At 38.1% G+C, this 113,105-nt stretch overlaps 3 protein-coding genes across 8 annotated transcripts; 2 read left to right on the forward strand and 1 right to left on the reverse strand.

Annotated features, from left to right (window-relative positions):
• Positions 1-1,678: 1,678 nt before the first annotated feature.
• Positions 1,679-27,950, forward strand: LOC763355 (degenerin deg-1). Its single transcript, XM_001199295.4, has 10 exons — positions 1,679-2,057; positions 2,457-3,596; positions 4,018-4,127; positions 13,156-13,319; positions 17,761-17,959; positions 19,184-19,256; positions 21,777-21,834; positions 22,906-22,973; positions 23,947-24,022; positions 24,851-27,950. The coding sequence occupies exons 1-10, from the start codon at positions 2,050-2,052 to the stop codon at positions 25,013-25,015; spliced, it is 2,061 nt and encodes a 686-aa protein (XP_001199295.4). The 5' UTR covers positions 1,679-2,049; the 3' UTR covers positions 25,016-27,950.
• LOC100892792 (degenerin mec-4) lies at positions 24,915-51,526 on the reverse strand. 3 transcript variants are annotated; one of them, XM_030977054.1, is made up of 14 exons: positions 51,430-51,526; positions 46,207-46,658; positions 41,250-41,412; positions 40,480-40,535; positions 39,657-39,847; positions 38,951-39,054; positions 38,080-38,243; positions 36,425-36,535; positions 35,968-36,091; positions 34,099-34,174; positions 33,815-33,872; positions 30,953-31,035; positions 30,283-30,358; positions 28,307-29,898 (listed from the first exon to the last, which is right to left on the reverse strand). In XM_030977054.1, the coding sequence occupies exons 2-14, from the start codon at positions 46,465-46,467 to the stop codon at positions 29,725-29,727; spliced, it is 1,641 nt and encodes a 546-aa protein (XP_030832914.1). In that variant the 5' UTR covers positions 46,468-46,658; positions 51,430-51,526; the 3' UTR covers positions 28,307-29,724. The 3 variants fall into 3 exon arrangements, with proteins under 3 accessions (XP_011677517.1, XP_030832914.1, XP_030832913.1); XM_030977053.1 differs by having other exon boundaries at positions 40,480-40,568; XM_011679215.2 differs by lacking the exons at positions 28,307-29,898; positions 30,283-30,358; positions 30,953-31,035 and adding an exon at positions 24,915-25,025 and having other exon boundaries at positions 40,480-40,568.
• Positions 51,527-68,913: 17,387 nt separating this feature from the next.
• LOC590960 (amiloride-sensitive sodium channel subunit beta) lies at positions 68,914-92,483 on the forward strand. 4 transcript variants are annotated; one of them, XM_030976747.1, is made up of 14 exons: positions 68,915-69,091; positions 69,439-70,227; positions 73,391-73,580; positions 74,382-74,470; positions 75,025-75,215; positions 75,827-75,930; positions 77,164-77,327; positions 78,619-78,729; positions 79,057-79,180; positions 79,918-79,993; positions 80,450-80,507; positions 81,033-81,115; positions 88,777-88,852; positions 89,246-92,483. In XM_030976747.1, the coding sequence occupies exons 2-14, from the start codon at positions 69,967-69,969 to the stop codon at positions 89,417-89,419; spliced, it is 1,701 nt and encodes a 566-aa protein (XP_030832607.1). In that variant the 5' UTR covers positions 68,915-69,091; positions 69,439-69,966; the 3' UTR covers positions 89,420-92,483. The 4 variants fall into 4 exon arrangements, with proteins under 4 accessions (XP_030832609.1, XP_030832607.1, XP_030832608.1 ...); XM_030976749.1 differs by lacking the exon at positions 74,382-74,470 and having other exon boundaries at positions 68,914-69,091; positions 73,391-73,585; XM_030976748.1 differs by lacking the exon at positions 68,915-69,091 and having other exon boundaries at positions 69,429-70,227.
• Positions 92,484-113,105: the final 20,622 nt, after the last annotated feature.

Consider the following 113,105-nt stretch of genomic DNA (forward strand, 5'->3'; position numbering starts at 1 on the left):
GTTCGTGTACGGCTGATTGTCAACGAAAGGGAGTTAAGTCTGTTGTCAACTCTGTTTGTTGCTACGGCAGGCACCCAGTGAAAGTGAATTCGTTTGATAAATTATGGAAATGCAAGTACTACTTTTAAACAAACAGAAATTTGTCATTCCTTGCTCATTTTTCCTGATTGAGGTGTCATATGAAAGGGCAGAACCTCTACTTTCTAGAAATGTGAAATTCAGATACCGTCCGCCAAATGACTTTTGGGTTTCCTCTCTTCAAATTCATTTTAATCACTCATGTGTGAAATATGCATCATAATGAGTTGCATCAAATAAAAGAGGAGGATTTAAGCTTTCCAAATATGTGTCATTTAGTAATTATAAATGTGACTAAGTTATGATAAAACTAATTCTCGGTTTCGTTTTTTCTGTATCTCCCCTTCCCTCTCTTCTTCCCTCCCCCTTTCCGTCCCTCTTTTTCTCTCTCCCACTCTCTCTCTCTCTCTCTCTCTCTCTCTCTCTCTCTCTATTCCATCGTCATCTTTCGCTTTGGTCTTGCTAAATGGAGCCAGCCTGGCTTCACTGTTGATTATTGTATTGTAACCATATTTGCATGTGCGTAAAATAACATGTTTTCTTAAGTTTATATATTTTGGTTCAATTTTGTTTACACTATTCAAATTCAATGTTAATCAACCATTATGAGTTCCTGAACTTTACATGTTGATGTTTTTAAACTATAGAAATACAAATAAAAATAATCAATAAATCAATGAGTAATAATGAAAGGAAAACAACCCCCCCCCCCAAAAAAAAAAGGCGATTTTTTTTTTTTTTTTTTTTCTAATGAAATTTGTGACAAAAACCTTGCATAAATTGCAACAACAAAAAACAACAACAACAACAAATAACAGCCCTTATTGGCATTGGAATCGGGCATTCTCTAAATTTGTTAAATTTAGGGTGAAGTTTGAAATTTTTGTGATTTTTCACATGCCGTTTATTGTTCTGCTGGGACCTGGCAACACTGTTCGCAAGCACGAATCAATTTAACAAATCCTTAAAAAAGAAGGATAACATTACTCTCAGTCTCAGTTACATTACTAGCAATTAGTCCCATCCCCGCATTTTTGTTTTTGATCTGAAATACATTAAGTTGATATTAATTGGTAAGGTTTATTGATGAATTTTACATCGCAGGTAAAAATGGGCTTATTAGACCCACCCCTCCCCCTCCCCCTCTCCCTTTCTCTCTTTCTCTCTTCCGGGATTTACGCTTTCATATCCTCTACATACTTTTCTTACGAAAAAGGGTTAGCGTCAGGTCTCGGGAAGAAAACTGAATGTCAACAAATTGATTCAATGTTTCTTCTTTTTCGCCGTTCGTTTGATGGTAGTTCTAAGAATATGAAGAATAAGACCCCCCCCCCCCTTTGCTTTCGAACGGGATGGGCACTTAGGCGTACTCTAAGCTGGCTACGCCTCTAACTGCGGCCCTATATAATAAAAACAAAACGTCTCCTATTAATTTTAGGAGTCCTATTAAAGTAAGAGGGAAAACGACTAGATGCTACTTAATTAAATACAAATGCAAACAATCCCTAATTAATATCTTCCGGAAGTTATACCATCATTTTTTCTGGCCATGGTCGTATGGGAAAGTATTTCCTCATAAAATCGCTTCGAATGAAATCCATTTAGGAAAGAGCTCTGTTTTTTCATCACGCACGACTAATTTAGCAGTGCATGATGAGGATAAAAGGCCTACGTCAGTCAACAATGGAGAAGAGCTGCGAGGTGCACTTACTCATCAGCCCTTGAACGCAGATCAGTCTCATCATTAAATATTGTTGAGTAGCGGTAAGGTAAGGTAGCACCTACTAATGGGAAATTGATACGGACACGAAGCGACACCTTCATCACGGCAAATATATCGTATCCAAACGACTGAATAGTCTGAGTGTGAATACCTAGGAATTTCTTGCTTTGGATCATTTAAATCAAAATATGAGTAGTTGCTAGGAGGAATTTTGCAGAAAAATACGACAGTGTATAGATACATCGATCATGGAAAAGTAAGTATTCTTAATGCTGAGTTGGGCCAATATATATATATATATATATATATATATATATATATATATATATATATATATTTTTGGGGGCGGGGGAATTCATACACATTGATTAGTTTATGGGAATGGAAATGCGAGAATAACTGGATGGGTTAGACAAAACTAAGTTATACAAAATGCCATAATAAAAAAAAATGATGAATATAATGTATTTTATTGTTATCATCTAAATCATCAATTCATAGTAGATAATTTATCTGCCTATGGAGGTATATGTAACGTTAAAAAGCCGAATTAATTATGGTCTCATTTTATTATTTTGATGTTCCTAGTAATAATGTCCCTATAATAAGAAATGTTATTAAAATCATTTTTCTTTTTAATTGTTCCCATCTGCAGAGCTAAAGAGAATTCATTCTTTCCTCCGGAGTATGACGATATACACCCAATGAAGACCGATTCCGTCAAAGCAGTGCTGAATGAATACAGCGGTGTGACAACGGCCCATGGAGTACCCCGAATCATCACATCTAAATCGATTCTGTCCAAACTCTTCTGGGCTTGTGTCACCCTAGCCGCTCTTGGAGCGTTCCTGTGGCAAGGAAGCCTACTGCTCTTCGACTACAAAGGACATCCTTACACGACGCAGATCGACGTGGTCACGCAGACAGAGGTTCAGTTTCCTGCTGTCACCGTGTGCAACATGAACAAGATGCGACGCTCTGCCATGGTCGGCACTCGTTTCGAAAGTCTGATCGAAGCCGATGGCGGTGCCATGGGTGGTGATGTCGACTACTCCTGGTGGTTTGATTGGTCATCGGAATGGTGGCTGAAGTATGAAGATTCATCATCATCAAGAGAGGAAAGCAGTAAAGAGGATATTGGACCAAGTGCTGAAGGATCTGTCATCTCTGGTACTAGCCAATCCGTGGTTGACATGAGTGGGGACTCGGCAACGGACGGTTCTAGCTTTAACACGATGGCCAACTTCACTGACATACCCGATGGAAACTCCTCAACTTATCCATCCTCGACGCCTCAAAACCAAGAATATTCCACACAAAGCGATGTGGACACTGCTTCGGCAACATCCGATGGAACAGAATCCTTTGTCGATGAAGAATGGTCATCCACCGATGAGGTTCCACCATTGAGGAAGCGGAGGTCAGGCCTCCGTCTCATCCCTGATCCTACCACTGGTAAACTGGATCAAAGACGATTCGTGCGTCGAAAGCGACAAACTAACACAGGCCCGTCATCATCAGACCCATCACCATCAGATTCTTCTGAAGATCCTGAAAGGTTCGACTGGTGGGAACCTGAGTGGGAGACAAACATGTTCGACTACCAGGCATACGACTGGGGTGATGTAACCAGTGATAATGACTGGGAAGGGTTCTACAGACAGTCAACGGCAGATGACTTTAGTGATCTTCTTGATGTCATCAACCCTACAAGGGAAGAACTGGAGATTATGGGGCACCAGGCTGAAGATTTCATACTTCAATGTACCTTCGATAGACGCCCTTGTAATTACACGTAAGAAAATTCAATCACCACACGTCTCTTTGTGCATTTTCCTCCTTTTTAGTCACTTTCTTCCCTTTGTACATTCTTCTTTGCTTTTATCTCATTTCCTACATCTATCGATGGTAATGATTATTTTCTTTAAATTACATAGTAATTTGATCGGCAGTCTTTTTCTCCTTTGCTTTATTCCTCTGCCTTTGCCTTTGCATCTGCCTCTGTATAGAGCCGACAAGCATGTCAAATATGATCTGTGATTGTGCAATTTGTATCATTCTGTTTGTTACTGAATGTTCATAAGGAAATAAACATGAACGATTCACTATGACAACTGGCACGCGCGAAGCTATGAGATTATGCGTGAAGCCGGTAAAACCTCTACTTTATCGATTGGATAAATTTCCCCCGACATTCTTTTACTCCTAATTTGCAGGAATTTCCGCCAGTTTCAGAACAAATACTATGGCAACTGCTTCACTTTCAACCAAGAAGTTGGAAACAGCTCCAATGCAAGGAGGACCGGACAGACAGGGGCACAGTATGGTAAGACCTACATTCTTTAAAATATATCGGATATCAACTTTACATGTTCTCTATTTTAAGCAGAGCACATGCCCGGAGCGCATGTAAATGCAAGAGTATTGCATTAAGTTTAAGTAAAAATGAATCTCGTTGAATCTATAATTAAAGGTTTTAAAAATAAGTAGTCTTAAAGTGGAATTTTTGTGTACTGTGTTTGCCTTTTTCAGTTTATACCATTCGTGTGGGAGAGGTGCATTCAGCACAAGTATTTTGTGCAATTTTTTCTTTTGCCAAATGCTGCCTACCGTTTATCAATTCTACTTAGTTTTAGGGGGTGTTTAATCGGTGTTTAATACAATCATGAAATTTGTAAAGCGCCACGCCAAATAAAATGCACAACGAGAGCTAGTCTAAAAGATGATTGGATTAATTAATAATTATGATAAGCTATTAATGATTATGTCGATTATCTAGATGCATAATTTGTATTTGCATTACAATTATTGAGCTACATCATAAAATTGTAAGCAACATTATGTTTAATATTTTAAACCGATAACAAAATAATTATAATACCTCAAACACACATTTCGCTACATTTCAATGCCGAGACAATTTCTTCACTGGTCTTCTGTCCGTACATAGATAAAGATAGAGTCATATCTAGCTCATTCCCTTTGTACCATCTTCGATGCCGCCATGAGAAAATATGTCAGGCATGTGCTTAACTAGATCTTCATTGCAGATACGTAGACAAAAGATTCCTGCCTAGCTGCAAACTAACGGGCCGCTTTCAAAGGGAAATTTGCTTTTGTAATGATAATTACTTTTCGCTACTACTCGTCGGGTAATACGAGCAATACATGGTGCTTACTTTTACAGGAGGCAAGCGAAAGGAAATAGAGTAAAATTTCCTGAAATATTAATCACAATTACTCGACTGGGCATGTGTGGGCACTAACCTGACATATAGCATCTAAAGAACTGTTCATGAACAAATTCACTTTTGATTTTTGTGAGCCGCAAGTAATCGGAAAAGTGTCAAATTGCAGGTTTTAGGCCCGTTTTAGGATTGTAAAAATTTACTATTTTTCTCAAATTAAAGCTACTATAATACAATATAAGCAAATTTCTTAACACAATAAGGCTTTCGTATTCATTGATCATCTGTTCGATTTTCCCCTTGTTAGTTCATATAAGAAGTGAAATATTAGCGATATTTCTTTATGAAACAAATCACTAGTCAAGCTTTCCAATGATATTGGCATCTTCGAACCTCGGACTTCAAAGGTCACAGCACACCTGTAGATTTTATTGTGCAACCTTAGAAAATGGCAGCTGCTAGGAATGATTTGTGGCCAGTTGGGTCTCCAGCTCTTAAAACTCCTTGGTTTTACATTTCGTCTGAATGTATAATGGCTCGAATGAATGAATGAGTTATAGAGTGTGTAGTAGTAGAGTGGTATGAATACTTGACTGGAAATGCAAAGAACGGTCGTGGGCTCGATCACCGGAACGGCACTATCCTCTGGCAAGGCTTTAATCTCCATTTTCTACTCCATGCCAACGAGATAAACTGGGACGTGGTAGGATGGAGAAATCTATTTTAATGATAAATGCAATATACTCCCGTGGTGACCATAAGGGTAGGAATACTCCCCAGGGAGTGGAGATGGTGCACATTGTATGCCTGAATGAATTCGATGAATTCGATGTGACATCCCACAATGAGTTTCCTATAAGCAGCACCATGCGTTGTTTTTAAACCCAATTATACCACATCCTATTCCGGCCCCCCCCCCCCCCCCCTCACCCCCTCCCCCCCCCCCCCCCCCCCCCCCCTCCCCCCAGTCCGGAGTCGGAATGACCGCATGCGTGTTACCAAAATGTCCGGTAAAGGGGTAGTTTTCACGCACCAAAGGCCGGCTCGTACATACACAAAATTGACTTTACACACCGGACTTAGGGGGTGTTTTCAAAAGGAGGGAACACGCATATGCGTACCCTAAATAACAGTGGGGGGGGGGGGGGGGTTGTTCCGGCCAAATTTATTGCTTTTTATTTATTTTGTTCTAAATAACACTGAGTGGGGGGGGGGGGGGCGGGTTCCGGCCAAATTTATTGCTTTTTATTTATTTTGTTGTTGGTGTTTGTGTGTTGAGTTTTATTAATTTTGTTTTGTTGATTTTTGCTTATTTTATACTATTGGGATTTCTTTTAATTTGGTTTGATTGCTTGGCTTGAAATGATATCATTATTTTGACAAAAATATGTAAACTAACATGAATAATTAGACTCCTTGAAATTGCATTACATTATATACAAAATAATATAGAATAATTTGCCAAATAACTTAGAATTTATTTCACATTCCAATAACTATGATAATTTTCAGTGTCTCTTCATCAAGACTAGTGAAGCACCTAACTATTCTCTATTAATTCTCTTAATTGGGTGAATTTGGGCTGAAGAAATATTGATGAGACGTAACATGACATTGATAGCGCAGACAGTAATAAGCACTCCAGCAAAGTGGTTAATGCTAATGCGTGTTGGTTAAATGTGTGTAAAGAATTGGCTTTCATCGTGTTTGTATAGGATCAAAGCGCGATTGATGGTCACTATGTCAAATAGAATAAGGACAATCGCCTTTACCTAAAAGCTCTAATGTGATTATTCACAGTCAATGGAGTTTTGGCCCGATCGGCAAGTTTATGGATGCATTCCTAATTGCTATAACAACGCAAATATTATTGAGAATGGAGAATAAATCTTTAATATAGACTGCTGTTGATGTTATATGACCTTGAAAAATGATTGTACACAGACTTAAAAGCTAATTGTAGATGACACAATAATTACAAGAGAATAGGATAGGTTTATTAAATATAAAAAGAGGTAGTCACGTCTCATTTCATTAAACCCTCTAATAATAATGTGTGTTCTTCCTTCTTAATGAAATGAATTCTGAAGATGGGAGACTCTTCTCACCCCAAAGGTTCTTAGATTTGACCAATAAATTGTTTCTATATCCACAAAGTGGTAATAATAAAAATAATAATAATAATAATAATATAGGATTTCCCGGCCAAATTCGCGAGTTTGTCATTCTAATTCATTTACTTTGCATTTACATTAGCACAGATCAGCTTTGCCATGCCAATTATCATTCAATTTTCCCGATTTTGTATTTAATTTAGGATTTTGGTCGAAGGATTTCATAGATCTGTCATTCAGTTTAGAAACTGCTCAACTAGCATTCAAATTAATCGTCACTTGTCGGGGCGTCATTTTTATCATTCAAATCAACACCTGTCATTCGTATTCGAATTATGTTTATTCAAGTTAGGAATGTTAGGGGGAAGAAATGCAACACACGTTAACAGTTTTAAAAAATGCAATTAAATACATGATTTGCCATTGGGGTCTTTTCTGTTATTCAATTTATTAATTTTGAGGACAAAGCATATGTGTGTAGTCAGACATTAGGCAAAGAAGGGGTGAAGTCAAGGGATATGGCATTTCTGAACGGACATGTTCATATACCCCGGAAAAGTGGGGATACAAAAACACCTACCCCAGTCACAATATTGTACCCTTGCTCCATAATGAAATTGTGATAAAGTTATGATGAAACACAAGACAAACAACTTCCTTACATGAAAATTTACACAAATATTGAGACCATCATGTCCGTAGATGTAAATCTTTTTTTTTAACAATCAAACTTAAAGGCTGATGAATATCTGATAAATTTAAAAGTATATAAAGAGTATAAATGCAAGAAAATAAAATAGAATGAAATACACATGAAAAAACGATCTTGAAAGAAAAAGAATGAGCTATAAAAAGTGTGTAATAAACGGGAAATGTATATTGACCATTAATTTTAGTGCACGAAGTGCTAATTTGAATGCTACAAATGAATTTGAATGCTAGAAGTACACCGTCGCGATGTCAGAAAATCGTGTTGCGCTAAATCGAATGACCAAATAGCGAAAGAAGCACTTTGTTCTTTAATTTGAATGAAACATACATACATTTTAACGAGAACTTCATAGATTTGAAATCTAGAAAAAGGAATATAAACCAGAGATATACCCGACAGCACTTAAACCGTCGAATTTGAACGCAAGACAAATTAATTTTAATGACAAATTCGCGAATTTGGCCGGGAAATCCTATAGTAAAAACATTACTTATAAAACGCTTACCACCGAAGTCTCTAAGCGCTATAACAAAGAAAATAGTAGTAGGCCTAGATAAGTGCTGGGCCCCGTCTTATAAAGAGTTGCGATTGATTCGAATCAATGGCAAGTCCTCTAATCAATCGCAAATTAGCCCCTATCTCTTATGTACATAGTTGCGATTTATATCAGTCGCAAATAAGTTGCGATTAATCGCAATTGTTTGTAATCGGGTCCCTAGTCATGCAATGACATTGTGGATGAAACACAAAGAAAGGGAAAACAGTCTCAGTGTTCGATTGGAAAGGTTGATTGCGCAGAGTAATACGTATAATAGTATGCATGATACTATGAGGTGTATATTTGTATATTGTGTATATTAATGCAATCGTTTGTAATCAGGACCCTAGTCACGCATGATTGTCCATTTCCACTGCCTCGGATGACCACAATATTTTAAAGTGCCAGACGTGAAATTCACTTTGGTAACAAATTAATTTGTTTTTGTTTTTGATATTTTTGCTTGTTTCACTTTGTATATCATCTGAATAATAATTAAGGCCTTCTTGCCCTCTATTATTATTACGTCCTTCACTAGTGCAAACCCTTCAATCAAATATTAGTTTATATTTAGGGGAACCTATAATCTACAAGTTAAGCTTTTTAATAGGTTCCTCACATTTCACCCTGTATAACCTACCGTTTAATGCATGTAATACTTTGAGTATATTTCGTAGTATGTTCTTATTTTGTCATTTATGTGACTTTTTTTTGTGTGAAATGTGAAACATAAAACTTGAAACTATTTGCGAGATCCCCTCCCATTTGCCCAGTATTGAAACCTTCAAAAATCTATGGTTTCCCTGAAGAAAATTATCAATCATATTCATGCACCCTAAATACTTGTTGCAAATGTGTTTTTATACTACCTATCAAACAAATCTATTCCGCCATGAATAACAGAGAAAATCAAAGTTTGTGAAATTGTCTGTAGAGAGCAAATTGAAGACCGGGAGCTTTGCAAGATGCGTCACAGTGTTGCCAATTTGTGTTTCACTAATGACAAATTCAAATGTCCTATTTTTAATTTATTTCTCTCATTTTTCTGATTTCATTAAAACAAATTACCAGGGTGGACTTTCCCTTTATAGACTCAATATTGAAAATTAAAAGTAACAAGTAGAGCGAGAAGAGATATGCACTTCCCCAGTGAATAAAAACGCCCTCGGGTTGACAATAAAATGAAATGAACAATGTTATGAATAATTAAAGGCACCATTTAGCTTATTAGTATGAAGACAAATCCCCTCGGTGTAATCTCCCGGTGATTTGGAATTCATTACCAAAATATATTCCCCTTTGCAATAACCAAAGATCATTAAAAAAATATCTGAAAATGTATTATTTGTCCACTAATAAAGACGTAAAACATAACCATACTTTACACTTTGCTGTTCCTCTGGCTTATTTTTGTTTTTGTTTTTTATACACTGTTTGTTTTTAATTTGTTTACATGTCTTTCAGTAACAGAATAAGTTTTTTTTTAATGATAATTTCATATTTTTAGGGAATTTATTTTACAAGGCCCTTTGGCCTTATTTTAGTTCTCCTTTTCTCATTTTCGACTGGTAAATTTGGTGTCTTTGATACTGTTAACATGTATGATTGCATCTTTATTTTATTTTGTTTTAATGTACAATATTGTAATGAATAGATATATTGTTTTTATATGAAGATGGAAATAAATGAACAAATTAAATGAAATTAGGGCAAGATATCTTGAAATCAAGTGAAAAGGACAGCGTTGTAGCTTAATAGAAAAGCCACCCCCATCCCCTCGACTCTGTACCTTGCATATCTATCCCGATCTATGAGTATCCGTGGTATTTATAAGAAATACATTTTAGTATAGGTTTTTGCGGCCAATTCCACTCTTTTTTCATTCAAATTCATGAGCGTGCATTCATATGCACATAGAGGTCGCTCGCAGGTGAATTGGGGCATTCAAATTCAAAATCAGAGCAATGAATTTCATTTATCGGCACTCTTATTTACATTTTCCTACTTCGTGCATTCACATTAACGCGGCGCTCGCGATGAGCCTGTTTGGGGCATTAAATTTCATTTTTGGGTGACCAATTTCCTACTACAAAAATTGTACGTGCATTCAATTTAGTGTAATATTGAGTGTGATTCCAGATAAGAGGGAAACTTTGATTTCTTTAAATAGATTGCTTGTAATCAACGGTGTCGATTTGTATCCGTGGTTGGGGGGGGGGGGGGGGATGATAGGTGCCAAAATATTTTCAGCAATGGATCAAAGCAAACAAGAGGTAGAAGCGTGTGGCAGGTTGCACCTTCTCCCTTACAAGTTATTAAATTTTTCAAGTCACCCTCAATGGGTTATTATCCTCTCAAGCACGTAGCAAGGATTTTATTTTAGGGGAAAGGTATTGAACATGCGAATCACTTTACAGAGCGCGCTCCCTGAAAGGGGTGGGTGCAGGGAGGGGGGATTCCCGTCCCGCGCGAAGCGCAGAAGCTTTGATGTTTCATTAAATTTTCAGAGAAAGAAGACTATTCGTTGTACCGTTCTCGACTCTTAATCCTTGTCTAAATTCAGTTTCTTTTGACGTTTCATTAAATTATTAGAGAAAGAAGACGATTCGTTTTACCGTCCTCGACTTTTAATCCTTGTTTGAATCAAGTTCCCCTTCCTCCTTCCCGCGCGAAGCGCGGAAGCTTTGACGTTTCATTACATTTTGAGAGAACGATGACGATTCGTTGTACCGTTCTCGACTCTTAATCTTTTTTTCTTCCTACGTCCTCTTCCTTTCTTCTTTCCCTCTCTCTCTTTCTCTTTTTTTTTTGGCTACGCGCCTGTATCCTCTCTGTCTGTCATTATCTCTCTCTCCCACTCTCTACTTTTTTTTTTCTCTTTCGCGCTTCGCACTTAACATTTAGCTTGTTGCTTTTTAACGCTGCGGTTTTGCATTTGGCGAACTGCATTTCTATGATGCTGTTGATTGAATAAATTGAATAAATTCATCAATTCCTGATGAAGCCGTATGAGTGAGAATTTAATTTATTCTTGTTTCATATACGGTTGTCTCATTTACGTATGTATTATGAAAATTTATTAAAAAAATAAATTACTTTGAAATGCATTTCCACAAACCTTTATGAAAAGACTTTTCAATGAAATTGTTCTTTGTATGATGTTATATACCAGTTATGTGTTTGTGTTTCCTCTCTCTCTCTCTCTCATGTTACCCTCTCCCTATTCTCTCACTCTCTGTCACTCTCTGTTTCTCTCTAATCTCTCTCCCTCAACTTTTCTCCCCTTTTTCCTTCTTCCAGCCCCCCCCCCCCATTTTCCTTCATGTTTATATTTTGTACCTCTTTTTGTAGGCCTAATCAGATATGATAAGCTGAATACCAGTCACCTATGAATCCAAATATAATTCCTATAAGGATACACTTTGCTGATGAAAGCACACATTATTAAACACGGATAACGCCCCCTACAAGAACAAATATACTTTACCCATCCTAAGATCAGCATACACACTTTTACAATACTCAGATATAACACCGAGTCCACCACAAAATAAACAAAACTTTTGACATTTTCTTATCTGAGGCATATCTGGGTAATTATGTGCATTCATATATTTTGAATATGTCACGAAAAGTGTGATATTAATTGTACAATATTTGATGAGTTAGTAACCGAGTGTCATTTTGGATCTAGTGATATGACACTTGGGCAGTTTCTGCAGTTTCCATAACTGTCTAGCTGTGTATGTGTTTGTGCCCAGGCCTGTTTGTGCCATGAGTACTAAATATGGCAAGCTATATATTCATGTCTTTAACTTTTTGTTAGTTGAGAGAGTTTACAAATTAGTGAGTATGAACAATGATAATGAAGCCTACATTTTTCACAAATTGAGCAAAACAAGCTTTTCAAAGACCCCAAAGAAACTAAACACAATAATTTTTTTGAAATTGAATGCACTTATTTCAAACATGCTTGCTCATTCACGAATTTGAATGACCAACGAGGTACTGTAGCCGGCATTAGATGAATTTGAATTCTCTTTGCACGAAATGTACGCTCTTAGTTAACATTTGAATGACGCAGATAGTGAATTTGAATGAAGGTTTTGAATTTGAAAGCTGATTTAACGCTGCGAGTGCGAATTACGCGAATTCAAATGCTAGGAATATAAACTTGAATGAAAAAATGTGAAATTGGCCGCAAAAACCTATAATAAATGATCAATTAATACAAAATTAAGAACAAATAAAATATTTATTTTGTGGACCTTTAGTCTCACTGGTTTTTGTGTAACTTTTCAGAGAGTAAGTAAGACCGACAACGACTTAATTTATTTTCTATGAATTTATCAACTTTCTCATTCTTTCTCATTCTGCTTTTATCCCTGTTCTCTGTTTCTATTCATATCTTCTCTTATGTATTTGTTTGCTTTTAACCATCATTTCCTGTTCATTATGCATTATATTTTACATCATCTCAATGCCCGGTAACAAGCATTTTTCCTTCTATCATCTTATTTAAAAAAAATATATTCCCATACAATTTTTGTTGATTTTATCATTCTTTAATTTTTTATAGGTTTTTTTTTTTGGGGGGGTGGGGGGGGTGGGGGGGGTGGGGGTAATGTATTCTTTGATTTGTCGGTATCATGGGCCATCGGTTCACTCTGACATCACCCTTTTGGCCGTATATATATTTTTTTATGTCTTTTAGAACAAACTCTTACATAATTCTAACATCTCTATTTTCATTTGAAAATACTAACATCTAATCATATTATATTATGTCACTGAATGGCCAGGTCTACACTTGACACTGTTCACCGAGCAGCCTGAATACGTGGGGCTCTTCGCCCAAGAGGCCGGGGTTCGAGTCGCCATTCATCCTCCTAACGTGTTCCCCTTCCCGGAGGACGATGGGGTCGTTGCCTCGACAGGACAGGCAACCAACATCGGCATCAGACAGGTGAGATAATAATAAAGGATAATAAAGGCGGGTTTAGGGAAGGGGGAGGGGTCAACCTGTCCGTGCTCCCTTTAAAATAAAAGTTGTCAGGAATATCTTCGAATGATTATTCCGCTTTCTTCAGCGCAAGTTAAATTTGCCTCTGAGCGCTTCCAATGTAAAAATAAGGGTAACTTGGTAATGAATGCCTTATCATTTGTTTCACTCTTTTTTTTTAGTTTCTTACTGTACATAGTTAACATTCTGGGTTCTGGACCTTTTGAATTGAAAATAGTGACGCTGCTCGTTAATGCATCTGACTGACTTATATAAACTGATACCCATTAACATTAAAATAACTTTTCTTACCTCTTTTCATGAAACAAATAATTTAATAATTTGTAATTATTTATTCATTATATTTAAGGTTTATAGCTTCTCAAAACTTATTACCCATTTAAAGAATCATAGACTGATCGATAAAGTTATGAGATGATATAAATTTATCTATCAAGAATAAATCATTTTGTCACAATAATTTCATAAAACTAGGTAAGAAATGATATTCCAACTTTAATAGCGACTGTGTACATTCTGTCATAGGAAGGACAATACTGCTTTCTCCGTTGCATTCTGTTATATCAATTTTACCCTATAAGAAAGGACTACCAATGCACTATAAACATAGTTGGGAAAAAACAACTCTCCAACATAAGGGTAATAATGATTATGTCCGAGCAACTTTCGGGCAAGTATGGGTGCAACTCGGACGCTTTTTCCTTAATCTGAAGGAAAAGGGGATCGCGGTTGGGCACACACTACTCAACTTGAGCATTACAGTGTACAGTGCAAACATTACCATGGCATTCTTCTTGATCATGCTCTTTTCAAGCAACGAGCGGGAAATAACTTTTTTTTTTCCTTCATCCATCTATAAAATCTCACCGTGAGCCCTTCCCCCACTAAAATACACACTTTAATTGTGTGGGTTCTTTTGCTAAGTGCTATAAATAAATATTTTATGATTAATAAGAAATGTTTTTCATCGTGATCAATACTATTTTAATACCCATACCGCTTATTTTTTTTTTATCCAAAACAAATTGCACATGATTAATTTATTCAATCAACGAATTGTTCCTTTCATCCATTATTGAAATAAGGTGCATGCGGTGTTCATTCAATTTTCATTATCATGAAATTTTCATTACCGTAATGAAAATTAATACAAAAAGGATTTAATAGAAATGAAATTGCACTAAACATTCCCTCGATAAGTATTTCAATCAATCAAACTGATGTTCGTTGCTGACAGTTCGATGTCGAATGAGGCCAACCCGAGTCGTGATGAAAACCTAAGACCTGCATCCATAAAAGCAGTACTCTTTATATCGCATTTCGGCTATTTCACCAGAAAACAAACTCGGCTTTCAAACTTTATGGCCCGAATTCACAAAGGAGGTTTGTCGTCAAACCTTGGTTTTCGTACGTCATATGACGCGTTTTACGCGTTTTTTACAAACCTGGTTTGTAAAGAACAAAAGGAGGTTTGGCGAAACAAAAGGAGGTTTGAGCTCAAACCTTGGTCTGAGCTCAAACCTTGCTTTGTGAATTCGGGCCAATAAAGGCGATCGATGGTATTTCCCCGCCCCCCTTTACGTCCTAATTGTCTCTCTCTCTTTCTCTCTCTCTCTCTCTCTCCCTCCCTCTCTCTCTCTCTCTCTTTTATCTTCTCATCTACCTCTCTCTCTCTCTCTCTCTCTCTCACTCGCTATTTTACTCTTTCCTTCAATCTACCTCTGATGAATCGTTTTATGTTAATGTGCTTGTAATTCGACTTAATTATTTCGAATGTTTAAAATACTTAAACTGTAATTGTTATTCAGAGATGTTTACACATTTTTATTCTTTTTATTTGATTTGCATTATGCATTATTTTTGTTTTGTTTTATGCATATTTTGTGAATATTTTTAACGTACTTGCTGGAAAAAAGCCTTATGGCTGATAGTAGGTGTTTAAACCGTGGTTAAATTAATAAAGCAAACAAACAAACCATGTAATAAAATTTAGACAAAACCGACATTTTCAATTCAATTCAATGATGTTCATGTCTTCGTTAAAATCGCTCGCAGCTTGTGTGGTTTCAGCCATTGCTAAGGGAGGAATTGCTCAAATATTTTTTAGAGTTGTTTCAATGTCACCTTCTGTCGGTAAATCGAACAAATCGACGACAAGTATGCTACCTATTCAATTTTTCCGGTTCGGGTACCCCATTCTCCTTCACACACAAGAAGAAGAAGAAAACAACGTATTTTGTTCGTGTTTTTTTAATTATTTTGTATGTTTTACCCTTTATGTCATCTTCTCTTTATATCATTTTCTAAAGATAGCTTTGCTATTCTTATTCTACACTCTCATCTTTTTTCTCTTCGTTTGTATTTCTCTGATCGTCCTTTTTTATTTCTTTATTCCCTCATCTATCCTCTTCTTGTTTAATCTTTTCTCATGTACATGTTGATATGAAAGTATCGAAGGCTGTTGGTCACTTGAGCTGTTAGTCTCGTTGGCTTTTTGTCTCTTGATCTGCCAGTCTCTGGGCGCTTGGTCTAGCTTTGGGGTTGTCGGACTCGTGGGATGTTAGTCTCATTTGCCTCTTGGTCTGTCGATCTCGTGAGTTCACGATAATGTTAGCGATCGTGGTCTCGGTCTCGTTGGCTGTTGGTCTCTTTGTCGGTTTCATGGTCTGTTTGTGTCGTGAGAAGTTTCGGTCTCCTGGTCTTGTGGGGGTGTTGGTCTCATTCTCTGTTGGTGTCATGAGCTTTTGGTCTTGTGGGGGTGTTGGCAACCAGGGCGTACGCAGGGGGGGGGGGGGGTTTGGGGGTTCAACCCCCCCTTTGGTATTTTTATGTAGTAACCCCCCCTCCCTCATCTATCCTCTTCTTGTTTAATCTTTTCTCATGTACATGTTGATATGAAAGTATCGAAGGCTGTTGGTCACTTGAGCTGTTAGTCTCGTTGGCTTTTTGTCTCTTGATCTGCCAGTCTCTGGGCGCTTGGTCTAGCTTTGGGGTTGTCGGACTCGTGGGATGTTAGTCTCATTGCCTCTTGGTCTGTCGATCTCGTGAGTTCACGATAATGTTAGCGATCGTGGGCTCTCGGTCTCGTTGGCTGTTGGTCTCTTTGTCGGTTTCATGGTCTGTTTGTGTCGTGAGAAGTTTCGGTCTCCTGGTCTTGTGGGGGTGTTGGTCTCATTCTCTGTTGGTGTCATGAGCTTTTGTCTTGTGGGGGTGTTGGCAACCAGGGCGTACGCAGGGGGGGGGGGGTTTTGGGGGTTCAAACCCCCCCTTTGGTATTTTTTGTATGTAAACCCCCCCTAAAAAAACCTAAAAACCCCCCCCCCCCCCCCCCCCTTTGGTTTTTTTTTTTTTTTTTTTTTTTTTTTTTATTAAAAAAAAAAAAAAAAAAAAAAATTATACCCACGGCTAACCTAAATAAGGTGACCTTACCCCCCCCCCCCCAACGACAAAAAATGTCAAATTATGAAATTTCGAGACCAAAAAAAAAAAAAAATGTGTCCGCTTACCCCCCCCCCCCCCCCCCCCCCCCCCCCCCCCCCCCCCCACTGAGCGACTTTTCGGCTGAGTCGTTGCGATTTTTTTTTGACCTCCAAAAAAAAAAAGTGTCCGCTTACCCCCCCCCCCCCCCCCCCCCCCCCCCAATTATGAAATTTCGAGACCAAAAAAAAAAAAAAAATGTGTCCGCTTACCCCCCCCCCCCCCCTCCCCCCCCCCCCCCCCCCCCACTGAGCGACTTTTCGGCTGAGTCGTTGCGATTTTTTTTTGACCTCCAAAAAAAAAAGTGTCCGCTTACCCCCCCCCCCCCCCCCACTGAGCGACTTTTCGGCCGGCGCGATTTTCAAATTTTCGGGAGCAAAATATTTTAAAACCCCCCCCTTGAAAAAATCCTGCGTACGCCCCTGTTGGCAACGTAGGAGCTGTTGAGTCTTGTGGGTTGCTGGTTTCATGGTCTGTTTGTGTCACGAGCTTTTGGTATTGTAGGCCTTAGGCCACGTAGGAGCCGTTGGATCTTGTGGGTTGTTGGTCTCATGGTGTTTGTGTCATGAGCTTTCGATCTGCTGGTCTTGTGGGGGTCTTGGCCACGTGACTGTTTGTCTCATTTTCTGTTTGTTTCATGAGCTTTTGGTCTTGTAGGCTTTTGGCCACTTAGGAGCTGTTGAGTCTTGTGGGTTGTAGGTCTCATGGTCTGTTTGTGTCATGAGCTTTCGGTCGCCTCCCGGTCCTGTGGGGGTGTTGGCCAAGTGACTGTTTGTCCCATTCTCTGTTTGTTCCGTGAGCTTTTGGTCTTGTAGGTTTTGGGCCACGTAGACTGCTGGGTCTCCTGGGATGTCTCAAACGTGCCAATCAAAAATAAAATCCGATCTGTTATATTTCACTTTTTCAGTCTTACTTTGAGCGGCTAACCAAACCCCATGGAAACTGTTCAGATGGAACTCAGACTAACTTCACATCGGAAGAATATACTTATACAACCCGTGCGTGCGTTAAGTCGTGCGTTCAGCAACATATTTTTAACAAGTGCGGCTGCGTTACGGACATCATGATGAACGATACGATCTGCAGCCCGCGAAACAGAACTGAACGTACGTATTATTTGCATCTATGTGGTTCTGTTTCCATTGTAAAAAAGAAATAAACGTATACATATTATGAAATTTCAAACGGCATAAAGTGTAAAAGGTAAAATTCTATCTGATACTCCTCAAAGTTATTTCGAGTGTCACTTTCTAATGGCACCCATGATATAATTATTATACGCAATTGTTACATTTACTTTATATCAGAGACGTATAATCAGCAAATGTTTCTATAATCTAATATATTTTAAACGGACATTCACCTACAGGTGCTGTCTTTTTTGGGGAAATACACTACAAAGAAACATTTACTGGTCCTCCGTGTTCAAAAGGAATTTCACGTATACAACAGAACTTCGCTTAAGAGACTTTAATTTTAAATTGTTGTACAATATACTATACCTGCTAAAAACAATTTTTACAAATAGGAATTAGCAGACGACACCTGGATACTGCCACAGTGCCACGTCAGAGAGGACATAGTGCATGATTGTGTTTATTGAATGTGAACAAAACAAAAAATTATGTGATGATATCAAACATGTTGTGAAGTATACTTTTGTAATATTTAGTTTTGCATGAATATCTCTTGTTTACTTAATATTTATATTGACAGAGAGATAGACGTTGTAAAAACGATCGTATTCTGGTGTATATACAAAACTTGTGTAAAATTATGGCGTATAATCAAAAGTCTTCCGGAATAAGTATGGTTTTTAATGAAAACCATTTCAAACTAAGATACGTAACAGACTTATTGTAAATCAGGAGCTAAAAAGGCAAGACAAAAGTATGCCAGAGAATCTGTTAAGATCACTTTTAATAGGTAGCAAAATATTGTACAGTCGAGAAAATATGTGATTTGTATTGATAACACTGTACATCAATTATATTTTCTCGCAACTTTATTTTCATGTTTGAATGTAAACGAACACCTCATTTTAGCCACACACAAACAACAAAATGTTTACGCTATTATATTCATTAGAATAATCGAACAAGGTATAATGACGTGGGTATTGTTATAATTCCGATAATTATGTTGATAAATGGGAGGGATATAAATTAGTCGTAGTTGTTTGGCTATTCCTTCATTTACTCGAGCTTTCATTCAGTCTATCTTTTACAAGATTAACTAGATGATACTGAAAAAGATGGTAGGCCTATTTCGCATAGTAATGATTCCCTACTCCTTCATTTTCTGTTTCTCTCTCTCTATTTGTTTTTCAGAGATGTGTCGTCAGGCTATTGAACAGTTCTTTCATGAAGGTCAACTTGAATGTTTTTGCCCCATTGCATGCAAGTAAGTAGAGCTTTCTAAATCATTAATTATTCATTCAATTCAATTTTATTTTGAAGTGTCTCTCCTTCAGTTTTTAACTGCTTGACCAAGGCGCTCTGCTTTGACATTTTGGTTAGTAATCATAGCATTTTCAAGGAAAGGAACTCTAAAATTAAACTGCTAGATTTATCTAGCATGTAGGCCATTTCATCAAAATTTCGAAAACTATCGTGGTGTTGCATGTCGCCCCATAATGTAATATTTTCATGCTTCTAAAAACAATATTTTCATGTATACCACAATTATCTGTCTCCGGCTCCTGGTTAATTGAACCCCAATTATATACCAGACCTTTTAGTGTGACGTAACATCGCAAGCTCACCAAGTGTAAATATGCATAAATGTTCAGTATGGACTATCTGGACATTGATTTTAGATATTGATTACCTTAATGGCCAAATGAACAAATAGGGTAGGAAATTACATGATTGCGTAATTCACTGATAATTGAAATAGTGGTGGTTTGAACAAATATATATCACAATATTATTTATCATTGTATAATTGGGGACAATAAGAAAGTGCTGCGTTGAAAGTGTCAGATAGCATTTTTACTACGCTCATAATTATCTCACATTCATAAGCGAGTCCAGATGGGAGTTTGGGGTCCGGACCCCCCTCCGGATCCCCCTGTTTTTGCTTGACAATATATTTTTCTAAATTTTGAAGTTGGTGATGGTGGTTATTTTACCTGACTGCTAAGAAAGCATAAATGCTTGTAAGTAAGCAACCAGACGGCCGGCGGCTTTAGGTCCTCTCCAAGGGACCTGGTAATGAGGATTAATGCCAGTTCCCTACCCCTTTTCACAAAATCCCGGATCTGCCCCTCAGTAGGGAAGAGCATTTGGACCATAGTGTTGTTTTCCTTAAACCTTTAGGCTGATGTATTCAACACGTTTATAATAAATATTAAAAATATTCTGAGGCCTACTTATGAATCGAAGAAAAACACCTTTATAACAAATTCAGAATCAGCTTTTGGCTTTCATGATGATGAGAGGTACCTTTAATCGCATAAAATCTATCATTTTGATGATATTTAAGATACAGTTACTTCCTACAACTGACCTAAAATGACCCTCTAAAATGACCCGCTCCCTCTTCCAATCATTTTTCCATCTGATTATTACCTGGATGGTCTACTAATTACTCAGTCGCATACAAACCGATTCCAAACGACTTCTAACAGACCGGTTCTTGACTGTTCGGATTAAATGCAAATAGGTTCCATTTAAAGGTACTATGTCCCTTTTGCAGGCCAAAAAATGAAAAGGTTAAAGTCCAATGGCATTTGAAAGATAATACTAATTTAGCACTCCCCTTAATAGAATGGGGCTTGAAAATGTCTAAGTGGAAAAATAACGACTATTAGTTGTCAAATCGACTTAGGAGCTATAGAGCCAATAAGTAATCGTCTTGATTTTCAGACCATTGTACCGCATGGTCGTACGTTTTATACTACGCAAAGATTCAATCAGTTTAATTTTGGCCATTACAAGAAGTGAGTTATTGTAGTAGACAAATCCTTTACAGCTCATTTTATGTATGTTATTACCAAAGAAGAAGAAGAAAAAGCCAGTCAGTCACTTAATACTGACAATAGTGTCTGACAATGAAGTCTAGCAAGTAAACGGGTTTTCTTGCATAATTTGAATATAAGGACACTGCTAACGTTTAAATTTCACAGATAGGATATACATGACATATTCATAATTCCTGCAAAGTTCTACAGAATTTGAGATTGGCTGAAAAAGGGACATAGTATCTTTAATGTCGATCTAGCTGGTAGCACTCATGTCGATGTGCTAGGGATATATAATTCTCGCTCTAATTGTTCACCAATCAGTAGATTGAGATATACTACCCGTGGTAATCCATTAGAGTCATTAGTTTGTTTTTACATTTTAATAACCTCACTATAGCGTGGTCATGCATGCGTGCTCCCATAATACTTACTTCGATCAACATAATTATATATTAATTTGTTTCTGCTCTCTATTGTTGAAGGCTTGTAAATATAAGTGACGGGACACGGTGGAGAACGGAACTGAAAAATAATGCTTGAACCAGACCCAACAAACACACACAAAGAATTTAATGAAGTTTATTAATTATGGTAATGATATTGGATATTTACGGGCATCATAAAAGCATAAATTAAAACAAAAATGAAATAGGTCAGAAGGAGAGAAGGCTGGCAATCTTGTCAGGAAGGTTAGGTATGGATCATAGTAATGATTCAATAAACAATAGTTCATTAGATAATTAGGGGCAGATCCAGGCTTTTATCAAAGGGAGGAACAAAATTTGCCTGAATTCTCTAGCGAGCAGTAAAAAAGGTTTTTACTACAAAAGGGGCTCATTCGTGGGGTTGTGAAGCAAAGCTATGTTACTTTTGTTTCGGGGGGGGGTGGAACGGGCTTCCCTTAATCCACCAATAATAATAATTCCATTTTCCCATATTTTTTTTTCAATTCGAAGGGAAACTCATTTTGTGACCGCGGTGACGTCAGACCTGTGGCCATCAGAGCGATACGAGGTATGATTTCATAATTGAGTAGCTATAGGTTGCAAAGTCATGATGAGTTCAATTAAGTGGAGGAAAGCACTTTGCATTAGTATGCAAAATTTATCAGGGGTTGTTTGCACATCAATGTCTATTCATATCTAATCGAATCCAGGATTCTCAGGTCTAATTCTGTCGATATTGTTATGCCTCTGTTTGACAATAAATTGAGTGCAGTAATGGTTTTTCTTATATCACTCTCTTTATCTTCGATATCTCTCTTTTGCCCCCCCCCCTCTCTCTCTCAATCCCCATCTCTCTCTCTCTCTCTCTCTCTCTCTCCCCCCCATCTATCTATATCTCTTCATTTTGTTCTCTCTCCCTAGCTTGCATACAGTAATTACACTGTATGTCTATCTCTCATACTGTACCTTAACACACAACTTTGATAACGTGTACTATACTGTATAATTACGAATGCGCTTTTTCGAATTTGTTCCTAAATCTCTCTCTCTCTCTCTCTAAAAGGTAATGCAAAAATTTGGGAAATTTTGAAAATTGGATGGATAGTAATTCTTTAACATTTTGATATATTTAGATGCCCATGTGGATGTATTATAACCACCAGAAAATACACCTGCTTTAGAGAAATTGAATAATTAAAAATTTACCGGTGCTCCCGGTAAATTTCAAATATTTCAAATAGCGCCTAAGGTCATTCCATGGTAGCTGTGACCATGAAAATTCCAGAATATGCAGTTCTGATATATAATTTCCAAAGGGAATAGCAAATCGGTCGAGTGTAGTCAAGAAATATTGTTTTAAAGATAAAGTAATATCAGTCTTGAAAGAGAGCTATACAACATTAAGTGTTTATTATTTACAATTTCATCCCTTTAGACTCGATTTCAACCGCGACAACGATCATTGAATATTTTAATATCGCAAATGCTACCAATATGTTAATTTGAACCATATTCATGACCCTATACCAAAACTCTGTTTTTACCTTTAATGCAGCTATACATTCAATCCATTTAAAATGTAAGACCAACTTATTAAATTAGTGATCTAAATTCTCTTGATCACGTGATCACCTTCCAGACTCATCTGAAGTCTCGATTGACCAATGAGAAAGCCACACGTATCCTGCAGAATATCGAGCAAACAAGGTAAGCAAATCGTCTTTTAGAAGAATAAAGATGTTTTTAACCCATTGCTTACTGGAACATGGTAGTCTCTGTGTTAAGTCTATGGGAATTACATAATTCAGTAGTCAACGGGTTTACAAACCATATTCTAGACATATTGCCAAAATCTGCACTTATCGTTGGATTTTGAACTAAGATGTATAACAGAATATGTCAGAGGCGAAAACAGCTTGTGTACACTTGTCTACGCATTAAAACTACAGTAGATAGGTCTGGCTAAATTTGTCATTTAGAGGGATAGAATTTCAATTATATCTGAGAAGTTTTATATGGGATGAGTTCACTGGAAGTGAAATGTAGAATGTCTAATGAAAAAATACCCAATGTTCTATAAATATAGGGATTGGGCTAACAAACTTATGTTAAAATCTGTTGATATTTAATTTCAATTTAGAACATTGAGTCGAGTGTAAACAACTTTCCAGACAACAGAATTCTGTCATTTTATTTCAAATACATTCAAGGATAATTTATTCAGAGAACGTCTCGGATATTTTAGTTCACCGATCTCACTAAAAGACAGTCGCTGATTCTACAATGCATAGATGACATGTATTAGAGTTTGGTTTAGAATTATTCATGGTGGTATTAAAATTTAAAAAATGAATAATACTAACCAACTTTCTACACTGTATTGTAACCAGCAACATTGACTTAAAACTAAGTACATCCTTTTTATAAAATCAATGGCAAATAATGCCTAGTATGCCCAGGCGTGTCGATCCGATGAGGGAGGGTGGGGGGGGGGGGGGGGGGGTAGGAAAGGGGCAGTTGGGATTTTCCTAAATAAATTTTGAATTAACGTTGTATCCTATGGAACGATGAATTACAATCAATGCCCCTGAACATGGATCAACACCCCCCCTGATCAAAATAAACATGTAACACCAAGATGTTAATTTCTGTCCTTTGATCTTATTTTTTGGTTCAAAAGAAAAAATCTGGCTCGAGTGCGGATCTACTTTGAAGAACTCAACTATGAGCAGATGATTCAGAAGCCCCAATACACGGTAGGCTTAACGAGAAAGCTGGTTTGAATGTATACCTATGAAAGTGTAAGGGGTAGAGAAGAAGAAGATGAAAAAGAGGAAGAAGGGGAAGAAGGTAAAAAAGAAGAAGAAGAAAAAAAAGAAGGAGAAGAAAAAAAGAAGAAGAAAAATAAGAAGAAGAAAAAGAAAGAGAAGGAGGGGAGGAGGAGGAAGACAAAGAATAGGAGAAGAAAAAGAAAAAAAGAAAAAGGAGGAAGAGGAGAAGAAAAGGAAGATTTAAGACACATCAGTAGGACGAGGAGGAGAAGAAGAAGAAGAAGAAGAAGAAGAAGAAGAAGAAGAAGAAGAAAGAGGAGGAGGAGGAGGAGAAGTCGAAGAAGATGAAGAAGAAGAAATTGAGGAAGAAGAAGGAAAAGAAGAAGAATGAGAAGAAGAAGATGACGATGATCATGGTGATGATAGTGAAGGAAAGGAGGATAAGGAGACAAAAAAGAGAATGGAAGAAGGGGAAAAGAAAAGATAAGATAAGAAAAGAAGGATGACAAGAAAAGAAGGATAATGAGGAGAAGGGGAGGAATAGAATGAGCATGAAATAAATAAGGGGAAAAGAGAGAGGAGACGAACAATTTAGAGAGAAGAAAAGAAGAAGATTAATGAAAATCAATGAGGAGAAATGAGGAGAAGATCATGAGAAAAGAGAAAGAAAGGGAAAGAAATAAATCAGGAAAGAAGAAGGAGAAGAAGAATATAAAAAAGAAGTAATAATCAGGAATAAACACTAAAAAAAAAAGCATTTCTTGCATTTTTTCAGGTATCTGTAAGTAATTTTTTTGTTTTCTTTATCCTTAGTTTGAGAGTTTGCTTGGTGGGATCGGAGGTCTTCTTGGACTCTACATCGGTTTCTCTGTGATCACCATTTGCGAAGTCGGAGTCCTGGTCCTGGACATCGTGAAGTACCTCTTTCGGAAGGCGTACAGCCATGACAGAGTTGTTCCCGTTGATTTTAAAACCTGATTTGATCTACCTGTCGACGAAAGAAAACAGAATCGTGAACGCAATATAAATATGTAAATATCAATCCATGAAAAACAGTCTAAGCAGTTTTAGTGAATTAACAACTCGATATGTACGCATTATTTCACCAAACCTTCAAGTACAGATACAGTAATTAGTTCATTGACATCGCCTCGAAAAACGTGTTTAAATTCAATATATGCGATTCGATGGGTTGTCGGCGAATTGTACTTATGACGGTTTGGTGAAAGCCCTGCCCTAATCTCTGACTAGCTTCTAGGCAGGGGGTGTTGTCATAGGGAAGTTGGGATGAACACACCATCCAAAACTTATTGTCGGTAAATCGCCCCCCCCCCCTAAAAAAAAAAAAAAGACTTTTGTTGTTGTTGTTGATTTTTTGCAATATTTGTTAACAGTTTGCCCATTGATTGACATCCAGGCTTTAAAAGTATCACTGTAATGATCATTTTTGAAATTTATAAGGGATTTTATCATCCTGTACAAACTTTCCAAAGGGGAAAATAGCCCCGAAATAGCTGATGAGCTATGCTAAGCCCAGGCGCGGATCTGCCCCCCCCCCCCTAACAAAAAATACTATATCAGCATTTTCATGCATTTTTTCTTGTTGCTCAAGGGGGGGGGGGGGTGTTGAGAAGAAAAGAAAAGGAGTGTTCACTCACCCCCCCCCCCCCACCCCCCATGTTGAGCCAAACAAAAAATTGGATGAAAATACTGATAAAGTATATGAGAGGGAGAGAAAGGGGGAAAAAAGTTGAGAAAAATCATGCTGGTGTTATGGAGAAGAAAGAAAACTTCAGAGCAGAAAGTAAATAATAAAGTCGCAACTGCGCACTAGAGTTATATGCTCAACGATTTGACATTAAAAAAGAAAAAAAATGCGATGTATAACAATATGAAGAAGAAATTCTTGTTGCGTAATTAGTGACGTATGTATAATGTTTTGTACTATAATGAGTCCTCTCAAGCAGGTCATTATCGGCAAAGTTGTTTTTGAGAAGTGTCATATCATATTGTATAAATTTATTCAGTTATGACCAACAAAATTGTTTTACTTTTGTCGTATACGTGTAGCACTTTATCATCAACCGTTCATCATTTTAGCATTCTCAACGTTTATCATAATATGTTGATTGTTTTACATTCTGTTAATAAGCTTTGAATGGCAGGATTACATCTATCCTTGACAGTACTGGTAAACCTGGAAATGCTGTCCTCCTCCAGTAAAGGAAAAGTCAGAAAACTTCAAAAATTACTCAAATCAGCAAAAATATCAGGGAATGTCGGGAATTTCATAAGCCCGAAAAGAAAGAAGTCAGTCTAGTCTCTGATATATTTTGCAGCATTTTCCACTCATTGGTAGTACTATCTGTAATGTTTAAAGGCATTGTTTAACAATGACTCCAGTTTCAGTGAAACGCATGGCCCTACGTGTTATCAGTGTCTGTGATATGGTGTAATAATGAAGCCCTAAACAAATTGCGCTTCAAAATGATCATGAAGTGCATCACAAAAGTAAAAATATTTGAGTAACCGGTTTTTCCATACTCATTTTTGAATTTTTTTTGAAATTTCGAATTCCAATCATAAATATCTTGATAATCAGACGGGCGATCGGCTTGTAAAAGTCATGGAATTTCTCTGACCTAAGTATTTGCAATTATCATTGCAGCATGAGCTAAATCCAGGATTTTGTTTAGAATCCGAGATAAAGTTAGACAATCCCTTTAAAATGCCTCCTTTAATAAACCTGTGACTTTGTTAAAACTCCGTAAGATTTTTTATTACGTAAGAGAAAAATCAAGGAAAAATTAACTTAAAGGCTTTGTTCTTCCATGTATGGAGTTTGATAATAGTCATTATTGTTGACAAATTCCAATAACAAGAACCTTAACCATTTATACGATTCAGTTTCATTATAAAACAGATTAATTGGGAGAAGGGAATTGAAAACAGAAATACAGAGACTGAGAAAAATCAAAAAGAAAAACGAAAGAACAGAAAAAGAAGTAGCACACTTCTGATGAAGAATGGAACTAAAATATAAATTTACTTTTACATGTTTTAACCTGACAACATTTTTTCACAAAATTGTAAATGATATGAACGATGATTGATGTACATTAATTTTTATCAAAGTAGACTAAGGTTTTACTTGAATTTGAATGTAAATATGTAATATACTTTGCGATAAGCTATTGTATATCTACAGTACTTCGTTCATTATTTTTAAGGGAATAGAAAAGGTCCTAATGTTACTAATTCAGTAGTCCAGATCTGCACCGTTTCCGTATCGCGCGCCCAATCAGCTGATAAAATAACACCCCCTCAACGTTGACAATAGACCTTGCCATTCTTTTCATTCTGTACCCCGATAACTAAACGACGTTTGTTTGGGGATCGAGCGATGAGTGGCGCGCCGTGCTGTGCGACTGAATAATTAAAAGTATATAAAACTTGACAGAATCTGGACAGTCTAATTCAGTTAAACCCAACCCGGGATCGAAACTCACATTCAACTTGACAATAGGAAAAATTAGACCTAATACCATTTTCCTTTTATAAATCAGATTTTGAACAAAATCCTAAGCGTCGGGTTTAAAATTTAGTAGAATACGAGCCTTATAGAGCTAAGATATAACGTTTCACTGCCATGTAGTCTTTCATAAAACAAAACAAAAACACTTTAAACAATACCTTGAATTATACATAAATATATTATTATATAGATCATGTTTATACTGATATACATATTGATTAGGTTTTTAATATACAACGGAGTATCATGCATGGCGTGTTTCAAGAGAAATTTCCTCTTGCATAGAGACATAGAAAATTGTCTTTGTTTTGTTATTTTCATTTATCTTGCAACAGTGTATGCACGTTTCAGAATAAATAAAGCAAGTTGTATATTTTACATTTCCTTCATTGCTAACCATTTTTTTTATTATTATAGAAATACCAAATACGAGTCCAGTAATTTTAATTTATAATAGAGGGGATCCCCCGCCCCGCCCGCCCCGCCCCCCCCCCCCCCCCCCCCCATGGTGCTGTCCCGTCGCTAATTATATTGGTGAGAAAGGAAGAGAGAAGAAGAGGGAGGGAGAGACAGACCGACATAAGGAGGGTGAGAGAGAGAGACAGACAGAGACAGAGAGAGACACAGAGAGAGGGAGAGACAGAGAGGGAGAGAGAGAGAGAGAGAGAGAGAGACTTATATGCAAATACAACGCTCATATTGGCTAACAATAACTAGGCTCAATCAGGCACAGATTTCCATCATTCAATACGTAATAACTATTTAATTGTTCAACCGCCGGACAGAGCGTCCATAACCCACAAAGCGTCCATAACAAGGCTGACCAGATTAAACTTTTTAAAAAGCAGAAACACGAAGTTGCAAACCATCCAGCGACTCCTAATAAACAGCGTTACTGATTAATTAATATATTATATCATTACAAATCTTTATTCTCAGTTTTCTTATGTTTAACTGATTTTCTTATAAAATAGAATAATAAAGAAGATATGGCGTATATATTCAATACTGAATGAACGCCATTAAACTATTACCAACAACAACAACATAACCCACACATGCACGAGGGAACAATGACCGATTCGCACTCATGAATGAGCAAGGCAGGCAATGTGAGGCCGGGGCGTCTGGGGCTGCAGCCCCCGAGATGCGTGTAACCGCGATCTAATATTCGGGAATCGAGTATTCATTTCTCCACATTTATCTATCTTATTTTTACTGGCACAATTACACAGTTTCAATTTTTTTTGCTCGCTCAAAATATTTTTAAAAAAAGATTGAAGTTTGCCATTCGGGTAAGCGATATCAACACAGCCCCCCCTTCCCTGGTGAAATTTAAATAGTAGTGGTCCCGCCAGTGGCGGATCCAGACACCCTCCCCCCCCCCCCCGGGAGATGGGCCCCTCCTGGCGCTCAGGGGGGGGGGTGAAAATTTTCAAAATTGCGAGGGCCCCCCCAAAAAATGTGCTCACTCCTCCACTGAGCGCATTTTCGGCTAGGGCGATTTACAAATTTTCGGGAGCAAAGAGAAAAAAAATTGGGACCCCACCCTAAGAAATCCTGGATCCGCGCCTGGGTCCCAGTGCGCAGGTTGGAGTGAGGAGGGGTAGTCGTCCTCAGGGGTAGTTGTCCTAGGATAAAGCGCCTAGAAACGAAGTTTGTTTGTTTATTTTACTTTAGCACGGTGACATGCTTTAGCCAATGGCTGTTCTTCAGCATGGCCGTACATATAAAATAATAATAACAATAATAGCTAGTTCTTATATAGCGCTTTTCAGGACCGAAGGCCCTCTCAAAGCGCAATCACAATTTTACAAAGAAACATACATTATAGATTATCATGATTTACATACAAAGTTAAATAAAACATACACATATATATACAAATAGGTTAGAAGGCGTGAAATCCGAACAAGCCCTAATTTAGAAAAAGAATACGAACAGAAAAAATTATATATAACAAAAATCAGTTTTTTTTTTGTAAATATATACACCATTTGAATATAATTATAAGTGCTACACAAATGTGACTTGTATGGATATCATTTAATTCTTATTATCCAATCAGGATCGTGGATACTCCTTCGTCATAAGTTGATCGATCACGTCGATAACTACTATCAATCACAGCTCGATAAGGTGCGGGGAACTATCAAGTGGTCTTGGTCCCAGGGTCGATTTCGCTTCGGTTGGTCTTGTTCCCAGACCGAGAACAGAAAAAAGCGAGAACGAGCCAAGCGCCTTCAAAAAACTCGAAGATAGTGATGATTGAGAGGCCGAGCCACAAACCAAGCTGCCCGCCAATATCGCTCAGAAGATCGGGAATCTGAAATCAAACCACAAATGGAAAAATTGTGACACTTCAAAATTTAATACGAAATATGATAATTTCGGTATTTAGAAATGTTTACCCTGAAGTCTCAATTTATAATTTGCAGCCACCCCTAAATCCAGCTATGCTGATCGAGTGTTAAATCGTGTTCATGAAATTAGCACGGTCTTACTCTTACATCCAAATACTAAATGGTGTTTTTTCAAATGGCTGAAGTATATCAATTTTGAAAGCGCGTTGACGTATTGTTTTATTTAAAGTTGTGAACAGTTTCATAGATGTATGCGTATGAATTTGTATGAATGAAAAAGGGATGTAAGTATTTCATCCCCCCCCCATTCGTAGATATCCGACAAAGGGAGAGAGAGAAAAAATTACCGTGTATGCTGGTTCTTGTCGGATGTATTCATAGTTAAACTCATCGTAGAATATCTCCACTTTAGCCATATTCCTCCTATAAACAACAAAACAATGAACGAAAAGTACATGCACACGATGTTCATTAACACTGTGTTTTCGGTTAACACAAAAACCTACCTGAAAGGTGATTTTTATAGTAGTGCAATGTCATGTAATATCTATTGCTATAGCAACGACATATCATCCGTCACGTGTTGGTTGTATTGTTGTTTTAATTTTTTTTGGAAACATTTCTTAGAATATTGCAAAAGAAATATTTCCCTACTACCACCACTTCTACTGCTAAATACTTCTCCTACAATGATAATAATATAAAAATAATAGTGATAATAACAATAATGCTTTTGTTTATCCATGGAAGCCTTCCAGCATAAAAAGTGTTCTCCATGAAGGCCCTGCAATAATCATTACCCATGCAATTGCCAGACCCAATCACATCTGGGAGAAATTAATCTCTTGCTAAAGGACATTAGAATTGGACTGGGATTGAAACCCGCAACCCCTAGGGCTTGGATTGAGAGTCGAGTGAATCAACCATTATACCACGACACATCCACTATCGAAAGTTTGTTCACTTGCACATTTAGTCGGTCTACTTTTGTTTAAAATATTTGAGCTTTCAACTCACCTGGTCCAGTCCGAAGCGTTTTCACCTACGACATGCCCCCGAATTTCTGCATTATACTTCAACATCTTTTCAATTAGCGTAGACTATGGATCAATATAAATCATGTGATAACAAAGTTAGGATCAGTATTAAATGCCTCATTTCCCCTTTTTCGTCAGAGTCCTAGCAGTCATACAACATATGATGGTGCAAAAAATAAGATAGGTCAAGCTTGATATGTGAGGAGGAAATCCATTCGTATAACCGTCTATAAAACAAGTAATTGTCTAAAAATATGTCTTTCCTGGGTGAAACTATGTGTTTGTGTGTGTGTGTGTGTGGTGTGCACTGGCGTACCTATGGGGGGGGGCAGGGGGGCAGAGTGCCCCCCCTGACGGGCTCCAGGGGAAAAAAAGAAAAAAGGGAAAGAAAAGAAAAGAAAGGAAAGGAAAGAAAAAGAAAAAAGGAAAAGGAAAGAAAAAAGGAAGAAGAGAAAAGGAAGAAAAAGGGAAAAGAAAAGGAAAGGAAAACAAATGGGGAAATTTAAAAAAAAAGACCATGGCCGTACGCACCAGGGGGGGGGGGGCAGTTGAACCCAGATATTTTGAAAACGTACAGTTTTTTTCCTGAAAATGTAGTGTAGGCCTATACCAAATCCTTCAATTCTACTTTTGAAAATGCAAAAGTACCCTCATGACTAGTTCGGTCGCTCGAACTCCCTTCACTCCTTTTGCTTTTGAGATTCTTCGAAAACTTTTAACGCATCTTTCCCCCTCCCCCACCAGAAAAATATTCCGCATACGGCCCTGAAAAATTAAGACAAATGAAAATAGGAAAATAAAAGTGATATAACAAATTCAAAACTCTTCGCTGGCGCGAACTGCTTGCTAGCCTATTTTGTATTAAATGTTTTCACTTGCTCTTCCCCCTGAAAAAAGAAAAGGATTAGCATTGCCTAGAATACATTGTGCCTGCCCCGACGGGCCCCGACCTGCAACCATGGCAACAATAACACACAATGTATGTACCAAATGTTACTAAAAGAGACTAATTCATTTTTCTCGCTCGCTACACTCGCTCGCGAATAAAATGAATAGACATTGCTTTTGAAACAATTGTGCCCACCCTTGACCTGCAACAATATAATCAAAAATGGAAGAGTTTTTTCGCCCTCTCGCCAAAAAGGAATTGAATCGCGTTAAACGCGATTGCGTCCATCCTGACCTGCACCAATAAAAACAAGTTTATTTATTAATTTCTATTAAAAGAGAATTTTTTTTTGCTTGCTCGCTATGCTCGCTCGCCAAAATGGAATTGACACCGCTAACGTGCCCGCCCCAACCTGCAACAACCAGTTAATAATTATGTACCAAACGTTATTCAAAGAAGTTTTGGTGTGCTCGTGCTCGCCAAAACGGAATTAACATCACCTTAGACATGATTGTGTAAGCCCTGCCCTGCAACAAAAAAATCTGAAATTTATGAACCAACTATCATTACAAAAATTTTGCTCGCTCGCTACGCTCGCTCGCCAAAATAGAAATAACACCGCTTTTAATAATCACGTCCCTGACATGGAACAATGAACCCAAGTTTATGTACTATATTTTCCCTATAAAAGAGAAGTGATTTTTTTTTTCGCTCGCTCGCTACGCTCGCTCGCCAAAATAGAAATAACACCGCTTTTAATAATCACGTCCCTGGCATGGAACAATGAACCCAAGTTTTATGTACCATATTTTCCCTATAAAAGAGAAGTGATTTTTTCGCTCGCTCGCTACGCTCGCTAGCTCGTGGAAATATGTGCCCACCACTAACCTGCTACAATATCATTAAAAAGAGAAATGTAGGGGGTTGCCTGCCCGCCAAAATGGGATTGACATTGCCTTAAACACGATTGTGCCCGCCCCCGACCTGCAACAATGAAACAAAGTTTATATAGCAATTCATTGAGAGAAAGATGTATTTTCGCTCGCTAGCTAAAATGGGTATAAAATTAGCCTAAACACAATATTGTTCCCGCGCCCTGCATGGGACAATTGAACCAAGTTTACTCTCTTAATTTCTAGGACTTATTTTAAATCCAAGGGGACTTGATTTAGAATAAATTCTTTGGACTTTAAAATAAGTCCTAGAAATAAAGAGAGTTAAGTGGCAATTATTAAAAAAGAAGTGATTTTTTTCTTGCTCGCTACGCTCGTTTGCAAAAAAATAAAATTAACGTCGCTAATAATAATAATAAGGGGAGCCACTTCAGTTATGAAACTGTTCTTCCAGCCCCTGCATAACATAATATTACTACCCTTCTCCAATCTAATATGCTGAGCGCCTAGCTAAAAGGCAGAAGGTCCCATTGTTATAAGTATGACTCGTTCGAACCCACGACCTCCCGTTCATGACGGGCGCTCTAACGACTGAGCCACCATGCTAACAAGTGAATGTTTCCACCCCCAACTTGCAACAATACCAGTTTATATACCAAACGTTACTTAAAGATTTTTTTTGCTCGCTCGCTCGCCAGAAGTGAAAATTAGCATCGCTTTTTTTTTGTTTTGTTTCGGTCGCTTGCCCCCCCTGACGGAGTACCCCAGGTACGCCACTGGTGGTGTGTGTGTGTGTGTGCGCGCGCGCGATTGTGTTTTTGCTTCGTTGAGTGTATACGATTCGGCAACACATTTATTTTAAAAGAAATTGGAACGATACAGAGTATACGATAATAGTTATATTTCTGAAGTTAAAAAATAAACTTTACGACTTTATAGAGTAACGATAATTCAGTGTTGGTTGTTTCTTCCTTCAATACGTTACCAATTGCCCCAATTCTTCTTCAACAACGTATACTAAAACGAGACAGCAAAACACAGCAGATATTATCTAACTTACCTCATAAGCATCTGAAGGCCAAATGGAAGAACTGGCACCTGTCAAATATGTAGTTTCACTGTAATGGGGGAATGAGCAATGAAAATTTGCAAAAATAGTCTGGAATTTAGAGAAATAATGTCCAAAATAGTCAATAAATATGTTAATTAAAAAAAAATGTTTCGACATCCCTATGATTCAACGCCCCTTTCTTTCGACATCATATATATCAAATTCAACCACTAAAAAATGAATAAATAAATAGCATACATAAAAAACTAAAATTAATTTTTAAAAATACTTACCGGCAGGCGAGGGGGCAGTTACACTCCAGCTCGTCACGGGCATGTTCCATCTCGATATCGGCGATACATTGGGTCTCTGGGGGGAATGATGTATTGTATTTCTTATTTTAACATTGGTGGGCCTTATGAAAAGTATGACGCCCATCATATTTATCTGCGCATTCGAGAAATAATCTTATAGTAATATGATCTCATTTACTATAGGATTTACCGGCCAAGTTCGCGTGTTTGTCATTCGAATTCATTTACTTTGCATTTAAGTTAGCGCAGATCGACTTTGCCTTGCCAATTATCATTCAATTTTCCAGTTTTTGTATTAAATCTAGGATTTTGGTTGAAGGGTTTCATAGATCTGTCATTCAATTAACTGCTCAACTAGCATTCAAATTAATATTCACTTGTCGAAGCGTAATTTTTATCATTCAAAGTATCACCTGTCATTCGTATTCGTAATATTTTTATTCAAGTTAGGAATGTTAGGGGGAAGAATTGCAACAAACTTTTACAGTTTTTAAATAATGCAGTTAAAATGCATGATTTGCCATCGGGGTCTAAGCTGTTATTTTATTTATTTATTTTCAGGACAATAATGCAGATGGGTTTAGTCAGACATAAAGTAAAGAAGGGGAAAAATCAAGATCAGGATATGGCATTTCTGCACAAAGTGCTAATTTGAATGTTACAAATGAATTAGAATGCTAGAAGTACACCGTCGCGTTGTCAGAAAATCGTGTTGCGCCAAATCGAATGACCAAATAGCGAAAGAAGCACATTGTTCATTGATTTGAATGAAACATACGTAGATTCTAACGAAAATTCCATAGATTTTAAAACTAGAAAAGGGAATATAAACCCGAGATATATCTGACTGCACTAAAACCGTCGATTTTGAACGCAAGACAAATTAATTTGAATGACAAACTCGCGAATTTGGCCGGGAAATCCTATATAAGTAGCCTCATCAGTATCAATACTGCTCTCTACGAGGTCCCTCCAACCATACATTTACTCTCTCAGCTATCATAATGCGCAAAAGCATTATAGAAGTGTCTTCCTACCAGCTACCCATGTGCTCTTCTGGCCGGAGTGTGGTACATATCAAAGTAGATCCAGATCTTGCTAAATGTCATTAGTGCCGTGACAGGGACTCGAACTCCATACCTCGTGTTTCTGGTAACTTATCCACGAGACCAATACTCCTAGAAGTGTCGACATTGCACGATGCATACTTTGCACGGAAGTATTCGTTAACCCGGCTACAGCCCACATAACTTATGGGCCCAAATTCACAAAGGAGGTTTGTCGACAAACCTAGGTTTTCGTGCGTCATCATTAAGACGCGTTTTGACGCGTTTTTACAAACCAGGTTTGTAAAAAAACGCGTAATAACGTGTCAGAAAATTATGACGTACATTATACGTAGGTTTGTCGACAAACCTCCTTTGTGAATTCGGGCCACGATGTCGGTCTCTTGAGCCCTCTTGCCACTTTTCATCAATGTTCAGAGGGTGCAATAGACCGCTAGCCCATGAGATCGACAGCCCTCCGAGACTGAAAAAAAAAAAAACAAAAAAACGTATATTGTCGGTCCCGAAGAACTTTTTGCCATTTTTAGAGAGTTTATTTAGACAGAAAGCCCTTGAGTCCGACTGCCCCCCCCCCCCACCAAAAAAACCCTGCAATGTCGATCTCTCGGGTCTTCTTAACACTTTACAGAGGTTTCACTTGCCCGACGCCTCTTGAGAACGACAACAAACAAGACCGACATGTTCTGTCTTCCCTAAAGTTTTGAGAGTGGTTTGAGGTGTCTCTCTCGAGTACTGTGGGTCTCATGAGCTGTCGGTCTACGCCCTCTACGCCAAGGCTTACCAACGTCATTGATGTATTCACATGGGTAGACAGTATGGTTGACTTTAAGAGAGTTTGGGTACGTTGCGTCAAAGCAATCACATCTACTTATCACCTCATTTTGGAAGCAACTCACTTCACACGTCTGTCAAAGGAAAATAGAAAAAGAAAGAAATGCACCTTAAAGAGAGACATAAACTAACTTATGGGGTACTATTTGATTGTTGGAAACATTTTATTTTTCCTCTGCATATCTTGTTGTTACCAATTTGTTCACATTCTGCTAATTTTCATCTTTGATATTTGCTACTAAAGTATGTATAATTAAATTTTTAAAATATTCATATTGGGTACAAAGTATACATGTATAGCTGAACCTTCAACAAACTCCAGTTTGATTAATTGATGTACTTAGTTTAAAGGATGTAGCTTGTTTTTGTCAAACTAAATTCTTCACATACATCCAATATCTATCTACCTTCCTGTTGTATGTAATGCTGTAATGTTGATGGTAAATATCATCCTCAATATTCTTTGACAGGTCTGCCTCGCAATCTCCATAGGGTTTTGGTAATCGATCCACTTCGAGCTGAAACAAGATTAGAAGTTCGATGTTCAAGATTCAAAGTTAGGCCGAATTAAATCTCACATCTACTGATACATGTATTATAGAGAATTAATAATTCGTCGCTGTTTTCACGAAGTGACGGTAGTGAAAAAAAATTGCATTCACTTTGCGTTACGATTTTCCTCACTACCGTCACTTCGTGAAAACAAGGACGAATTGTTTACTAAAAATGAAGGAACTTGATAACAGAATTTGATTTTCATTTAGACATTCATCAGATGTGAGGGATAGCCTTTTTATGCTGTTTCCCCTTATACTAGTTACAAATATTTATTGTCGATTCCTAAGCTGTGTTTTAGCATTTAAAATTTCTCCTTGAAATCTGAAATGTCGAAATTATGTAGTTTATACATTCTTCTTTGCAATGAGGTTAATACAGCGAGCATTGGTGTTATCAGTAGATTATCCAAGCCTACCAATGGGCCCTTCGGTGGGCCTAAACGATTTAATCAAGAAAATGTAGTTTATACATTCTTCTTTGCAATGAGGTTAATACAGCGAGCATTGGTGTTATCAGTAGATTATCCAAGCCTACCAATGGGCCCTTCGGTGGGCCTAAACGATTTAATCAAGAAAATGGATCTTAAGAATTGTGATGAAAGTTTCAGGTGCCCGTGGTGTTTAATTTGTTATCCACACCTATCATCAATGGGTTCAGTCCATCATATAGCATTTTTGAAATATTGTAGTCAGTAAAATGCGCGAATTTTCACGCATTTCCTGTTGGGTTGCGAAAAATAGCCTCAGGGCTCCTGGGACCTCCTCAGGTGCCCTAAACATGATGAAATATAGTGTGTTTTGTTTTTGTTTTTTGTTACTGAAATAATCAAAATTAAATGGGAAAGATTTAACCTCTTGATTAAAATGAAAACCGATGGAGTATGCATGCCTGAAACCATTATCTGAAACTATCTGAAAAAAAAACATTTGGAAAGTTTTCTGGGAAAATTATGATTGCTGAGCACTAGTGGATTCTTTAAAAATTTGGTTCCTAATGATTTCCTTGTTTTCTTAGGTTTCTCGATGACATATAACCCAGTCATGTCGACGAGACCAACATCGGACCGACAACAGATCAAACAAATAATTATTCATTATCCTAAAAGGGCCGAGAGACAAATGCCGGGCAAGTGGACTTTCAGAAAACTTTTAGAAGGTTTCTCAGACCGATAATACGGTTTCGTGGGCTTTAGCATAGTTTGTCTGCTATTGCTCGATTGATGGTGAGTTTGTGACTCAGGTAGTAAAGATTTCCCGTGGTTCAACGAATATGAGTAATGAGACAGACGATCACAACTTCTTACAAGAAATCAATTCCCATGCAATTTCAATAACCTAGTGCTTCAACTATTGAAAGATTCATCCATTACAATAATGCATTACATAATCTTAACGTGAGTTATAAGGAAATGTAATAGGAAATTGAAATTGTATTTGAGTTGATTTCTTAAAAGTCTTAGAAATCATGCTGAGAGCGATTATTCTTGAAGAACGCTTTGTCTCACCTTGCGAAGTCCAATGTTGGTGGCGAAACCTGGAGACACTAAGAGGCCATTAAATTGCGGGAATGGCATTTTAGATGGATGGTGGATACTGACCCTAAAACCTGCTTCTTCTGTCATACCTTCCACGTATTCATCCTGCTGCACAAAGAGCTCCAGAGTAAGACCTGGTTTGGAGTAAGAGTTAACAGGCCCATTTACTTTCTCTCTCTCTCTCTCCCTCTAAAATAGAATGAAATTTTACTCTATTTTCACTCTACCAACATGGTGTAAGTTTAGTGGACAGTCACCCTTAAATCTGACACCTCAGTCATCCCTTTCGCGTATTCATCAAACTGAGAAAAGAGCTCCAGAAAAAGACCTGTTTTGGAGAACGGTGGAAGCCTATACCAAACTAAACAGTCATTAGGTTTGTTTACTTATAGTCACTCTAAATAAAGAGTGAAATTTTCACTCTATTTCGCGTTACCTCGGGAGTCACATCAGTGATCACTTAATCAGGATTGGATATCGATTAATTTTAGCTTGCTCTCCAAAAACAAGACTTAGTTTTCACTCTATTTTTACTTTGGTGTTATTACCCCAGGAAGTAACGTGAAGTCAATGATCATTCGGTCTACGGTGTGATTTCTAACTATAATTATGACTCTTAGAGTGGCTCCTCTGAGAGGACGATCCTAACACTGCTATCTTACAACATCGCCATTTTAAAGTGAAAGTTGCTTGGCAACTGTATCTTAATGGCAGTGTTGAACCGTAACACCACTATTACAGATAAATTGCGATTGTTGTGATCGAAAATGGACCTAATTATGACAGTTTGCATATGAAACCGATGACACGTCCAAAGAGCTAATAGAAGGATTAAACTTACCGTGAGTAGAGCCTGGTCGGTTGGTGGTTAATTGTTCCCCATTTTTTCCAGAATTGAAGGTGTAACAGTTTCCTAGTATTGAGTCGTAAAACTTTGTAAAATTTCTGTGAAGTAGAAAAGGATATAACGTTAACTTTAAGAAAGGGTCAAGAGATCACTCGAATTGCTGCATTGTTTCCGGCTAGTTACATCATTACATGCTACATGGACTTGGAATACAATTTTTTTTTATAGTATTCATGATGTTGAGCCTTGGCAATTTTGTTTTGTTTTGTTTTCAATCGGGTTTTTTGTTGGGGGGGGGGATTTTTTACTCGTCATCTATCGTCAATTTTGAGAAATTTAAGGAGAAAGAATCCCCTCTTTTTTGATCGTTGGAAATTTCCAGCTAACTTGTAGAAAATGTGGTCCTTAATAGTCTATATACAGCGATGTATACATGCGATAGGAGTGGCGGATCGGAAAAGCAGGGGGAGAGCGCACGCGCCCTTCGGTTTAGCCCAATTTGGTATAACTTAAATAAACATTAACAGGTATCAAACACAATAAAAGAATGTGCTCCTTAACAGTTAGTGTGCCTCTTATAAACGATTGTAGACCCCTAGGCCAAAAGGTAATTTAAAAATCTGTTTTCTTTGCCTGTCAGAGTTTATTCTTCAGGGTAGTGAACCACCCCCCCCCCCCCCCGGACAGGAAATGTCCTTACTCGGGCGAGCAGGGTATGCCTTTCCAGGAGCAATCAAGTAGCATATCATCCAACTTATGACCCAGAGAAACCCGCTCTTCTAGAGTCTCATTGGCCAGAGTAACTACTCGAATACGTTTCTTCCCGTAATCCTCAGATTTCATGCGATAGAACTTTGGTATCGCGATACGAGATCTCCAGTCGTTCACAGCCTGGAAATAGAAAAAAGAAAGAAAAGATGGATAAACTCAACCGATAACCGCTGTGTTTTTAATTGCTTGTATACATTGTTTTGTCTATTTGCGTATCCATTTCCGCTGTGAATAATGTACCTTATATCAGCCATTATCTTATGCCTCAATGCTATCCAATAAAATATGGTACTACTACTACTACTACTACTACTACTACTACTACTACTACTACTACTACTACTAGTAGTACTACCACTAACACTACTACTACCACTACCACTACCACTACCACTACTATACTACCACTACTGCAGCTGCTACAACTACTGCCAATATAACTACTACCACTACCACCACCACCACCACAACTATCACTACTACTGATAATGTTTATAAATGGATTAAATTTGTTCTTCAATTAATAGAAAAGAACATGTATTCTAGAATTTATCTCTAGGGTAATTCGTACACCCTTTTGTAGCCTACATCTCAAAGAAAAATGTTGAGATAACTATGTCATCGTCATGTTCACATTTCAATGTAGGGAATCATAGATAAGGCTGGTGAACCATGGTTGAAATCAACCAAAGTGATTAAGACCGAACATGAACAGCTATACTGAATACCATAATAACAACAACAACAAATACCTCAGACATGTCGACTTGTTCATTAGTAGACCCTCCTTGAGTTTCATTGCCAGAATCTGAATTATTGAGCATAGAAGGTGTGACGCCATCTAGAGTCGAATTATAAACATAATACCTTATTGAAGATCAAAGTCCTTTAGATAGAAATTGATAGTCGCAATGACAATTTTGTCCTTCATTGTGTATCCTACTATATCCTAAACCATTTTATTTAAATTGATTAAAAGAAATGAAAAGCGAAGAATGAATATCGTTATGTCAAGATGATATTTAGTATTTATGTCATAATAAATAGAGATAGTGGCACAAATAGATCACATACAAAGATATGATATCTCACCAATGAGAAATAAAAGGTAAAGAGAAGCCTACAAAATGATGAGCCTGTTCTTAATAGTTATCGAAGTTGGTGTGGAAATATTTAAGAAGCGGAGTGCTCACAGATATGACATGCATTATGCATAGGGGTGAATTTGTTTAAATGAAGAGAGTGGATAGTTGGGGGCAGTGGCGTACGCAGGATTTTTTCAAGGGGGGGGGGGTGGGTAAGCATAAATCGGGCAGAAAATTATGTGTTCAATTTCGATTTTTCTAATTCAAAGTAACAATATTTGTTACAAGATATTTTACACATTAAAGAAATACTCGAACAATAATTATGATGTGTACATAATGATATCATTTTTTTTAAAGATCCAAGTAACCACAGGATGAAGACATAAATCTCGAGTAATAATCACTTGCTTGTGTCGGGAATGTCCTAATCTTACCTGGCACGTCAGGTAGGGGCTGCTGGTCGGGCGTGCTGGACACGTAATGGACGTCGAAAGCTCGTCGGAATGATGCATCCCTGGTTTCGAGTTCGGATCTCTTTACGGGATTCGTGTTGCAGATGGTGATGGCCGGAAAGGATTGGGTCCGATTGAACCTCATCTGATAATAATAATAATAATAATAATAATAGTAGGTTCTTGTATAGCGCTCATGTCAGTCAGATTTGACACTCCCGGCGCTCCCGATTATTACCCTGGCTTTAGCACGGCTACCATAACGGCGTTCTAGCATCTCAAGGAATGAATTCCTGCCAGGTACCCATTTACATCACCTGGGTTGAGTGTAGTCTGCAAGCAAAAACCCTGGTCAGTCGTAAAAGTGAGTCTGCACTATAAGACTACCATAGGCCATATACTGTAGCTGCTCCTGACACAGCCAGTAGGTAGCTGGGCTAGACTTCTCTCAAGGCACAATGATTTGTTGATAAAGTGTCAAATTAGGGTCTGTGCCTGAAGACTAGGTTGAGTGTGGCAAATGTACACCAATATCTTGCCAAAGGACATTAGGGCCGCGTCGGGGCTCGAACCGCGGACCTTGTGATCGACAGTCTGGTGACATATCCACTAAGGGTATGCAAAAACAGCCACAGATCAAAACCGTTTTATAGGATCATTTATTTTCAAGGTAATGAACTACTCAGCCATTCAATTTAAGATTTGCCAATCTTTCGCAACATTCAGAAGGTCTCTTTAAATACATCTTTTTTAAACTTCTTTGTATCGTTTTCTTTGTTTTGCACTGTATCTTTTGTTATTGCGTTAATGCCCTTTTATCTTGATAAGGTACTCTAGAAATAAAATGTAATGTATTTATCTTATTTAACTACTACTACTACTACTACTACTACAACAACTAGTACTACTACTATGTAGTAGCAGTAGTAGTGCTATTCTTATTCTTATTCTTATTCTTCTTCTTCTTATTATTATTATTGTTTTCATTATTATTATGATTATCATTATTAATACCATCGTCATTAATATTATTATTATCATTATAATTATAAATCTAATAATTATCATTATTATCAAATGTATATTCAAGGTCGGATCGGGACTCACATTCATGATTCAGCACAGGAACTTTGAATCCCTTGAAAATTGGCGTAGCCAGGGACACCCCACCCCATTTAGAAATATTTTATCGAACTCTTTTTAAAATCCTGACACATATCGCATCCTCTTCTCCCTTTCTCCTCAAATTGAATATTTGCTCTAAAATTTCACTTAACAAGCATGACAAGTAGAGCAAACGCTTTTACAAAATTCTTCAATTATGTATGTAAGTAATCAAAGAAACTATGTACAGGGAGGGGGTGAACATTCGACAGTGAATGATGATTTGTAAAGATAATGAAACGTGAATGTAAATTATTTCGATGACGATTTTCTTCTTTAAATATTGAGTAATCCCCGTGGCCTATGAAAGTGAATAATTCTGTTAGAATGGTACCTTGAAGTTAATGCAATGGTGATAAGTATGTTAAACTGACGCGAAGGGCGTAGGTTGTATAGCTGCACTTAAGGTCGGAGGCGCGAAGCATCTTCCAAAGTGAGGGGCAACAACGAAACAGGGCACTTTCTGGAGAAAAAAGGGGCACCTACAAAGGGAAACCTCAAAGTGAACATACACCATTTTTCGAAATTGGTATATACCCCTACATCTTTATGATTGTGATTACACTACCAGCGATGATATCAATATTTGTTTCTCTCTTTACGTGGTACAAGATACTGCATAAGCAACATACTCTGCAGGTGTGTGAGATGGTCTGAATATTAATTTTCGAGCGAGCAAACATTTTAAGATTTGTGAGGTCGCAGTTCGAAAAAAATACCTGTTTAGAAGAGAACAAAAAACAAACCTTGATGAGTTTTAAGCATAATCTAATGAAGAAAGACTGAAAAGTTCTTTTATAGGTAACATTAGTATCAACTATATGAATGCGAGCAAGCTCTAGGGGAAAAGGGCTATAAAGTCGTTTTGAATTAGGAGTTCGTGTTGTGCAGAAAGGAAAAGTAGGTACTTATCAGAAGAGAAAAGGACAGTTATTACTTATTAGAAAAGGAAAGGTGCGCATATATAGGTAAAAAGGGCAATTATCAATTGCTAAAAATTGGGCACTTCTTGCACTTGATAATGGACGCTCAACAGAAATGAAGAAAGGCACTTGTGAGAATGGAAATGGGGCATCTGTTGAAGGAAAAGGGCACCTATCAGATTTCAATAGGGGAATTTATCAGATGTAAAAAGAGGCATTTTGAATAGGGGAAGAGGATCATAATGAGAGGTAAAGGGGCACTTATCCGAAGGAAATATGGTAATTATTAGAAAGGAAGAGGGGTTTTTATTGCAAAGGGGAAATGGCACTTATCATAAGGTAAAAGTGTAATCATTAAATGGAATAGGGGAACGAGTCAAAGAAAAAAAAGGGAAAAGAATATCAGAGGTAACTTGAAAAAGAAAATTTCTCGCACCTGAAAAGGGGCAATTATGAGAATGGAAAAGGGGCGCTTATTATAAAGGAAAAGGAGCACCTGTCATATTTTTTATTGTTACAGTTATTGGGGGTAAAAAGGGGGCATTTATGAGAAGGAAAGGGGGCACTTATCAGAAGAAAAAGGGGCACGTATCCAAATAAAAGGCGCAATTGTCAAATTAAAACGTGTACCTGTCAGATTTGAATACGGACAGAGGTGAAGAGGGCACTTCTCAAAGGTGGTAAGGGGTACTTCTCGTACCTGAATAGGGGCACTTACCAGAGATGAAAAAGAACACTTATGAGAATGAAAAAGGGACACTTATTGCAAAGGAAAAGGGGCAGTTGTCAAAGGAGAAGGGGCACTTATCATATTATAATAAGGGCATTTATCTGTGGTGAAAAGGAACATTAATAAGAAAGTGAAAGGGGATCTTATGAAAAACATGTGTGGGTGTACTTATCAAAAGGAAAAGTGGCACTTATTAGAAGGGGAAGGGGCAGTTCTTATAAAGAAAAGGAGCGGTTGTTCTATGTATAAAGGGGCACATTGGGGGTACATGAAAATGGGGGGGGGAGGACTGTGCTCCCTGCCTCCTACCCCCCCCCCCTCCCCCGGAGCGCTGACTCTGCTCAATGTAATTCAAGGTCTAAAATGAATACTCAAAGTCTTTTCTAGTGTTCTGTTGTTAAATCCATCCAAAATCTTAAGTCAACAGATTTTTTTCCATAACCGTTGTTCATCTTCTTAAGGTTGGCTAATTTTAAAGAAAAAAATCAAAAGAGTCCACACTGCCCTTGTTGCGTAACCCCGTTTGAGCATCGTATGATGTAAAGTGGAACATGACATTCTGTAACATAATTTGGCCTAAATTTAGATCTACATTGGGATCAAACTCGGTCAAAATTACACCTGTGGGGTTAGTCGATCTTAGGGAGAGGGGTCATCGAGCCACGATTTTAAGAAAGCTCAATAATTTGAAATCGTACCTCTTACTTTGAACTTGGCATTCTTTCAACAAAATTGAATGAAAAAAGAAAAATCTCAAATCATGTAGAGTATTGTAAATTTCTTGAGAGAAGTGAGCTAGGAGCAATATTGATAGAGAGCACTTTAAATGTACTATTCCTTACCTTAATAACCACACAACAATGCCATTTAATAATTCGATAATGGAATGTCTTTCGTCTACGGCTGATTGTCAACAAAACGGAGTTAAGTCTTTTGTTAATTCCGTTTGTTGCTACAGCAGACAGCCAGTGAAAACGAATTCGTTTAAAAAAATTATGGAAATGCAAGCACTACTTTAAACAGAACTTTGTTATTCCTGGCTCATTTTCCTGACTGAGGTGTCATATGAAAGGGCAGAAACTCAAATTTTTAGAAATGTGATTTTCTCTTTGAAATTCAGATACCGTCCGCCAAATGACTTTTTGTTTTCCTCTCTTCAAATTCATTTTAATCACTCATACGTGAAATATGGATTATACAAGTTGCATCAAATAAAAGAGGAGGATCTAAGCTTTCGAAATATGAGTCATTTATTAATTATAATTGTGATTAAGTTCAGATAAAACATCGATAATTTTCGGTTTCGTTTTTTCTGGGACGCACTGTATAACAGGTCTTCTCCTTTGGCGGCCTTAACAAAACAAAGGAGGACGAGAGAGCGACGGTAAAATGGGGGGGGGGGGGGAGGGAAAAGAGAGAGAGAGAGAGAGAGAGAGAGAGAGAGAAGGACAAAACATAAGAATCGCTACTCTGAATAACTGTTCAGCAACGTATTGGATAGGATGGAAATCTTTTCAGTGTTTCATGTAAAATAGTGTGTGTTTCTATTACTCAAGACAGCTATCTTAAAGGCTATGCATCGGGCTGCGCCCCCGGGAACCTCGACAGGGGCTCTGCCCCTTGGCCCCCACCAGAAGGGCTCGTTTTTACTCGCTCGCAATGCACATGTGCTTCGCTCACACGTTGGCATGCCCCCCCCCCTTTTTTTTTTTAAATCATGGATCCGCCGTTTAGAAATTTATAGTTTTACCCTACCTCTGAATTAGGAGTAATTTTTTGCAGTTTAAAGTTGCTAATCTGGTACTGTGCGACAAGTTATATGAATTTGATCTCCTTGCTGCCAATTCCCCTTAGATTAGAAATAGACCCAACTGAAGCCCCTTTTTCACTATACAACTGTCATTACTGTGAATTTAAGGAGTAGATTTTCTGAGCCTGAAACAAACTTGAGAAATGTTTGAGTCGTGTCAGGCTATCCAGCAACTGCACATTGTTCTAATTAAGGAACGTCAAGGAAAGAGTTTGAGAACCCCTGCTATGTAGTTTAATATTTTATACGCCGAATAATCATAACCACTTATCCATATTCCATGAAGCATTTAGATCAAGATTTTTTACTCACCTCAATATCGACCGAGTATTTCCACTCGAAATAAGTTTGAAAGAGAATGACAGCTTGCCAAGTCATGACACCAATACCAGCCAGAAAGATAAGTGACCAAGCGAGTTTAGTGACTAGTCCTGAGGAGCGTTGAATGTTTGGTATGCCGTGTGCTGAAGAGTTCTCCATTCGACTGTTAAGAAGCGTTCGTAAACTCTTCTCTTCCCGCTCCGGGGCCGTCCCCCAGGAGCTCTCCTCACAATTCACCTTCGGGGCATCCATGTTGCCCAGAGTGTTTCAGAAGAACTTGATAGATTTTGGTAAGAACTCCTATAGTTCAGCCGTCAGAATTGACGATACCAAAGCAATGGCAATGTTCTGTATCTTACTAAAAAATGAAACCCGACACTGGGCTTATAAGCTAAGTTGAAAATCAGGTTTTAAAAAATCGATGAAAACTAGCGACAATGGACCTGCAGAATGATAAAAAGTATATACATAGAATTCCTTAGACGAGACGACAAGAAAATATCATAAAACATAGCTAACATGAAACTGTTAAATAAGAAGACGGTCTCAAACAATCACCCATCCATCCACTCTACTTCAACTCAGGTCTACGCGGGCTATTATTATTTATAAGATGATGACGTGGATCCTAATCTAATGATTGGTTGAAAGCGTACACGTGACCAGGCATTTATTTTGCCTAACGCGTAATTTGGATAATGACCGGTCATTATCCAATTCTAATGACCGGTCATTACACTCTAAAAACTAATATTGGGCAAAATATTGCCCAATTTTTACCCAACATGAGGGCGATTATGTGTCCAACTAACTGTTGGGTAAATTAAAGATTTTGCATGACTTACCCAGTGTTGGATAAAAAGAAAATACCCAACTTTTAACCAACAAAAATTTACCCAATCAGAAATTCACCCAATTCTCACTATAATGTATAACATAAGTTACACACTAGTTAAGCAAAGAAGTTGGATAAAATATTATATGCAAAAGGAGATTAGTGCCGCAGCGGGACTCGAACCGCGGACTTCGAAATTCATAGTCCTGTGACATAACCACTCGACCACGACACTTCTAATAAAAAAAAATAATCCATTTTATGAGATAATAATGTTGCCCGACTTACGTTTACCCAGTTACATCTGCCCAACTTATTTTGAACATTTAATTGGGTAAATACATGTAGTAAATGGTTGGGAGAAAATAACCCAAATGTTGGACAAAAATGGCCCAACTCTTATTTGCTCAATGACATTACCCAACCTATTTTTCACCTTTCATTGGGTAACTTCATATAGTAAACGGATGGGAGAAAATAACCCAATTATCGGACAAAATTTGCCCAACTTCGATTTACCCAGTAACATCTGCCCAACGGATTTTTACAGTGTAGTAAAATCATGTTATAAAACATCATTTTATAAAAACTAATAAAACACAATCTTATAAAACAAATAATACATATCATGTGAGGGGAAGGGGGAGCCATGCCAGTGGCGTAGTGGTGTCCCATGGGTCCAGTCATTGAGGGGCTGGCATCAAGAGGGGAGGGAAGGGAAGGACACTATTCTCACTCGGATAATGATATACTAATTTACAAGACTCTCAATGGGGGCTGTGGGGGTAGTCCTGTATAGTCTTCTTATCTCGTCCATTTCTCATCCTTTTCTCTGTCCATCTCTCTCTCTCTCTCTCTCTCTCTTTTCTGTCTGTCTCTCTCTCTCTCTATGTATATATCTCTCTCTCGCTCTCTCTCTATTTTTCTCTTATCTCTCTCTCTCTCTCTTTCTCTTTTTATTATCCATTTCCGTCTTTTTTCTTGTTCTTCGTGATTAGATGGGGGTACTGCCCCTGTGTGCCCCCTGAATCTACATGTACGCCACTATCCATCGGATCGAGACTATATGAAAAAGGTAAGCTTATTTCTAAATTAGACCTGCATTTTGTTTGGATCTGTAATAATCTTGTAAATCTAAAGAGTAAAACCCGTAAACCTTAGATGACGTATTATGTTCCTTTGAAAGAAGAAACGGCCACAATCGCGGCTTAGGATTGCACAAGACGCAGTCTCCTTTCATAAAGTGATTTAAGTGACTGTATTGAGCCGCTTAGTCAGTGTGGAGCACAAAGATAAAGAGACCATTCGTTCGTGGCTCTTTGCGTTTCTACATACCTACATAATAATTTTGTATATAAAACTTACGTTCTGTGAAACTATATTTCACGTTCACGTTTTTTCTTTCTCAAAAGATTCCACATGAACTTTAACTTATTTTATTTTCTTTCTTGATGGTCGTACGCCCGACATTATACAATTTCCACACAACTGCGCCAGGAGTGTCAATTTTGACAGACATGGCGCATTGTAAATGTTCACTATTATTATTATTATTATTATTATCAGTTTTGGCCATCAATTCCACGTTGTGGACATTGGATGTGATAAGAATGCCGTAAGGACGGTTAATTAACATCACATCGATCGAATTTTATAATGATTTAGACGAGAGAGAGAGAGAGAGAGAGAGAGAGAGGGGAGAGAGAGGGGGAGAGACAGAGACAAAGATAGACAATAAGAACAATGCCATCGACCTTGTGGACATTGGGTGTGATAAGAATGGAATAACATCGCATTGATCGAATTTTATAATGGCGTAGGCTATATATTTCGTTATGCTAATTCACAAATTCCCCTTCAAGGACCTCACACAGATTATCTTCAGCATAGTCCATTATACCATGAATCAAAGCTTTTTAATACCTTGCCCAACGATATATGAATTGTAATGATGTTAAATCTTACAGTATCGAGATCAGTAAAATTGATAATATTGGCTCACTTCTTTCATCTCGTGGATACTAAATGTTTTTATGTTCTCTTTATCTATTTTTTGTCACTATGACTCTATTTTGTACTTACATTTCTGTAAATATGTTGATGTATTATAACTTACATATTTGTTTGTAAATTGTATTTTCAATGTTTTATATTCCATTGTTCGAATTTTATCTACCTTCTCATTTCTGCGGCCAATTCCAACGTGTTTCAGATATACATAAGGATGGTACCAGATCATCTGAAGAAATCTATATTCCTAAACACCATGAACTTATTTTTCAAAATAATATCCGTTTCACCGGTCCTAAGCTTTGGAACGATTTACCTGAACCTATGAGGAAATCTATATCTCTGTTAAGCTTCTCTTGGAAGCTTAAAAAATGTATCATTTTAAATTACAATGCATAATTATTATCCCTATGTTGGACGAGTGTGTATTTATATTGTATAAGGGATGTATATGGATGTATAAGTATATATGTGTTGTATGCATGTGTATAATTATGTAAACATACATGTATGTATGTATGTATAGGCCTATGTTGTATAAATGCATGTACTTGTAACGAAGTAAATATATATGTATATATATATTATGTATATATGCAGTCTAATATTTCAACACTACACTCTTCACCTATATCTTGCCATTATGGTGTTTATGCATGCCATACACTCCATTGATACTACACTGTCGCTCATAAAGGTGGAATATTTTAGTTTTACCCCAATTTATAGATTTATAGATAATAGTATACATTCTCAGATTTTATTGAATAATAACTTGCCAATGTGTGTTTTGCGGAACTGCTAAAGCATGTGTATGCTACTATGCTTATTAACTAGGGGACCTACGCTCTCAAGTCATAAATGACAGTAATGAGGATTAATGCCCCACAAAAGGGCACTAATAAAGCACATGGACACGGTTTTCATCCTGGGGCCTCACAGTTACGAGGCCATTGTTTTGTCACTGAACCATGACTGTACGCAGCGGGGGCTAGAGTAGGGGGCAGTTTCCATAAATTAAAAAAACACAGAAAATGCAAAAAAAAATCAATAATTTATTGCATTTTACCCCGGTCCCCAACATATCAAATCCTCTGGACGGCCATGCATTATGGCTCAAGGCATGGGCACACAATTTTTTTTTAATGTTAGGCACCGGGGTTAAATGCAATAAATTATTGATTTTTTTTGTTGCATTTTCTGTTTTTTTTTAAATTGATTGAAACTGCCCCCTACCATAGCCCCCGCTGCGTACAGTCATGGTTCAGTGACAAAGCAATGGCCTCGTAACTGTGAGGCCCCAGGATCAAAACCGTGTCGATGTGCTATATTAGTGCCCTTTTGTGGGGCATTAATCCTCATTACTGTCATTTATGACTTAAGGGCATAGGTACCCTAGTTGATAAGCATAGTAGCATACACATGCTTTAGCAGTGACGCAAAACACACAATGGCAAATTATTATTCAATAAAATCTGAGAATGTATACTAATATCTAGATCTATCATTTTTAAATTATTTTTAAAATAATTCCATAAATTGGAATTAAAAAAAAATATTCCACCTTCATGAGCGACAGTGTATGTTGCAGTCCTCTTCTTTTCCTCTCTTCTTTTCTCTTTCTCCAAGCTCTCTCTCCTCCTCTCCTCTGTGCCTATCCCTTTCTTCCTTTCTCCCATTTATAATGTATAATTGTATTTATGTATTCGGGCGTACCCACTACAAGCTATGCTTTTCGGGTTTTGCGCCTTCTTCCTTGTAATACAAGTTCTTTAATTATATTTATGTTCCTACTTATAAATTGTATTGTTTGGAAGAAAATAAATGTTCATTTGAATGGAATTGAATCTAACCACGGCTTTACTGAAAAACAGCATATGCTAAATGTGGGCATAATTATGGTATGTGTTTTTAACCGTGAATAAATAAGATATACCATACCATACCGTCACACAAAAATTGCATCGACTTTAAGCCATACATTTAGGAGTGTTATTGTTATCAATACCTTTAATTTATTTCATGATCATAATATTACCATCATCATTATTAAATCATAACTATAGTAAGTGAGCACACATATCATTGAGAATGTTATGTCATTAAGAAATGAATATCAAATAATCTTGATAATACTTATATAATTATGTAGATAATTATTACAACCTGTTTTGTATTAACGCGAAATATAGGGCCTCTTTGCTATAGACACATAATTCAGTAAGCGTGACATATTAACAGATATGGAACAAGAATATTAATGACTGGCTTTACAGCACGTACAGCTTTGTTACTCTAACTCATGAAAGTCAGATAGATTACGTATACAAATTGAGCACCTTTTCTAAAATATCTATAATAATTATTACCTTTATAGTTTTGCTTCCGTACAGGTCCTGGAGATACTGCCGCTGAAGTCGTGTACTTAAAGTAAGGTGGTTCCTAATGCGATGACGACGTCATAACTAGGTTTAATGGATGTTTAAAAGGGATCGATACTGCGCTTGAGGTTGTGTACGAAGTTAAATGTGGTTCGTATTGCGAAAGACAACAGCTTCTTATTATATGTACCTAAATAACATCGATTGGCTATCACCGTTTCTGCATATGATCTCTACAACAATGTTTATTCAGTTTCCGAATGTAAGTAATGAAGGAGAGCAAATTAAAAGGTTAGAAGATTTAAGTCAGTTGTTGTATAAGAACAATCCAAAAGGGAACCCAGTAGCTCTTGGAGGTGGTTTTAATGTTAATAGAGACAGGGACTTAGATTATTTTGGACAAGTTTAAAATAAGTAATCAAAATTCAGTAGCAAATAATGGATGAATTTAAATTAACAGATGTATGGAGAAATAAAAAATAAAAAAAATAAAGATAGAAAACAATATACAAATAGTCAAGGAAATCAATGTATGCAAAGCCGTTTGGATCATTGATATCAGAGAATTTAGAACAGATCTAACATCTAAATGTGACATTATTCCCTCCTTAGCGCCTGACGATTCAGCTGTTAAGTTGGTTATGTATGATAGAATGTCTGAAAAATTCCAGAGTAAATGAGGTTAATGAAAGCTCAATATTAATAAGAATAGTGTTTAGCTTTTATATAGCGCTTAATACAATGTCTCTAAGCGCTTTACAAATATACTAGAGATTATGTTTTAAAGATGAGGAAAGAAATACAGACTTTAAAGAACAAATTGTCATCTGAGATAACAGACAAGAGCCTTATGGGACTATATGAAAATGGAAATACGCAGGGGGGGGGGGATATGCAATGAATTATAGACTATTTATTGCATTTTCTTTGTGTGTTGTGTTTGTGGGGCTGCCCCCTACCCTAGCCCCCACTGTATACAGTCATGATTCAGTGGCAAAGCAATGGCTTCGAAACTCTTTGCGGACGGAGAATCTGCGGTTCGTGTGCAAAATCGAGAAGCTACTATAATAACAACGGGATGACCGCTGAGGTACTGAAATCCGGGTTTTGGCCAAATCTATATTCTCAATGACGCCCCAAGTCAATCAAGTGCCTCGATACAAACTATTTCATTCACCTGATAAGAATAATAGTATTTAAATGAACAGAATCCAGCCTCCATTCATTAGTTGTTACCACACTTAATACATGCAGCTTGCATTCTGACTATTGCGAATACTAGACAGGTGAATGAAATAATTTGTATTGAGGAACTTCACAGAGATTTATGTATTAAATTTGATTACATTACGAAAATGGCCTATTCCCTGCCACGCAATACAGTACAGACGGTACTACACGACTTAGCACAACTTGTCTCGACCAAGCCACAAAACGGCTTTATATCAAATTTCAACAATTTATCATCAAGTTTTTAAAAAAATTCATATTATATCCATTTTCATGTTTTTAAAGTTCAGAAACAATAATCGGAAGAAGAAAAAAAACTCACCGAAGAGGCGTTCGCGTCAGGGGCGGATCTAGGGGGGGGGGTTGGGGGGTTTAAATCCCCCTTGGGCTGGCCAAAAAAAAGAGGAAAACTTTTTTGGGGTGCTTTCTACCCCCCCCCCCCCCCCCACCGAAATATTGGTTGGCACTTTTTTCAAATGAAAACAAATAATTTAGTGCTCACTGCCCCCCCCCCCCCCCGTAGAAAAAAGCTAGATCCGCCCATGCGCGTTGAAATTCGTCATCCTTCGTTATAAAACGACGAAATTCCCATACGAAAAATCTTTGGTACAAGCATGGACCTATTACGGGTGGACATTCATCGTTTTCTTAACGAATTCATCGTGATTGTCTCCGTCAATGTCGTCTCAATAACATTCCGTACATGTTTCTTCACTTTGATCTCATGATGGTCACCGCCAAAAAGCCGGGACAGAATCAAGATAGTGAGTTTACACATGTTAATCTACATGCGCAGAAGATAATTACTCGCCTAAATCATGGAAAATCGATGTGCAGTTATGGCTTATAATCGGAAATTGTTGTTCCGTGTACTGTATTTTATTTTGAAAAACATGTTGATATACTAGATAGAGTTTATAGTTGGATTGGTTGTGATTTAAAATCCCGTTTCCCTATTTCCTCATAATATTCCAGAGTTACAACGCACAGGGCTTATAAAGATCATGGCCTTCTAATTGTTTTATATTAAGGTCATGGGTGTGTGCAAATCAGTAATAATACATTTCATATCTCCAAAATCGTCTGCTTTCCAACTTTGCTGCTCCCCCTTGGGGATGTTTTTATTTAAGACATACTCTTAATACAGAGCACACCATCCAAACAAAACCCAAGAGAGGGAAACCGCTCCTTAATTCAGGCGCGGATCCAGGGGGGGGGGGCCGAGCGGGCCTTGCCCCCCCCCCCCCGCCAAAAAAAAAAGAGAAAAAGAGAAAAAAGGAAAAGAAGCGAAAGGAGAAAGGGAAAGAAAGAAGAGGAAGAAGAAAAGAAAAGGGGGAAGAAGGAGATCGGGGGCCGAAAGGGCTTTGCCTCCCAGGCTGTTGACCCCCCCCCCCCCATAAACAAACAAGAGAGAAGGAAGGAAAGGGAAAGGAAAAGAGGAGATACTGGCGTACTGATAGGGAGGGGGGGGGGGTTAGTGGAAATCAAATTCAAACGTGGTTTATTTCTAATTCCACAACGGTGGATTACAAATAATGCTGAAATGACATCGTTTCCGAGATTTTTCCGAGATTTTTAGTAAATTATACGTTTGTATGTGTTTGTTCAAAAATGACAAATTCCTAAAGTTGCAGCCAGGCAAGAAATGTGATTCTTGAGATTCCTCCATGTCAGGGCGCGAGGTACGGTGGGGATCTGGAGCCTCGAGCTCTCCCCCCCCCCCCCCCCACACTTTTTTTGAAAAAGTATATTAAAGAGAAATGAGCAAGAAAGAAAGAATAGTTAACTGCCAGTGTTAACAAATAATGAAGCATCAAAATATGCTCATCTGACCGTGATTAAATGCCTAAAACCCCTAAGCTTCCGTGGGCTCTGCCCCCTGGATCCCACCAAGGGCCCTACGGCGGGCCCTTAGATGCTCATCTGACGGTAATTTAATGCCTAAAACCCCTGATTTTTTTTTGGGGGGGCTCCGCCCCCTGGACCCAACGCCAAATAGTTACCTGCCAGTGTCACGAAATAATAAGGTATACTAAAGAAAATATGCTCATATGACCTTAATTAAACGTCTAAAACCTCTATGCTTCCGGGGCCGGCTTCGCCGCCGCCCCAGACAAGGATTAACAATCGAGAACGGTACAGCGAATCGTCTTTTTTCTCTCATAATCTTATGAAACGTGAAAGCTTCCGCGCTTTGCGCGGGAAGTGGGGAACCTGAATTCAGACAAGGATTTAGAGTTGAGAACTCTACAACGAATCGTTTTGTTTCTCTAATAATTTAATGAATCCTAAAATTTTTCGCGCTTCGCGCGAGAGGGGAAAAACAAAATTCAGACGAGAATTATTTTTGAGAACTGTACAACGAATCGTTTTGTTTCTCTAATGATTTAATGAAACGTCAAAGCTTCCGCGTTTCGCGGAGGAGGGAGGGAGAAATTCGCCCCTCCCTGCACCGACCCCCCCCCCCCCGCATCACGTCACTGTTGGTCACCATTACGTACCAATATTTGGCTCGCATAATTTCAAATTTGGGCCCCCCCCCTAAGAAATCCTGGATCCGCGCCTGCCTTAATTTGTCAATGACCGAAAATGCTTACGCAGTCGTTATTGTTAAAACAGCGGAATGTTCTCATTAATCAGAAGGCGGTGACTATCATTGGATCAAAGAAAGAATCACGTTGAATTTCCATCCGTAATAGGTCCATGGTACAAGCTCGCTGATCGGCTGTTATTAGGGACTTTTAGATTTGCACGTCGACAGCTTTGACTGTAACGTGTGACGTCATTTTAAGGCACTGCGCATGCGTCACGTCGTCTCAGTCGGCGATCGAGAATGCGTCAACCTTGATTTTCCTAAATCTAGTACGGTTCTAGTATATGCCGCGTGTGCATAAAGTGAAATTTATGTTCGTTATCGAACGCATATACCTCCGCGAACAGCTGCATTACGTAATCTTTTGTTATATGCATTCTCGTTATTCGAGATTCGAGCTTACACGCTCATTCTCGGTTATGCAGTCAGAGCTCTGTTGCCCTCCCATCCCAAAATAACTTCCCTTTTAAACTATCGCATATATCATATTAAAGAAGCAAATGCATAGCATTTATTTACACCGATCATTATTTGTGTCATGATCATGATCGTCAAAAGTTGTCGCCCTTTTATGCGACCACGCTATTTTTGTCGGATTTGCTGTTTTGTTTCTTTTTTATATCTTCCATTTGGCAGAAGAATGGAGCAAGCTGTCCTCGCCATCATTACAAGCCTTGGCAGTCTATGATCTTCCTTCACTCCTGATGACTGCCAAGGCATCTTCAACCACCAAGCAATATCTTAATTCTTGGAAAAGAAGGGAGGGGCAACTGCAGCCTTAAACGCCTATGTCTCACCTTTTCTGATTTCAAGGCACGGACGATGGAAGTCGACAAAGGCCAGGAACGCTTATTTACAACCCGACGCCAAGTCTGACCTCATACCTTCACAGAGTCTCGGAATTTGAATCACTATCGTTCATATTTGACTATCTAGCAATTATATTCGTAGTATACTGCCAACAATTTCACTATTTTACATGCATGTTTACATGACACCTACAAAGCTCTCATCCAAAATACTTGTAGGTGCACGGTTTTTCATAAACAAGGAACAGGGAGTGCGCCCTCGTTCAGTTCCTTTGGTCGCAACCACGTTCCCTCCAAAAAATAACAAATACATTGGGGGTTGTTCGTGGCCTTCGTAAACTAGTGTCCAACACTAGCTAGGCACTGGACGCCTTGTTTTCCATTTTCGCTAGGTTTATCCTTAAAATAAATAAATAAATAAATAAATATAGATAAATCGCACGATTAGCTTCCACCTAACAAAATGGATGTATATATTTCGTGCGCATGTCATGCTTTCCGTAGGCGCCTAAATACAGCCTACCTGTTTTTTGTTTTTGTTTTTTATAAAAAGAATGTCACTTAAAAGTACATATTCAAACGTGTCTCATGTTTACTGTCTACATTACACGTCGTGTTATTATCCATCAAATTGAAAGAAGAATTTGTAAAAAGAAGAAGTGTAAACAAAAATAAAGAAGAGTCAAGAGCCAGTACTGCTCCGTACCAATCTGTTCACCAATATCCTGTTTCATTTATTTTGTATTAAGGTAGATATAGAATATAAATTAACTTTCTTACGGAACGTAAGTGGAGAAAGAAAATATACAGTTACTCAGGTAGACGTAGGAACATCCTTCCCTGCTATTATGTAAAAATGTGTAGAACAGATGTCACATGCATAATTACCTTTTCTACACATTTTTACATAATAGCAGTGAAGGGATGTTCTACCACAGCAATAGGCCAGTTTCGTAATGTAACCAAATTTAATGCATGCGTCTTTGTGAAGTGCCTCAATACAAATTATTTCATTCACCTGATAAGAATAATAGTATTTCAATAGTCATAATGCAACTGCATATATTAAGTATTGATAGGTAGGTCAAGCCATAACGTTTGTCCACCCTGGCAACAACTAATGTATGCAGTTCGGGTTCTTTCTATTGAAATACTATTATTCTTATCAGGTGAATAAAATAATTTGTATTGAGGCACTTTACAAAGACTTATGCATTACATTTCTGTTCCTGTTTCTAATAACATCAAAATCACCTCCAAAACCTACTTGGTTCCCTTCTATATTGTTCTTATACAACAACTGACTTAAATCATTTACACATTTCATTTGCTCTCTTTCATTACTTACAGTAGGAAAATAAACATTGCTGTAGAGATCGTATGCAGGAACGGCGATAACCAATCGATGTTGTTTATACCCCCTTCACATACACGGATTTTCCTTACGAGTCCTTACGGATCGCCAATTCGTAGTCAATCACAAGCATCCCTAAATAACTCGCTGGTATCCGTAAATAGCTCGTCACAACTCGCAACAACTCGCAGACACTCGTAAGGATCCGTGAAAGGAGAGGCAAATTTGTTGACATGTCAAAAATCTTCTTACGATTGTCCACGGATTTGTTTGTCCGTAAATGACTCGTAAATAGCTCGTAACAATCTGTAAGTATCGTAAACAGCTCGCAACAACACGTAACCATCCGTAAACTGCTTACAATAATCCGTAAATGACTCGTAACAAGTTTTTAAACAATATTTTACGATTAGTTTACGATTTGTTTACGGATTGTTTACGGATTATTACGGACTGATGCTTACGTGTTGTTTACGATTTCAATCGGGATCGTGTTACGATGGCTTTACGTATTTTACGAGCTTTTACGAGCACTTTACGTGTAGTTAGGAGTATTTTACGAATAGATACATATACTTTACGTATACTTACGTATTGTTTACGTATTCTTAAGTATTGTTTACGATTTGGGGGAAAGTATAAGAGCTGCAAAATCCTAAGGACTCGTAAATACTCGTAACCAACTCGTAACTATCCGTATCAATTCGTAAACAGGTCGTTAATTGCCCATAAGTTTATCGTAATTATCCTTGACAACTCGTGTAAATAGCTCGTAACAACTCGTAACAACTCTTAAATAGGTCGTAAAAGTGGTCAAATCGTAAGGATCCGTAAAGATCCGTGAATTTTCGCGATGCGTAAGGACTCGTAAGCAAAAATACGTGTATGTGAAGGGGGTATAAGGTACATCTTTACTTTCTGTACACAACCTCAAGCGCAGTATAAATCACTTTATAAACGGTCCATTGAACCTAGTTATGACGTTGTCATCGCATTAGGAACCATCTTAACGTTCAGTACACAACTTCAGCCACAGTAGGGACTTTTAGATTGAGTGGACGAGAACACGACGAACGCCGACTGATCATGCGTGTCAACGTACTTAACTGCCCATGTTGATTGCAATTAGAAATCTTTTAGATTGCACTCGACGATATACATACATGTAGGAAGTAACACTATGAACATCTATCTATCTATCTATCAGGCTATAGTTCATCCAGACGTTGGACAAAGCCCTCCTCATGAAATTTCCATTCTCTTCTGTCTCTAGCTGTCCTAGTCCAAGCGGCCGTTCCCATGTATGATGTTAGGTCATCTCTCCATCTTCTCTTCTGCCTTCCTCTTCTTCTCTTTCCCACCCTTGGTTCCCATTGTGTTAAACGATTTGTCCATCTATTGTCCTGAAGTCTTGCTACATGCCCAGCCCATCTCCACTTTGATTCTCTGACTTTCTCCATGATGTCTTTAACCTTTGTTTTCTGGCGTATGACTTTGTGGTTGATTTTGTCTCGCAGAGATAAATGCGACATCTTTCTCTCCATATCTCGTTGAGTAGTCACGAGCTTCTGTTCTAGATCCTTTGTCAATGACCATGTTTCTGATCCATATGTCATAGTTGTTAGAATGCATTGGTTGAACATTCTTCTTCTTAGTGACATGGGTATGTTTTTATCGGTCAACATGTCTTTGTATCTTCCAAAGTTCATCCATCCTGCTTTTACTCTCATCATAACTTCTTCTTTTGTGGTGTCCTCCATTTTCAAAGTTTGTCCCAGATACTTGTAACTGCTCACTCTCTCTAACGTTCGACCTTCTATCTCGATGTTTTCATCCGTGTCATAGTTAGTCATATATTTAGTTTTCTCTTTGTGCATAGTTAGGCCAATACGTTTACTTTCCCTGTTGAGACCTGTCAGCTGGTCTTCCAAGTCTTTGGTTGATGTTGAGATCAAGGCCACATCATCAGCGAATCTTAGATCAGTAAGCGTTTCCCCATCAATGTTTATTCCTCCATTTAAATGCGACTTTTTAAATACTTCCTCTATAGTGGCTGTGAATATCTTTGGAGATAATGTGTCTCCCTGTCGGACTCCCCTCTGGATCTTGACCTCCCTTGATACATCATTATCAATGTGGATTCTGGCTACTGCGTTGGTGTAAATATCTTCCAGGATGCGAACATACCCTTCTTCAATGTTTATCTTTCGTAGGGCATCAAACATATGTCTGTGTGTTCGATGGAATCAAACGCCTTCTAGTAGTCTACGAATCCGAGGCATAATTGAAGTTGGTACTCATTTGCATTCTCAATTAGTTGATTTATAGCTTGTAGGTGGTCTGTTGTTGAGAATCCAGCTCTAAACCCTGCTTGTTCTCTGGGTTGATTTGTGTCCAATATATCTTTGATTCTATTTTGGATTACTTTGGTGAATATCTTGTACAGATGAGATAGAAGGCTGATAGGGCGATAGTTTTTTACATCAGCTTTGTCACCTTTCTTGTATAAAAGAATTATTTTTGCCTCTTTCCAAGTGGTTGGAATCTGTTGCCTTTCCAATATCTGGTTGAATAGTTTCTGTTCAGTAACTGTGTGATTGTCTCCTCCCCTCCTTGTTTGATAATATCACTTGTTATTTCACCATTTCCCGGTGCCTTGTTGTCCTTCATACTGTTTACAGCTTCCTCAACTTCTCTCTGTAGTATTGGCGGTATGTCTGATTTTCTGGATGAGATATCTATATGATCCTTCGACTGTTTTTTTTTTGTTGAACCATAAAGTTCCTGGTAGAAATCGGCGCATATTTCTAGTAGTTCCGATCTGTCAGAAGTTATATTTCCATCTTTTGCTTCAATTTGCTCATTCTAGACTTTTTGCTTGCCATCTTTTTTATTGTTTTTGGTCCCCTTCCGCTTTCTAGAGTTTCTAAAATGAGTTTAGAAGTTTTTCGTCTGTTCCTTTGGCGTCGTTTCTTTTTCACCAATTTAACTATTTCTGCATACTCCACTTTTTCTGTTGTTGTCTTGGATTCTTTCAGTCGTATTTCCTTTCTTCTTTGATCTAGTTCCTCTATTTCTTTGTCTTCTTCTGATCTTACTATCTTTCTTTTCTCAGTTGGGGCTACAGATTTGGCTTCTTCTAGCATTGCTGATGTCACCATATCGCGTCGCTCATCAATGTCCATATACTCCAAATCTAATCCATCAAAGCGGTTGTGAAGCTTTAGTTGGAATTCTTCTTTCTTTTCCTTCAGCTTCATGATGTTAATCCGTGTCTTCCTTTTATTTTGAATGAATCTAAGCCTGGCTAGTTTCTTGTTGATACTTATATTGACTCTGACCATTCTATGATCACTTGCAATATCTACATTGGTGATGACTTCACAGTTCTTGACTATCCCTCGCTGGTTACTAAGTATGAAATCTATCTGGTTTTTAGTAACTCCATTTGGACTCTCCCAGGTCCAGTAACGACTCTTGTGTTTCTTAAACTATGTATTGGTCACTTTGAGTTTATGTTCCATCGTAAATTCTATCATCCTTTCACCTCTCCTGTTTCTTTCTCTGTAGCTGAATGATCCCATGATATTTTCTTCCCCTTTTTCACGTTGTCCGATTTTCGCGTTGAAGTCACCCATAAGTACTGTGTAGGTACCCGAATTGTCTGTAATGGCCTTATTGATATCTTCATAGAATTCCTCCACTGTTATATCATCATAATCACTTGTGGGCGCATAAACTTGTATGATGCACATTTCATCCTTTCCCGTCAATTGTATTTTCATGGCTGCTACGCTGTTTGAATAGCTTTTAACTTCTTTCACATAGTCCTTAAATTTGTTATGGATTAGAAATCCAATTCCTTTTGCATTTTTGTCATCCTCTGTTTTTCCCTTGTTGTAGAGCCATGTGCCTCCTTTAAGTTCTGTCAATCCTTCTCCTTGTCTCTTTGTTTCAGCAAGCCCGATGACGTCCCATTTGAATCCCTCTAGTTCATCCAACAAACTTTCTAAACTTTCCTCAAATTCAAATTCAAATTCAAATTTATTCACTCAATATAAAAAACAGACACATAGAATTGCGAATAAACGCATACATGTATAACAAATATAAAAAGATGGACATAGCAAAATCAGTAGATGACAACACAAATAACATAAATTGAGTGGGGATCAGATTAAAGATCTACTCAAAGATCTTGTGAATTCGACCCCTTAGAATAAAATAAATTGCATTGTATACTGCTGCATGTACAACAACAGGAGGGAGAGAATATATACAGCTACAGCTGGGTCAGAGAGAAACAAGAGAGGGAGATAAATAGAGAGAGAGAGAAATGGAGAGAGAGGGGAAGAGGAAGGAAAATTGAAGGAGAGAAAGGCAAGATGAAAAGTAAAGTTAATACATAGGATGAAATTAGACCCAAGCAGAATAATAGTACATACAAAATAGAAAATTGAAATAACAATTATAAAAAGAAAAAAAACCCATACAAACCAGGGATATAACAATTAACATTGACATAAACAACAAACAACAGGTGACTCAATGTGGATAAGATTGTAAAAGCCTTTCTTTGTATTGTCTCTTGAAAACATTCAGAGAGCATGCAGATTTTAGATAAGGTGGCAATGCATCCCATAGTTTGGGACCTGCATAGTAAATTGTCTTTTGAGAAACTGAAGTTCTTGCATATGGGATGTGAAAGTCTGCATTTGAGCGAGTACAGTGGGAGTGGATTGAAGAGTTAATGGAAACATAGCGAGTCAGGGATAATGGCAAGATCTGTCTCTGACAAGAGAACATAAAAATGGCCAGTCTTAATTTATACAAATCGAATACATTCAAGATTTTTAATTGAGTAAATAAAGGTTTAGTGGAGGCAAGGAAAGGCATTTTACAAATTATCCTCAATGCTCTTTTTTGCAATCTATATACTCTCAACATTTTTACTTGAGAAGCTGAGGCCCAGACAATATTGCAATATATAAGAAAAGGGTAAATGAGTGTGTAGTAAAGAGATAACAAAATATTTCTAGGCAGATAGTTTAGTTTGTTCATTACACCAATATTTCGTGAAATTGTTGTACATATGTAATTCTCGCTACCCCAAATAGCGATTCTGCCGAGATCCGGGGAAAATCCTGAAAACGCGCATTGCATTATGGGATAGCTTTTCGACATTACAGCTTCCTGTGCAGGCGGCGCGATAGCGCAAACGTAAAACGCCGTCGCCACACAACGTGTATGCACCGAATATGTCGTCTGCTCGGTCTTGTTTTTTTTTCGCAAATATTTCAACGTTTATTTGAACATTTCATTCGTTGTTTTTTGCGTCTTTTGACATCAGTGACGATGGTTTTCTTTTGTGAGGCTGCACAGTGCTGGGCTCATGATTCCAAGCGTAAGAACCCTGAAAAATGGGGGTGGATGAAGGCCGTGACTTGGGATGGGACTCTATACCGGAAGTTGTAGTGACGACCCGAGAGAGTGAAAATTACCTCGTCTCGCGAATTTCGAGATTTTCGTACCTATTTAGGGTAGCGAGAATTGACATGGTCATGCCAACGCAATTTGTCATCAATTTGAATTCCTAGAAATTTTGTGTTAGATACTATTATGATTTCAGAGCCATTTAGATATACCTTATAGTTGGAAATATCAATATTTCTTTTGGTGAAAATCGTCATGTGAGTTTTGTTTGTATTAAGTAGTAGCTTGTTAAGTTTGAGCCAATGGGCGACATGTTCTAGTTCATGGTCTAAAGTTTGAATAAGGGTTGCTTCATCTTTGTTTGATAAAGAAATTGTAGTGTCATCTGCAAAGAGGACATAACTAAGTTTGGAAGAACATTTATGAATATCATATATATATTTTAGAAAAAGTAGAGGGCCTAGAATTGACCCATGCGGAAATCCGCATGAGATTTTTTGCATATCAGATTGGTTTTTATTGTAAACAGTGAATTGTTTTCGGTCATCTAAATAGCTCTGAAACCATTTTAAAGGGATACCTCTGATGCCTAAACAAAATAGTTTTGCTAATAATATTTTATGATTTAAACAATCAAAGGCCTTTGAAAGGTCTAAAAACACACCGATAGATATATCTTTAGCATCCATAGCTCTTGTGATAGTATGAATAAATTCAATGAGAGCAGAAGAGGTTGAGTGTTTAGACCTGAAGCCAAATTGATTACTGAAAAGCAACTGAAATCTTTCAATGAAAGTGATAAGTCGATTGTACATGCATTTCTCAAGAATCTTTGAGAATATAGGAAGGAGAGAAATTGGCCGATAATTTGAATACAGATTAGATTGACCCTTCTTAAATATTGGAAAAACCTTCGCAACTTTTAACTTGTCAGGAAATATTCCATTGTTAACAGAAACATTAAATATTGCACATAAGGGTTTACTAATCAAGTGAATAATTTTCTTAACTACAGATATTTGAACATCATCATATCCTGGACTTGTACCACCTTTCATTTTGTCTACAATATTTATAATTTCACTTTCATGTATAGGTTTACAGAAAAAAGAATGCGAGTTGTTCACAATATGAGCAGTCGGGGAACAAGTAGGCTGGGCTACATTGTTTACTTCACTGAGCATTCTTGGTGCTACATGAACAAAGTAATCATTGAAACCTTCTGCAACAGCTTCATCATCAATGGTCTCACCATCCTTTTTGAATTCAGGAATTCAAAAGGTTCTCAAGGTTCTAACATTGTATGTACAAATATTTAGTTCAGATTTTTGACCAGTTTTATTGCATCCCTCCATCTTATAGCTTCCATTTGGCTTTGACTGCAAAACTTCATCAAAAGAATCCTCTTCAATACGTTTACTGGTCAATTTGCAACTCTGAGTGTTGCGCCCGTTACGGCCATGGGCTTTACGGCCTCCTTTAAGTTGTCTTTCCATAATTGTCATGAGGGTTTTTTGCCATATACTGACGCGCTGGCAAGGCGTGTTGTCAGTAGGGGAAGCAACTGCTGAATGTAGTGAACATATCTGCAGTCCTCCCACCTGTGTACGTCGCTGGCTGTACTCGTCTACGGCACTACGGTAGCAGTTTGTTAGATCTTCAACCAACCGGCCAGACAGTGTACATCACGGACAAAGAAAGAGAACAAAATATACGGTTCCTCATTCTACCCTCAACAAAGAACATCCCTTCACTGCTATTATGTAAAAATGTGTAGAACAGGTGAATATGCATTTGACACCTGTTCTACACATTTTTACAAAATAGCAGGGAAGGGATGTTCCTAATTTGTCTACCTGAGGAACTGTATAATTTATGCGCAAGCGGCATACTTGTACCTTGAGCATGTAAAGGCGCTAAATACCAATATGTATGTATGTATGTACTAGATTTAGGAAAATCAAGGTTGACGAATTCTCGATCGCCGACTGAGACAACGTAACGCATGCGCAGTGCCTTAAAATGAGGTCACACGTTGCAGTCAAAGCTGTCGACGTGCAAATCTAAAAGTCCCTAGTATCTCCAGCACCTGTACGGAAGCAAAACTTAAAGGTAATACTTATTATAGGCATTTTAGAAAAGGTGCTAAATTTGTATACGTCTATCTTTCTGACTTTCATGAGTAAGAGTTGTATTCGAAATAAATAGTAACAAAGCTCTACGTCATTATTCATGTTCCATGTCTGTTAATATGTCGTGCTTACTGAATCATGTGTATATAGCCAAGAGGCCCGATATTTCGCATTAATGAAAAACAGGTTGTAATAATTATCTATAGGTATTATCAAGATTCTTTGATATCTATTTCTTAATGACATAACATTCTCAATCATATTATGTGCTCACTAATCGCTATAGCTATGATTTAATAATGATGATGGTAATATTATGATCATGAAATAAATTAAGGTATTGATAACAATAACAATCCTAAGTTTATGGCCTAAAGTCGATGCACATTGTGTGTGACGGTATGGTATGGTATATCTTATTCATTCACGGTTAAAAACAAATACAATAATTATTGTGCCCGCATTTAGCAAATGCTGTTTTTCAGCAAAGCCGTGGTTACATAAAATTCGAACAATGGAATATAAAACCATGAAAATACAATTTACAAACAAATATGTAAGTTATAATACATCAACATATTTACAGACATTTAAGTACAAAATAGACTCATATTGACAAAAAATAATTAAAAAGAACATAAAAACTTTTAGTATCCACGAGATGAAAGAAGTGAGCCAATATTATCAATTTTACAGATCTCAATACTGTAAGATTTAACATCATTTATAATTCTGATATCGTTAGGCAAGGTATTAAAAAGCTTTGATGAATTTGTGTGTGGTCTTGGAAGGGGAATTTGTGAATTAGCATAACGAAACAATAGCCTACATCATTATAAAATTCGATGATGTTAATTAACCGTTCTTATCACATCCAAGGCACAAGGTCGATGGTACCCCCCCCCACGTTCTAATTGTCTATCTTTGTCTCTGTATATCTCTCCCTCTCTCTCTCTCTTTCTCTCTCGCCTAAATCCGTCGCTGTTTTCACGAAGTGACGGTAGTGAAAAAAAATTGCATTCACTTTGCGTTACGATTTTCCTCACTACCGTCACTTCGTGAAAACAAGGATTATAAAATCCGATCAACGTGATGTTAATTAACCGTTCTTATCACATCCAATGTCCACAATGTGGGATTGATGGCCAAAACTGATAATAATAATAGTGAACATTTATAATGCGCCATGTCTGTCAAAATTGACATTCCTGGCGCAGTTGTGTAAAATTGTATAATTGTAGGCGTACGACCATCAAGTGATTCAAGAAAGGAAAAAAAAGAAGTTAAAGTTCATGTGGAATCTTTTGAGAAAGAAAAAAGGGAACGTGAAATATAGTTTCACAGAACGTTAGTTTTATATACAAAATTATTATGTAGGTATTTAGAAACGCAAAGAACCACGAACGAAAGGTCCCTTTATCGTTGTGCTCCACACTTTCTATTGGCCCGGTCCCACTGCACTTACGGATGCAAAGAGGATGTAAAATGTAAACAAAATCTTGCCATCCGTTGGAAAACGCTATGCATCCGCTGTGTACTCATTGCATACGTGTTTCATGCGCTCTATCCATCGAGCATCCGTCCACTGTGATTTCATCCGCGCAAAAAGTTTTGAGCTGCCCAAAACTTTTAGAACGGATGAACTTTCCGCCGCGTACGATGTAAATCCGCGACAAATACGAGCAACAAACGTTCTATGTCCGTTATCATCCGTTAAACGTCCGCTGTATCCTCTCTGCTCTGCATCCTCTGGGCATCCTCGCAACTCACATCCGCTGCAGCTGAAAACGGAAAGAGGGAGGAAAGATAAGGTACATGGAACGTCTATACATCGTTAGTAGCACGGAAATAGAAAGGATGTAAGCGTATGTATCTCGTATATAAAGTATTCAAAACGGACAAAGCGTTTGTATCTGGAATGTATGTCGTATATTTAGGATGTCTGGAGTATGTCTAGAGTATGTAGAAGGACACCTAGCGGACAACCGATATTTTGTATGAAAAGGGGGAGAAAATCATCTGGATCTCAGTATGAGTCGAGCAGCCGTTGTGTACAGACCTCATCACCCTTGGTCTTGGTCTTCAACATCATCAATTGTTCTCCACCATGGATGATTAAACAGCTGGGCCTTGAGGGTTGTGGAAAAGTGCTGTGATCTTCTGCTTCGACCATTGGGCGTACGTGATGCTTCCGCTTCATCCGCTATGCATCCGCTCTTTCCGCTATGCGTCAGCTTCGCAATCATCCCCGGTAACCCCTTCGGAGCTGTCAATCCACTTCCATCCGCTTTCATCCGCTAGGCTTCCGATGAACATCCGTTTAACATCCCCGCTACATACTACCCACGTCTGTTATTTTCCGTTCTGTTTTCACTAATTTTCGCAAATTTTGTCCAATTCTGGGGCGGATGAAAACGGATGGAGCCACCCCCGAAATTTTGCTCGTCCGCTGTGTCCTTTATGCATACGTTTTGTGTCCATCGGCCAGTGGGACCGCGCCTTAAGCGGCTCAATACAGTCACTTAAATCACTTTATGAAAGGAGACTGCATCATGTGTAATCCTAAGCCGCGATTGTGGCCGTTTCTTCTTTCAAATGAACATTAATAAGTCATCTGGTTTACGGGTTGTACTTTTTAGACTTACAAGATTATTACAGTTCCAAACATAATGCAGGTTAATGCAAGTCTAATTCAGAATTAAGCTTTCCTTTTTCATATAGTCTCGATCCGATGGCTAGTGGAGTACATGTAGATTCAGGGGGCACATAGGGCAGTACACCCCCCTCCCATCTAATCACGAAGAACATGAGAAAAGACGGAAGTGTATAATAAAAAGGGAAAGAGAGAGAGAGATAAAGAGAAAAATAGATAGAGAGATAGAGAGAGAGAGAGAGAGAGAGAGAGAGAGAGAGATGGACAGAGAAAAGGATAGAGAGAAGAAGGACGAGAAAAGGATGAGAAAGGGACGAGATAAGAAGACTATACAGGACTCACCCCGCAGCCCCCATTGAGAGTCTTGTAAATTAATATATCCTTATCCGAGTGAGAATAGTGTCCTCCCCCCCCCCCCTCCCCTCGTGATACCAGCCCTCAATGACTGGACTCATGGGATACCACTACGCCACTGGCATGTCTTCCCCTTCCCCTCACCCCTTCCCCTCACCCCTCCCCCACCACTTCCCCTCACCCCTCACTCCTCCCCCACCCCTTCCCTTCTCCCCCTCATGCCATCAAATGGCAAGAGGCCAAACTCTCCCCTTCTAATGAAACAGTAAAGTAGAAAATGACAGAGAAGATTTTTACAGACCCGTATCAATCACGTCACGTTTCAGTTAATGCACTTTGTAATGTATTCCCCCTCCCCTTCCCTTCTCCTTTTTTTTCCCCTTTTGTATTGGTGTTAAGGTTTTCTCTGCTTTTCTTTCCTCAACAATACAGTGTATACTTTTGAAGGGGTTGACGTTCATAAAGCTAATTGCCTATTTGTTAACCCCACAATCCCATTAAATTTTGTTTGCTCCTTCCCTTTGTATTTTTCTTGTAATCAACCTTTTATCTGTATACCATGTTTGTATGTTTTAATGTTTTTATGGAGAATGAAATAAATGAAATGAAATGAAATCAGATCTGACCATTTACCTCTGGGGACTGACACCATGGACGTAGTAGGTCCATGCCGACACCATGCTAAATAAGTTCACCGACCCACATCTTCACTGATGATCGTATGGATGTTTGATATGGTAAACATATATTTCGACTTGAAACTAAAGTATAGTTCATTCTGAATTCATTAACACCGATCGATTGGGCTCATCAATCTTCCATTGTGAACATCATTATTACGTAATCTTATTACCACCGTTATTGATATTTATCCGTATATATAACGTACACGTAGCCATTGACATATTAATCATCGGTGTGGAGTTTATCAAGAACCATTCGAAAATCTACATCAATCAAAATATCTCTTTTTAAATCTTCGTTTAGCTTGTTGTAATCTACCGTGGAGTGATTTTGAACATTGCGATTCCCATCCATTCCACAAACATCATTTTCTTCACCGTACAAATGGTGGCGGGTGAAATAAGCACGGTAAGATAATTAGCGATTTAATTAAGATGATCATCATTATGTTTTTATCGTTATGTTGCCATGTTCACCGTTCACTAATTTATGTACTAGGTGATGTATTTCATATCTGATTCTGATATCGTACTTTCACTCACATGTATTCGTATTTTTGAAACAATGTGGGCTTGAAATTCAGTGACCAGGGGTAAATAATAACAGCCCGCTTAGTCCTGAGCTAAAGAACAGTGAAGTGGTGGGTGATTAAGACCGTCTTCTTATTTAACAGTTTCATGTTAGCTGTGTCTTATGATACTTTCTTGTCGTCTCGACTAAGGAATTCTGTGTACATATTTGTTATCATTCTGCAGGTCCACTCTCGCTAGTTTTCATCGATAATGTTAAAATTACATTTGAAGTAAAAGCATTGTTGGATCACTCATCGCAGGTGATGTAGGTGATGTAGCCTAGTGGATGAGCCAACGGACTGTGGATCACAGGATACGAGGTACGATTCCCTGCCAGGGCACTCGCGAACTTTAACGAAAAATTTGTTGCACTCGACCCAGATTAAGCAAATGGTAGGAAATAATTCCTTGAATGCTTCAGCGGCAGCGCCTTCATCACCGTAGCTATCGACTAGAACCGGTGTAACTAATAACACAAAGCTTTTTTTACATTAGTCGAACCCAAACCGATTATATAATCACTTTTATGACCTCAGAATTCCTTCCTTTGTTAAACCTGTTATTCAACTAAGCTTATAAGCCCAGAGTCGGGCTTTAGTAAGATACAGAACATTGCCATTGCTTTGCATGGTATCATCAATTCTTACGGCTGAACTATCGTAGGAGTACTAACCAAAATCTATCAAGTTCTTCTGAAACACTCTGGGCAACATGAAAGCCCCGAAGGTGGATGGTCAGGAGGGCTCCTGGGGGACGGCCCCGGAGCGGGAAGAAAAGAGTTTGCGAACGATTCTTAACAGTCGCATGGAGAACTCTTCAGCGCATGGCGTACCTAACATTCAACGCTCCTCAGGACCAGTCACTAAACTCGCTTGGTCACTTGTCTTTTTGACTGGTATTAGTGTCATGACTTGGCAAGCTGTCATTCTCTTTCAAACCTATTTCGAGTGGAACTACTCGGTCAATCTTGAGGTGAGTAAGAAATCTTGATCTAAATGCTTTATGGAATATGGTTAAGTGGTTATGATTATCCGTCGTATACAATATTATACTATATAGCAGGGGTTCTCAAACTGTTTCCTTGACGTTCCAGATATGATTTCCATGAAAGCTAAAAGGTCCGAAACATGGGATGCCATTCGCCAAAAATTTCTTACGGTCAATCGTATACTACAACTTAATTAGACAAATGTGCAGTTGCTGGAAAGCCGGACACGACTCAAACATTTCTCAAGTTTGTTTCAGGCTCAGACCATCTACTCCCTAAATTCACAGTAATGACAGTTGTATAGTGAAGAAAAAAAGGCTTCAGTTATGTCTATTTCTGATCTAAGGGGAATTGTCAGCAAGGAGATCAAAGCCATAAGACTTGTCGCACAGCACCAGATTAGGAACTTTAAACTGCAAAAAATTACACCTAATTTAGAGGTAATTGGTAAAACCATAAATTTCTCAGCGGCGGATCCATTGTTTAATAAGGGGGGGGGGGGGCATGCCAACGTGTGAGCGAAGCACATGTGCATTGCGAGCGAGTAAAAGCGAGTCCTTCTGGGTGGGGCCAAGGGGCAGAGCCCCTGTTGGGGGTCCCGGGGTGGAGCCCAAGGGCGCTCTCGAGTTTTAGCGATGCATAGTCTTTAAGCTGTCTTGAGTAATAGAAACACACACTATTCTACATGAAACACAGAAAAGGTTAGTTTTGAGATTTGGTTTCCATCCTATCCAATACATTGCTGACCAGTTATTCAGAGTAGCGATTCTTATTTTTTGTCCCTTTTCTCTCTCTCTCTCTCTCTTCCCCCCCCCCCCCATTTTTACCGTCGCTCTCTCGTCCTCCTTTGTTTTGATAAGGCCGCCAAAGGAGAAGGCCTGCTATTGAATTGAATTGAATTGAATTGAATTCGCATTTATTTCATTCTCGATTAAAAATTACATTGATACAAAAGATACAAAATTATTCATGAACAAATTTAGAAATGAAATGGGGAACTACATAAATAAAGCCCCTAGGCCTTGTACACGCATAGTTCCCAAAGCATTCATAGCATAATGTAAAGCTATATAGTATACAATAATCATGAATGCATAAAAACAGACATTCCATTATCGAATTATCAAATGGCATTGTTGTATGGTTCTCAAGGTAAGGAATATCACGTTTAAAGTGCTCTCGATCAATATTGCTCCTAGCTCACTTCTCTCAAGAATTTTACAATACTCTACATTATTTGAGATTTGCCTTTTTTTTAATTCATGTATGATTTCAAATTATTGAGCTTTTTCAAAATCGTGGCTCGATGATCCCTCCCCCTTAGATCGGCTAACCCCACAGGTGTCATTTTGACACCTGTCAGGTGGCATGTTGAAAACAGGATTGTGTCTGGGCTACGGCCTACATTATTGTATACATTACTGTAACATGCAGCCTTTTCACACACAGCTAAAATTCATCGTATCTAGAGATGATTAGTTTAAACGTGTTTAACTCAACAGTTTTAAACATGTTTAAAGAAAAAAATGATCTGTGTGAACATCGTTTATACGATGTTCGGATAGATACGAAGTCGCGATTCATACGCCCCTCAAAGCAGGCTGCAGATACGAAGTTCGTATCTAGAGAGCTTGACATTTTGTGTGTGAACGGTTATTCGTGATTAAACGTGTTTAAACTGAATGGAGCGTGCGCTTTGTTTGATATGACATGACCTTCAATGCGCAATGGCACTACTGCGCATTTTAAGAGCAGTAGTTAATCACAAAACGATTAACGATCGCACCGAAATTTCTGTGTGTGAATGATGTCGTATGTACAGCTGATTAGTTTAAAGCCCCCCATTTTTTCAGGTACCCCCAAGTTCTTTAAGCTGTATATTGTACCACGTAAAGAGAGAAACAAATATACATATTATCGCTGGTAGTGTAATCACAATCATGACGATGTAGGGGTATATACCAATGTCTAAAAATGGTGTATGTTTACTCTGAGGTTTCCCTTTGTAGGTGCCCCTTTTTTCTCCAGAAAGTGCCCTTTTTTGTTGTTGCCCCTCACTTTGGCTACGCTTCGCCGCCCCTGACCTTGAATGCAGATGTACAACCTACGCACTTTGCGTCAGCTTAATCATGGCTTAATATACTTATCATAATATCATTAATTTCACGGTACCATTCTAACAGAATTATTCCCTTTCATTGGCCACGGGGATTACTCAATATTAACAAAAGAAAATCGTCATCGAAATAATTTACAATCACGTTTCATTATCTTTACAACTCATCATTCACTGTCAAATGTTATTACTCACCCCTCGCCTCCCTGTACATAGTTTCTTTAAATACTTACCTACATATCTGAAGAATTTTGTAGAAGCATTTGCTCCATTTGTCATGTCTGTTAAGTGAAATTGTAGAGCAAATATTTAATTTGAGGAGAAAGGGAGAAAAGGATGCGATATGTGTCAGGATTTAAAAAAGAGTTCGATGATATATTTCAAAATTGGGTGCGGGTGTCCCTGGCTACGCCAATTTTTCAAGGGAGTCAAAGTTCCTTTGCTGAATCATGAATGTGAGTCCCGATCCGACCTTGAATATACATTTGATAATAATGACAATGATAATGTCGTTGGTAATAACAATGATAATCATAATAATAACAATGATAACAATAGTAATAATAATAATAATAATAATAATAATATTACTACTACAACAACTACTACTACTACTACTACTACTACTACTAATACTACTACTATAATAATAATAATATCACTACTACTACTATATACTTCGACACTACTACTCCGATACTACACGAACTACTACTACTGCTAATATATAGTAGTAGTACTAGTTGTAGTCGTAGTAGTAGTAGTAGTTAAATTAGATATATACATTACATTTTATTTCTAGAGCGCCTTATCAAGATAAAAGGGCATCAACGCAATAACAAAATATACAATGCAAAAAACAAAAAAAAATGATACAAAGAAATTAGAAAAGATGTATTTTAAGAGACCTTTTTAATGTTGTGAAAGATTGGCAAATCTTAAATTGAATGGCTAAGTAGTTCAATACCTTGTAAATAAATGACCCTATCAAACGGTTTTGATCTGTGGCTGTTTTTCGATACCATTATCAGGTGAGGTTCAACCGGACCCAATCCTTTCCGGCAATCACCATCTGCAACGCGAATCCGATAAAGAGATCCGAACTCGAAACCAGGGATGCATTATTCCAAGCACTATTCGACGTCCATTACGTGCCCAGCATGCCCGATCTGCCCGACCAGCAGCCCCTTCCTGACGAGCAGCCCCTACCTGACGTGCCAGGTAAGGTTAGGACATTCTCGACACAAGCAAGTGATTATTACACGAGATTTATGTCTTCATCCTGTGGTTACTTGGATCTTTAAAAAAAAACACATATCATTATGTACACATCATATTGTTGTTCGAGTATTTTATTAATGTGAAAAATATTGTTACATTGAAATAGAAAAATCGAAAGTGAACACTGATATCTTTATTTGGCTCATTATAAGTCGATGTTTGTTTCGGACTCGAGTCGAATTATAGAGTCATGACTACGAGACCACTATGAGACCGATAACAGTCCGAACAGAAAGTTACATTACGCCGAACAGCCTGGAATCGGTTTTGAGTCTGTTTGGTGGCCTAACTAAGGTACTATTAGGATCAGCAGAAAGGAGGAGGAGGGAGTTGAGGGTACAGTAGGCTGTATTACCCCAACCCTCCACTCTTTGACCCCTATGCATATCATATCGGTGAGCAATCCGCAATTTCCGCACCAACTGCCATAATTATGAACACGCTCATCATTTCGTAGGCTTCTCTTTACCTTTTCTTTCCCTTTGGTGAGGTATCAGATCTTTGTATGTGATCTATTTGTGCCACTATCTCTGTTTATTATGACATAAATACTAAATATCATCTCGACATCACGATATTCATTCTTCGCTTTTCATTTCTTTTAATCAATTTAAATACAATGGTTTAGGATATAGTAGGATGTACATTGTAGGGGGGGGGGGAATTGTCATTGTGACTATCATTTTCTATCTAAAGGACTTTGATCTTCCATAAGATATTATGTTTATGATTCGACTCTAGATGGCGTCACACCTTCTATGCTCAATAATTCTGATTCTGGCAATGAAACTCAAGGAGGGTCTAGTAATGAACAAATCGAAATATCTGAGGTATTTTTTGTTGTTGTAATTATGGTATTCAGTCTAGCTGTTCATGTTCGGTCTTTAATCACTGTAGTTGATTTCAATCATGGTTCAACAGCCTTGTTCATCCCCTATATTGAAATGTGAACATGACATAGTTTGTACAAGTTATCCCAACATTTTTCTTTGAGATGTAGGCTACAATAGGGTATACAAATTACCCTTGAGATACATTCTAGAAAAATTGTTCTTGAAGAACAAATGCAATCTATATATAAACATTAGCAGTAGTAGGGATAGTTGTGGTGGTGATGGTGGTGGTATAAGTTATAGTAGTAGTAGTAGTAGTAGTAGGAGTAGTAGTAGTAGTAGTAGTAGAAGTTGTAGTAGTAGTAGTAGTAGTAGTAGTAGTATAACCAGATTTGATTGGATAACATTGAGGCATAAGATACTGGCTGATATAAGGTACAATATTCACAGCGGAAATGGATACGCAAATACACAAAACAATGTATACAAGCAATTAAAAACTCAGCGATTATCGGTTGAGTTTATCCATCTTTTCTTTTTTCTATTTTCAGGCTGTGATCGACTGGAGATCTCGTATCGCGATACCAAGGTTCTATCGAATGAAATCTGTGGATTACGGGAAGAAACGTATTCGAGTAGTTACTCTCGCCAATGCGACTCTGGAAGAGCGGGTTTCTCTGGGTCATAAGTTGGATGATATGCTACTTGATTGCTCCTGGAAAGGCATACCCTGCTCACCCGAGTAAGGACATTTCCTGTCCGGGGGGGGGGGGGGGTGCAATACCCTGAAGAATAAACTCTGAAAAGTGAAAAGCAAAGAAACAGATTTTTAAATTACATTTTGGCCTAGGGGTCTACAATTGTTTACAAGAGGCACAATAACTATTAAGGAGCACATTCTGTTATTGTGTTTGATATACCTGTTTAATGTATACTTAAGTAATACCAGAGGGCACGTGCCCTCACCCCCCCCCCTTTCGATCTGCCACTATGAGACTATGGATGTCGCTGTATATAGACCATTAAGGACCATATTTTCTACAAGCTAGCTGGAAATTTCCCAACGATTAAGAAATAGGGGATCCTCTCACCTTCGATTTTTGCAAGATCAACGATAGATGCTGAGTAAACCCCCCCCCCCCCCCACCAACAACAAAAAAAGCAGATTGAAAACAAACAAAATTGCCAAGGCTCAACACCATGAATACTATAACAGTTGTTTATTAAAAGTCCATATAACCAAACTATTTATAGGTTTATGATAGCTAGCCGGAAACCATGCAGCAATTCGAGTGATCTCTTGACACTTTTCTTGTAAATAACGTTAACGTCATATCTTTTTCTACTTCATAGAAATTTTACAAAGTTTTACGACTCCAAACTGGGAAACTGTTACACCTTTAATTCTGGACAAAATGAGGAACAATTAACCACCCACCGACCAGGCTCTACTCACGGTAAGTTTTAAGGGAACCAAACCTTCATACTTAGTTACTTTTATTGTAAAGTTTAAGATATTTGACAAATATCAGTGAAAATTTGAACAAAATCGGGCAAGGAATAAGGAAGTTAGAGCTTTTTGAAATGACTAGTCACTAGAGGGCGGTATGTAATTTGATGACATCATCTGTGGACAACTCTCCATGCCTTTTGTACATCAAATTTCATGTTTTTCCTTCTTTCTTGTGATTGAGATAATCTACTCCCCTGAAAGCAAGATATAAAATGCAAAACTATATTCTACTTCACATGTTATGAAGTCGGATCAAGAACACAAATAAATACGAAGAAAACGAAAAAATTGTGAAATTGTATGTACAAAAGGCATGGAGAGTTGTCCACAGATGATGTCATCAAATTGAATACCGCCCTCTAGTTACTAGTCATTTCAAAAAGCTCTAACTTCCTTATTCCTTGCCCGATTTTGTTCAAATTTTCACTGATTTTATTCAAATCTTTTAAACTTTACAATAAAAGTAACTTAGTATGAAGGTTTTGGTTCCCTTTAACAACAATCCTTAATTAGGCCATTTTCGATCCACAAAAAAAAAATCAATTTATCTGTAATAGTGGTGTTACGGTTCAAGTTGTTTTAACAACACTGCCATTAAGATTCAGTTGCTATTAAAGCAACTTTCACTTTAAAATGGCGTTGTTGTAAAATAGCAGTGTTAGGACCGTCCTCCCAGAGGAGCCACTGTAAGAGTCATAAGAGGGAATAGGGATCCCTTCGTAGATCGAATGATCATTGACCTCACGTTATTTCCTGGGGTAGTAACACCAAAGTAAAAATTGAGTGAAAACTAAGTCTTCTTTTTGGAGAGCAATATAAACTTAATCGATATCCAATCCTGATTAATTGATTACTGATGTGACTCCCGGGTAATGGGAAATAGAGTAAAAAATTCACTCTTTATTTAGAGCGAGTAAGTATATGAGCCTATTGACTGTTTGGTAGGCTTCCACTGTTCTCCAAAACAGGTCTTTCTCTGGATCTCTTTGCTCAGTTTGATGAATACGCGAAAGGGATGAGTGAGGTGTCAGGTTTAAGGGTGAATGTCCACTAAATTTACACCATGCTGGTAGAGTGAAAATAGAGTAAAATTTCATTCTATTTTAGAGGGAGAGAGAGAGAGAGAGAGGGAGAAAGTAAATGGGCCTGTTAACTCTTACTCCGTTCTCCAAACCAGGTCTTACTCTGGAGCTCTTTGTGCAGCAAGATGAGTACGTGGAAGGTATGACAGAAGTAGCAGGTTTTAGGGTCAGTGTCCACCATCCATCCATTATGCCATTCCCGGAATATAATGGTCTCTTGGTGTCTCCAGGTTTCGCCACCGACATTGGACTTCGCGTGGTGAGACAAAGTCGTTCTCAACATGATTTCAAGACTTAAGAAATCGACTTAAATGCAATTTCAATTTCCTATTACATTGCCTTATATTATTATAAATCACGTTAAGATTATGTAAGGCGTTATAGTAATGGTTGAATATTCCAATAGTTTAAGCACCAGGTTAATGAAATTGCCTTGAGATTGGTTTCTTGTAAGAGTTTGCGATCGTTCGTCTCATTATGTATATTCGTTGAAACACGGGAAATCTTTACTACCTGAGTCACACAACCAAACTGACCACAAATCGAGCAATAACCGACAAAATATGCTATGGCCCACGAAACTGAATTTATCGGTCTAAGAAACCTTCTGAAAAGTTTTTTTGAAAGTCCACTAGCCCGGCAGATCTGTCCTTCGGCCTTTTCGGGATAATTAATCATTTTTTGTTCGATCCCTTGTTCTACCGAGGGGTCCAGTTTACAATACAAAACATATGAAAGAATTTGTTTAATTTTTTTTTAGCAATCATAATTTTCCCTGAAAACTTTCCAAATGTTTTTTCAAAGAGTTTCAGATAATGGTTCCAGGCATGCATAGTCCATCGATTTTCATCTTAATCAAGAGGTTATTTCTTTCCCATTTAATTTTTTTTTAATCTTAATTTATTTTAGTCAGGTTAAAAAAGTATCAAAAAAAGCATCATGTTTAGGGCACCTGAGGGGTCCCAGGAGCCATGAGTCTATTTATCGCAGCCCAATAGGAAATGCGTGAAATGTCGTGCATTTTACTGACTAAAATATTTCAAAAAATGCTATATGATGTGTTGAACCCATTGATGATAGATGTGGATAACATATTAAACACCCCAGTCGGGCACCTGTCCCTTTTATCACAATTCTTAATATCCATTTTATTGATTAAATCGTAAATAAAGGCCCATCGAAGGGCCCATTGGTAGGCTTTAATAATCTATTGATAACACCAATGCTTTTGCATTAACCCCATTGCAAAGATGTATGTATAAACTACCTAATTTCGACATTCCAGCTTTCAAGGAGAAATTTTAAATGCAAAAATCACAGCTTCGGAATCCACAATAAAACGTTGGTAACTAGTATCAGGGGAAACAGCATAGACATACTATTCCTCACATCTGATGAATATCTAAATGAAAATCAAATCCTGTTATAAATTTCCGTCATTTTTAGTAAACAATTATTAATTCTCTTTATCGTGTCAGGTGTACATGCATCGGGAGATGTGAGATGCCTAACTTTGAATCTTGAATCTCGAATTTTGAATCTTGTTTCAGCTCGAGGTGGATCGACTACCTAAACCCTATGGGGATTGCAAGGCAGACCTGAAACAGGGTATTGAGGATGATATTTACCATCAACATTACAACATCACATACAACAGGAAGGTAGATAGAGGATGTATGTGAAGAATTTAGTTTTTTTAAACATGCTACATCCATTAATTAAAACTAAATTCATCAGTTAATCAAACTGGAGTTTGTTGAAGGTACAGCTATATACTTTGTACCCAATATGAATATTTTAAGAATGTAATTATACATACTTTAGTAGCAAATATCAAAGATGAGATTATGAAGAATATGAACAAATTGGTAACAACAAGATATGCAGAGGAAAAATAAAATGTTTCCAACAATCAAATAGTACCCCATAAGTTAGTTTATGTCTCTCTTTAAGGTGCATTTCTTTCTTTTTCTATTTTCCTTTGACAGACGTGTGAAGTGAGTTGCTTCCAAAATGAGGTGATAAGTAGATGTGATTGCTTTGACGCAACGTACCCAAACTCTCTTAAAGTCAACCGTACTGTCTACCCATGTGAATACATCAATGACGTTGGTAAACCTTGGCGTAGAGGGCGTAGACCCAGCAGTAGACCGACAGTACTCGAGAGAGACACCTCAAACCACTCTCAAAAAGAAGAACATGTCGGTCTTGTTTGTTGGCGTTCTCACGGGGCGTCGGTCTACTGAAACCTCTGTAAAGTGTTAAGAAGACCCACGAGACCGATATTGCAGGGTGTTTTTTTTTTTTTGGGGGGGGGGGGGCAGTCGGTCTCGTGGCTTTCCGACAATGTGTTTTTTTTTTTTCGGTCTCGGAGGGCTGTCGGTCTCATAGGCTAGCGGTCTATAACACCCTCTGAACATTGATGAAAAGTGGCAAGAGGGCTCAAGAGACTGACATTGTAAGTTATATGGGTTTTAGCCGGGTTAACAACTACTCCCGTGCAAAGGATGCATCGTGCAATATCGACACGTCTAGGAGTATTGGTCTCGTGGATAAGTTACCAAAAACACGAGGTATGGAGTTCGAGTCCCTCTCACGGCACTAATGTCATTTAGCAAGATCTGGATCTACTTTGATAAGTACCACTCTCCAGCCAGATGAATAAATGGGTAGCTGGTAGGAAGACAGTTCTTCAATGCTTTTGCGCATTATGATAGCTGAGATAGAGTAGGTGTATGACTAGGGCCCTCGTAGAGAGCAGTATTGATACTGACTGATGGTGGGCTTCATACTTTTCAAAAGGCCCACCAAATGTTAAATAAGAAATACAATATATCATTTTCCCCCAGAAACCCAATGTATGGCCGATATCGAGATGGAACATGCCCGTGACGAGCTAGAGTGTAACTGCCCCCTCGCCTGCCGGTAAGATTTTTTTAATCAATTTGTGTTTTGTATATTATTTATTTATTTATTCATATTTAGTGGTTAATTTTGATATATGATGTCAGAACATTGAGGTATCGGAACATAGTGGTTTCGGAAGTTAGGAGTGTTGTTTTGTAACATGGGGTAGTCAGAACATAGCGATCTCGGAACTTAGGAGTGTTGGGTTGGAACAAGGGGTAGTCGGAACATATAGGTGTCGTAAGAAAAAACATCGTTACATACGGAGGTGGAAAATATTAAAGGGATTCGGGTATTGTTTAAATGGGGTGCCAAAACAAAGGTGTGTTAGATCTAAACTTGTCTAAACAGAGGGTGTCGATAGATAGGGTGTTGAATCATAGAGGTGTCGGGACATATTATTTTTCCTGACTATTTTGGAAATTGTTTTTCTAAATTTAAGACAATTTTTCATCGTTCATTTCCCCATTACAGTGAAACGACATATTTGACAAGTGTCAGTTCTTCCATCTGGCCTTCAGATGCTTATGAGGTAAGTTAGATGATACCTGCTATGTATTGTTGTCTCGTTTTAATAGTCGTTGTTGAATGATAATTGAGGCATCTGGTAACGTATTGAAGGAAGAAACAACCAACACTGAATTATCGTAACTCTATAAAATCGTGAAGTTTATCTTTTAACTTCAGAAATATAACTATTATCATATTCTCTGTATCGTTCCAATATCTTTTTAAATAAATGTGTTGCCGAAGCGTATACACTCAACGAAGCAAAAATACAATCTCACGCACACACACACACACACACACACACACACACACACGCACACACACGCACATACACACAGCTTCACCCAGGAAAGACATATTTTTAGACAATTACTTTTTAATGACGGTTTTACGCATGGAATTTCTCCTCACATATCAAGCTTGCCCTATCTTATTTTTTGCACCATCATATTTTGTATGACTGTTACGACTCTGACTAAAAAGGGGGAAATGAGGCATTTAATACTGATCCTAACTTTTTTATCACATGAATTATATTGATCCATAGTCTACGCTAATTGAAAAGATGGTGAAGTATAATGCAGAAATTCGGAGGCATGTCGTAGGTGAAAACGCTTCGGACTGGACTAGGTGAGTTGAATGCTCAAATATTTTAAAACAAAAGTAGACCTACCAAAATGTGCAAATGAACAAATTTTCGATAGTGGAAGTGTCGTGGTATAATGGTTGATTCACTTGACTCGAATCCCAGTCCAGTTCTAATGTCCTTTGGCAAGAGATTAATTTCCTCCCAGATGTGATTGAATACCTGGGAATTGCTGGGGTAATGCTTATTGCAGGGCCTTCAGGAAGAACAATATGCATGCTGGTAAGGTTTCCCTGGATAAACAAAAGCATTATTAGGTGGTCTGTCGATGACAGATCACCTATTGATTTCGTTAGAATTTTCTTTCTTTATTTATTTATTTATTCTTTATTCTTTATTAGGTGGTCTGTCGATGACAGATCACCTATTGATTTCGCTAGAATTTTCTTTCTTTATTAGGTGGTCTGTCAACGACAGATCACCTATTGATTTCGCTAGAATTTTCTTTCTTTATTTATTTATTTATTTATTTATTCTTTATTAGGTGGTCTGTCGATGACAGATCACCTATTGATTTCGTTAGAATTTTCTTTCTTTATTTATTTATTTATTCTTTATTAGGTGGTCTGTCAACGACAGATCACCTATTGATTTCGCTAGAATTTTCTTTCTTTATTTCTTTATTTATTTTTATTTCTTCCGTACACTTTTTTGTACACACGTTCACTCGAAATCGACATGGTCAATTTCCTTCAAATTTCTGTCAGTCATCAAGCCCTATGATTTCAAGTTAAATCAACTTTTTCAAGGTCATTAGGTCATCGTGACGTCATCCAGGCGCCATTTTGTAAAAATCAGGTCATTATCATATCTCGATAACGAGTCATCAAAAATCAACTATATTTGGTATACATTAACTTCAGGTCAAAGGTCAACGAAAAATGTCAAAAAATTCTGCGCGCGCACCTCGACGCGCACGTACGCGCGCATTAAAATTTGAAAATGGTCAAATTCGTTCTAAATTAATTTTGCATACCTTTCAGGCCATTTTAAGCATTTTCAAATTTGCGCGCGCGTATCCGCGCGTCCTGGCATTTTGCAACATAGAATCGCCAAATTTTTTCTGTTATCATATTTATTATATTTTTCCAAGCATTTTGATACCTTGTTTACCTGTTTCCGACCAGTAATACCGCAATTAGCGGCTGTCAAAGTTGAACGCACGCGCCGACCTGCGCTATCTGTATCCACAATACATGGGCAAAAACATGCCTATACAAAATTCATTTTAACTCTTCAGAATTGATAGATAACCCCCAATTTCTTTCATATTTAAATAGATTATGAGTTGGAGGTATGATTTCATGTCTCATTTGACCCTCAATTAACTCACGACGTCATCATAATGGCCTCCAAACTCAAAATTTCAATTTGCATATTATGACGTCAGCATATTTCTGGAAAATTGACTGTATCTCTGTAAACAATGATCAATTTTCTTCCAAATTTTGATATGATCTAGCTTAGACAATTCTCTACAAATGCAATCGACACAATATTTCATTTTGACAAAGGTATCATGGCGTATTTTTGCGATTAAAGGTGGCATGTCAATTTTTCACATTTTACGTGTATTCTTTATGGGACATGACTTTTTCTCAAAACTGGATTCTACATTCTCGTCTTTCGCGAGCAATATCTCCGTCGTTTTATCTTTATTTACGCTGAGCTTTGAGTATGTTGTAGCTGAGACAATAAGCTATCATAAGTGTGCCCTTTATTTTTTTATTCAGATGCCGGGATCATGCTCATATTTCACTTCCAAAGTGGGATTTGAGAATTCCATTTCCCGTTTACCTGTAATCTCTATGGGAAATGTTTTGGTATATCCGTAACGCACTTGACTTCCGACCTCGAGGTCCCTGGTTCGAGTCCGGGCGTTTCCAACAATTTGTTTTCTTCACTTTTTTTTCTTTTTGACCTTTCACTGTACCATCTCCTTTCAATATTAAAACACGTACAATCGTAAATAATGTAATAAACAACCATATTTACTTTATTATTACCCTATTATCACTTGATCCATTACTTTTTGCGTGTAATCCTTATGGGAGATGACTTTTTCTCAAAATCTGGATTCTACATTCTTGTCTTTTGCGAGCAATATCGCCGTTATTTTGGCTTGATTTTTGTTGATTTTTGATTATGTTGAAGCTGAGACTATATACTATCTAAATATTCTCTCATTTTTGTCAGTCTGATGTCATCATGGTCTGTTGATGATAATCATCAACATCATCATGATCATCATCATCGTCATCACCATTACTATCAAGATCATCATCATCATCATGATGATCATCATTGTTTACATGTCTATATAACTTCTCCCTTTCTCAATAAAGTAAATATTATAATCTATCATAAGACTTGAAGACAGACCACCTTAATCGTCCTCGTGACGATTTAAATTCTAGTTTATTTTTATTTCTTCCGTACACTTTTTTGTACACACGTTCACTCGAAATCGACATGGTCAATTTCCTTCAAATTTTTGTCAGTCATCAAGCCCTATGATTTCAAGTTAAATCAACTTTTTCAAGGTCATTAGGTCATCGTGACGTCATCCAGGCGCCATTTTGTAAAAATCAGGTCATTATCATATCTCAATAACGAGTCATCAAAAATCAACCATATTTGGTATACATCAACTTCAGGTCAAAGGTCAACTAAAAATTTCATCAAATTTTGCGCGCGCACCTCGACGCGCACGTACGCGCGCATTAAAATTTTAAAATGCTCAAATTCGTTCCAAATTATTTTTCTATACGTTTCAGGCCATTTTAAGCATTTCGCAAAAAAACGCGCGCACGCACATGCGCGCGCGTTTTTGCGCGTAATTGCATCTTCCAACATAGAATCGCCAAATTTTTTCTGTCATCATATTTGGCACATTTTTCAAGCATTTTGATACCTTGTTCAACTTTTTCTGCCCATTAATAACGGAATGAGCGTCCGTTTAAGATAATTACCGTGCGCGCGAGCTTTTGTAATACATAGCATACATGGGCAAAAACATGCCTGTACAAAATCCATTGTAGCGCTTTAGGATGTAAGGTGACCCCAAGTTTTTTTTCATATTTTGATAGAGTATGAATCGGAGATATGATTTCATGTTTCATTTGACCCTCAATTAACTCATGACGTCATCATAATGGCCTCCGAACTCAAAATTTTAATTTTCATATTATGACGTCAGCAGATTTTTGGAAAATTGATTGTATCTCTGCAAATGTTGATCAATTTTCTTTCAAATTTTGATATGTTCTACCTTAGAATATTCTCTACAAATGCAGTCGCCACGATATTTCATTTTGACAAAGGCATCATGGCGTATTTTTGCGATTAAAGGAGGCATGTCAATTTTTCACATTTTGCGTGTATTCTCTATGGGACATGACTTTTTCTCAAAACTGGATTCTACATTTTCGTCTTTCGCGAGCAATATCTCCGTCGTTTTATCCTTGTTTACGCTGAGCTTTGAGTATGTTGTAGCTGAGACAATGAGCTATAATAAGTGTGCCCTTTATTTTTCGATCAGATGCCGGTATCATGCTCATATTTCACTTACAAAGTGGGATTTGAGAATTGTATTTTCCGTTTCCGTGTAATCTCTATGGGAAATATTTTGGTATCGGTAACGCACTTGACTTCCGACCTCAAGGTCCATGGATCGAGTCCGGGCGTCTCCAACAATTTTTTTTCATCAATTTTTTTACTTTTTGACGTGTCAATGATCATGGAAATTGAAAACAGACCACCTAATTCGTCCCCATGACGAATTAAATTTCTAGTTTATTTTTATTTCTTCCGTACACTTTTTTGTACACACGTTCACTCGAAATCGACATGGTCAATTTCCTTCAAATTTCTGTCAGTCATCAAGCCCTATGATTTCAAGTTAAATCAACTTTTTCAAGGTCATTAGGTCATCATGACGTCATCCAGGCGCCATTTTGTAAAAATCAGGTCATTATCATATCTCAATAACGAGTCATCAAAAATCAACCATATTTGGTATACATCAACTTCAGGTCAAAGGTCAACTAAAAATTTCATCAAATTTCGCGCGCGCACCTCGACGCGCACGTACGCGCGCATTAAAATTTTAAAATGGTCAAATTCGTTCTAAATTAATTTTGCATACGTTTCAGGCCATTTTAAGCATTTTCAAAATTTGCGCGCGCGTAATTATGCGCGCGCGTCCTGGCATTTTGCAACATAGAATCGCCAAATTTTTTCTGTTATCATATTTATTACATTTTTCCAAGCATTTTGATACCTTGTTTACCTTTTTCCGACCAGTAATACTGCAATTAGCGGCTGTCAAAGTTGAACGCACGCGCCGACCTGCGCTATCTATATCCACAATACATGGGCAAAAACATGCCTATACAAAATTCATTTTAACTCTTCAGAATTGATAGATAACCCCCAATTTCTTTCATATTTAAATAGATTATGAGTTGGAGGTATGATTTCAAGTCTCATTTGACCCTCAATTAACTCATGACGTCATCATAATGGCCTCCAAACTCAAAATTTCAATTTGCATATTATGACGTCAGCATATTTCTGGAAAATTGACTGTATCTCTGTAAACAATGATCAATTTTCTTCCAAATTTTGATATGATCTAGCTTAGACAATTCTCTACAAATGCAGTCTACACAATATTTCATTTTGACAAAGGTATCATGGGGTATTTTTGCGATTAAAGGTGGCATGTCAATTTTTCACATTTTGCGTGTATTCTCTATGGGACATGACTTTTTCTCAAAACTGGATTCTACATTCTCGTCTTTCGCGAGCAATATCTCCGTCGTTTTATCTTTATTTACGCTGAGCTTTGAGTATGTTGTAGCTGAGACAATAATCTATCATTAGTGTGCCTTTTATTTTTCGATCACATGCCGGTATTATGCTCACATTTCACTTGCAAAGTGGGATTTGAGAATTTTATTTTCCGTTTACGTGTAATCGCTTTGGGAAATGTTTTGGTATATCGGTAACGCACTTGACTTCCAACCTCGAGGTCACTGGTTCGAGTCCGGGCGTCTCCTAAAATCTTTTTTTTCTTTTTGACCTTTCACTGTACCATCTCCTTTGAATTCTTAAACACGTAGAATCGCAAATCACGTTATAAACAGCCATATTTACTTTATTATAACCCTATTTTCACTTGTTCCATTCCTTTTTGCGTGTAATCCTTATCGGAGATGACTTTTTCTCAAATCTGGATTCTACATTCTTGTCTTTTGCGAGCAATATCGCCGTTATTTCGGCTTGATTTTTGAGTATGTTGTAGCTGAGACTATATACTATCTAAATGTTCTTTCATTTTTTTCAGTCTGATGTCATCATGGTCTGTTGATGATAATCATCATCAACATGATCATCATCATCATCATCATCATCATCGTCATCACCATTACTATCAAGATCATCATCATCATGATCATGATGATCATCACTGTTTACATGTCTATATAACTTCTCCCTTGCTCAATATAGTAAATATTATAATCTATCATAAGACTTGAAGACAGACCACCTTAATCGTCCTCGTGACGATTTAAATTCTAGTATTTTAATTGAATTTGTACAAACACTCAATTCAATTAAAATTCTTCCGTACACTTTTTTGTCCACACGTTTACTCGAAATCGACAAAGTCAATTTCCTTCGAATTTCTGTCAGTCATCAGGCCCTATGATTTCAAGTCTAATTAACATTTTCAAGGTCATTATGTTATCGTGACGTCATCCAGGCGCCATTTTGTAAAAATCAGGTCATTATCATATCTCGATAACGAATCATCAAAAATCAACCATATTTGGTATACATCAACTTCAGGTCAAAGGTCAACGAAAAATGTCAACAAATTTTGCGCGCGCACCTCGACGCGCGCGTACGCGCGCATCAAAATTTTAAAATGCTCTAATTCGTCCCAAATTTTGTTTGCACACGTTTCCGGGCATTTTAAGCATTTCATAAAAATCGCGCAAAACACACATTTTTCGCGCGTTTTCTTTCGTAGCGGCCAAACGAAAAATAATTCCCTAACCCGAACTTTTGACAGGATATTCCTTAACCTTTTCCGAACAATTTGATACCATGTTTATCTTTTCATGACCAATATTGACGGAATTAGCGTCCGTTTAAAATACACGTCCGTACGCGCGAGATCTTGTAATACATAGCATATATGGGCAAAAACATGCCTATACAAAATCCATTATAGCTCTTTAGGAAGTCCACAGAACCCCCAAATTGTTCTCATATTTGGATAGAAGGTGAGTTGGAGATATGATTTTAGGTCTCATTTGACCCTCAATTAACTCATGACGTCATCATAATGGCCTTGGAACTCAAAAAACGAATTTGCATATTATGACGTCAGCAGATTTTTAGAAAATTGATTGTATCTCTGTAAATATTGATCAATTTTCTTTCAAATTTTGATATGTTCTACCTGAATATATTCTCTACAAATGCAGTCTACACGATATTTCATTTTGACAATGGTATAATGGCGTATTTTTGCGATTAAAGGAGGCATGTCAATTTTTCACATTTTGCGTGTATTCTCTATGGGACATGACTTTTTCTCAAAACTGGATTCTACATTTTTGTCTTTCGCGAGCAATATCTCCGTCGTTTTATTTTTGTTAAGGCTGAGCTTTGAGTATGTTGTAGCTGAGACAATAAGCTATCACAAGTGTGCCCTTTATTTTTCGATCAGATGCCGGGATCATGCTCATATTTCACTTACATAGTGGGATTAGAGAATTCCATTTTCCGTTTACGTGTAATCTCTATGTGAAATGTTTTGGTATATCGGTAACGCACTTGACTTCCGACCTCGAGGTCCCTGGTTCGAGTCCGGGCGTCTCCAACAATTTTTTTTCTTCACTTTTTTTTTTTTTTTTTTTTCGCAAATAATGTAATAAACAACCATATTTACTTTATTATTACCCTATTATCACCATTACTTTTTGCGTGTAATCCTTATGGGAGATGACTTTTTCTCAAATCTAGATTCTACATTCTTGTCTTTTGCGAGCAATATCGCCGTTATTTCGGCTTGATTTTTGTTGATTTTTGAGTATGTTGTAGCTGAGACTATATACTATCTCAAAGTTCTCTCATTTTGTTCAGTCTGATGTCATCATGGTCTGTTGATGATGATCATCAACATCATCATGATCGTGATGATCATCATCATCGTCATCACCATTACTATCAAGATCATCATCATCATGATCATCATCATGATCATCATTGTTTACATGTCTATATAACTTGAAGGCAGACCACCTTATTCGTCCTCGTGACGAATTAAAATCTAGTTATTATTATCATTATTATTATTATATAACTATAGTAGAGTAGTATATAGCAATAGAAGTGGTAGTAGGTGAGAAATATTTCTTTTGCAAAAATCGAAGAAATGTTGCATAACCTTCAAAACAACAATACAACCAACACGTGACGGATGATGTCGTTGCTATAGCAACATATATTACATGACATTGCACTACTATAAAATCACCTTTCAGCTCGGTTTTTGTGTTAACCGAACACACAGTGTTAATGAACATCGCGTGCATGTACTTTTCGTTCATTGTTTTCTTGTTTATAGGAGGAATATGGCTAAAGTGGAGATATTCTACGATGAGTTTAACTATGAACACATTCGACAAGACGCTGCATACACGGTAATTTCCTTTTTTTCTCTCCCTTTCTTTGTCAGATATCTACGATTATGGAGACAAGATACTTGCATCCCTTTTTCATTCATACAAATTCCATCGCATACATCTCCGAAACTGTTCACAACTTAAAACAGACCTTCAACGTGCTTTCAAAATCAATATAGTTCAGCCATTTGAATATATACACCATTTAGTATTTGGATTTCAAATTGGATATAAGACCGTGCTAATTTCAGGAACACGATTTAATATTCGATCAGCATCGCTGGATCTGGGCTGGGCTGCAAATTATAAATCGAGACTTGAGGCTAACAATTTTCTAAATAACGAAATTATCATATTTCGTATTGAATTTTGAAATGTCACAACTTTTCCATTTGATTGGTTTGATTTCAGATTCCTGATCTTCTGAGCGATATTGGCGGGCAGCTTGGTCTGTGGCTCGGCCTCTCAATCATCACTATCTTTGAGTTTTTTGAAGGCGCTTGGCTCCTTCTCGCTTTTTTCTGTTCCCAATCTGGGAACAAGACCAAACGAAGCGAAATCGACCCTGGGACCAAGACCACGTGATAGTTCCCCGCACCTTACCGAGATGTGATTGATAGTGGTTATCGACGTGATCGATCAACTTATGATGACGGAGTATATATCCACGATCCTGATGTGATAATAAGAATTAAATGATATCCATAAAAGTAACTTTGTGTAACGCTTATAATACTAATTCGTTTCTAAACGCTCTACCCTAGGACAACTACCCCTGGAAAACTAACCCTGAGGACGACTAACCCCTCCCCACTCATACCTACGCGCCATGACTACTACTATTTAAATTTCGCCAGGGAAGAGGGGCGGCGTTGATATCGCTTCCCCGAATGGCAAACTTCCATTTTTTTTTAAATATTGTGAGCGAGCAAACAAGATTGTAATAATGATTTTTCTTGAAGTAATCTCGATTTGTGTACAGCGCTTTGAAATTTTTATGTCACAAGCGCTATATAAATTGTTCGTATTATTAATTTTTACTAAACTGTCTTAACGTAAAAATGTGTGCTTGTGTCAGGAAAAAAAAGGGTAAGATAAAGAGAATGAACACTCACTTCCCGAATATTAGACGGCGGTTACAAAAATATCGGGGGCCGCAGCCGCAGCCCCAGCCGCCCCGACCTCCATGAGAGCGATTCAGTCATTGTTCCCTCGTGTGTGTGTGGGTGGGTAATGGGCGCTCTTTTCGACGGTTGAACAAATAGTTATTACGTATTTATTGAATGATGGAAATCTGTGCCTGATTGAGCCTAGTTATTCTCTTAGCCAATATGAGCGTTGTATATGCATATAAGTTTCACTCTCTGTCTCTCTCTCTCTCTCCCTCTCTCTCTCTCTCTCTCTCTCTCTCTCTCTCACACACACACTCTCTCTCTCTCTGATGTTCAGTCAAAGGCAGGTACATACATCAGAGCCTTCATCCTCATCCTCTCTATTGTTAGCCTTCTTCTTTATGATGTATCACCTTCCAAGTTTGACAACATCACAATTGTCGCTTTTCTCTTCCTCGTTTGCCATCCATCTTCAATTCCAAGATGCCCTAATATAATATGATAATATTTAGCTTTTATATAGCGCTTAATACAGTGTCTCTAAGCGCTTTACAAATATACTATAACCCCGATCATTGGATTCAGTGCTTGCATGTTAGCATGTAAGCATGTTATCCCCCGTAAGATGTGTCCCATCCATTTTCCCTCCATCTCCAGATTGTTTTTTTCTCAAGCTTCTTTGTTTGATTTTAAACAGTATCTGAAGAAAACTGAATCTACTGCTTTTTATTTTTACTCCAGTCACTCCAAGGGAAATAATAAACATTGTAGATAAATTAAAGAGTAATAAATGTAGTGGTTTTGACAGTGTTGATGTTAAGATGGTTAAAAGAGTTATACATTTGATCTGTTGTCCATTATGTGCAAGTTTTAATTCTTCATTGGAAACTGGGATCGTACCAGATCAGAAAATTGCTCAAATTATTCCTATATTTAAAAGTGGTACTAAAACTTAAATGTCCAATTATAGACCTATATCACTATTTCCAGTATTCTCTAAGATATTGGAAAGAGCTGTGTATAATCGCTTATATTCCTTTTTGAATCTGCATAATATTTTGAATAATTCACAATTTGGTTTTCGAACAGGCCACTCCACTTCCTCAGCTTTAGCTGATTTTACATGCCAAGTTTCTCAAGTTTTTGATAAATCGGAAATCATGATGGGATTGTTTTTAGACCTCAGTAAAGCCTTTGATACTCTAGATCATAATATTATACTTGCAACATTATTCAATTACGGAATACGTCGTGTGTTATTAAATTGGTTTAAGAGTTATTTATCAAACAGAAAAAAATTTGTCAAAATTAAAGGTAATACTTCGTCTATACAAACAGTTGTATGTGGAGTGCCACAAGGCTCTATTTTAGGCCTGCTTTTATTTATTCTTTCTATTAATGACATGTGCAATGTATCGGACAAATTAAAATATATCTTATTTGCAGACGACACCAGTGTGTTTATGGCTCATAAAAATATTCAAAGTTTACAACAGGACTTTGGTAATGAAATAAACAAGCTATTACATTGGCTTTCTTTAAATAAATTAATTTTAAATGTTAATAAAACTAACTACATGGTATTTACAAAACAAAAAATAGATTTTAATGAAGTTGATCTTCAGGTGAATAATCATGAATTCCAACGTGTATCTGTAAACAAATTCCTTGGAATAGAAATTGATTCTAAACTTACATGGAATGAACACACTGGGGCTGTTTGCAACAAGATCTAAAAAAATACTGGCATTCTAAACAAACTTAGATTTTTACCAAAATGTGTTTTAAGAATTTTATACAATACTTTAATTCTTCCTCATTTATATTACTGTCCTGAAGTATGGGCCATGACAAGCCAAACCAATCTGAATAGGATGCTCAAAATGCAAAAGAAAGCCATCCGGGTAATTTCAAATTCAGACTACAGAGCTCATTCGGAACCTATATTTTATAAATTAAAGCTTCTCAATGTATTTGATATCTATAAATATCATATTGCAGTCTTTATGTACTTGTGTCGAAATGAATCTATACCATATGCACTTCTAAAGTATTTTAATTTGAATTCGACTTTTCATGATTATGAAACTAGAAATGCATCTAATTTCCACTTACCACAAATTAAAACAACCTTAATGAAAAAGTCAATATCTTTCGATGGTCCAAAAATGTGGAATTCCATTCCAATAAATATAAGAAATTGCAAAAGTCTTCAAACTTTTAAACGAAAATATAAAATGTATTTAATTGAATCTTACGTGCTTTAACTCACCAGGCTCTCAACCCCCCCCCCTGTTTTCCCCAATTTGTTCATGCTTCCAATCGCACAACATTTAATTTGCCTTTTATTTATATTATACTGAGGGATGGGCTCTAGCATAAGGACCATACTCCTTTTTAGCTCATCCCTTCACTCCCATTATGTTATGTTTTTTGTTGTTGAATGTATGATATTTTATGTGTGATTATTCCGTATTTAATTGTATATGTTCTTGTACTTTTAATGATGAGTGTAAATAAACGAACTTGAACTTGAACTCCTTTCATTGGTTTCATAAGTTTCATTATATATATATATGTATTCAAGAGATAATTATGATCTAAAAATGATGATAGTAATATCATGATCATGAAATAAATTAAGGTATTGATAATGGAAAGTAATACAAATTAAGCTCTCATCAATATATATTTAAAACACCAATCATCCAAAAACCACTGACAAACTCAAATAAATTCAAACATACCAGGTGAAATAGAGATAGGCATTGTGTTGAGTAATTTAAGTAAGTGAATATGTAGGTAATACGCAAATGATGTATATATGAATAGAGAGAATAGACTAAATTAAAACAAATAGTTATTGTAACAAATACAAGTAAGGAAAACTCTAATTTTAACTATTAAAATAACAACCATTATAATAGTTCCTGAATGTATAGCTTAAAGTCGATGGGATTATTGTGTGATTTTTATTTATATTTATTCATTTCCTCTCATAGGGTGGATGGCCCTTTCAGCACAGCTGATTTTCAAAGGGGTCCACAAACATAAAAATAACAATAAATATACAGTGAATTATACAATAATATGTAAAACGTTGCAAATGCAAGAAGTAAGGCAATGAATATGTACATGTATAGTCAAACAAATAAATATCTAACAGATTAAAGTACAAAACAAACAAGCAATAAGATGTTAATTAACCGTGCTAATCTCATCCAATATTCATTGGTGGCAAAAACTGATCATGTGGAGTCTTTTGAGAGCAAAAAAATGGAGCGTGAAATATAGTTTCACAGAACGTAAGTTTTATATACGAAAATATTATGTAGGTCTATGGGAAAGTAAAGAATCACGAATTAAAGGTCTCTTTCTCTTTATGCTCCACACTTTCTAAGCGGCTCAATACAGTCACTTAATGCCCCACTGCACTAGTTTGGCCAGGAGGGATTAGACCTCCCTGCATGATCACTGACAGGTGGTTATCTCATCAAATCAGCTCTCAATAGAGCGCGCAAGTAACTATAAGTAGTGCAGTGGGGCTTTAAATCACTTTATGAAAGGATACTGCATCTTGTGTAATCCTAAACCGCGATTGTGGCCGTTTCTTCTTTCAAAGGAAAACTAATAAGTCATCGACTTAGCTTTAGACTTACAAGATCATTACAGCTCCAAAAAAAAAAGCATTTTCATTTCTCTTCAGATAACCCTTTCCATGAACAGGCATACCCGTTACTCCATGAGCTTACCTTTTTCATATAGTCTCCAATCGATGTTGTTGATACCCACTTCACATACACGGATTTTTCTTACGAGTCCTTACGGATCGCCAACTCGTAGTCAATTGCAAGCATCCGTAAATAACTCGCTGGTATCCGTAAATAACTCGTTACAACTCGCAACGACTCGTAGACACCCTTAAAGTGCGGGTTCATAGAAAATCACAAATATGGCAAATAGCGTATTACTAGAAACTGGTAAGCTAACAGATGTCCATCATGGAAGTTTTAGGTCAACTACATATCGGGTGATTTATAAAAATACAAATAAAACAACCTCCATAGCATCTGGAATATGCGACAGATTCGCTGAAAAAAATAACGATGTTTTAATACCGTCATAATATGAACCAACCCTACCCAAGCAGACGACATCCCATAAAGAATGAACATAATTGCAATGCTTTTATTTCTCAAATTAGAATGAGTTTAGTGTATATAAATCTGATGGAATTTTACACCATTCAAAAAGGGATATGACCCCCATTCTGATAACTTAATTCTTTTGTTTGTAAATACACAGGATAGGGGTTAATGAACAATCAAAGAAACCACACTTTCAAATTAAAAATCCTCCGGAATGATAGCATGGACGTCTTTTGCTCCCTCTTGAAACGCTGAGCATGGCGCGGTGTGTGCAGCTGAAAATACATTGGCGTCTTATCTTGTTTACAAGCGAGGGATTCCTTTTTGTTGTTGTTATCCTTGCATTTGTCATCAAAATAATACCATGCACGGGCTTAGAGTGAGGCAATAGATTAAACATTTCGCCTGAGGGTATTGAAGTAAGAGAAATGACTGAAAGAAAGATGACAAAACAGGCACTGAAATTGTGTGAGATGTCAGGGGACATCGTCTGCTTGTGCTCATCATGTTCAACATGTGACGTCATATCTCAGCAGTGACCGGGGAGCTTTTCAGGCGCTATGTCGGGGCTGTATCTAAGCGTTCATATTGCTCCGTTTAGTCTCATTTCCCAACGCCCCCTATCGTCAGAATCAGCAGCCTAACATGTTAGCCTATGGACGTTTGTTTTTTAAATAGTTAAAAATTCATTTTTTGGTTAAACGAAAAGCACATCCACCCCGACGTACAGTACGTTATCAATAGCTCTTTCATTGGAGCCCTCATGTCTAATTGACTTTTGAAAGTTCACCCACCGTAATTTTTCAAAAAAGGTTGCAAGCTCGCCATTGCCTATAATACACATGTGAAACAAGTCGAACTTTGGACTCAGTCTGCCAAGCGATTGTAAGATTATAGGTCAAGCACACGAAGGATAAGAAGCATGAATTATCAATTATCACTTCTGCTATGTTCATTATGTCCATTTCATCCAACCCCCCATCGTAATTTTTCCATTTAGTAAAAGCAAACATTTAGCCGAGGTAAGCAAAAACATGAATATTCATGACACACCATGGACTATTCGGTTATTGACAGAGGGGTGCAATCGGTCATCACGTCAAACTCCCCTAATTGCCACCAAGTATTTCATATCATTATATAGTTTGGTATGTTTCTTTTACTCACTCATGAATTATTAAATATCAATGATGGTTTAAAGGTATGTAAAAGAAATTTTTGTTGATATTTATTAACAAAGTAATTTATATTTAGCAAAGCAATCTCACATACAAAATTACTATCAAGTGTCGTCTGCTACGCCGATTGTCGCCTGCTTCGTTTAAGGCACAAATTTATCGTTTGGACTGTAAGGTATACCAGGGAGATTTGTATTTTCCTGCGGTACAACGTATAGCAGGAAAATGTTGTATATGCGGATCCTTTTAATGATTACGTAATGGAAGTGGCGATTACGTATGGTTTGAATAACTTAGGCAGGTGAAAGTTATTGTATTGAGAAGGAAAGGAATGTTCACACCCGACGGCGCGGTGGTCTGTACTTATAGCGAAGAAGAAGAAGAATGTATAATTCGCGCGATTGCGCGCGAACACATCACATCCAATGGCATACACCCGGTACCCTGCAACACAGTGGAACATTCTACGAAATTGAAAATATATCTACAAAATAGACCTCTTGAATCATCTGAGAGTGAGACGTAACTTGCCCTATTCTGATGACTTCAATAAATCTCAAGATAACAATGGCTGCGTTTCCATCCAAAAATAAAACTAGTTTGCAATTAGAAATAGTCCATTTCTCGATAATTTCACAAAATATATTTGCCGCCGCATTCAATATGACGTCATTGACAGCTGATTGGCTAGTTTGGTAGAAAAGTCGAACAAGCTATGTTTGTGCTGCAGTGATCCAGCGAGCGAAAATGAGACACTCGGAGCAATATGTTGTAATTGTTAATAATGATTACTTTGAATGCTTCCAAGCATTGGCTTTTGATAACCTTGGCCAATCAAAGTGTCACCTTTGCAATAATGACATTAAAGTTATTTTTTTAAATCAATGAACCTTCTCTTAAGGATCCGTGAAAGGAGAGGCAAATTTTTTGACATGTCAAAAATCTTCGTACGATTGTCCACGGATTGATTTGTTCGTAAATAGCTCGTCAATAGCTCGTAACAATCCGTAACCATCCGTAAACCGCTCGCAACAACACGTAACCATCCGTTAGCTGCTCGCAAGAATCCGTAAATGAGTCGTAACAGATTTTTGTAACGATTCGTTACGGTTAGTTTACGATTTGTTTACGGATTATTAAAGGATTATTGCGAGCAGTTTACGGATGGTTAGGTGTGGTTACGTTTTGTTTACGATTTTATTCGGGTCATTTTACGATGGCTTTACGGATTGATACGGGTTATTACTAGCATTTTATGTGTAGTCACGAGTACTTTACGAATAGATACCTATTTTAACGAACTGTTTACGATTTGGGGAAGGTATAAAAGCTGCAAATTCGAAAACTGAATTTTCAGTTGTAATTTTTTGGCTAAAAATCGTAAGGACTCGTAAATACTCGTATCGTACTCGTAAACAGGTCGTAACTAACCCGTTAGTTGCTCGTAGTTATCCGTGACAACTCGTAACAAATCGTGGACTGTTGCCGTAAATACATCGTAATAACTCGTAATAATCTGAAGTAAACCGCAAACCGCTCGTAATAACTCTTAAACCGGTCGTAAAAGTGGCCAAATCGTAAGGATCCGAGAAAGATCCGTGAGTTTGGGCGAACCGTAAGGACTCTTAAGAAAAATCCGTGTATGTGAAGGGGGTATAAGGTACATCTTTACTTTCTGTACACAACCTTAAGCGCAGTATCAATCACTTTATAAACGGTCCATTGAACCTAGTTATGACGTTGTCATCGCATTAGGAACCATCTTTACGTTCAGTACACAACTTCAGCCACAGTATCTCCAGCACCTGTACGGAAGCAATAAAGGTAATACTTATTATAGACATTTTAGAAAAGGTGCTAAATTTGTATACGTCTGTCTTTCTGACTTTCATGAGTAAGAGTTTTATTCGAAATAAATAGTAACAAAGTTCTACGTCATTATTCATGTTCCATGTCTGTTAATATGTCGTGCTTACTGAATCATGTGTGTATAGTCAAGAGGCCCGATATTTCGCATTGATGAAAAACAGGTTGTAATAATTATCTGTAAGTATTATCAAGATTCTTTGATATCTATTTCTTAATGACATAACATTCTCAATCATATATGTGCTCACTAATCGCTATAGCTATGATTTAATAATGATGATGGTAATATTATGATCATGAAATAAATTAAGGTATTGATAACAATAACAATCCTAAGTTTATGGCCTAAAATCGATGCAATTTGTGTGTGACGGTATGGTATGGTATATTTTATTTATTCATGGTTAAAAACAAGTACAATAATAATTGTGCCCGCATTTAGCAAATGCTGTTTTTCAGCGAGGCCGGGATTAAATTAAATTCGAACAATGAGATAAAACAATAAAAATACAATTTACAAACAATATGCAAGTTATGATACATGAACATATTTACAGAAATTTAAGTAGAAAATCGAATCATAGTGACAAAAGAGAGATAAAAAGAACATAACAGCCCCCATTGAGAGTCTTGTAAATTAGTATATTGTTATCCGAGTGAGAATAGTGTGCTTCCCTACCCTCCCCTCATGATGCCAGCCCCTCAATGACCGGACCCAGTGGGATACCACTGGCATGTCTCCCCTTCCCGTCACCCCTCCCCCACCCCTTCATGCCATCGAATGGCAAGGGGGCAAACTCTCCGCTTCTAATGAGAGAGTAAAGTAGAAAATGGCATATGAGATTTTTACCGACCCGTATCAATCAGATCTGACAATTTACCTCTGGCGACTGACACCATGGACGTATAGTAGGTCCATGCTGACACAATGCTAAAGATGGTGACGAGTCACTGACCTTTCGATTCCGTTTACAGACAAAGAACGCTGACAAGTTCACCGACCCACATCTTCACTGATGATCGTTTGGATGTTTGATATGGTAAAAATACATTTCGCTTTGAAGCTAAAGTATAGTTCATTCTGAATTCATTAACACCGATCGATTGGGCTCATCAATCTTCCAACGTGAACATCATTATTACGTAATCTTATTACCACCGTTATTGATATTCATCCGTATACAGTGCGTCCCAGAAAAAACGAAACCGAGAATTATCGATGTTTTATCATAACTTAGTCACATTTATAGTTAATAAATGACACATATTAGGAAAGCTTAGATCCTCCTCTTTCATTTGATGCGACTCCTATGATGTAAATTTCACGCATGAGTGATTCAAATCAATTTGAAGAGAGGAAACCAAAAAGTCATTTGGCGGGAGGTATCTGAATTTCAAACAGAAAGTTGAGTTCTTGCCCTTTCATATGAGACTCAATCAGGGAAAATGAGCTAGGAATGACAAAGTTCTGTTTGTTTAAACTAGCGCTTGCATTTCCATAATTTTATCAAACGAATTCGTTTTCACTGGCTGCATGCTGTAGCAATAAGCAGAATTAACAAAAGACTTAACTCCGTCTCGTTGACAATCAGCCATGCATGAAGTCTTTCGTCCCTTGACACCTTGGCAGCCGTTTCCACTGCTCTACAAACCTCATCAAAATCCATTGGCCTATTTATTATTTTGGCTCCTTAATATGTTTGACAATGGTTTTGAGTTTTCTTTGGTCTATCTTTCTGGCACTATTGTACCACACTACAGAATCATATGTCATAATACTTTCAACTACGGACCGATAGAAAGATTGACAGTATGGTCCCATCAATATGGTATGAACGCAGCTTTCGCAGAAAGTCCATTCGCCGGCTCCCTTTTGTTGCGAGGGCTTTTGTGTGCCCATTTCAGACCAGTACATTGTCTACGTTTGTGCCCAAATATTTTGTATGTAGTAACAATTCTAAAGTTCTAAACACAATCTCTGTAATCCTTTTCATCATCTTTAATCAGCCATAAGATGGCAGAATCGTCTGCATACTTGACCATGTGAACATTGTTAAAATGGGATAGGCAGTCATTGGTAAATAGAATGACAAGAATCGGGACAAATCACAGCCCTGGGATGATCTAGTGTTGGTATGCAGTGATTTGGACAAAGTGTTGTTTACTCTGACCTTCTATAGGGATTAGGGTCTAAGAGCACATATTTTTTGGGGTGCAGTTTTGATGAAAAAATTTAGCGCCGACTCAGCCGGCCGGTGAATAAGCGGAGGGTAAGAGCACTTTTTTTTTTGGGGGGGGGGAGACCCGCTTTTGTTTTGTGTTAAAATAAGGTTAAATTTACGTTATTATCCTGGGGGCTAAAAAAAAAATCGCGTCGTTTTACTGTTTTACTTTTTTTCCTTATTTTCCCCCTTCTTTTCCCCCTTCTTTTCCCCTTCTTTTCCCCCTTCTTTTCCCCCTTCTTTTCCCCCTTCTTTCTCCCCTTTTTTCACTTTTTTTTCACTTGGCCGCCCAAGCGGGGGGGGGGGGGGGGGGGGAGGTAAACCGCCAAAACTCCCCTTAGATCGGCCCTGGGGGGGGGCAGGGAGGGCTTTTGAACGGGGTTTGGGCATTCCATTATATTGCTTCATATCGGGGAATTTATGGGAAGGAGCCATCTCAAGACAGCGGAAAATTTTGAAAAGAGCGATAATTGGGTCATAGGAGAATGGAGTGTTTTAGGTAGCTCTTATAGCTGACGTCTATAGGAAAGCTTCGGGAGGCAGTGAGGTTGAGGTGTTAACAAATCGAGGTATAGCTGACATCAGTCGTCACCTAATTATCAACAAGTACACACAATCTTGGGTATATAGCTAAATTCAGTTATTCATTTCTTCATGTATCTATTTATTCTTACCGGATGCTTATTATTTCATCTTAGGTGTATCGGATGCTCTGTTTCAAGTAATATCAAGACTGTCGAGCCACAAATTATCTACTGCTTCTTTTCCCAAAGTAGTTGGACTCTATTATAAAAGGAGCATTCATCTTTCTCTTTCTTTTTTTTTGGGGGGGGGGGGGTGGGGTCCGCGTGTGAGGTGGATTTACCCCCAAAGGCCCTTTCCCAAGGACACGCTAGTATTATAGACTGTTAATCAGTTGGTCGCTCAAGCAGGTTGTATGAAAAGAAATAATGAAGCGTGTCGATTATTAGATAATTACGAATAGCACTGGGCAGGGGCGTCGCTAGAACTTTTTCAGTGTGGGGGGGGGGGGAGTGTAGAGGCCAACGATTACCGACAAATTTCTACTCTCAAATTCTACAAATTTAACCCTATAAACCCGGGGCCGAAGGCTAAATTGTTTTTCCCATGGAATATCTATAGTACTTGCATAAGCGCAAATGGTCATTTTCCTCGACGACATAAATATACGAATTATTTCGTCAACTTAGTCAGCATCTTAATGCAGGCGTGGAGCTAGGATCTTATTTTAGGGAGGTGCGGTAGTGAGCAAGCGAAGCGCGGAAGCTCAGACGTTTCCTTAAATTATTAGTAAAAGAAGACGATTTATTGTAACGTTCTCGACTGTTAATCCTTGTCTGAATAAAGTTCCCCCCCTCCCGCGCGAAGCGTTGACGTTTCATTAAATTTTCCCCTTCCCCTTTTCCCTTTTTTCCCGACGGCCGCGCAATTTTACCGACAATATCCTGACAGGTGGGGGGTGTCGCACCCCCACCCCCCTTTGGAGACGCCCCTGGCACTGGGTGATACAGTAATTGGATTCCACGATAATTGCACTTTGTACTGTAACAAACAGCTGCCCTCAATGATCTGATTATTATAGTAAAATCTAGTTTGAGAGTCAACGAAACGTGTCATTACTTTGACAACACAGAAAACTAAACGTTTCATCCCAATCCAGTCGATGAAGTGTTTGTACCATATAAATGCATCCATATTATCATGATTGATCACATTGAAGTGCAGTTATAACGCGTTTCACAGTTTGCTCCTCGAGTATCCAGGCAACAGAAAAATGATAGGTAGGCTACACAGTTATAGTTTTCAGGTACACACCTTTTTTCCTTTCAATCTACAGTGCGTCCCAGAAAAAACGAAACCGAGAACTATCGATGTCTTATCATAACTTAATCACAATTTTAATTAATAAATGACACATATTTTGAAAGCTTAGATCCTAGTTTCATTTGATGCAAGTCATATGATGCATTATGACATGCATCAGGTCTTTTGTCTTCTTTGTGCATGGCTGATCGTCAACGAAACGGAGTTAAGTATTTTGTCAACTTATTTGTGACACTGGCAGGACACAAATTGGTGTGGGGTCCAAGGGGCGGAGCCCCCAGCAGCTCAGGGATTTTATTCATTAAATTATCGTCAGGTGAGCATATTTTTATAGATTATTTGTGACACTGGCAGGTCACGAATTGGCGTGGGGTCCAAAGGGCGGAGCCCCCGGAAGCTCAGGGGTTTTGGGCAATAAATTACGGTCAGATGAGCATATTTTGATACCTTATTTGTGGCACTGGCCGGACACAAATTGGTGTGAGGTCCAGGGGGCAGAGCCCCAGGTTGCTCAGGGGTTTTATACATTAAATTACGGTCAGATGAGCATATTTTGATACCTTATTTGTGACACTGGCAGGACACAAATTGGTGTGAGGTCCAGGGGGCAGAGCCCCTGGAAGTTTAGGGCTTTAGGCATTTAATTACGTCAGATGAGCATAATTATACCTTATTGTGACACTGGCAGGTCACTACCTGGCATGGGGTTTAGGGGGCGGAGCCCCCAGAAGCTCGGAGTTTTTAGGCATTTTATAACGGTCAGACAAGCATGCAGGGGCCCGCCTTAGGGCCTCTGGTCGGGTCGACGAAGGGGCAGAGCCCCGGAGACTTAGGGATTTTAGGCATTTAATTACGGTCAGATAAACATATTTTGATACCTTATTTTTGACACGTATTGGCGTGAGGTCCAGGGGGGCGAGACCTCTAAAGCTCAGGGGTTTTAAGCATTAAATTACCTTCAGATTAGCACCCAGCTGTCCGCCTTAGGGCCCTAGGTGGGGTCTAGGGGCAGAGCCACTGGAAGTTAAGGGGTTTAAGCATTTAATTACGGTCAGATGAGCATATTTTGATACCTTATTTGTGGCACTGGTAGGTCACTAATTGGCGTGAGGTCCAGGGGGCCGAGACCCCAAAAGCTCAGGGGTTTTAAGCATTTCATTACCGTCAGATTAGCATCCAACCGTCCGCCTTAGGGCCCTAGGTGGGGTCCAAGGGCAGAGCCACTGGAAGTCAAGAGGTTTTAGGCATTTAATTATGGTTAGATGAGTATATTGTGTATTCACGAACTATAAATTTCCTTACACAACACAATTTACTTAGTGATGTTCAATTTGGATTTAGAAAAAAACACTCCACAAGTCACGCTTTGTTAACACTCATTAATAAAATAGTTTGTGCAATTGATAACTCTTCCCACACGATCGGTTTATTTTTAGACTTCTCAAAGGCGTTCGATACTATTGACCATAAAATTCTTCTTAGTAAACTGTCTCACTACGGTGTCAGAGGGAAGCCCCTTGAGTGGTTTAGTAGTTACCTTTCAGACAGAACTCAATACACCTCTGTAAATTATTTCCAGTCATCAATTAAAAATATTACCTGTGGGGTGCCTCAAGGCTCTCTTCTTGGCCCTCTTCTTTTCATACTATATATAAATGATTTCAAACGGTCATCTAATATTTTATCTTTTATATTATTTGCTGATGACTCTAATATTTTTCTCTCATGTCATGACCCCCAAAGTCTCATAAATACAATTAACTCGGAATTGGTTTTGGTTCAAAGTTGGATACAAGCCAACAAATTATCATTGAATATTAAAAAGACAAATTATATGATATTTAGCAACACTATTGATCATCTTCCTGGTCCTATTCAAATAAATGGTATCGAACTAGAATGTGTTCAAAGTACAAAATTCCTTGGAATTTATGTTGATCACAAATTGACATGGAAAGTGCACATAAATTATTTATGTAAATTATTATCAAGAAACATTGGTGTCATAAATCATGTTAAAAATACATTTCCTTTACCGGTTTTATCATCACTGTACACAACCCTTATTTTGCCTTACCTCAATTATGGGATTTTAGCATGGGGAAATCCTTCTAAGACCCTAACTGACCGAATATTAATTTTGCTGAAGCGTGCATTAAGAATAATTCATAATGTCTACTTTCGTTCCCACACTAACCACTTATTTTTACAAGACAAAATTCTTAAAATTAAAGACTCGTATTCTTGGTACCTCGGTATCTTTATGTTCCAGCTGATTAGAATGTAGTTCAAAGTACAAAATTCCTTGGAATTTATGTTGATCACAAATTGACATGGAAAGTGCACATAAATTATTTATGTAAATTATTATCAAGAAACATTGGTGTCATAAATCATGTTAAAAATACATTTCCTTTACCGGTTTTATCATCACTGTACACAACCCTTATTTTGCCTTACCTCAATTATGGGATTTTAGCATGGGGAAATCCTTCTAAGACCCTAACTGACCGAATATTAATTTTGCTGAAGCGTGCATTAAGAATAATTCATAATGTCTACTTTCGTTCCCACACTAACCACTTATTTTTACAAGACAAAATTCTTAAAATTAAAGACTCGTATTCTTGGTACCTCGGTATCTTTATGTTCCAGCTGATTAATAACGAGTTACCTCTCCCGATTTCCTCCATTTTCCAAAAAAATAACGAGATACATTCATACCCCACAAGACAGTCAAACCACTTCCACACTCCTCGAATGAGAACAGCTTTCGCACAAAAGACAATTATTTACACCGGTCCAATATATTGGAATAACATAGATCCATCTCTTAAACAAAGTATTAGTCTATGCATTTTTTAAAAAAAGTTAAAGACTAAACTTTTAGTCACATATAGATGTACATGATACAATCTCGGTTTGTTTGACTCTCGACTCAATCTCTTTCTCAATCTCCCTTTTCTAGAGCTTTTGTTTTTGTCTTCTACTATTTTCCTCCATTCATTTTTTTTTTTTTCTTCCTCATTTTTTTCCTTCTTTTTTCCTTCTTCCTAGCTACATATTGTCTATTTATTGATCTATAATCATACTTTGTTCATGTTTTATTGTAAAATTTGCATCTGAGGAACCAACACTTCAACAAGCTCTGCTTCAAGTTAGTTCCTCTTTTCTCGTGCTATTTCCACTATATTTATCGTTTCATTACATATTTGTTGTGATATAATTATTTTTGTATTATGTTTTGCATGAGAAATCAAAAAAAAAAAAAAAAAAAAAAAAAAAAAATCGAAAAAAATCAAATATTTTGATTCCTTATTTTGTGGCACTGGTAGCTCACTAATTGGTGGGGTCCAGGGGCGGAGCTCCCAAGAGCTCAGTGGTTTTAGGCATTAAATTACCGTCAGATGAGCTGGTGCCTGACTTTTGGGCCCTAGGTGAAATCCAGGGGGCAAATCCCCCCCCGGTGGCTCAGGGGTTCTAAGGCGTTTAATCACGGTAAGATGAGCAAAAAAGGGGAAGGATTTTTTTGGGGGGCCCTGTAAATTGGAAAATTACGGCGTCAGATATTTCGTTCAGTGCCTTGGGGGGGGGGAGGAACACTTTTTTTGTTTTTGCTTTCTTTAGCCCTGGATCCGCCACTGATCGTACTTAAGGCTGATGAAAAGTCTACAAACAATGAACTTTGCCCTGAACCTAAAATATTTCTTTTCTTATCCTCTTACCGAGGTGTTTTATTTCACATACTGATCAATGTATATAGCCTATATTTACATAAATTTACATTTTAAACATAATAAAAAAAAAAGTCAAAAGTAATTAAATGAATGGTTATAACTTGACTTTTCTTGAATAATTTCCTTGTGTTTCGTCAATAAAAAACTTTGCTTATTTGCTTAATGATATCGTAGTTTTGATTTGAAATTAATAAACGGATTTGAATTATTAGAATCTTGACCATCATAGAGAATTTGGATATACATTTATGTTTATAACGTAAAGTTAACATGAAGTTTATCACAAACTTTTCTTTTTCTTCAATATAATAACCAATAACTAATGCTTTTTCATTAATATCTGTTTGCTCATGAAAGTAAGTATAACCTAATAACAACCTAAAGTATAGTTCATTCTGAATTAATTGACCCCTATCAATTAGAATCATCAATCTTCCACTGTGAACATCGTTATTACGTAATCTTATTACCACCGTTATTGATATTCATCCGTATATATAACGTACACGTAGCCATTGCCATATTAATCATCGGAGTGGATTTTATCAAGAACCATTCGAAAATCTACATTAATCAAAATATCTCTTTTAAAATCTTCGTTTAGCTTGTTGTAACCTACCGTGGAGTGATTTTGAACATCGCGGTTCCTATCAAGTCCATAAACAACATTTTCTTCATCGTACAAATGGTGATGGATGAAATAAACACGGTAAGATAATGAGCGATTTAATTTAGATAATCATCATTATCGTTATGTTGCCATGTTCACCGTTCATTGATTCATGTACTAGGTGAGGTATTTTATATCTGATTCTTATTAAAAATACACATGTATTCGCATTTTTGACACAATGTGGGCTTGAAAGCCAGTGACCAAGTAAAATAATAATAGACCGCATAGACCTGAGCTGAAGTACAATGAAGGGAAGGGTAAATGAGACCGTCTTCTTATTTAATAGTTTCATGTTAGCTGTGTTTTATGATAATTTCTTGTCGTCTCGTCTAAGGAATTCTATGTATATATTTTGTATCATTCTGCAGGTCCATTGTCGCTAGTTTTCATCGATATTATGAAAATTGCATTTGAAGTAAAAGCCTTGTTGGATCACTCATCAAAGGTGATGTAGGTGGTGTAGCCTAGTGGACAAGCCAACGGACTGTGGATCACAGGATACGGTGTCCGATTCACTGCCAGGGCACTCCCCAACAAGACATTTGTCACACTCGACCCAGATGAAGTAAATGGTAGGAAGTAATTCCTTTAATGCTTCAGCGGCAGCGCCTTCATCACCGTAGCTATCGACTAGAGCCGGAGTAACTAATAACACAAAGCTTTTTTTAAAACAAGAACAGAGAAAGGGAAAGGGGAAAGACATTGGTCCGTATGCTACTCATTCAGTTGAACCCAAATATAATATAAAATCACGTCTAACAAAATTAAAACTTAGAGATCAGTCTACCTTCCTTTCTTAAACCCGATTTTTCAACTAAGCTTACAAGCCCAGTGTCGGGTTTCAATTTTTAGTAAGTTACAGAACATTGGCATTGCTTTGGTATCATCAATTCTTACGGCTTAACTATCGAATGAGTACTAAAATGAAGGCCCCGAAGGTGGATGGTGAGAAGAGCTCCAGGGGGACGACCCCGGAGCGGGAAGAGAAGAGTTTACGAACGATTCTTAACAGTCGCATGGAGACCTCTTCAGCACATGGCGTGCCGAACATTCAACGCTCCTCAGGACTAGTCACTAAACTCGCTTGGTCACTTATCTTTCTGGCTGGTATTGGTGTCATGATTTGGCAAGTTGTCACTATCTTTCAGGCCTATTACGAGTGGAACTACTCGGTCATTATTGAGGTGAGTAAAAAATCTTGATCTAAATGCTTTATGGAATATGGACAAGTGGTTATGATTATTCAGCGTATACAATATTATACTATATACTGTACAATAATCATGAATGCATAAAAACAGAAATTCCATGAATTCACATTAACCAGCCAGCCGTGCCCCCCCCCCCCGGCCCCTGCCCCGACGAAAAATGCTCATAGAAAATGTGTCAATCTTTCTTGGGCCGCCATTGGTGCCCCCATCCTTTGCTGCATGAATAAACAAAATTATCCTCATTGAGCTGTTAAATGAAGATAAATTTATCCGCATTGAGCTTTTAAATGAAGATAAATTTATCCTTATTAAGCTGTGATACAGAAGATGAATTTATCTCCGTATTAGTAATATATTTGTACACAGTAGTATTTATTTGTATTCAGTGGTACATATTAAATTATATAATACATTTGCATACCTTGTTTTCTTTTGTTTCAATTATATTCTAGAGTGACCGCCATTCCTTTATGTTCTAATGATAATTTAAATTTAAAATTTAATTCAAAATAAATTTTAAAAAAAGTGCACACAAAACCGAACATGCCAGTACAAAAAAAACGGTACAAATAAATTAGAAAAGTTGTATTTTGAGAGACCTTTTGAAGGTTGTGAGAGATTGGCAAATCGTTAATTGAAGGCTAAGGAATTCCATACTTTGAAAATGAATGATCCTATGAAACGGTTTTGATCTGTGGCTGTTTGTCCATACCATTATCAGGTGAAGTTCAACCGGACCCAATCCTTTCCGGCAATCACCCTCTGCAACGCGAATCCGATGAGGAAATCCAAACTCAAAACCAAGAATGCATCATTCCAAGAAACTTTCGACGTCAATTACGTGCCCAGCATGCCCGATCTGCCCGAACAGCAGCCCCAACCTGACGTGCCAGGTAAGACTTGGGGCGCGTTTATCGGGGCTTGCCACTAGATATGTACATATCGTACCCCACTATCATACCCCACTATACGATCGTGATTTGCGGGATGTCGCGTTTATCGTCTCTTCACGATTCAAAATAAAGGCCTTGTAAAGCTCAGCACATGGCGCGCGCTATTTCTCCGAACCGGAAACTAGCCTGGGAATTCCTATTTGTATGTGAGGTTCAAAACAGCTTTGCGTTAATCGATCTCTCAGAAACGTGATTCTGGCTGTATGTCACATTCATTTGCCTGAAAGACGTTTGAGAAACCTGATTCTAGCCAAAAATTTGGTCGATAAACGCAACCTTGGACATTCCCGACCTGCCCGACCAGCAGCCCCTACCTGACATGCCAGGTAAGACTAGGACATTCCCGACATGCCCGACAAGCAGCCCCTACCTGACATGCCCGGTAAGACTAGGACATTCCCGACCTGCCTGACCAGCAGCCCCTACCTGACATGCCCGGTAAGACTTGGACATTCCCGACCTGCCCGACCAGCAGCCCCTACCTGACACGCCCGGTAAGACTCGGACATTCCCGACCTGCCCTACCTGCAGCCCCTACCTGACATGCCAGGTAAGACTAGGACATTCCCGACCTGCCCGACCAGCATCCCCTACCTGACATGCCCAGTAAGACTTGGACATTCCTGACCTGCCTGACCAGCAGCCCCTACCTGACATGCCCGGTAAGACTTGGACATTCCCTTCCTGCCCAACCAGCACTGGCCCCTACATGCCCGGTAGGACTTGGACATTACCGACCTGCCGACCAGCAGCCCCTACCTGACATGCCCGGTAAGACTATAGGACATTCCCGACCTGCCCGACCAGCACTGGCCCCTACCTGACATGCCCGGTAGGACTTGGACATTACCGACCTGCCGACCAGCAGCCCCTACCTGACATGCCCGGTAAGACTATAGGACATTCCCGACCTGCCCGACCAGCACTGGCCCCTACCTGACATGCTCGGTAAGACTTGGACATTCCCGACCTGCCTGACCAGCAGCCCCTACCTGACATGCCCGGTAGGACTTGGACATTACCGACCTGCCGACCAGCAGCCCCTACCTGACATGCCCGGTAAGACTATAGGACATTCCCGACCTGCCCGACCAGCACTGGCCCCTACCTGACATGCTCGGTAAGACTTGGACATTCCCGACCTGCCTGACCAGCAGCCCCTACCTGACATGCCCGGTAAGACTTGGACATTCCCGACCTGCCCGACCAGCAGCTCCTACCTGACATGCTCGGTAAGACTTGGACATTCCCGACCTGCCCGACCAGCAGCCCCTACCTGACACGCCCGGTAAGACTCGGATATTCCCGACCTGCCCTACCTGCAGCCCCTACCTGACATGCCCAGTAAGACTTGGACATTCCCGACCTGCCCAACCAGCAGCTCCTCCCGCCCCCCCCCCCCCCCACTCCGAGAACGGACGGACCCCATGCGTGTTGCCAAAATGTCCTTTTCGTAACAAAAGAAAAAGGTCGAGCCGTATTGACTTTACACACCGGACTTTTGCTGAAAAGGGGGGGGGGGGTCGGTTGGAACACGCATATGCGTACCCTAAATAACACTGAGTTGGGGGGGGGGCGGGCAGCTCCTACCTGACATGCCCGGTAAGACTTGGACATTCCCGACCTGCCCAACCAGCACTGGCCCCTACCTGACATGCTCGGTAAGACTTGGACATTCCCGACCTGCCCGACAAGCAGGGGCGGCGATATTTTTTCATGACCGGGGAGAACCCCGTCCCCCCCCCCCTCACTCAGTGTTATTTAGGGTACGCATATGCGTGTTCCCTCCTTTTGAAAACACCCTTAGGTCCAGTGTGTAAAGTCAATTCTCGCTACCCCAAATAGCGATTCTGCCGAGATCCGGGGAAAATCCTGAAAACGCGCATTGCATTATGGGATAGCTTTTCGACATTACAGCTTCCTGTGCAGGCGCTATATTACTAGGCGCGATAGCGCAAACGTAAAACACAACGTGTATGCACCGAATATGTCGTCTGCTCGGTCTTGTTTTTTTTTTTCGCAAATATTTCAACGTTTATTTGAACATTTCATTCGTTGTTTTTTGCGTCTTTTGACATCAGTGACGATGGTTTTCTTTTGTGAGGCTGCACAGTGCTGGGCTCATGATTCCAAGCGTAAGAACCCTGATTTTAGCGTGCGTGAAAACTCTGCACAGCGAACACAGGCGCTAGCGCCAGCGGGATGGGACTCTATACCGGAAGTTGTAGTGACGACCCGAGAGAGTGAAAATTACCTCGTCTCGCGAATTTCGAGATTTTCGTACCTATTTAGGGTAACGAGAATTTTGTGTATGCACGAGCCGGACTTTGGTGCGTGAAAAGTACCCCTTTACCGGACATTTTTGTAACACTCATGCGGTCATTCCGACCCCGGAGTGGGGGCCGGGGGGCGAATTTTTTTTTCCCAAACAGGTTTACCTATGAGAGTAAAATCCTGCCTCCTGATTGGTTCAGAGGTATACGCATCATGAATATTCATGACTGAGCTGAAAGATACTAGTAGTATTACGCATGCGCGTGACACAAGGCGAAGCTGCTCATGCAGCTCATCGCAATCCAAGTTTGAGTTCGTTGATGCAGCGCAGCTATAGTACGTAGGCTATACACTGCATGCATAGAAAAGCTTGTCTTTGACATGTGTACAGCCTGTATATATTACTTTATGTCCTTTGTTTTCTTTGGCCAGGTTCATCTGTCACAAAGGAACCAGAACCGCTGATATGTTTGTTTGTTTTGTTTTATTTCCACTTTTTCATATCAATACAAAGAAACATACAAATAAATATAATGAATAACATGTAAGTTTGACAAAATTTGTTTCATACAAAAGGAAAAAGCAGGAGACCACATGTCGTAAGCGTAAATGCTTGAACATGACCGTGGCCTCTGCCGAGTTAACAAAATAAAAGAACAACCCATGCAACTGCATTGTATTCAATGTTAAATAAGATATAAGTGAAGTGATTAAAAGTGAGCATGGCTGAATTAATTTTGGGTGAAAATAACAAAACAAATTTAGTGAAATATTTCGTGTTGAGAAGTGCATTTGTGCAAGGTGCAAAAATTAGCTTGGTGGAACAAACAAGAGACTAATACCGTGATATTAATTGTGTGTTGGTTTCAGTTACGGGTGATAATATTAAATGTTTGTCAAGATATCATGCTCAGAGCAACACAGTGGCTTTGACCCACATCCAACCATCTCATGTCGGACCATCCTGATAAGATAATTCATACCCCTTGTGTGTGTCTATTGTGTATTCTTGACAGCTAGTGTGTGCATTTGTTGCTTATGTGTTTGTAAATACATGAGGGTGGGTGGGTCTGTGTTTATAGAGAGAGAGAGAGAGAGAGAGAGAAAGATAGTGTTTGTATGTATAGCCTATGTGTGAAATTGGAATATTAGTGTGTGTACTGTAAGTGAGCTCTTTGAGAAAAAAAATCCGCAGTGTAAAACTATATAAACCAAGCACCAGAATAACCTGAAATGTTCACAAACAAACAGACCCCCTCCCTTCCCCCAATAAAAATCCCCTCGCACCACAGCTAGCTCACATACATTTTGTACACCTAAATGGCCAGCAAAACTGAAGTCCACGCGCATGCGTAATACATATACTAGGTACTGCAGCTCAGCCACAGTGCTGTGAACTCAGCTCGTGAATATTCATGACGCGTATACCTCTGAACCAATCAGGAGGCAGGATTTTACTCTCATAGGTAAACCTGTTTGGGAAAAAAAAATTCGCGGCCGGGGGGGGGGGGGGCGAAATGCGGGGGACCAGGGAGCAAACTGATTGAGAGGGGCGAAGTGTTTTATTAATGTGAAAAATATATATATAAAACGATATTGTCACTTTCAAATAGGAAAAAAATGAAAGTGAATACTGATTATCTTTATTTGGCTCATTATAAGTCTACGTTTGTTTGCAACACTCGAGACGAATTATACCAAAGACATGATTACAAGACCAACTTCAGACCGATAACAGTCCGAACAGAAAGTTGAATTAAGCCGAGTGGTCTGGAATCGGTTTTTAGAAACTGAGGTACTCATAGGATCATCAGAAAGGAGGTGGTGCACATTAGCTTGAAGTTGTATTACCCCAACCCTCAACTCTCTTGATGTAAACAAATTGACCCCTATGCATGTCATATCTGTGAGCACTCCGCGCTTCTAAATTATTTCCGCACCAATTATTATAAATACTCAAGGATACGCTCATTATTTCGTAGCTAGGCTCCTCTTCACCTTTACTTTCTCATTGATGAGGCATCAGATCTTTGTATGTGATCTATTTGTGCCAATATCTCTGTTGATGCTAAATTCTCATTGCGGATATAGTATCGAAAATAATATCGCTATTGTTATTCGTTTGTCTCGCAATGTAAGGTCAACAAGGGATCAAAAGATCACGACGTACGTAGCAGAGATTCTTTCTCCCCTCACCGGTTCTACTGAGTATACGATTCCCAATTCGAGTGGTTTTGTAGAGTTCATAGCAGAGCAAACCATTGGCGCACAAGAACGCATGGTCTCGTTTGACGTAGTTTCCCTCTTCACCAATGTACTGATAGGGGGCGCCTTGCAATGCTTGCAAGCAGACAGCATTTTATGCTATGGTCACATTACCCAAAAGTAGGCTGCTCGGCGGCCGAGCGGCGAGTTTTTAACAAATTCTGCCCGGCGGCTGCCCGGCCACCGAGCGGCGGCCGCCCAGGCACCGCTCGTTTTTAGGGCATCGCTCGGTCGCCGCTGAAGTTTTAGCGCGGAGTTAAAATTTGGGCGGCGCCTGCTCATTTTTCACTCGCCGCCCAAAATACGCTCGGTGCCTGGGCGGTCGCCGCCCAGGCACCGACCTAATTGCTGGGCGATGCTTAATTCCAGCAGCGACCGAGCAGGCTACTGATCGGTCGGTCGCTGCTCTGATTTGTGACCATAGCTTAACCTACCCGCACCGCACTCTTATCAGTTTTGTGATAAAGGAAAATGATTATTCTGGGTGGGGGGGGGGGGGCAATTTGCACTCGCTAATTACACTGACAGGTTTCTTGATCAATAATGTATAAAGCCATTTTAATTAGAACATAGTCAAAAAGTCCGCTGATTTTTAAGTTCGTTAAGCAATGATTACCAGGTGCTCTACGCTGTAATACTTATAATGTAGGAAAATACTTTAAAGTGTAATAAATTGTCATTGCGACTATCATTTTCTATCTAAAGGACTTTGATATTCCATAAGATATTATGTTTATGATTTGACTCTAGATGGCGTCACACCTTCTATGCTCAATAATTCAGA

The sequence above is a fragment of the Strongylocentrotus purpuratus genome, unplaced genomic scaffold, assembly GCF_000002235.5.
Source record: "Strongylocentrotus purpuratus isolate Spur 01 unplaced genomic scaffold, Spur_5.0 spur5_scaffold_9, whole genome shotgun sequence".
NCBI classification, from domain to species: Eukaryota; Metazoa; Echinodermata; class Echinoidea; order Camarodonta; family Strongylocentrotidae; genus Strongylocentrotus; species Strongylocentrotus purpuratus.

Coding starts and splice junctions, on each gene's coding strand:
- LOC763355 (XM_001199295.4), top strand. Junction 3,597..4,017: donor AGACGCCCTTGTAATTACAC/GTAAGAAAATTC, acceptor CCTAATTTGCAG/GAATTTCCGCCAGTTTCAGA. Junction 4,128..13,155: donor ACAGACAGGGGCACAGTATG/GTAAGACCTACA, acceptor CTGAATGGCCAG/GTCTACACTTGACACTGTTC.
- LOC100892792 (XM_030977053.1), bottom strand. CDS start 46,467: ATGGATGCCCCGAAGGTGAATTGTGAGGAGAGCTCCTGGGGGACGGCC. Junction 41,413..46,206: donor AATACTCGGTCGATATTGAG/GTGAGTAAAAAA, acceptor TATTATTATCAG/ATGAGGTTCAATCGGACCCA. Junction 40,569..41,249: donor GCCCCTACCTGACGTGCCAG/GTAAGATTAGGA, acceptor ATTCGACTCTAG/ATGGCGTCACACCTTCTATG.
- LOC590960 (XM_030976747.1), top strand. CDS start 69,967: ATGAAAGCCCCGAAGGTGGATGGTCAGGAGGGCTCCTGGGGGACGGCC. Junction 79,181..79,917: donor TGAATACATCAATGACGTTG/GTAAACCTTGGC, acceptor ATTTTCCCCCAG/AAACCCAATGTATGGCCGAT. Junction 81,116..88,776: donor AACGCTTCGGACTGGACTAG/GTGAGTTGAATG, acceptor TCTTGTTTATAG/GAGGAATATGGCTAAAGTGG.